Raw genomic sequence first — 133065 nt, 5'->3', positions numbered from 1 at the left:
GTAGTGACCTTCACCCTCAATTAGAAGCTTTGGAGAATATTGGCTAAGAATGGCCATATCTGAAGAGAAAACTCAAGTTTAATCCTCACCTTAGAACTACTCAAGCAGAACCTGCATTTTCACAAGTTCTCCAAAAGACTGACATGTAGACAGGTCTGAGAAGTGCTGCTTGAGGGCACGCTAGTGATGGGAGTGAGGCTTGTGTTCTTCCCAGTGACTTCAGTTGAGCACAAAGCCTTCTTATTTATTTATTTATTTATTTATTTATTTATTTATTTATTTTTAGATCTCTCATTTTTATATTTTCTTTAATACCTGCAAAAGACATAACTTCTGCTCTGTACAAAGATAGACAAAAAAGGCTGAAACTCTGAGGGTGAGATTTGTAGGATTAAACTTAAGTCCTCACTTAACATAGTTGATAAGCTCTTGGAAACTGTGACTTTAAGCAGAATGATGTAAAGCAAAGGCAGTTCTTTGAATAATGTCATATAGTTCAACTTTGGCCAAGATTCTTTTTTTCTCATGATACAATAATGTTGAATGACATAATATTATTCTAGGCTCTGTGTCCATATTTTCATTAAAGGAAAGAAATACAAAGAGGATTTTCGCTATTACAGCAAAAAGGGAAAACTGTGTTCCGTGTTTATTTTACACAGGTGTTCTAGAGGAGGTTCACATCCTGAAACAGCAAGAAAGGCCTGCCAAGCTACTCTCCAAGTCTCCTTTATACAGACTATGCACTTATTATATCATTCCTGATTTTATTCTTAGTGTTATTTGTAGTTTTATGTGTTATTTCACGTTTGGTAGGCTATTTTTTGGGTCTGGGAACTCTAAAAAAATTTTCCATGTAAATAATTGATAATTTTTTTCACTTAATGCCATTTTGTCTTACAAAAGCTTTCTTAGGAACATTTTACTTTCAGATAACAGGGAAACCTTATGTCTTACAACATAAGCAGAAGAATTGTAGGGAGCCTTAAATATCATATAGTCTAATTGTGTTTCATAAATGTATAAGGAGTCACAAAACTATTTCAAGAGAGAGAAAGAGCTAAAGCTTTGATTTCTGGCCCCCAAATAGCCATCTTTCCACATTATTATACCTCTGTCATAGTCCTATTGATTTTTTTTGTGGTATTTGCTATCCCCATAGATAGGTGGAAAAATGGAGAATTATTTTTTATAGCATACTGTGTCACAATCATAAAGTAAACAATCATAAAGTAAATCAAAAAGTAAAAAAAAAGCATTCATTCTTTTTACATAGTCTTTTTCTCATCCTGACCACAGCTCTCAAACCAAGTTAAACCACTATACTATGTCTAGAAAAAGAACCCTAGGCAGTCTTCCTTTGTGAATGAAATAATAACTACTGTTTATTGAGTACTTTCTATATTTCAGATACTACTCTAAGTGTTAAAATACATTAATTTCTTTAATCTTCAAATCTTCAAACCTGTTCGGCTATAGAAACTGAGACATAGTAAGACTCAAAGAACTTGGCAGAGCTCAAAGAGTTAAAGATTTATGTGTTTCAATCTAGAGAGTTTGATTATAGACCCCACTAACTTTCACATTACAATCACATGACCTGCCAAACCTGGTTAAAGTACAAATAAATGGCCTTAGCTGCAGTAATAATCTGCATGAAAATTCCCACGATCTGCTAACTGAAAGCTGGAGATGCAAAAAAAAAAAATTGTAACTCAGTTCAAGTCTGAAAACAGAACCAGGAGAGTTGATGGTGTAAATCCCAGTTCCCAGGATAAGAGAAGATGAGATTATATGTCCAAGTCAAGCAGAGAGGCAGGAGAACACAGGGAAAATTCCATTTTCCTCCATGTTTTGTTCTATTCAGACCCTCCGTGGATTGGTTGTTGCCCATCCACAAGGGGAAGGACAAATCCACTTTGAATGAGTCCCCTGATGCAAATGCAAGGTCATTTGGAAACACCCACATAGACACATTCAGAATTAAGGTTTAATCTAAGAACTGACAGCCAGTCATGTAATTCATAAAATTGATCATCACAGATGCACTGAAGATGGCAGACTAGTAGCATCTTAGAGTCATCTCCTCCTCCACAGACACAGAGGACCAGCACTAGCCAAGGAGCAACTGCACTTTAAAAAGAACCAAGTACTTGATGACCAGCATTTCCACAAAGTGAGAGAGAGGCCACTGGAAAGAGTAGGAAAGCTTGAGAAACAGTTCACACCAGAGACGGGGCACTGGGAGAGGTACCACACTCCCCTGCTCAGACTCCGATGCCTTCTCTCTGCTCCTAACCCAGTGGTAGGAAACATCAGCAGCAAATCATTTCAGTACTTAAGTATATTTCAAGTTATTTAATTAATAACTTTCTCTATGATAATGCTGTGAATAAAATTGGCAGACTCACACACTGGGATGATGTGTTTATAAACTCAGTCCTTTTGGATACCTGTTTGTATGTACTGGAGCAACTTTTCTCAGTGCTTATCCGGTAGACTTTTTTGTCTAATGAATGTGCTGAAATGGATTCTAAGATCTGATAAATGTGGGAGATCCTGTCAGTCCTACTCCTGTCCTGGAAATTCATGGTGCATAAAGGTAAATAAATACCTCCTTTTCTCATAATACAAATTTATGTCCTTCCTCAGAACTTGGGAAATTCTAACCAAACTTCTGAAAATTCCATACCATAGGACTTCTGAACTTTTGATTGGATTCAGTGTATCATCTTTGGGTCTCCCCTTCACTGAGCATGTCTCTTTCAAGAGTAGGAAGTACTTATTTACATTTATGTTCCTAATGTTGGGTACAGGGCTTAGTATATATAACAAAAAAATTCTTGCTTTCTGGATGAGCAAGCTTGGAAAGAACCAAAAAGTTTCACAGCAGGGAAGTGGTTAAGTCAACTAGGATTAAAACTTCAATGGAAAGTCATGAATTTCTATGCAGAAAAATAGCAATTAGAAAATTGTATAACTTGAAAAAATTTTGCAATCCTGCAAAAGAAAAGTACAATGCAATTGTATGTATGATGGGCTTACAATAACAGAAAGCATGTATATTTACATAAGAAGGGCCAGAAATGAATTAAATGAATGAAAACAGTTATTATATTAAGATGGTGGGATTATAGGTGGCTTTCATTTTTTATTTAAGTTTCTTTCAGTATTGCCATCATTTAGTTTGTGCAGTACTAATTACATTGTTAAAAAGAAAAAAACAAAAACAAAAACAAATCACTACTTTGCAATTTCCCAGCACCACTTCTGTTGTAAGTGAGCCTGTTGGCCCCAGGAGTGAGCTGGGGCTTACAGAACTGGAGCTTATAGCTGCCAGGGGAGCCAGGCAGCCAGTGTGAAAATCCAGGGTAGCTATGCTTGTGCAGTTCACCTCCCAAAACACATTATCTCCTTTGCTAGAGGCTATTCATTCTAAAATTGTTAACTCTTAAATTGAATCTTCAATATCTATAGATTCAAAAGCACGTTGAGTTAATGGAATTATTTTTTTCTTTTGGCATTCATGTCAAGTTATCACAAGATGTTTGAATCCTCTAGCAAGTTTTAAATTCAATGTGAGTTCAATATTTGTCAGTGTTCCATATGCTCCTCATGGATATATACCAAGAACTCATTCAGGACTGCTGTTGTTAGATGTAAACGGAGACCCCCCCAACCCCCCTGGCATTTTTGCTACTTAAGGATTGCTTGTGTTTTGGTTAATGTTCTAAATTCTCCCATGTGCCTCAATCTATCATGTTTGTATCTGGGGCTTAGAACTTGATCCTCACTCTTTTTTTTTTTTTTTTAAAGATTTGTTTATCTATGCATACAAGAACTGGGATGTAGGCCAGAGATAAAGGAGGTGAGAGGATTCACCAGAGACAGAGTGGGGAGCAGAACAGGCAGATCTACTGAAATACACTGCTGAGGGGAGCAGCAGGCAAGGTAAGAGAGCTGGCTGGGGATGGGGGATTGAACTTGTACTGCAGTGGCTGGCGCTTGCTTGATAGCACTGTCTTTAACCCCTCTGTCACCAGGGAGGCCTTTTTTTTTTTTAAAAGATTTATTTATTTATTTATACAAGCACTGGGTACAGTCAGAAGCGCAGGAGGGTGAGAGAATTCACCAGAGCCAGAGCGGGGAGCAGAACAGGCAGACAGACGAAATACACTGCTGAGGGGAGCAGCAGGCGGCAGGAGAGGTCTGCGAGCCATGTGGGACCCTCACCTGGTGGCTGGGGATTGAACCGGTGCTGCAGAGGCTGCGGGCAGCTTTGCAACCCAGCGCTCAATGGCTGTGCCACCAGGGAGGCCCACCAGGGAGGCCTTTGATTCTCTTTTTCATTGAATCTCTTTATTCTTCTCTTGCTTTTGAACGCAAATTCAGCCAAATAAACCTCTGCTATTTACTCAGCTACCAATATGTTTCTCCTGAGCCTGGAACTGAAGTCTGTTTTGTGATTGCTGGGCCCCACTCTTGGAGCAAATTTCCTCCCTTTTCTGGATCAAAGTCAAAGAATTGACTTTGCCTCCTAGTAACTCTGTGCTCTACACTACTTTGTTCACTCAATGCCAGGAAGAAGGATGTCAGACATACTTTCTGTTCTAAGAAAGTCTGGTTTCACTGAAGATTACACAAAAAACTTGGTGTTTCTCAGTAGGTAATAAAGTTGTATCCTTGAAAAATGACCTGAGCTACTGGGGTTTTGTTTGCCTTGAAATGTTTTTATGGGTAGATTCTAAACAACTGCATATGGAAAAAAGAGTCTTTCTGTCCTACATAGTAAAAAACCCAGTACTTTCCTGTGCATTTCTTTCTTCTGAGTCTCCCTTATAATTTACACAGAAAACTTAGACTTCTGGTCAAAATGTATAGTGTTTTTTCCCAATACCAGACAATTCTCAAGATGTCAGTTGGGTGTCCTACAATTCTGATACTGTCCAGAGATAGCATCTGATTCCACATGTCAAGGGCTCAGTTCCAGAAGACATTTCTCCAGGTACCCTTACCATCCACTTTTCAGAAGCAAGTGCAGGTTATGACCAACAGTCCATAGATAGGAGGTTCTAAGAAACTGGTTCTTAGGTTTAATTACTTTGCTAGAGCAGCTCACAGAACTAAAAAAAAAAGCACTTATTTTATATTTACCAGTTTATAATGAAAGGATATGATGAAGGATACAGATGAGTATTCAGGTGGAAGAGATATAATGAGTAAGTATATAGGAACGGGAACTTCTATGTCCTCTCAGGGGTATGTCATTCTTCCAGAACCTCCACATGTTCACTGACCTGGAAACTTTCCAAGCCCCATCTTTTTGGGGTTTCTGCAAAGCCTTCATTACATGGACATGTTTGATTAACTCTTTGGCCTTTCTGGTGGAACTCAATCTCCAGGCCCCTCCCCTCCCTGTAAATTGGGAGTGCTGGCGTGGTGATAGGGTTTGAAGGCTCCATCCCTCTCATCCTAATGTTGGTTTCATTGACAACCAGCCCCCATCCCTCTGTGCTTTCCACAAGTCACTCTTTAACTTGACAAATGGCCCCTTTACGCCTTTCATCACTTTGGAGATCCCGAGACTTAGAAACACTGTACCAGAAACAAGGAAGAAGATCAGACAACATATATATCAATATTTCTTATAGATCACAGTATCACAACTGCAGTCAATTTATTTCATAATAACTAGTTTTATAGTAGTTCTAGTTTTATAGTAGTTATTTTTTAATGATAACTATTAGGTTAATTTTTTCTTTCTGAGTGTGTTTGGAAGCCTGTGCTTCCACACAATTGAATTCAAACTGGTTTGTTATTTTCAACATGATTTTCTCTTTGATTCATAAATTATTTATACCCATGTTTTAGAAATCTAAATATATGAGGATTTCTGAGTTATTGTTTTGCTACTGTTTTTTAATTTATACTATGTTGGTTAGTATGATATTGATTCTTTTTATGTTTATTGAATTTTGCCTTGTAGGCTGCTATTCAGTCTAATTTTATAACTGTTTCATATGAACTTGAAAAGAATGCTTTCTTTAATTTGGAAGTTGCATATTTATATGAATGTTTAATAGCTAAAACTTTTTAATTATATCCTTATTAATTTTTTGACCTTTTTATCTTTCAACAAAAATGTACTTTCAAATCTTGCAATAGGTTATAGATTTGTCTTTTTTCCTTATAATTCTGACAATATTTTTTTCATATATTTTGAAGGTATGATATTTGTTAAGTATGCATTTAGAATTCTTATATATTATGCGAATTGTTTCTTTTATCGTTCTGTAAACTCTCCCCCTCTACCCCCCATAATGACTTTTTATTTTAATATCATTTTTTATTTTTATTTATTTTTTATTTTTTATAGAGGCATGTTTTTATTTATTTATTTGTTTGTTTGTTTGTTTTTTGTTTATACATGCACTGGGTACAGTCAGAAGCGTGGGAGGGTGAGAGAATTCACCAGAGCCAGGGCGGGGAGCAGAGCAGGCAGAAGTACGAAATACACTGCTGAGGGGAGCAGCGGGCGGCAGGAGAGGTCTGCGCGCCATGTGGGACCCTCCTCTGGTGGCCGGGGAGCAGCCGGGGGATCGAACTGGCGCTGCAGAGGCCGCGGGCAGCTTCGCAACCCAGCACTCAACCGCTGCGCCACCGGGGAGGCCCTAATATCATTTTTTAAATGATATTAATTTGTCCTGCTGGATTTCTTTGGTTTGTATGTACCTGGAAAATATTATTGGTGATTACTGGTATATTGGATTTACTTTTTCTTTTTAATTAATATTCCTTTCCCTCTGTCCTCCACTGCCACCTTTCACTCTTCCTCCGTTTGTTTCTCCTTCTCCCTTTCTGTTGTTTGCTTTTCTTTTTTCTACTTCTGGATTGGAAGATACACATCATTTCTATTATGTTAGTAATCATCTTAAATTTTAATATGCAAACTTATTTTAATGAGGTCTAAACTTATGCGGAATATATACCCCTTGTCAAGCAATGCAGATATCTTAAGGGACAAAAACATCATTGTCCATTCTATGCTTTTTTATTCCTTAAATAGTCATTATGTTATGTATTTTTATTTTGTTATTTTGTGCAGTCAGTATTTGTTTAGATTTACCTGATCTTTTTTGTTTGCCATTGTGTCTTGAACACTAAACTTTCATTTTGCACTTGATTTTCTTTTTTCTGAACATATCACTTGGTGTTTTCTTTCAGGATGATTCTAGGATTGATGATTTTTTTTCATTTTAGTTTGTTGAGAACAGCTTTACTTCACCATAAGGTTAAAAAAAAGTTTAGCTGAGTGATGAAATTTAGATTTGCATTTATGTTATTTTAGTATTGATATTACCTTGTTATCTTGACTCTGATATTATGTTTTTTTTTTAATCTTCTGACTTTGATTTTGCTGCCAAGACTTGTCTGTCAGCTGTTCTTTTTCTTTCTAATTGCTCTTCAACTTTAGTGTCCTCAGTTTTACTAGTGTGCTTAGCTATCAATTGAGTTTTTGAAATGCAGAATTCATTGTGATTCTTAGATATAAGAATTCATTCCACCAATTCTGAAACATTCTAAGACATTATTTGTTTGAATATTGTGTGAATTCTTTGTAGATCTGGAATAGCAGCTCCTTGTCAGATATATAACGGATAAATATATTCTCCCATCCAGTTGGGTGTCTTTTTATTTTAGTGACAGTTTCTTTCACTGTGCAGAAGCTTTTTAATTTGATGTAGATCCATTTGTTTTTGCTTTTGTTCCCTTGCTGTTGGAGATGAATCCCCAAAGATATTGCAGAAGACATGTTCATAAATGCTTTGACTGTGTTTTATTCTATGTATTTTATGGTTCAGGCCTTATATCAATGTCTTTAATCCATTTTAGGTTAACGTTTGTGTATGGTGTGAGATAGTGTCTAGCTTCATTCTTTCACATTTGGCTGTCCAGTTTTCCTAACACAATTTGGTGAAGTGACTCTCCTTTCTCCAATCTATAGTCTTGGCTCTTTTATCATAGATTAACTATCCATTTAAGTGTGGATTTATTTCTGGGCCCTCAATTCTATTCCACGGGTCTGCATGTCTTTTTTGGTTTCAGTACCATACTGTTTATTATAGCTTCATAATATAATCTGAAATTTCAGAATGTGATACTGCCATTCTTCCTCTTTTTTCAGGATTGCTTTGACTGTTCATGGTGTTTTGTGGTTCTATATGAATTTCAGTAATGCTTATTATACTTTTTTTAAATAAATATTTATTTATTTATTTATACAAGCACTGGGTACAGTCAGAAGCACAGGAGGGTGAGAGAATTCACCAGAGCCAGAGCGGGGAGCAGAACAGGCAGAAGGACCGAAGTACACTGCTGAGGGGAGCAGCGGGTGGCAGGAGAGGTCTGCGCGCCATGTGGGATCCTCGCTAGGGGCCGGGGATTGAACCGGTGCTGCAGAGGCTGCGGGCAGCTTCCCAGCCCAGCGCTCAACCGCTGCACCACCAGGGGAGGCCCATACTTCTTTAAAGAATTCCATTGAAACTTTGATAGGAATTGCATTGAATCTATGTATTACCTTGAGTAACAGCCATTTTGACAGTGTTAATTCTCCCAGTGAGCGGTGACTAGCTTTCCAATTCTTTGTGCCTTCTTCTGTTTAACAGTATCTCATAGGTTTCATTGTATAAGTCCTTCACATCCTTTGTTAAGTCTACTCCTAGGAATTTATTTATTTTTGATGCAATTGTCAATGGGATTGTTTTCTTTATTTCTTCCTCTTATAGCTAATTGTTTGCACATAGGAAAGCAATTGATTTTTGTATGTTGATTTTGTAACCTGCCACGTTGCTGAACTGATTTATTGTTTCAATTAATTTTTTTGGTGACGGCTTTAGCGTTTTTTGCTCTATATGTAATCACATTTAAAAATAATGATAGTTTTACTTTCTTTTCCAATTTGGATTCCTTGTATATACTTCTCTTGCCTAATTGCTCTAGCTAGGACTTCTAATACTATGTTGAATAGTAGTTGCAAAAGTGGACATCCTTGTCTTGTACCAGATCTCAGTTGAAACATTTGGTTTTTCACTATAGAGAATGATATTGGTTGTGTGGGTTTGTTAGGTTTATTAGGCTTAGGAATGTTCCATCTATCCCCAGTTTCTTAAATCTTAAATGGTTCTCAAAACTTGTCAAATTCTTTCTCTGCCTTTATTGATATGATTTTTATCTTTCTGTTTGTTGATATGTTGAGTTACATTGATTGATTTTTGGGTGTTAAACCATCCCTGGTCCCTGGAAGAAATCTTACTTGGTCATGATGTATGATCCTTGGTCATAGTGTATAACACTTTTAATGCATTATTGAATTGGCTTTGTTAATATTTTGTTGAGGACTTTTGTATCTATGTTCATTGGGAAATTGTTATGTAGTTTTCATTTTTTGTAGTGTCTTTGTCTGGTTTTAGTATAGGGTGATGTTGGCCTCATAAAATGTGTTAATAAATGTTCCCTTTTCCTCAATTTTTTCTTGTTGGGTGGACAGTTTTCTTGTTGGTTGGGCTGCGAAGAAGACCGAGATGGTTATTTTCAGATGGATTTGAAAATAACTGTCGATATCTGGAAGATGGTGGACAGACAGGTTACCTGAGCCACCATTTCCTTCAAGTAAACTGTGGGTCAGAGTCCAGAGGGAACAGTCATGTCTGGAATGGAGCCGGGGAAGTTAGTACCATGTCTCAGCAAAGAGGAGAGCTAGGACCATGGGCAAGTGCAGGAAAAATTGAGAAATTATTAAGTCAGAAATGGAGCCAGTTCACTGGAAGGGATACTGGCGCTTCCTTCACCATTTCCCTTCCTCTCCTTTGTCCATGGCCTGGCAAAGAGAGTGCATAATTCTCTGTGGAGCATAGCCTCCCCTTTGTCCATGGTATATCCTCAGGCCTACACCTAGAAAGACACTGCAAGAGGCCACTGCCTGCCCAGTGGCTTTTTCTATGTCCACCTTGAGGAGGCAATCAAATGGGTGGCCTGGAACTGGCAAAATTTATGATGCAACTTTCCTGCATAGAGAGGGAGAGCATATCACCCCCATGCATATCATGGGGGTGATTAGTCTTTTAAGCAGGGGACTTCTACACCATCAACTTTGGAAAGATGGAAGACCTACCAACTCCTGCCCCTTGCAGGACATCTGGACCTGGTCCAGAGCGTGCAGTCAGAACCTAAAAATAAACAGAGCATACAAACATAGGGCATCCTGGTTGCAGTGGCCAGTGTGGGAAGTCTGGACTGGAATCCTCCTCCCCCAATGTGCTCTCTTGGGCTTCTTCTGGAGTTTCCAATTTGCTGATACTGGAGAGTACAGCGCTCCTGTGGAGAAAATCCAATACAGCGAAGTGAGCAGACAAAATCAAAACAAAATGAACAAATGATAAAAAAAAAACACCCAACCCACAACACAAGGAAATTTGAGTCCTCAAGTAAATACATCACCACAAGGACTTCTGTTACAAAGTCACCACTGAAGAAAAACAGAAAAAAAAACAAAAACAAAAACAAAAAATAAACAAAGTCACCACTGAGTCAGTCACTGATCACCCTAGCATCACTAAACAAGTGTAAGTTTTGTTAGTCTCCAGATAATCCAAAAATAAATTTTTCTTGTATTTGAACTAGTTAAAACTTTGTAACTCAAAATAATTATGAATTTGCTTAGGTCCTGGAGGAAGGGGTGCCACCTGAGGCTGGCCCAGGATGATCAGATGGCAAAAGATCCTCATTCCTGGATCTACAATTTTGTCATTTGGCCTTGTTATTCTCTAATTGTAATTTATTTCTCCCATGTGTGTCATATGGAAAATATCTTGGAGACTATTTTAATGAAATTTTTTGAGTAATAAGTTTCAATCAGCTTCTAAGCTTTGAGAAATTTTCTTCAAGGACTTTGAGATATCCTCCTGAGAAAAGACATTTAAAAGGGAAATAGATTATTTTAATTTCATTTTCCTGGTTCAGAAGTAAACAAGATTGTTATTATGTATCTTCCATCTTTCCTAAACAGGATGTCAGACATCTGACATGTAAGCAGATAAATATATAATCAGATAAATATTAAGATAGATCTTTGTAATCACTCTTCCTCTCTTATTCACCAGTGCAAGAGAATAAGAAAACAGAAATACTTACATTTAACACTTTGTTTCTTGAGTAAATATTGTATAAGACTATATGCAGTATTGGACCTCCCCGGTGGCGCAGCGGTTGAGCGCTGGGTTGCAAAGCTGCCCGCGGCATCTGTGGCACCGGTTTGATCCCCGGCTGCTCCCCAGCCACCGGAGGAGGGTCCCACATGGCGCGCAGACCTCTCCTGCCACCCGCTGCTCCCCTCAGCAGTGTACTTCGGTCCTTCTGCCTGCTCTGCTCCCCGCTCTGGCTCTGGTGAATTCTCTCACCTTCCCGGCGCTTCTGACTGTACCCAGTGCATGTATGTATAAACAAACAAACAAACAAACAAATAATACATGCCTCTTTAAAAAAAAAAGACTATATGCAGTATTTATATTACAATACAAGCTAAAAAAAAGTATGTCTTACACAAATTCCTTGCTGATTTTACAAGATATATTTCCTTCTGACACTCTTGGGCATTCAAAAAATGATGGGGTGACTATGATTGGTGGAATTTTGCCATTTCTCGATTCTATCATGTCTATTTTCTGCCTCTCTGAGTTGCTTACAAACTTCAGGATGACAAAGTTGAGTGAAGAATCATTTTGGGTGTGATAAATTATGGAAATTATAGCACAAGTAGAAATGTAACAAACTGTCAAATACTGACTTAATCTGGCCTCAGAGTGATCATAAAGAGACAACTAATAGGGTATGTGTCTGTTTTCGTGGATCGGTGATTTTAAAAAGAATAGGACATGGAACTGCAAAATTGGGTTACAAGTAGGGTTGGAAGAAGATAATACTGCTGCTACCTATGTACAAAAGTTCAGATATTTGTAATTTCATTTAAAATCCCTGATTATACCAAAATGAAAATGCATACATTGTGCAAAAATGAAAAATGATGTAAGAATTATATAAAATAAAATAAAATAAAATCCCTGATTATCAAGAATCTATTTCAGGAACTACAATGAACAGAAACTTAATTTTTATTAGAAATAAACCTTAAAAGTGAAACAAAGTGATATTAACAAGCTTACCTATGTCTAACTCAGATAAATCACGTACCCTTTTTCTGTACATTTCTCTAAAGACTCATATGGACTTTTCAGAATATCTTTTTCTTTTCAAGACAAGATGTTGGTCATGTGTAGATCTTTGGTGGGGATTTGGATCAAGTAATTTGTCATCACCCTCTCCCACTCAGAGACAGCACACTGTATGACCTCTTAAATTCTGTAGTGATATTTAATTGATGTTTATATTATTTTGGAAAGTCATTGATGAACAGAGCTGGTGTTTTCATAACCACACAGAAATACTGCATTTATGAAACAAATCTGACCTACCACTTAACACTTATTCAATTCAGAGACAAAAATATAAAATGCTAAAATCAAATATATTTCTGATGGTTTTCTATATACATAACAGTACAGAATAAGATTGTAAATCACCAAGCCATCAAAATTCAATTCTTCAGTGAGATATGTTGCCAACTTCCCTGATGCCTTTGACCTTGTGCTTCTCATGTCCACTGCTCAAAGGTTAGAGTGCAGAAATTCACAAACACAGTTCCCAGATGTTAGGTTCATGGGCCATGTTTCATGCTTTCCATGAAGAGAAGACACACATTTGTGCTAAGATTGAAGTTCCCTAGGCTCAGGGTCTTTTCCTTTTTTATGTCCTTGATGTTGGGAAGTATATTAGGAAATAAACCATATGATGATCAAGGCAAGTAAAGTTTAATAAAATGTTGGTAAATATAGAAAACATGTTAAGAAGTGACTAGTCATAGTGAAGAGACAAGATGAAGAAAAGTTTGAAACCATATGGAAAAGGGCAGCCTCATTAGTGAATAGGAATGTCATTTCTAGAATCCAATGGAAAGATTTCATTGATGTAAAAAATCTCCCACTTGATCAAAATGGCGAAACTCACATAATGATTTTAGTAAATATTAAGCAATGAGAGATAAACATAAAGTCTGAGAATCTTGCTTTTCTGAATTCAACTTGATAGTTCATTTACTATGCAGTGGGATAACTGGTATTGCCAGTCAGTGTCTGACCCTGCATTTCATTACAGGAACTCAGGATGATGTGAACAACAAATAAATTAAATTACTGCCTCACACTGTGGAAAAAAGAGAAGAGAAAGAAAAATCTAAGATGTGTTTTGTTAACTGAAGTCCTGTTTCCTGACTTGATCTGGAAAGCATATTCTCTACCAGTCAATAAACCTTACTATGGTCTTTATTCAACTTAAAATAATATATGGACAAATGCAAAATAAAATTTTATTCACCTGAATTGTTTTTCACATATGAACTTTAGTTATAAAAACATGTCCAGGCCTTCACTTTTTATTTGCAAAATGCAAATCCAAACTTAACTGGCCTTTTTGTTAAAAACAATGGGAATTTATCCAACCAAGCAAATGATCCCAAATCAAGCACACTTCTTAAATTTCCTTTAACACTCTTATCTGTGTGTTCTCTGAATGCATAACTTGCCAGTCATAGAGATATGTTAAATAAGTTATACTTAAAAACATGGTAAAATATATTTTTTTGGTATTTGAAGTGCCTAATTTTTCCTTTGTGGCCTGGGCACAAGAAAAATATCTTGTCTGAGGTCTAAGCTTTTCTGACATTAAGTAAAAGTCAACAAGGTGACTGGTATGAGGTATCATCACTGTGTGTGTCTGAGCATATATTACACATGGTAACTTTATATGAACTTTCCCAGCATTTGTACTCTACCCGCCTTCTTAGGACAGGAATTGAGGGGGATGAACATCTCAGAAATCCTTTGCTATCAGTTCAGGAGGAAGCTGATGGCTTTATTGGACATTGAAAACACAAGGAAAGAGATGTCAGTCTTCTGTTGTTACACTAAAATTAGATGTTGTGAATGTTTTTATTCTACTGAGAGGACATCTCAATTTAAAAGCAGACTTATGTGGTACTAACATGTGAATATTTGCTGGTAGTAGGTAGTGCTGACTAGCTAGAGATCAAATGCATGTCAACCTACTATACATGCATTCACTGGCGCATTTCAGCCATGTGAGGGCGACAGGAACCCTTAGGTACAGTTCTCAGTACAGTGGATAGCAGTGCAGCTGCCCCTGGAACGCAGGGCCAGAAGTCACTCTGCTGTGCTCTCCGTGCAGAAAGGCTTGCTACTGGTGAAGATGAAAAGCATGGTGATGTCATTTTCCAAATGCTGTACTTTTTGTTTTTTTTTTAGGTAGTCCATTGAAAGTGCAGATTCAAAACCATCACTAGGAAATTGGCTTCACTATACTGTCCCCAAGGGTGATTTTGTTCAAAACCTCAAGTTTAAGTGAGGAGGAGTCATCTGTGCACACAATGGATGTAGATAAACTTTTCTTTTTAGTTTTGAAATTAGCTTTCCTCCGATGCTTGTGCAGCAACTGTTTCAGCTTGTCTTTGAAAAAGCTGGTTGTGAGAGTGTAGAGGATTGGGTTCAAGGCACTGTTTACTGGAAGGAAAAAAATGACTATCCAGGAAGTGATGGTACCTGGAGAGGGAAAAGGAGTGTGAAAAAGAGGAGTGAGGTTTTAAATACAAATAAAATGCACATAACAGTTTGTTGTGAGTGCTCTCTTGGAGAAGGCTACCCAGTTTACTTGTGTTTTCGCTCATCTTAGTGAATCAGGGGTTGTTTTTCTGTGGGAAGAACATAAAAGCGATGCCATAAATTTTTCTGAATTTCAGTAAGGATTCTGTAGGTTTTGTATAATCAAATGAAAGGAAATACTTTCATGAATTATAAACTGACCATAATGTATTTTTTACTGTGTAGATTACCTTTTTTTTTATAAAGAAAAATAGGAAAATAAGGACATAATTCTCATCAATAGAACAATGTTCAGGAAACTTCTGCTCTAGAGTTAGACCTAACCTTGATCCTGACTTAAATCTGGAGGGCCTATTGTTCCACCTCATATTCCTACTGTCTGTGGAATCTGAAGATATGAAAAACAAAGAATATATTCTCCAAACTTACAGAATTATTTTTACATGAAGTCTTACAAATACTAATACAATAGTATAGGAAAGATGCCTCGAAAATTCTTTATGAGAAGAAATTTTGGATGATAGGCCCCTTCCAAGTACAGGTGACCTTTGAACTACAGGGGTTTGAACTGAGCAGGCTCACTGATTTGTGGATTTTCTTGTAAATAGATGATGTGAACTAACAGTATTAATAAATATAGCACAGTGCTGTTAGTGTATTTTCTTTTTCTTTGTGATTTTCTTAATAACATTTCCTTTTCATTAACTTACTTTATGGTAATAATACAGCATACAATATATATCACATACAGTGTATGTTAATCATACATTATCAGTAAGGCTTTAGAGTAGTTTGGAGAAAGTCAAATGTTACATGCAGATATTTGGCAGCAAGGGGAGGGAGGAGGTAAGTGTTCACATTGGTAAAGGGGCCACTGTACATCATTTCCCTGATTACAATGAGTGTTTTTCTTCCCCTAAATGTAGCCTGCTCTGAGATCAGATACTTCTTAAGCTATCTAAGGCAATCACCTAAGCTTCCTATGCCTCAACTGCTCTATCTGTGAAAGGGGAAAATGATAAGTAACTTGATAGAAATCAGAGTTTGTGCCAGAGTCAGCAATGTTGAAGGCCCTTTTTAGCACGAATCCCTGCAATTTTCCACCAATTCTCACCTAACTGTATTCCTCCTTCCACATCTTCAAAATCTTGAAGATGTCCCAGCGCAGGTGATCTTTCCTTACATTTTCCTCACTCCCCAACCCTGTCATTTTCTTCTCCCTTGGACACTCTTCCTTGTTCTTTTCTTAGCCCCATTTACTCCTTCTTTCCATTTCCAGTTCTTCTCTTACTACTTATCTGTCCTACCCCCCCCCCTTTTTATCTCTCCTTCCTTCTGTTTCCATGTTTGCTTTCTTTTTTCCCCATACCGTCATTTTTTTTGTCCTTAATTTTTTTTAGCTAGAAGGAATATGGAAGAAAAATAACTATGCTTAGCATGTCTTAGATTTATATTACTATATTACTTGTCCTTAATTGTCACTAATATATGGAATATAAATTAACTAAATTAACGGTCAGTAAAGACAAGCTGAAAATCTAACCCTTGAAAGCTGACTATAGAACTGAAGCACCAAGCAGGGAGGGAGGGTAGGGGTAAGGAGTAAGAACAAAGAGGAGGGAAGCACAGTGGTCTACAGTGGTGGAAAATGGGTGAGTGGGTGGTGGGCTCACTATGGTGGTAATACCTGATGGGGTACCTCAATATTACTTAGTTAAAAATGAATTTTAAAAAATCATTTAAAAATATATGATATAAATAGATCATAGTTGAAGAAAAGCAAAATAAGTTGGTTTTTGTCTGTTGTGTCCCAAAGGAAATTGTTCTTAGAAATGTGGCTTCTCTTTCAGTCTCAGGATGACTCAGTACTTAAGGTTAGCAGACATGTAGGCTAAGCCGGCTGGCTTTGGGGGCTGACACCAGGTACTATCAGTGACATACCATGATGGAGCAGACCACAAAGTTCTTGAAGGGTGCGGACAGGATGGGTTAGAAAGACTGTTGTGTGTCCTGATCATGTTTTCACAAGGTCTTTTCCCTGTTATAGTTCCCAAGCATGGTCTGAAATGCCTTAGAGACTCCAAGGATGATGATTACTCCTGTTATCACATACCCTTGATCACTAGACAGATCCTGATTCCAAGTCAGAGAGTGCTAATGACTGTGTCCTCCCCTGTTCACCCAAATTTAGTTTTTGAATGCCTCTCCTCCCCTCAAGTGCTTCAGAGTATGACTATTTTTGGAGATAGGGCCTTTGGAGATGTGATTAATTTAAAATGAGGCCATTAGAGTGGGCCTTTTTCCAATCTGAGAGATGTCCTTATAAGAAAGCACATGTGGACACCCAGGGAGTGTGCACACAGAGGAAAGACCATGTGAGGGCATGGTGAGCAGGTGCCATCTGCCAGCCAAGGAGAGGCTCCAAGGAAAACAAATCTGCTGACATCTTGATCCCAGAACTCCAGCCTCCAGAGCTATGAGAAAATAAATGTCTGTTGCTTAAGCCACCCTGTCCGTGGTACTTTGTTGCGGCAGCCCTAGCAACTAATACAGAGAGAAGAAACCTCAAGGAAGTTAGTAGACTCACAGAATACTAAAAGTGAAAGGAACTTGAAAGACCCTCTTGGAATGGTCTGGAGGTCTCAGAATTTCAGCTGAGGAGATTTTGCTAAGTCCCCTGAACTGGTCAGTGGCAGAGTTAGTTCAGGAATAAGTTAGAGGAATTCAATTGACTAGATCAAAAATATATTTAAAATACATAAATCCTGCCTGTCTCACCTGGCCCTTCTTGCACCAAACAAGGCTTCCTCCCATCCAAGAAAGCCAGTGCCTGGGGTTGGGAAGGACATTAAAAGATGTGAAACAGAAGTTGGGGAGGTTGATAAGACAAATCCACCTCTAACATCATTCTTGGACCAGTTCAGTATCCTTAATTAGAAATGCATTATTAAATAATGCTATATGAAAATCATATGGTCAGACAAATAAATCATGTGCCCTACCCTCCTGCAGCTTGTACTCTGAAAGGTGTGATGAACACATTAAAAAAAAAAAAAAACACTGCTATGAGGCAATGTAAATGAAGTTAAATTCGCAATCTGCACACAGAAGGCAATAGGCATTTAAGCAGCTGAGTTGGATGTGAGTAGTTTGGGGAGAAGTCTGGAATGGTACCATAGAAGAAGGAATATTTAGCTTTCTTGAAATATGAGAAGAGGGTTTAATAGGCTAGAATCTTATAGTTTAAAAATATAATCCAGGAGAGGGAATAGTTTCAGCAAAGGCGAGACATCAAAAAGTGCAGACTAAAAGCCCAGTAATTTTAAAGAACATGGAGCACAGAATATGTGAGAGTAAGAAATGTTTTCATGCTAGTTCCAGCTTGAACTTTATTCCATGAGCAATGGTGACCAAAAGACATCTTAATCTTGTTGAATTAGAAATGTTAGGATGTAAAAATGGGGATAATCCAGGTAGCTCTGGTAGACTGGAGACTTTTTATCTGCAAACCCATTGTGGTCGCTTGTTTCACGAACTCTGCTCGTCATGTAAACCTGGCTTTCCCCCAGCGATTGAACATTTTCTTATAGCTTCCGTTCATGCCATCTAGTAAAGGCTCCATTTCAAATCGTCAACCCTTGTCTCCCTTCTCAATCTTCATTTCTACATTTTACATGGCTCGAGCGCCATCTGTGCCTTAGAGTGAGACAAGCTGATAGGTTAAGCAGATGCTGGGGATATGGTGTGTCATTTTGCAGTGAGGCATTTGACAAGGTCTCTCATGCACCAGCCGGAGAGAAGTAAATTGTTCCAGCTGTTCATTGTTCCAAACTGTACATTTATTACTCCTTCATAATGGCTTCCCAGGTGTCAACCCCATGCTTGACACTCGAGAACCAGATGAGTCAGATATTTGTGCCTTGGGAGCACTTCCCAAGTAGATTTGGAATAGACTGAAGCCAAGAGTTAATCCCAAACTGTTTCACCGAGTATCAGGCTGACGCTGTGGGAGGAACCCAAGCTAGTTATGATTTCTAGGTTCTAGAAAGGTCTTTAAGTAAAATCCTAATCAGAAAGGTGATTTTTCTCTGGTTAAAGTTGTGTTGTGAGTGGGGAACCTGGCCTTTCTGATGGAGTGCTTCTACAGAACACCTAGCCCTCCACAACCCAGGAGACAATGACTAGGCTGGGCCGGAGAAACAGATAGGTTCTCCACCAGGGCTGTGTGTGTCAGAGCCATGGGGGGATCTTTTCCAAGACACACATCCCTAGATGATACAGACTTTACTTTGTGTGGACTAAAACCCAGATGCTCTGGGTTAGAGCTGTATATATGCATGTATGTATACATGTGCTGCATGTATACTTTGGTTTTCTATGTGTACTCTTGGTTAAGAAACAGTATCTAACTCAGGTAAAGCAAAACACTAAGATGTAGTTTCTCTAGCTGCTGTATTTTCTTCTCTGGATTGTTCCATTATCAGATTTTGATTTTGGAATACTGATCATAAAAGACAGAGAAATAATAATTCTTTATATTGACATTGTAGGCATTAATGGAGAAGTTACTGTAAGAAGTTACTGTATGTAAGACCCTGTAATATATGTATGTATGTATGTATGTATGTATGTACATATGTATGTATGTATGTACATATGTATGTATGTATGTCTGGCCTCACCAAACAAAGAGGGTAAGAAGGCACAGTGTATTTGGGAATAATAGAAGAGACTGACCTGGTATTTCCACCCGGAAGAGGGAAAGAATTTTAATTACAAATACAGGAATCCAGCAGATGGCATCAGAGAACACTATAAAAAAGAAACGATTTGCAACAGCCACTTCTCTTCCAATGTGATTCCTCACTTCCGAAGTTTGCAAGGCAGTTTTTTGAATGGAACAGAACATAGTAACATAGGCAAACACAATGATGAGAAAAGCCAGCAAGTTCACACCTGTTGGGAAAAGTACACCTCTTAACATCTCAGGTGTAAAAGTCAACAGTAAAAAGCATTATGTATGCTGTCTACTATGATGTTTTTTCACTATACTTCTAAGGAACATTCTTTTGTCTAAGCCCAGTAGTAACCAACTAAAACTCCAAGTCCAAGGCTGTAAGTTGGAATAAATTACAAGAATTCAGTTGACCAGATCAAAAATAAATTTAAAATACATAAACCCTTTATAAAGAATTAGAGATCCCTGAAATTCAGATCTATGCATATCATGAAGTAAATTTTAGCTATTTTTTTAAGCAAGAAAAATGCTATTTTCTTTTTAGCTCTCTGTACATTCGAAATTTAAGGGATTACTATAATGTGTGCATCTCCAAAAAAAAAAAATATGACCCCATTCCTTTATTTTACAAATATGAATAAGATAACTTTGGGACAGCAAGAAAATAATAGCTTTGGAAACATTAATCCTTATTTTTTTTATCTTAAAAGCATTACATAGAATAAAAACATTATTATTTATTTTTCTTCATGTTGCTTGCAGTAATTTAAATTACTATAGTTCAGCATTCACTTTAAAAAAGAAGAATAAGAAAAAAATAAAAAAAATTCAAGTCTATGAATCACTCTTTTTGGTCACATATGTTCAGAATTTTCACTTAACATCACTATCTTATAAAGTCAACTTCTTAATCATTATTTTGCTCATGCTTTGATGAAAATTCTAAGTTTGATAATCTCATTTGTCATCATAAACACAAACTTTACATATAATTTTAAGTTTTTTAAAAAATTTATCTGACCCTAGACTGTATGTAAAACTAATAAAATCTGGGGAAAATAATACAAATTCAAGGTATTTTGTTGCTTTTATCCAAAACATTTAATTTTCCATAAACTCTTCATTACAAACACATGCATTAGAGTTTTATAAAATTAATTTATCTTAGTCTTCTTGTTAGGAATTTAAGAATAAAATAAGATGACTGTTGAAGATGTTGCTCTGGTACAAATTCTAAAAAGAGACTTATAGAAAGGATCAAAAGTGTGTGTTCTGAATGTGAGGTGTTAACACAGGAAACTGGGTCAGGGTATATAGGATCCTTACAACTTTTTTCCTAAAAAAACTACTGAAAAATAAAAACATTAATTAAAAAACTGTATTATATTCTGTAATGAGAAGAAAGAACACTACGCTGCCTTCTCTTACAAGTCAGTCAGTATACACAGATGATGATGATGTGTGTGCATCACTATTTCTTTATCTGGAATATATCACAGGTGTTAAAACCCTTGAAGAGGACGCCCCTCCCTCCACCACCACCACCATGTCTTAACTAAGATCCAATCATACCCAGCTGCTTTCATCCTTCAGCTGGGATTATTTACTAATTCTGTGCCTCTAAATCCTCTGTCTTTTCCTGGAACATAACATCTGCCTTCACTTGGCTAAAGCCTCCTCATCTTTTATGCCTGAGTTTGGATTCATCTCTGCTGGAAAGCTGCCCCTAGTCCTCACATCTGCGGCTTCTAGAACATCCTGTACTCCTCCTTTCACGGCATTTGTCAGTCTGTGATGTAAGGATGTGTTTATTTATCTTCAGATGTGTTTATTTATCTCCAGACTCTCTACCTGCAGATCTGTGAGGAATGACTGTTGTATCTCCAGTACCCAAAATGGTGCATGGCCTATTGTAGGTGTTTAATAAATTCATGTTGAATCAATTAATGGAATAGCTATATAGGTGTATATGTATGTGTGCATGTGTGTGGGTGTGTGAGCATATGTGTGTGAGAGACAGTCTTCATGAAGTGTACCTGTGCTAGAAGTAGTTTACAAAATCAGAGGTGTGACAAATTCATGAAAAATCAACTATAAAGTAGGGTACTAAGTGAGGAATAAGATAAAAGTGCAAATAAAAACGTTGTTTTGTTTTGTTTTTTTTCCAAAGGAAGAATAAAAAGTGGAGAAAAGCTGGGAATAGTAGTTAGGGTAATTTTGTGATGGGTTTCAAGTGACTAATCTAAACTTGACCTTGGCAGTACTGAGGAGTCATTGAAGGTCTCTGACCAAGGGCACACACATTCTTCTGGTTGCTTGGAGATTATAATAGTGATGGAGAACAGATAAATAGGAGAGAAAGGCCCCAAAGGCCACAAGGCCAGTAAAAGCTAATGTAGTAACTCAAGGTTAAGATAGCAGATTTTTAGTGAAAGGTGATAGCAGTGGAAAAAAGAGGAGACAGAGTCATATTTAAACAAAACTATCTGATGGAAAAGAAAGGATAGTGAAGCTTGTTGCCTGTTTAGATGAGGGGAGAAGATGGATAAGGGGAGTTGAGAGGATAATACTGTCCTAGCTAAGAAGAGGACAAGGAAACAGCTTTAATTTAAACAGGAGAGACAGCTTTTAGACAACACAAACTTTCTTACTGTTAAAGGATTAAACTTCTCATTCTTTTGGATCCACATTCTTTATAGCAACAGGATTTCATAGGTAGGATCTATTTTTTGTAAAAAATTTGGGGGCATTAAGAAAGTGAAAAGCAAAGAGTTTTCTTAAGTATCTGATGTTATAGTTGTATTTATCAAAGACAATAAACCTTCCTGGTATTTCCATTCTGATAATCCTCTGCTAGCAAGTTCCAGAGTTTTATTGTAATTATTTATTTGTATTGTATCCTTCAAATAACTTGGAGGAATTACAGGATAGGATAGGATTCCTCTAGCTCAGTCATGAGTGAACATGACCCTCCAAGGGTCTGAGAGCTAACAAAAAGAAACCCCAGAGGTCCTGATAGTATGTTGCTGTTTTCTACACTAACTCTATACAATAAAAAGTTTAATGAAAACTTTTACCTATATACAACAAGAGCTTTTCTTTAAAAAAGTCTTGACTATATTCACCTACTTTTTGAAATAGACAAGTTCTCCTTTACTGAAATTTATGGTATATACATCAAAATCATGTATGTACAGGAAGTGAAAAATATAATTTACCTAAGAAAATTCCAAGAGAATACCCTTTGCTTCCAAAATCTTCTGTTTGGTCATCATAAAGTGGGAAACAGACTCCATTTTTTCCATAAAAGTTTCCAAAATAATCCTCATTCCAAAGTGGAATTACAGCTATTAAAAACCCCACTATCCAAATGCAAATGAGGACGACTGAGGTCTGCCATTTTCCAGGACGAATGTTACTGAAGGGAAAGACAATGACGAGGAATTTCTCCAGAGTCAGATAGGTCAGCAACAGGACAGAGACTTCGGTGGACAGCATGGCCAGGAACCCTATGAGGCGGCATTGTAAGCTCTCCATCCACAGCAGCGCGTACTTCTGATACTGCCCGCGGTATTTTATATCAAAAAAACCAATGAAGAACAAGTACACACCCATCAGGCAGTCTGCACCTGTTGAGGAATCAACACAGTGTTGGAGTTCTCAACATCTCTGTTTCAACTTTGTTTAGTTTTAGTTCCAGCATCTTAGTTTTCTGATTAGGGCAACTTCCTTCAATCTGTATTAAAGGAACTAATGCAGACACCAGCAATAGTACCTAGAAGCCAATGGGTTTCAAAAGGTATGCTCTTTCTAAAGTTCCAGATGCCTCCTTGTTTTATAGTTACAAAAATGGGGATGGTGAGGTAGTTGTGGGGAGCTAGTCTTTAAAATAGTAAACATGAATTACTTGCATAGTTAATAGAGGACAATTTCCTGGGCTTTAGGAGCAAGGGAATTATTGTAATTGAAGGTAAACAAATTTGGTGTTATAATCCAAAACCTGTCCTCCGGAGTCCATCCCTTATTCATGTGCTCACCATTACCCCATTTTCAAGACATAACTTCCAGGGATGTGCACCACTAAAGCACTGTAAAGCCATGCAATCTACAACAGAGCAGCCAAGTAAAACAGAACCTTCACACTTAGGAAAAAATTCCCAGTACATGTAATTGACACTAAATGTCATTTGCGGAAGGCCAATATACATCTAGTGCACAACTCACAGACGATATCTTAAATCTATTTAGATTGTGAACATACTTACAACAAAGGATTTTGATGGACATAGCGTGAGTCGTATTTTCAGCTTTAATGAAAGATCTCATGCCAATGACAAAAAGATTTCCAAAGCAGGTTATGAAAGCTATAACCCAGACAAATATTCTGAGGATATCGTTAGCCAAGAGGTCCTCAAATGAAGAAATGCCGTCAGTCAAGGGCATACATATTCGGACATGGGGAGCATAGGAGCAGTATCGAAAGTTTTTGAAATAACTAAAGTCAAAGGGAAAAAAAGAGTCACTTTACAGCAATGACAGCGGAACTACAGTTGTCATCCTATTAGGGCTGCAGCTCTGTTAGGTATGCAACTTCACTAGATCTATTTATTTCTTGTCTAGTAGTGATTACATAAGTATAGAGTTCTTTATTAATTGTTATGTTACTCTGGATAGTAAGATGAAGAACCTAAAGGACATAGAAATTCCATGGCTTGTGTGAAGTAAGGGAGAGAAGACATGAGAAATGTGGTGTCCAGGACTATTTTTTTCCCCATCACATTGGCTTGTTCTCCAGAGTAATATAATAAATTGTTTGTCAGTGTTAATTTGATCGCTAGCAAGCATTCAGGGGTTTGAGTTTGGGATGTAAGGGACCAACAACAGTTCACTAAAAACAATCCTGTCATCTACTTAGTTTTAAATATACTCACTTCGACTAGTCTCATTTTCCGTGACACTGGCAGGAAAGGAGAGTTACTGAGACTAGGAAAAGTCATCTCACTGGAGCTAGGAGAAGCAGCAGTTGCCTTAAACACAGATGTCTTACAGGGGTTGGGAAGGGCTCAAGCAATTTCTAGAGGAAAATATAAGCTTGTTTGTGATCAATGCATTTATGACTTAAGCTTGTGGAATCTTGCAGTGTTTGAATTGGGATGGCCACTTGACTTATCACCATTCCCCAAATCTGTGTGCTTAGGATTTTCTCCCATAAAACTCATACTAATTTTATACTTCTGTATTTTTCTTTCAGTTCATATCTCTGCATCTAAACTTTTTCGGGTCATCTCCCTTTTTAATTCTAGACCAGCAAGTTTATTTTGCCATGGCTTCAAAGTCTCCCATGATCAGAATACTGGCTGCAGAATCTACCTCACCGCCTCTTAATCATTCACTCTGACACAGTGACCTTTCTCTTGAATCCTCCACCTCTGAGCCAGGCTCATCTCCTTCTTGGTATAGTGTTCTTGCTGTTCTCGCGGCCTGGAAGATTCTTCCCTTGACAGTGCCAGGAATACCCCACCCTCCACGCAAGCATGCTGGCATGTCACATCTCTTGGACTTGTATGTTGCCATCTACATCCTCCCTCTGTCCCTTTAACTTTACTTTTTTTTTTCACAGCACTTATTAACTATTTAGTTGTCTATGCTCTGAAGCTCCACGAAGTATTCTCTCTCCTGTTCATCCCTGGGTTTTCAGATCTCAAATAATTCCCCTGACACATGGAAGTCAACAAGTCCTTCTTAGATAAGCAAATGAATGATGGATCATTTAATGCTGGATAAGCAGGTGGAGAAATAGGAGGCAATCCCTGACCTGGAGTAATTTATAGTCTAACTTCCTGATATCATCTAAATAATTAAAGGGTCTTGACGTGTAATTCCCTTGTTTTCTTCTCCTTTCCTGGAGTCCCTGGCACACACTTGACCTGATCTCTTTGTTCTTTCAGGATTCCACCATGTCCACTGTCTTCAGATAGAGCCAGCTAGGATCCCTCAGAGATTCAACCTCTCCTCCTGCTGTGCCCATGGCTCTGGTTGGCAGATGGAAGGAATGGTGACTCTGGGGTGGAGGTGTTTCAATAAGTGGCGGGCAAAGGGGATGAAAAATTTCACTTAGCATGAAGTAACTAATCAAACCAACTTTCTGTTAATTGTTGGGTCCTTCTGGACCTCAACCTGACATTCACATTTAAAATGGCAGATTTTCCGTCAAGTTCTAAAATGGTTGAATTCCTCTACTCTAAGAAAACCTCACATTTCTGCTTGCAACAAGGAATTGATAGCCTCATTAAATATTTACCTTTGGTGCCACAGAAAGACAAATTACAAAACCATCTGGATATGCATCAAATGCTTATCTTTTAGCTACCCCTACTGCACAGACGTAATAAAATGTTATCCCAAAAGAGCACCTTCACACCAACCATTTCATCCACTTGCTGCACCCAACTTGTAATCTTACATCGAATCCTCCCTATTGTTGTGGATAACAAGGGTTAATTTTTGAAAAAAATGAACACATAGATTATACAGTTGATAAAGAAATGATTGTCAAAAACACAATATATTAACACAACTTACACAGTGCACTTTAGCCAAATATATTATAGTGACTTATCAAAACTACTATAAAGATTAATTACCTCCATTTTGTAGTGCACTTAGTAACAGTAACAACACCTGGAATTTATATAGCACCTTTCTTCCTAAGGGCTCAAATCTTAGAGCAGCCGACTGCTCATTCATGTGAGGTGAATTAATGTTTCCAGGTCGCCTGAGTACCATTTAGCCAGTGACTTCATCTTGTGTAATATGTGGCATTCTGGTACCCTGATCTCTTATTGGGCCTCAATTGGATAAACAGCGTGTTTCCAGAGAGAAGTGTCATTCATGTCGGCACATCATAATATTGAACTCTATTTGAACAGGGACCAAAGGTGACAAAATTAAAAAGTTCTCAATAAAAAGACTTTTCTTGCATAAAAACACATTGCAGTGATACATTAGACAGTTTACATGAGATTATCTGAAACATTTCACTTTTGCTCTCCACTCTTTTATACATACATACATGTGAGATAGATTCTTCATATGCTGAAACATCTGTGTGTTTATATTTGGAATCTCTATCCTTTCCAGGTCTCTGAAAAACATGAACAATAGGCTTAATGCTTTAAGGGTTTAACATTTAAATGACTGCATTCTTTGTCACATCCTAAATATCATTCTTCTGATTTGTATGCAACCAATTCAAATTAGGATGAATATTTTACAGTAAACTATCTTAGAAAATTACCATTTCTATTTTTGTCTCCTATAAGTTTGGGCTGATTTGGTCACTTCATAAGCAGAAATACATTCTAAAGAACACTGTCATTCATTTCTTTGATTTAAAAATGGCAGTGTTGATTTGTGTGATTATGAAATTGGTTTTGTAGCCTGATTTTTTGAACCACATCACATGAGTTAGAGGGTTTCAGACAGGAGCTAACATTTCCAACCTGAGAGTATCACTGAAATGGGTTTGTTGGAGAATCTGAATTTAAATCCAGTCATTTCTCCCTCGTCTATATGTCTTTGGGGTGGAAATCCACAGAGGCAGAAGGAAGAGCTCCAATTCAAGACAATTGTTTTATAAGACAACAATGGGAAATATACTTCCATTCATTCCTTCAGGCCCCATAAAATGTCTTCAGAAGACTCCAATGATAACCCTAGACTCCTCATTATCTAGACATCTCTTCAAATATAGATTCCTTGAAGATCTCTTGAATGATAGCATGAATTATGGGAGTCTGCCATGTTTTCAGAAAACACAAGTGGAGAGAGAAAAATAAAAAAAAAAACCAGAAGCTTTTTCCTTTTACTTTGAAAGATGTTTGATTCTCAGTTTCATTTTGACTAATCTGAATAAGGAGTTCAAGTTGTGGTTCTAAGTTTTCTTTGGCCCATTGAGTACTTCAGTGAAGAATCACCCTGCTCTTTCAGTCAGAATTGAAAGGTAGAAGAAAATTATACTGTTGAATCATCACAAGGTCCCCCCGGCAGAAGAGTTTTGAATCTTTTTGAAAGAATTTTCCCTTCTTCTGCTTTCCAGCTTTCTGCTGGACCTAAAATTTTAGCTTTACATGGTTTGTGTAATTATTTTACTGATAGCTTATGGTGTCCAAAAGAGCAGCAGCTACTCTATCCTGGATGTCTAAGACAGTGCTATGAATAGGTGGTGCTCAATGAATAGGAAGGGGGCGTGTAGATAAATCTGTAGCAAAAAATAAATGAGACCAAAAAAAAAAAAAAAAGAGAGAGAGAGAGATGAAGAAAGAATGAAGTAAATAGTTATTACTTTGACTTTTCATGATGTAGTAACTTGATATTTTGACTTTCAGACCAGTATATGGTAAGTGAAGATCCATTTTGTCCACATCCTGAGATCTAATCTTATATCAAAACAAAGTATTCAATTTGAGTGTTTTATATTCTAGTTTATTGAGAGCAGGAATCAAGTCTTTTTAATTAGTGGAATGCTCATTAATATCTATTCAGAGAGATCATATATCTTGCATTAAACTCTAATAGAAAAATATTTAACAAGAATAAAAGGGGATATTAAACATTGGTCACTGGAATTAAATGAAGAAAAACTTTAGGCTGAGATCAAGTAATATAGCATACTCTGTAAAAGTAAGAAAATAAATTTTAACTACCAGTGGCTATTCATGGGAAAGGAGTGATGACATTCAAAGGGTAACTGGCAGAGTTCTTCACATTATTTGAAACAGTGCATTTTATATTTTAAAATATGAAGTAACTTTATCTGAATATTCACATTTGTGGGATAATATTTTCTTTACTGATGAAAAAGTAAAAAATTATGTACTATAGGCAGGTATAAAATAGATTGTTGAGTGAAAGGGGAAGGAAAAAAGCAGGCAAATCTGACCTCATTTGTGTTTTAGCAACTGTTTAGTAACAAAAGTATTGAAAATTTAATTCTCTGTGATAATTGTAGGATAAGAGTTTTCCACATGAACCCAGTTTCCTGAAGGAGTGACATATAGCTTCAAATACAGAAATGATCTTTAAGCCTATTGGATGGTATGTGACTTTGTTGCAAAATGAGACTTTGTCTTTCAACAAACATCTGATGGCAACCAAATTTTGCAACCATCTGAGGATACTCAAGTGAACAACCCTTCTGTGTATCAAATATCATTTAAACATAAATATATTTCTAGGTAAAGTACATCTACTAAAATGATAATAAACATACTATTTTATTTCACTTACAGAGACTGAAGTTGCTTAAGACTTTCAAACTGGTTCTTGTGAAGATACAAAAGAGGATTGGACGACAGACTCCTTTTGTACCATTAGAAGGAAGAAGGGGAGAAGCATCAGGACATTATTATTTTGGAAGCTCAAGTGGTTGCCATTTCAATCTGATGATGACAAAAATAACTTACAGTTTTTGTAGAAGCTTCAAGTCTTTAAAAATGTGGGGTGGTAGCTCCATTATCATATTGCTAGATAGATCCCTGTTGGTGACAGTTAAAACCCAAAGCAATTGCATTAGAAATAAATGACATAGTTAATATGGCTCACGATTATTCATTCCATTTGATGTAATAGAAAATATGATCCAATTTAACCAACCTGATAACTTGTTACACAACCAGGCCACGTGAGTCAGCCAAATGGATATGTTTTCTATCACTTTCAGACATGTGACAATTTGTTCGTCCAGTTCCTGTCTGGAATTTCCTCTCACATCCTTTCCAACACATGTCCGACCTGGCTTCAATATCTACTTTGATTAATTTTTTGGTACTCCTTGTACACTTCTACCAGTCATAAGTTTCTGTGATTCCTACTTGGTCCATGTAGGTGATAACTTGTTTGCCCAACAAAATATGAAGCTTTCTGAGGAAGCTTTACATTCTAACAAGATAGTATTGGCCATACAATTTATGCTCCAATAATATTGAATGTTAAATTTCACACATTTGGACTATCCAACACATAAGGACTCAAAAAGAAGAATGTCTACAGAATGTGGAAAAGAGATTTCTTAGGATCAGAAGGAATAAGGAATCTCTAAGTGTCCAAATATCCTGAACTAATATTGTTAAAAGTGAAACAGATGTGAAATCACCTAAGAGTCAAATAAAACTCTTGGGGTTTTTTTTTTTGGTACTTTGAAACTGCTTTTGGATATGTGGGAGTTGGAAGTAACTAAGACTTAGCTCTCTCTCTCAAGGAGCTTAGTGTCAGAGTAAACAACTAGATTACAAAACAAGGAAAGAATACAACAAGTTCTATTTCATAATTACAGATAAAAATCAGGAGATGGAGTCCTTGAACATGGCCTGGAAATTTAGGTAATGTTTGGACAAAGTTTGATGATTTTTATAGGTAGAGTTCAAGAAGAGCAGTGTTTTAGGTGAGGGGACAGGCAGGATCAGCGAAACAGATGCATGAAATTCAATGACATCTTCAAGAGTCAGCAAGTGGTCCACCATGAAAGGAGAAGAGAAAGGATGAGGAGAGGTAGGGGAGGTGAGCCTGGGGAGAGATGGAGACAGGATAGAAGGATCAGAAACACCTTCCAAGGCAGTATTTCCCAGAATATTGCCCAGTCATTGGAATCAAGGAAGATGCATATTAGAAAGCACATTTCTGGTGCCCACTCCAGAACTATCACACTAGAAATTCTGCAAGGGAGCCAGGTTGACATGCATGTACAGTCAATATCCCCTGTGATTCTTCTGCACACTGACATTTGAGAACTGTGTCAAGAAATTCAATAAATAACAGGCAACAAGGAAGGAGAACAGTAAGCAGGACAGTGGTATAATAGGCTATAGGTTACGGGGTGAAAATTCTGTCAGAAGCTTGAAAGCCAGAGAGTTGGGGGACTCTGACCCTGGACCAGGTGGGAGTTGATGAGGATTAAAGGGTGCAGGGTGGTGGGGGAGCACTCGCAGGGATTATAGTCTGATAGCTCTTAAAGTAGAAAGAGAATAAAGGAAAAGGGAGCAGATTTTCCTGGAGTCATCTGGCAGGAAGGATGCATATACCATTAAAATGGTAAGTCCAGGGGAGAAGCTGACTGTGAGGTAAGGACCATCTATAAATTTAGTTTTGACAAACTGTTTTTGAGATGCTGTCATGACATCCAAGTGTAGAGGTCCTGCCAACTGGAAATTTTAATGTAGTGTCCCAGGTGAGAGGCAGGATCTGAGTAACAGGCCGGGAGAAAGCCATGGGTGTGCACAGGTCAGAGAGAACAAGATGATGGTGACCTTGAAAACCTAGAAATGGCCTGCAGAGAGTTCCCTTGAAAAATAAAGTACAGTCTTTAAGGGGGAAGGACTTTCCAAGCCTCATCTATGTGTGCTCATTTCTTTCCAGGAAGGGTTTGTCATAATGAAGGCACATCAAACTTAGTTAACATTTTTACAAATTCAGAAAACATAAATGTCTTATTCCATTAACTTCTGAATTTCTTTTAGCTTACTGATATTAAATAGATTGGAATGGGCTATAGATGGCCTTTTAAAAAACCAAAATCTTTGAATATTTTTCAATGAGCCTAATCCTCATTCTAGACCTTTGTAGTTTCTCCATCTACTCTAGAAATCCTAATTTCTTAAGGGATAATAAGCATCTCTGAATTGGCTCTTTTTTGGGAGATGTGTCTGGTTCTGCCTAAGTCTAGGATAAAAGGATAATTTTTTGATATATGGATGTCATACCACTCTTTCCTTAGCTTTCTACAGAAAACATGCCCATTTGTTCTGTGACGCTACTGCACTCTATCCCTCTGACCCAAATCCACACCCATCCTCCAAGGTCTGATCAGGAACGCCCCTGTGAGAAATGAGGGAACTCTTCTGCGTGAGTTACCCTTAATTTTTGTCATAAAATGATAATATTTTTAGTTTTAATGCACCTGCAAGGCATTTAGTAAATGCTGATTTGGTTCATGACACTCACTAATTACACTGAAATATCTTAATGAGTTATAAATTATTTTTCAAATGACTTACATGTCCCAGTTCTTCTGGATTTTAAAACAAGGTATAAAGGATGGGATAGAGGTTAATTAAGGTAATAATTTCTATTTTCAGACCTCAGATCAGGAGGGGGAGTGCTCTGTCCTAATTGCTAGTACTTATAATGTAACAGACTTAATTTGAACATCCAATGATGCATAATTTTGTGGGAAGCGGTCAATTAACGGCAAGACAGATGTTTTTTAAAAGATTCATTCTACAAGATATATATTTGAACAGAAGAAAATAACATGACATCTTTGAATATTTTTCAATGAGCCTAATCCTAATTCTAGACTTTTGTAACTTCTCCATCTACTCTAGAAATCATAATTTCTTAAGGGATAATAAGCATCTTCATGCCTTTGTTCAGTTGCAATTAATTAATATTATTTCAGTCAGTTACTCATTCAACAGCAATTTATTGAAAATTAGCAGTACTCAAATCACCAGGAATAATCAGCCCTGAGTTTTAGGAGTTATGGAACACTCTTTTACTCCCAAACACACACACACACACACATATATATATATATATATATATATATATATATATATATATATATATATATATATATATGAAATCACTGGGAGAAAATCGGCAGGAAATTAGAGTGAGCTAAATCCATATTAAGTCCACTGTCTGATTTTAATTTGCTCTTGATTTTAGGAAAACGTTGGTTTTCTTATTTGATTTTGAATATTCAGCCGTCTACAGGATTTTGATTGTTACTAGTGAAAAAGCAATCTCACTAGTCAGTTAAATTTATAATCCTGGAAGAAGCAATCCTATTTTCCTAGTAGACAAAGCTACTTACAGTTCTCCTAAATTTTTTAATGAAGAAAATGTCTTCTCTGGAACAAAATCAATTTGATTTCTAGGCAGAAACCTGTAAGACATGGTGAGAGTCAGCACTGTTGGTTTGTGTCTGCTGTAATAACCAGTTTTCATTGGGAGATGCCATTGATCTGGGTGTCATTTAATAAGCCTCTACTGAAGTCTCAAAGCGAGGCACCTTCCGGTGTGGAACACAAGGCATTAGCTTCTCACCAAGGATATCCACATTCTCTCCAGGAAGTGCTGCCATGAGTAATTTGAAGTATTGAGTGTGGTTTACAAAGCTGCCCTTTGTTTGGAATCTAATTATTTCAAAAAGTGTTTCTCTCCCAAAACACACATGTAATGTCAAATTTTGACCCTGTTAATAATTCCCAGAGAAGGCTTTGAGAGGATCCTTGTGTAAGGCACGTTTCTTAGGAGAAGATGGTCAGCAAGAGCAAAGCTTGAACCAACTCCATAGCAGTTCCTGGGGACACAAACACATTTTAGATTTGGTGGAAGGATAGTAATCTTACTTTTCTTTCATTTAGAAATGGAATCCTTTGAGACACAGGGCAAAAGAGGAATCAGCCACTAACAGCCTTACTGAGGTATTAACAAATGAGATAATGAATGTGAAAATGATTCAAAAGCTAGATGGAGCTGTAAAATAGAAGCTCATGGAACTTTTTTAAATAGTTTTCCAGTGTCCTCTCTTATTATCTATAAGAAAAAGAATAAACCCTTTGCATCTCCTAAATGAGACAGCCTTTGTTCTTACTAAATACTCCTATTCTGCATTCAGTGACAAATATGCAAAAAAGTCTTATCTTTTTGTTGGAGAAAAGTGGTTAGATTATTATACATGGATATACTTTGATTTTTCATTTCCAACCACCAATCCAAACAGCAAATATTAGATATGGAAAACTATGATTAAAACAAAAGCAATTTTGTGTTTTTGAGCTTGCCAGTGGAAATGTGCCACTTAACCAATCCATTTGCCTTCCTGCTGTCACAAAATACATAAACAACCAGATTTATCAATCAGAAACCTTTGGCCAGTCAGAATACATTAGCTGTCCTTCTCTTTATCATGCAATTATTATTTTTTTCTTTAGAGAGAAAAAGAGAGGCATCAAGTAATATGTGTTAGGGGCATTAACAATAGTGGCGTGACTAACCACTTTCACACACATTATCTCATTTCTTTGGTGATCCTGGGATTAGGTGCCAGTTTACCTGAGAGGATACAAAGAAATAATGAGAACACCTGGAAACCTAAATGATGGGCAGCTAAGCATAAGGCTAGACCCCACTATCAAAATCATGGGTGCATTTTCTAGCACTGCAGAGGACAAACACTGTAAACAAAATACTACTTTCAAGTTCCTTGTCAAAGTTTTCTATTGATTTCCAATACTACTGAGTTGCCCCTCATCTGTGTTTGTTCACTGTATACTTACAGCACTGTGAGAGATTCACACGAGAGGAAGGTAGAATTCATGAGATGTTTTATTCTATTGCCTTCCAAATCTCTATAAGGCAGAGAGAAAAATATTTTAATATTTTTGCACCAACCATATATCTAAAGGTACTTCATGTTATAACACAATTTTATTTTACTTCATTCCAATTTTTATGCTTTCCTCCTAATTATTGCAGGGTTAGTATAACTAACATTATGTTTCTTTTCACCTTCCAGTTAATGCTAGAAAATGATAAAATTGAGGACAGGGAAGTCTAGCATTTATGGTGTGTCAATCTGTGCCAAATACCATGCTATTAATTATTGCCACCAAAATAGTACTTACTAACATTTATTAGGTTTTTATGGTATCAGGAGCTGTTCTAAATGCCTTACAAAGTTGGTATTATTACCCCTCTACTTAACATAAGAGGGATCTGAGGCTCTTGGAAATTCACTTCAGATCACACAGCTAGCAAGTGGTGTATTAACATTCTAGTGCAGCTATGTCTGAGTCTAAGCCAGACACTAGGCCACAGCATCACAGATCGCTATATTCTCACATTCCTCCCAACATCAATTTTGTCTCTCTTTTACTGAAGAAGAAACTCAGGTCAGCGTTACCTGGCATGTACTGAATGCTAGATTTAGAACCTGTATCTGGTCTGTGTGTTCTTTCAGCCACACCTTAGTGGTGTGGATGTGAGTGTGGCTGGGACAGGCATCAACATTACAGGAACTTTTAGGATGAAGATTCTTAGGTTCCACCCCAGGCCTATTGAATCAGAAACTTTAGAAGTTCTCTTGTGCGCCTATGCACACAATGCTCGAGAAGCACTGGTGCTGATTACATCCTGCCAGGTGATTCCTTAGGGCAGGGACATCCCATAAACTCAGGGAATGCCTCAGGACCACTCAAACATTCCGCCTCCAGCAGTGCCAGGGAATGAGAAAAAGTGGCCTTTTCTGAAAGATAGGACTTTCCTAACTTTTTCTTTTCAGTATGAACATATTCTAAAGTTTTCTGGAACTACTCCCTTGGCCCCCAGATCTAGTAGGCAAGAAAGCAAAGCCATTTTCATAGACTTAATGTCAGAATCAGGCTCCATTCTGTAGTCTATGCAGGAGTTTGCTGCCTGAAGGTCAAGCCATTGATGTCCAAGAAGCTGGAAGATTTTAACAGTGGGTGCCCTGGCTTTGCATCTTTGTATCACATGCTTTAGAAAGTAGAAAGGGAGATTAGGTTCTACATTGTCTTTCTCTAGGATCAGCATATCCTCAGGTCAGGACAACTAAGAACTAGAAGCTCCTTCTGTGTTATATTCTTAATGTCATTGGCTCACTGTTCCTAAACTAAATTCAAATTTGTGTTTATTGGAACAGTTCTGGCAGATTAATATCTGCTGGACTGCTACCTGGGTTAGAATCCTCACTTTGATTATCTAATACACTCTTTATCTGACTATCATTGAGATTTTATTTCCAGTTAACAGTAGTCAGCTTCCTATACTCTCCCCTATATAGGACAATAACTATTTTGCTATCTCTGAATTTGCTGACATTCACACTAAAATCACTGATTCCTTTCTCATTTCCTTTTAAATACTATTTTTAATGACATCTTAGATGTCTAAGAAATTAGACTTTTTTTCCACCCTTAAAATACTGTGATTAAAAATAATAAACACTATATTCTCTTGTCTGAACATTGTCAAATAGAATAGGAAAAATGTTTCTACTTCTTGTAAGCACAGTATTTTGGAGTTGTAACCTACAGGTGTAGATGACAGCAAATGGAAGATGAGAAGCCTGGTCAGAGCAGATTTCTCCTGCCTTTGAAATGGAGCAATTCTGGTCTGACCTCTCAGTTCTCTGTTCTCATGAAAGCCTGTTCTCATTTGTGTTCAAGCAACCTTGCTAACTACATACTGACACTGGATGTCTATGAGTATAGTGAAAATGAGAAACCAAGGAAACCCAGCTTTATGCTGGTTCATGATTTCTTCCTTGTCACTGATGCTAATTTGGGGGTACAGGACAGGCCGAGACTTTGATATATTTTTCTGCTAATTTTACTCTTTCCTGCTTGTTTCCTATCATATAGATGTGCTTAGTTAGTTCCTCAGCATTTCTTTTACTTACTCTTAATGAGTTTTATTCTCATAGTTTTTTTGATCATTATTTTCATTTTTAACAACGGCACCCTTTTAGGAGACCTCTACTGCCTTAAGAGCCTTTTGATAGCAGGCATAAAAATAATTACCCAATAAAGTCAGTAGATAAACACAAGCCACATAATAATGTTGTAACAAGAAATTCTGAGGCCAGTTCAGAGAGGATCAAGAGCTGAGGGACTGATAGCTATCATCTTATGGGCATCACATCCCCTGATTTGACCATTGAAGGAGTTCTGGTGGCTGATACACTCAGCATTTTCATAGAGTAGGAAATAGCTGCCTGTGACAATATTGCCATGTCCAGAGACGGTGAGGATGAGCACAAAGGGAGCGGTGGGTAGTGGTGCTGAACTCATAGTAACTTACACAAATGTCTTGAACAGGTATTGTTTCAAAGTTCCACTTCAAGAGTAGTCGAAATGGTTTGAACATTCACTTAGCTAAGATTCATTGAGCACCTATTATATGCTAATCATTGTGCTAATGCTGGAGTATAAAATCATAAGAAAAGTTGCAGGTACATAGAGTTTATAGAATAATATACGACAAATCAATGAGTCTATCAAGATAATCCTGTGAGAAGATGTGTAGTGTAGAAAATGGGTGGCATGGTGGGAAGTCTGTTTCTGATGTCATGGGAACACAAAGGCAGTCACTGATGCTGGCTGCTGTGTCAGACAACTTCCTGGAGGTGATGTTTAGGCTGACTGTTGAAAGAATTCTTGGAGTTACCAAAAACAATAAAGGAGCAAGACTTCTGAAGTTAATTGATTATAGAAGAGGTAGTTTGGTACATGTGGAAGGAAGGCCCATCAGGAAGCGGGGTAGTGAAAGAGACTAAGTGTGTAAGAGATAGAAAATGAGGGCTCTTGTGTGCTCAAGGGCAATTTTGAATTTTATCCCATGGAGGAGTTTAAACGAGGAAGAAATTATATGATCAGATTTTGGTTTTAGAAAGATCATAGATGGGCTCTTTCAATTCTTGAATTTAGGTGCTAGTTTCCTGGGTGAACAACAAATTAGATACTAAATGCATACTCACATCCAGTTGAGTTGAGGCATGTGGGCACACATCTGCCTGGGAAGAGCTTCTAAGTAGTTATTAATCATAGACCTTTACAAAGAAGATGTTAATTAGAAGCAAAATGATCTACCACTTTAAGGACAGCATTTTCACTCTCTCCACATTTCGGAGACTTCCATGATAAAATTGATATATTAGGATGAATAATATAAACATAACTACCACTTAAAAGTGGTCTTTAGATATTGTATAGCACAGGTAGGAGAGCAAATGTCAATGAAACTGTGAATGCATGAGTGTAATACATTACCAAGGAATAAATATTATGTAGTTTAATTTTATGAGATGAAACTAAAGTATATTTTGTGTAATAATTTTGAAATTCATGGTAATTTTCCCTGTGAACTTCAAATTTGCAATCATTTCCAATACTAGACAGCCTAAGTTTCTTCTAAAGGGAAACATTAATCATTTACAATAGTAAAGGCCACCTTGAAAACTGCATCAAACCTTAGAAGTTATGGGATGGAAATTTGGGGAACAAAAACAACTCTTGAAAACATTAAGTGGCATGATTAATTTGTGACATCATGATTCCTTTTGAAAAATGGAAAATAAAGCTCTACAATCAACTGTAAAGGAACAAGATGATCCCCTGCTGATGGAACTTCCAGTGTATGAACAAGTAGTGGAAATGTAATTATGAGAACAACCCTGTTGGTAAGCTAAAGATTTTGAATTTTTCAGTGATTCTTGCTGGGTAAAGGCACCTCTTCCTCTGTTAAAATGTATTTGGTGCTGAACTCCTGGGAGAGTCTAACGTATTTAAATGCAGCGAGGAAATTGACATGGGTGTTATCTTTGTCAAACATTGTGAATAAAAACATGCTTTAGAACAAAAGGACATGCAAGGGATTCAAAAAGAAATCTACCGAAAAGCTCAATATATACCAGGAGTCATGGCCTGGAAGTAGCAGTGGTAATTGCAAATGCAACTACAAAAAGGATTTCACTAATACACATTTTTGATTTTCTTAAAGTTTTTTTGTAAACTAGAGCTAGATTTCATTGCAAATTGTAGACAGCATAGTGAAAAGTAGATGAATACTTACAGGAAAAACAAGGAATTTAATCCAGTAAACAACCGCTGAGAAATTCTGGTTATTGGATTGTCATCTAGAATTCTGACAAAATATATCACAAACATTTCCAACATTAGAGACATTTGTGAAATAAAACCAGGAAAAAATAGAAGACCCATCACAGTCCTACCTCCCCCCAACTTGCTCCTCTTCTCTGTGTACTCCCACATTTGGCTGGCAGCTCTCCTCCTTGACAACCTTTCCTTCACCCTGTGGTTGTAGCAATTCTTACCTCCAAATCCTCATAACTCTCCCTTCCCCGCCAGCACTATTCAAGTCCATTCAGATTGGTTTCTCTCCCTGTATCCACCTCCCACTGGACTGAAAGACTCAAGTTGTACCTTTCACCTCTGGATACCTGGGTCCAGCACAAGCTTCCCTTATTTACTGACCAAATATGGGCTCTGTATATGATATCATCTGATCCTAATTGCTGAGTGAAGAATGAATGAATGAAAAAACTTCCTACTTAAAAATCATGAATGGTTCTTTGGTCTCATGGTGTTTAAATAATGCATTCAATAAGATATGTACGGATAAGTCTGTTAGGAAATTTGAGGGTAAAGAGTAAAAGTATTTGTATCACTGTTATTAATTACATATGATATTTTCTAGAAAAAATTAGACTTGGGAATTGTGCCTTCTTACCTTTTGTTACCTCTGAAACCAAGTACTATTTCCTTTTACTCTCTGTAGTTGGCGAGGATAGGAATTGAAGAAGGTAGTTACATTGAGCACCAACTGTATATCACTGTATGTGCACTTTCTATATGCTAAGTGATTTAGTTCTCTCAATAGTCCTCTTACAAAGGAACTGTGATTGTAGTTTATGAGTGAGGACAAAGAGGCCTAGGAAGATTAAGAAAGTTGCTTGGATCATTAAACATTGGGCCACAGCACACACATGGATCTGGTTGAAGCTGGATTCTGCTCTTCTGTAAGATCAGACTCACCCACAGAAAATGGTAAGTCTGGCACAGAGTGTCTCCTGCCTGCACTTTGTTCATTTTTTGATGAAAACACAAACTTCTGAGGGGACTCCTTGGGATGTTGTTGATGGCTTAGTAAGCAAAGAGGTGAAACACCACAAGCTATCATATTATCAGACTTATCTCTGAAAAATCAAAAAAGTCCTTAACTTGCTTACTTTCTAGGTTAGTGGTTTTCCATAGAGGGTGCTCTCTCCTTTCCCTCCTTTCTCTCCAAGAGACATGGGCAGTGTCTGGGGGATATTTTAGGTTGTCACAACTCTGGGAATGAGTATTACTACGGAGTTCTAGTAGGGTAGAGATCACAGATGCGGCTAAACATCCAAAAATATATAGGACATACCCTCTTTGGTCCCTAGTAAAGAATTTTCTTGGCAAAGTGCCAAGAGTGTTAAGCCTGAGAAACCCCCTACATGGATGATGCACACCAGGGGACAGATGGCTCCGGAAGCCTACCGCTGGGCTCGAAGGCTACCTGGAAGCTTGGCACCCATTTCTTTTCACATAACTACCATCTGGGATGCAATTGTCAGAACTGCTTGGGTAAAGTGGTCCAGATTATATGACAAAAATAAGTACAATAAACAGGATATATAAATAGAGTGAAACTGTGCATTTATGTACTTTATTAAGACTGTGATACTTTGTGAGTGAAGAAAAAACTAGAATACTTACAGCCAAGTTAGCTGATGTAAGTCTTTGAATACTCCAGGTCTGAGAGTTGTGATGCAATTGTGGCTGAGATATCTACAAACAGCACAGGGGGGTTAATTAGGCAAACTCAGTACTCCACTTTAGTCACATATAATTCAAATATTAACCTCTGATGATGATTATTACGAAAAATAACATCTGTTTCCAAAAGCATTCTGCTGGTGAGCAGAGGGGCAGAAATCAAAGAATCTTCAGGATATACAGGTAACCACTAGTGTGTGCAACACCAGGGTCAGGGCCAAGGCAAGAAAAGTATTGGGATATTATGTCAGAGTATAAGAGTACAATAAATATGTGGAGTGAGTTTTATGCTTTTTCCTTTATGCTTTTCCTTTTCATATTGTTTGGTAGACTAGCATTTTATGAGTATGTAGGTGAAATAGCAAAACTTAGAAAAAAGTGTTAAGTTTTGTGGAAGTGACCCAAACTGGAGAAGACAAGGCCAAGGAGAGCCTTAATATAGATTCTCTGGTAAAATCAGAAATCTTGTATAAGTATTTCAGTGTAATAACTAATCCAAGTACTTTTTGATAAGTACTATGCCTCCCATTTCCCTACAACCAGGTCAAACCTTTAAGAAGTATGATTTTAATCTTTTCTTAAAATTATACTCAAAGTATAATTATAAAGAAATTACTCACAATATTTGCAGATTATACAATCCAAAAAATGCTTTCCTGGATATGTGTCTAATACAATTATACTGGAGAAATCTGGTAGGAATAAGAAAAAAGTCATGTGATTATGGTTTACGTACTTCATTAGGTGATTGAATGTAAGCTCCCCTTTCTTCACCCAGTTCGTGAAACTGGTTTATAAAGTCCCAAGTTCTGTTCTCCTGTTGCGAAGTAGATGTTTTCTATTGAGAGATGGCTCTGGCCTATCCTCAAAGTACTCAGGCAACAGATCCTGATTGGTCCACTGAGCTCCTATGTGATAATGTTTGAGGAACTGCAGGGCCTCCTTTTACTGACTGGAGGAGCTGCTCACCAGATGAGACAAGCCACTCTCAGTGCTGAGCTTCTGTACTTGCTCAGCAGAGTTCCACCTGTAACTCCTCATTCATGTTCATTTTATTCCCACTAAAAAAGGGAGAGGGCAAATCTTATTCTTTTTTTATTTTGAGAAGCAGAACAACCAGCGCAAAGCAGTTAACAAGGTGCTCAAGGTCATGAATATCATCAGTAGCAGAACAGGGACTCATATACCACTTTCAGATCACAGAGTCATGATTTACTTAACCTCTGAAACAAATTAGCAATATAGCATTGATTTAAAATAGCACAGTTGGGTGATCTGAATAAATAATTTCCATTTCCTGTATATATTATTTGATAATTAGCCCTGATTCACAGTTTCTAAATGCCTTTAGGGGCAGGAAATAGCCACACAAATAATATTAATTAATGACTACGTAGTATTTTAAATGATGTCCATATCTCTTATTTTGATTTAAATTAGTTGCTAAAATAATATACAGCATTGCTATGATACTCTACTGTAAAACTACTGGCAAAACATATGTTCATTTGGAATCTGGCTATATTCTCATTTTTGCTATACCACAATTACTACCCCATGCAACTCATGTAAGCATTACAGGCGTGACAGGAAAAGTGCCGATCAGTTTCTAGTTATTATTAACAAATCCATTCTCAGAACAAATTATGTCATTTTCTCTGTGTACCACCATGTGGAAAAGGTTGGTACTGCAGAGCACATGCATTATCTCTATAACCATATGCAAAGCATCAGTTTCAATCCTAAGTAAACTTGAAAACGACCTCCTTCTCCCTCCATTCTGTTTGAGGAGATGCTTTCACCCTACAGCAAAAAATTCTACTTTTGGTTTAAAGTTGTGGTATGAGAAGATTGAATCCATATAGAGTCAATCAGTTTTAGCATTTTCAGAGCTGTTGGATTGATGTAATGAAAATTAGGACGACGAATTAGGATTCAATAGAAAAATGAAAACAGGAAAAGAATATAATGTTATAGATATGTTGAAGTTTATTTTAAAAGTAAAATTTACTACTTAACTAGTGCTACTTACATTTTATTAAGGATAATTAATTCAGAAGTGTAATGCACATTTACCTACATGTCACATCTTGAAAAGGACCATAAATTGTGAATTTGACCTTGTGTGTACTTACCTGACATGTACAGCCTATCTCCTTTTACTGACTCTAGTTAAGATTTATACGTTCAAAATAAGGAGACTCTAGTCTTCAATTTAGTCTGCATGCTGGCACCCCATAGAAAACTAGAGTCCCTCGTTCCTTGTTTCAGATTTAGGTTGCTGAATTTTAACTTGATCCTTTAGTATCCATGTACTGTGCAGAAGAGTAGCTTGATGAATATAAGGGGAAGTTTGGAAACATGACAATTTGGCAAGTGGTGTCCTCTTTTTATTCAGAGTTGAGATATGAGCCCATTTAATATACTTTACATTGAATGGCTTTCTAAGAATAACTTACTGGTTCATGAATTCCTGCTGTTTCAGCTGTCAGGACTTTTCAAGCAGAAACGCCAGGAATTTATGTACCTGAAACTAAACCAAATAAATGCTTTAATGACATGCATGTTTATAGGCTATTTTTTAATACAACATTTTGTATTCATGAGCCAAGCAGACTCTTGAATTACATTTGTTGCCAATGATTGTGTTGAACGAAACCTATTTTAAAAAGGAATTTTTTATATGGTTTCTGTTACAATGAGAACTGCTGTTGGTTTCCATGGTAGCAGTGATAAAGTATTATAGTCAATCTCATAAATTATGTTTTATTACTCTGAAAGGTCATCTTAGATTGCCCTCCCTTTGTTAGAGAGGCTTGATATTTTGAAAGATTATTAAAACAAATAAACTGATCAATAGTAAAAACACTCAGATTAGCTGAACAACATTTATTCATCTAGCAATTAAAATTTCAGTTTTATTTAGGAATTAACTTTTCTGGATGTCTAAATGACCTCAGCTCCATTGTGAACATTTAGAGCACCCCAGGCCAAAAAGTCAATGTAAAATTCACTTATCTCTTGGATATATCCCAATACAACTTAAAAATGAACATCAACTTTTTGAGCTCAATGCAATCTAAAATACATATTTACATCTGTCTTTTTCTTGCTTAAACAGAATAAGTCCCAGATTTTTTTTTAAAAAACCTCTTTTTTTTTTTTTTTTTAAAGATTTATTTATTTATTTATACAAGCACTGGGTAAAGTCAGAAGCGCGGGAGGGTGAGAGAATTCACCAGAGCCAGAGCAGGGAGCAGAACAGGCAGACTGATGAAATGCACTGCTGAGGGGAGCAGCCGGTGCAGCAGGAGACGTCTGCGTGCCATGTGGGACCCTCGCCAGAGGCCAGGGATTGAATGGGTGCTGCAGAGGCTGCGGGCAGTTTCACAGCCCAGCGCTCAACCACTGAGCCACCAGGGGAGGCCCAGGCCCAGATTTTTTTAAGCCTGGCATTCAAAAGCCCCACAACCATGATTCAGTGACCTCTCCAACATAGGCTCCAGCATCTTCTTCAGATAAACTGCCAAAATTATCCTCTGCCCATTACCCTTGTGTTTCTCCTTATGTTTCTTTATTCTTCCTGTCAAAAATGTGCCCCACCTTCTCTTTAGTCCTGCATGTTATTCCTGAATCTCATTCCTTTAACCAATAGTCATTGATCCTCGCTGAGCCCTTGCAATGTGTGTTTTCAGCCTATGCTATGATGAGGGAAGGGTGGGTATGGTGCTATGAGAGGACAGAAGGACCACCCATCTCAAAAGAAGGATTTCTTCAAAATTCAAGGATGAATGTGTGTGGTTCACAATATGGAATCATGGCAGAAAGAATGACCAAAGTCATGTTCAAAACTCAGGGAGTGAAGAATCTGTGGGCAACAGAAAAGCATTTCTGGTTATGTTTTAGAAATAAGAAAATGTTAAGAAAAAATCCAAGCCTGCTACATGGGCCCCACTTTATAATATTATGAAATATATAAAAGAAACACCACTCACATCTCAACTCTTAATTTGTCCTTTCTTCTCAGTCCCAGAAGATGATCTCAGGACTGAAGTGAATGAAAAGAATATGGGGGGAAAGGCAGTGCAAGCCCATTGTGGTTAATCAAAATGAGTTAAAGCCCTCTGGTTTGGAAAATTTCTTTTAAAAATTGAGAAATGGCAAAAATGAGAACACTAAATCATGATCACTTACTGAAGAATCGAGCCAGGAGAGGAGCAGTTTCTAATTTAAGGAGGAAATAAATTAAACATGGCAAATGTAGATTTGCTTTTTCAAAAAAGGGAAGGTGTAGACTTCATAAGCTCTAGCATGAGCTCCATGTTGATCCTGGGGAAGATCCCGGCTGTTAAGGGGCTTCTCTGTGAGCACCTCAAGAGAAGTTGAACAGGGCCATTGATGAGAAGTAGGACAACCTGGTTTCCTTCTTTAATGGAGTGATCGCACAAAACATGTGGCAGTAGTGCTTACATGGCCACCAGACATTGATCAAGTGGTTTTACGATTTTTTTATGGACAAAATAAAGAACAATATACATTATCCAGAGGGTGATAATGAACGACTCTGGATAGATGGTTTGGCACTGTCTTCTTCAGTATTTTATTCCATGACTTAGGTAAAAAGGTTTATCTTATTTTAAGATGGCAGAATGCTAGGAGGAACAGGAAATATGTTAAATAATCTAGAGATATCTCCACAGTTTGGTTGAAAAAAAAAAGCCAAATCTAACAAGATGAAATTGAATAGGGGGTACATGTAAAGACCCACAAACAGCTCTCAAATCTAAACACACATGTACAGGATGGAGAAGTGATCACTTAGCATAGAGCAGATGTAGCTTTAGCGCACATGATGTTTAGGAGGAAAGGGTCGCTGCTAACTTCATCCTGTTCTGGCTGGTCAAATCACAGTGATAACATTATAATTTATTCTGAATTCTCACATGAGAATTTAGGTGAAAATATACAGATTAGTGTGACCAGATAATGAACAGATGTGAAAGCAGACTCTTTGGGGAAAATAACATAATGAATGGAGGTTGTTGGGAGAAGAGACTTGTGATATGGTGCAGGGTAATAACACCCAGCTTTACACATCTGAGGAGTTATGCATTCTGATCAGTCCTTGGGATATCTTTAAGAATGCTGGGGAGCTTTAGTGATACCTCGGGTGGCAGCAGAGCTATGTGATAGTACACAATTTGCCAGCATACTGTTTGAAATCCCACTCCCTTAACATTCTCATATTCCTTTCGTGGTTTATATTTCTCTATAACCTAATTTCTATATTACAAATTTTTAAAACATTATTAAAATGTATTTTATTTTATTGTCTATTCTCCGCTATTGGATGATCCTGAAGAGAGGTTTTCATAATGTTCTTTCTTCTTGTGTCCTCAGCCTCTGGCACCTTAATAGGTTTCAGCACAAATTTGTTGAAAGAATAAATGAACAAGAGGGTTCTGGCAATTTTTAACTTCCTACTATCTGCTACTAAGGCTTCTGTGTTGTCCATCTAGATTCTCCCTTCTCTTGACACCTTTTCCTGAGGATGGTTTGGGTTTTGCTTTGGTGGTTATTTGGGCTGTACTAACACAGAATTGTGAAGGTAAATGGTTCGAGTAGAAGAACAGGAAAGACAAGGGGCTGGCTGAGTCTTGAGATTTTTCTGGGATTTGGAAAAGAGCTGCAGGAGGAGTGAAGGGGAGGGCCTGCGAGGCAAGGATACTTAAGGAAGGATTGTTGAACAAATGGGTTGCTTTAGGATATTTGAATAATGCTTGTAAAGAACTTGAGGTTTAGCTTTGAGATGAAGCATGAACTCTTTCCAGCTGACTCTGCATAAGCTCTCTCTTCCAAGAGTGGGTTCCTCACTCCTGAAAAGGATCTAGTGAGTCTGTCCCACCTCACAGACTCTGGGTATCAAACTCTGAATGTTAGAATTCTTTGTAAACTTTGAAAAGTGATATATGAATGTAAGAAATTCTGTTTTATCCCACCACACTTTAGATTACACATAATAGACAGCAAGTATTTATTGATGGTTGTCTCATAATTTCTTTTTTATGAGTCTCTGGGAGAATCCAATTGTCTAGAGAGCATCAAATCACAGCGTGCATCAGGACAACCACTGCTGAGGGATATTCAGGTCATACTGCAGTAGCTGTGTTTTCGAAGTAGAATTAAACATTTGTTTGGAAAAGTTTCCATCTGCCCCAGATAATTGAGATTAATCCCCACACTTTCTCCAGGGGAAAAGATAGGGGCCTGAGTTATCAAAGTTAGTTTTCGATAATTTTCAGTGGGTTACAGTTTCCATGTAAAAAATAGTGACACAGAACTAGGTTATGAATCAGTAGTCCAGGAAAGGACTTAGCCCTAGAAGTTTAATTTAATTCTACTTCCTTGACCCGCTAATGATCCCTCTGCCTCCCCAGAAATCAAGTCTTTCCAAATGAGGGAACAAAAAGCACACAGAGGGATTCTGCATGGGGAAGTTGTACAGTGCGTGGTAGAAGATTCAAATAGATGTTAGAGCAATTTTTTTCCACTGCTAGGTTTCTGGCTATTATAGAATAAACACTATGTTAGGTTTAAGAAGATATGGATTTTAACTTTAGCTCTTCCACTAACTAATAATAGGGTTTGGTAAATTATTTGACTATTGCAGACTTCCCTACCTTAAGAATAATGGCAAGATTCAATTAGATATTCACAAAACTTCTCTGGCTCTAGATAATAATATTCAAATGCTATTCTAAAACATGAAGCTCTTTTCTGTGTTAGTGCTATTTTGTTTTCCCTTCATTGAGCATAATTCAGGCAGTGCAAGGACAATATTGATTCATACAATGATCATGTCATAATTCTAAGGATTTCCAGTAAGACTGGAAACAGAAAAGCTTGAATTTCCTTTCTAGGGAGCTGCTCCAGTGTGATGACACTTCAAGCACAAGTTCTGGAATAGAGCAGAAGGTCCTGGCTCAAGAAGGGCTTTACAGAGGCTATACTTAAATGCTAGTATGATAATCTGTGTTCACACAAGATTCTATCTCACTATCAGACTTCCTTTTGTGACTTCTCTTGTTGGGGGAATCTATACCTAAATTCATGAACTGCACAAAATTGTTGATGGAATTTCAAACCAAATGAGTTTATCCAACAAAGGATCAGATTATTTTTATTACTGGATTTAAACATATTTCTAGATACTTTCTCCTCTATGCTGAATATTGAAGGATAAAATGAGATGATGGTACTGCTATGGGACCTTTATAGCATTGCCTTGACACTTCTAAAACTTAGTCTAATGATCACCTTAGAAAGCATAGAAATTTGATCTCTCCATTATCCCAGAGTGACTGAGTTCTGAGGAACTGACACACAGTAAGCAAACTCATGAGAGGATGAATATTCTCAATGTCTATTTAAAAAGCAGAGAACCCATTCCACTATTAGGAATGTCCTTATTCCCTATCCAAGGTAACTTCCCAAATAATTTTGTATAAATAATTTGGGAGGTAATTGCAGCCATCATAAAGTGCAGGTGAGGAAGGAATCAAAGGAGAAGGGATCTCCATCTAGATGCATCATGTCAGAAAAGAGTCCATGCAATTTGTAGTGGAGAGCCACAAATAATGCCTGACTCCCAAGAGACTATATCTAGGAATTATATCTCTTAGACCCTGGTTTTCTTTCTGGATGATGCTAGAATAACCCCAATACTTTGTTTCTGATTGGCTACCATTTCTTCATTGCTGAAAGTACCCTTTATATTATCATTTTCTTTAGATATGCTAATATCACAGGTCTCACTAAGATAATTTTTTCTTTTATTATCCTGATAGACAGTTTGCATCCCACATTATGTATTTAAAATGATCTGATTGCTATTTTCTATGTTAAAACTCACTCATAGCAGGAATCTAGAAAACTTAAATAAGGGACCAGGAAAATGAATAACTATAAGAAAGTGAAAATCAAAATCAACAAAAAACTATGAACCAGAGACACTTTTTGGGGGGTGAGGGGTGGGGGGTGGGAGGGGAGGGATTGGGGTCAAAATAAGGGGGTTGCAATTGTATGGGAATATAAAAATAAAATTTATTATTTAAAAAAAAAATAAATCTTTAAAAAAATTCTAAAAATGTTTAAAATAAACTAGTTTACATAATTCAGTAAAAAAAAAAAGAAAATTCAGAAATAAACCCACAGATTTATGGTCAACTAATCTTTGACAAAGGAGCAAAGAATATGCATTGGAGCAAAGAAAGTTTGTTCAGTAAATGGTGCTAGGAAAACTGGGTCGCTACATACAAAAGAATGAAGCTTGACTACCACCTAACACCATGTACAAAAACCAACTCAAAATGGATTAAAGAACTAGACATAAGACCTGAAACCTTAAAATACATAGAAAGAAATATAGGCAAAACACTACATGATATGCACATCAAAGACATCTTTATAGGCACATCACCAAAAGCAGTGATAGTGAAGGCAAAGGTCAACAGCTGAGTAACCACTTTTCAAAACAAGACACCAAAAAAACGGACAAACAAAAAAACCCTCTGTTTTTAGAGGTTTTTCTAAACAAAGAGAAAATTCCATATTTAAAATGGTAGTTAGGGCCTCCCCTGGTGGCGAAAAAAAACAAACAAACTTCTTCCAACTTGAAATATGTATCCAGTGCCTTTTATTCTGTAGTGTCATTTTCCAGATGGTCTTGAGTAGAATAATGGGGATATGTATGTTCTTATTGAGATTCTTGATTACAATTCCAATTTAAGTCTCTCAAAAAAATTTAAAATCTATTCAACTACTTTAAATTATGAAATGGAAAAATAACATGCATTTCACTGCTTTATTTTCTAATGTTAATTACATTTAGAAAATTAATGATAAAGGTAATCAATTTACTATTTCATTTCTTTTTAGACCAAAAACATCTTAAGGAAAGTATCACAAAAATTTTCCTGTAAAAACACTATTGATGGCTACTTACATCTTTTCAAGTTCTGGATATTTGATGAAAACTTTTCCTGGAAGACTGTGAATTTTGTTTTTCTTAAGGGACCTAAAATAACAAATAACATGTAAATCAGAGTTCATTATGGATCTTACGACCAAACAAGCTCTTCCTTTGAAGCTGTGTGTTTGAGAAGAGTGTATCTGGTGATGGTCCATGCTACTTAACACACATTTGAAAGTGACCACAGCAACTGAAAACTTCCTTACATGAAAATGAAAAGTTCATAGACCAAAATTAAAGAAGTTTTCAAATATTTGACAAGATTAGTCAGCATAATGACTGGATTCTATGGTAAGGCAACATTTTCTTTTACTCTCTTGGCATTTTAATAAAACACAAAGACAAAACCAAAAGTAAAAAATTTAAGCATGTCATGCATGCCTAAGTCATGACATGACAGCAAATTCTTGAGATTCTCAAAATGTTTATGCAAAATACAGGAAAACTGGCATGATTACATGATTACCTTGATGGATCTTTTATACCTTTGTAGCTTTGGACAAATTACACCATTAAAAGTAAGATAGTATAAATGAGTGCTGTTCTTTTTAAAATTTTTATTTGGACTTGTACAGTGCTGGCATATGGATAATAATACATAAATCAGAAAGTAATTGAAAATAAGAGTATCAGACCACAGTCATCTGTGAGCTAAAGGACAACTTGTCTAACATACAGTGTTTAAGACATTTTTCTCCTGGAGGGAATCATGTGAGATTTTCTGATGGCCAGTGGTTTTAAAGGCAGTTTCTATTATGTTGTTACTATACAATTGCAGCAAGTAGAACAAAGAGAGATTGGATGAGATAACATGGTTTTCATATGACTTTAAGGGCAAATTTCCTCAGGATTTGAACTCTACTCACAGTAATGTCACATTGCTGGAGATGGTGGGCACAGACATTAAGCCAGCATTTACACATTCTAGTTCCGTGTCTTTGCAGTCACAGTCTTGTGGATACTGGTTAAGAACTAGAGGACAAAAAGAGCAGATTCACTAGGAAAAAAGTACTTGTCTTTAAATATGACTTTAACTGACACTGTTATGTTTTCATTGAATGCTTAACATTTACATCTTGCTATATAGACTAGTTCAGGCCTATAAGCAAATAACAATTCTCTCTTAGTCAAATATATAGACAAATGTGGTGTTTATCTCAATCAGTCTTGTTTTCAGCAGTCAGTTCAGAGACATTTTAAAAGTGACAAAAAAGAAACAACAGAAGTTTTTATATAACATAAAAGCATAGAGTGAAGCAAGATTAAGTACTTAAAGAAAAACATTAATAGGACTGGGTAACTCATTAATGGGAATAATAACATCAGTTAAATTTTAGATTGGTATAAAATTGAAAATATGGTGTTAGAAACTCCAATTTGCTAATGATATAATTCCATATAGACCAAGCTGGACTTGTGGCCTAAACCAGTAATGTGACACAATGTCTTCTCTTGTAGGCCTCATACCCTTAAGCTCTGTGCTTATTGCATCTCAAATGCTTATTGCATCTCTTTCCACCTCACTCTTCCTGGCTCAGACTCTTAGTATTAGTCTGCAACATTGCAAGAAACAATCATCAGTATCTTCATTCTTTCTCTTCAACTTTGGCAAGGTTGATATTTGGATGACCATTCTCCGCTGTAGGGGCTGCTGTGTGCATTAAAGAGTGTCAGTAGCATCCTTGGCCTCTACTCACTAGATACCAGTTGCAAACTGCCCCTCCAGTTGTCTCAATCAAAATTATCCTAAGAAGTGTTCTCTTCACCCCAGATTCTCTGGAGACAAATTGTCCCAGGTTGAATACCACTATGCTAATCCTTCTCTACAGGTCTGATAGAATCATTCTCACATTCACTTCTTATCATGTACTCCTTCCTGTACATTAAAGGAAAATAAGCCCACACGTTTGGTGGTGGTCCATTGTATGCAGCAGAGATCTTCACAATGAGACAGATGAAGGTGATCCACTGAAGTTCAGGAAGAAAATATTAGAACTTTCAGTTACATTTTTAATTTTTTTCTAATTTTCCTTATATACTTGTGAATAATGAAGCATATAATAAGTGTAATTATAAACTGGTGTTATAAAGTGCATACTATGCTGTTAGTGTTGCATTTAATATAGATACACTCCAAACCACTGTGAAAGGTGCTGGAAAGCATGCTCTGTACCTTCCAACCCCAGTGTTTTGCTAATCTTGCTCCTCTGTTCATTCTGTCATCTCTTACCCTCTCCTCTATCCATGGGCTTCAAAGTCCATCTCCATGTCATTTTCTCTGATGATCTTTTCCCATCGCTGGCACAGGCATCATTGTTTTTGTTGGCCTTCCACATACCCTGTGTGAATGCCATTCTGCCAGTGTAGCTTTAATGTTGTATTATTTCCTATTTCTAAAAGGGTTTGTCTCTCCTGCTACAATGGAAGGCATTTGTAGCTGGGACCACCTCTTAGTTATCATTGTATTTTTGGTGCCTAACGTAAGGACTCAAAAGTAGTTGGTGCTCAATATTTTTATTGAAAAAGTAATGAAAGGGAATAAAACTTTGATTATTTGTCACGATTATTCAACACCCATATATTCTTGCAATCACCAGCTAATACATAACATTAGAACACGCTGCTTTTTCTTTTTATCTTTTCATACCCACCAACAGACAATAAATCTGTGTCCGCTGAAATACATTGAAATTTGAAAGGAAATTTATCACACTACACATATAAATCCATGCACCACAAATCATGCTGCTAGCAAAAGTTGATTCTGAGTCTTTGAACCAATACCACTTACAGCACTCCTGTGTGAATGCCACATTATTAGCATTTCCATGGACTGTGCCAAATATAGTCGCCCATCCACTAGTGTCGCCTGTGAAATGGTGATGAATATGGGTCAGTTAGTCTATAACCAAATATCAAATTACAAAACAAAATATGAAAATGTGATAATGAAATCAAGTAAAATTTAAGTAATAGAATGACACATCAATAGTAAGGGAGAAAAAGCTAGGCAAACATCTGGAGTTTCCCACTTTTTTTATTTTGCAATTATGAGTATTTCAAATGTATGTAGCACAAATATGTCATGGAAATAGATAACTATTTTACATACATGTATTTCCATCTTGAAAAATATTACCTATTCCCAATGTGAACATTTAAAATGTGTGATCTTAATTCTGAGGTCCTCAGAAGAAAATATGATCTGAATTTTATTTTGTCATATGTATACTGTTGCATAGGTATATATACATACTCAATAAATGTAATGAATTCTGATAAAAACTATGTCACCTGGTCTTTTTAATAAACAAAGTTCTATTTAATAAAGGTTGTCTAATCCTGTTGAGAGAAATATTTCTTCGGTTTGTCAGAGGATGTGATCTGCTTGTCACATTTCCCTCTTTTTTGTATAAAATTATATTCTTTAAAAAAAGGACTGACTTTGAAGTATCATTACTTTAGCATATACTATTAAAATAAGACACACATTATAATGCATGATTTTGATTGCTACAAGTAGAAAAGTAAATTTAAATAATTGCCCATAGGTCCACTTGAACCCTACAAGTTTTAATTTATTTCAATTTCTCATTAGTAGCCTCAATGTTTTTAAAATGGTTCTACTTGATGCTTATACATGAATTATTTAGTTTATGTTTAGAATAGCCTCATGAGGTAGGTATATCCCCATGATCTCTGATTCCCATGCAGTGAAGAGGAAAGGCTGAGAATTTGATGACTTGTTCATTGGCATCCACAGATACTTTCATTGCTGAGCACTCATTGAATACCTACTGTGTACTCTACTGTTCTAGGCACTGGTGACACCACAACAAATATAACGTAAATAAGAACTCTTTGTGAGTAGTTCCTGTTTAGTGAGAGAAGTACAGTGAAAAGACAAGGCAATCCTTAGTACAACCACACAGGTACACCTGGGTGATATGTCAACAGACGGAAAGGGTATTTGGTTTGGACTGGAGACACACTTCAGGGTAAGGCGTCGTACCAGGGAAGCAAGCTTCTCAGATGAGAAGGGAACCCCTGAGTTACAACCTAAACATGAGTAGGAATGATTCATGGAGGTTGGGGGAGAAGGTTCCATGAGAGGGAGGCACATCCTCCCTTTCCAGGGAGGGGAAAGCAGATTCTAGAGACAGAGGCCCATCATTTCTGGACTTTGCATTCCCAATTTGATTGCTAGTTGGGCAATGCGATGGAGTACCAGTCTGTGATAGAAAACACATCAGATTCTTTCGGATTTATGAGATCTGGGTTCTAGCATTTACTCTGACTAACTTGATGTATCAGTCTCTCTTGGAATCAGTTTCTTGAAGAGGAAAAGTATACAACATATTAGATAATATAAATAGTTCTGATACACAGACCTTTTGAGATCTGATACCCCTTCACCCTCTATATCCTTGTTCATTTCGCTTAAGCCTATTGGCTTTTCTGTTCTACAAACACATTAACTGGGGTTGGTCAGCCTCAGGGCCTTTGCACTTGCTATTTTCCTTACCTGGAATTCAGTTCCTCCACAATACTTTGCAGTTTCTTTCTTCTTTTCCCTTAATTCTCAATTCAAATGCCAGTATTTCAGGGAGGCTTTCTGTGGTTATGTCTTTAAAATAGTCCTCCCTCCAAGTCACTTTCTAAGTCATTATCCTGTTTTATATACTTCATGACACTTATCACTCTAAAATTATTTAACTCTTATATGCAAGTATATTGTCCTCCATGAGGGCAAAACCCCTTGCTTCCTTAAGTCTGCTGGGTGTCTGTGATTTGGAGAGCACCTGGCACAGTGCTGTTCAATGAATTAGTCCTCTAGGAAGGCCCTTTACACTATGTGGATATTCTTGTAGCTGAATCAAATTATCATAAGGTAGTCAGAGGAAGTCATTTATAATTAAAATATGGATATCAAAGTAGATTTTAAAATATAATTCTAATTCTTATCAAACATAACATTTTATAATACTGTACTTTTTCTCTTAAAATATTTTATTGAAGTAACATTAACTTACAATATTATATAGCTTTCAGGTGTCCATCATTATGCATCAGCATCTGTATATTAAGTTCATTACTAAAAGTACAATTCCATCTTTCACTATACAACTGATCCCTTTTACCCTTTTACTCAACCTCCTTCTCCCTTCTCCTTTCCCTTCTGATAACCACTAATTGTATCTTATAGCCTAAAAATTCACTTTTGTATAATACTTATTTCTGATTTAAGCAGCCTCTGTATTTGAAAATTCAGGCAATTACCACAAGGAAATTGAGGAGCAATTATTTGCATTTTAAAAGTATTCCCTAAAGAATATCAAACCATCTCTTCCCATTCATTGTAGTTGTTACTCAAACCCCCTGCATTTTGGAGGGTAGACAAGAGAAGGTTTGCACGAGGCACACTGGGAGGACTCACCACAGTTTTCCTCATCAGCACCATTCCCACAGTCATTCACGCCATCACAGTGGAAAGCTCGGGGTAGGCATTTGGTAAGGTTTCCACAGGGGAAGTAGCCTTTTGGGCACAAAGATGTTATTGTGCTTCCTTCAGTCAGTAAAAAACCTAGTGATAGAAAGGACAAAAATTTTATTTAACAATTAATATGTTTTCACTCTTTCCATATTATCCCATTTAATTTTCACAAGAACCTTATTATTTGAGTTTTCTGGTGCTGTTATTAGTGCATAATTTCTGGAACAATAATTTTAGTACCATTTTGAACAATCATGTTCATGACTAACGTCAGCTTTACCCGAGAATGGAATCAGGTTTATTTTGAATTTGATGCAGGAAGGCAATAGCAAGCAAAAGGAAATCAATTGTTCTACTTTTGTATGAAATCAAAACTTGTCTACTCCTAGAAACAGAAAGGCAAAACCATGAGCTAATGTTAGATATCAAACAGAGGAATTTACTTACTTACCAATACTGTAGAGGACTTTGAGTAGATTTAAAAACATAGATGCAAAAGGACAGTTTCAGTGTGAATTAGAGAAATCCAGACTCACATTTGAATAAGAGCTAACACTAAATAACAGTATCTAATACTCATGGAGCTTGCTGTCTGTAGGGCAGTGGGCACAGTGGTTTTTCTCAGTCAGTTCTTCAATGAAACTATGACTGGATGATATCATTCATGTTTCAGGGTTAGGGAAGGCTAATGCAGTCATCTGTCTGAAAAGTCACACAGGCGGACCATAATTGAGTCCCTGAACCCAGAGGCCCACACTAAATCATTGTGTTAGGAAGACATCAGTTGAATCAGAAATCTGTACTTCTAGAAGTTAACATCCTCAATGAGTACTAATTAAAAATAGTCTTCATTTGTGCGAGGAACACACACAAAAAAGACAAATGAGAGCTGAAAAGCTAGTGGGTTGAATGACAATGTGCAGAAAGTAAATATAACTAACATTTGTAAAATTACAGTGTCTATGGATAGGATGACCAAAAAATTCCCCAAATTTAGAAATTCTGAGAATACTTTCTAGAAAAATAGATGTGTTCTTTATAAATATTCTAAATTATAGAAGTCATATATTTCTTTTTTTTTAAAAGATTTATTTATTTATTTACACAAGCACTGGGTACAGTCAGAAGCGTGGGAGGGTGAGAGGATTCACCAGAGCCAGAGCGGGGAGCAGAACAGGCAGACTGATGAAGTACACTGCTGAGGGGAGCAGCGGGTGCAGCAGGAGAGGTCTGCTTGCCATGTGGGACCCACGCCAGTGGCCGGGGATCGAACTGGTGCTGCAGAGGCTGTGGGCAGCTTCGCAGCCCAGCACTCAACCACTGCACCATCAGGGGAGGCCCCAAGTCATATATTTCTTAAAAAGGAGTACAAGATGAACCTTCACAGAAATAGATTTAAGGAAAATGTAGACTCACGCATGGCTTCTAATTGAAGGGAGGAGGGATGTTGGCACATCATTCTTAACCATGTCAACTTGAGGTTGCATCATGACTGGGACTAGCCTTGGGACACTACAATGCTTTTCATAGAGAAGGATCAGGAACACACCTTGTGGAAATCATTCACTTCATGCTGGGTGTAAAGGCAGGATGGCCCAGTGCAGGATCTCTATGACCCGAGCAGACAGGTAAAGGAGAGTCCTGGAGCCCTTGGTGACTTTTCAGGCTTTTATTGGGATTTTACCAGGTACACAGCAGGCAGGGGTGCCAGGGTGCTGGGAGGCTGGCAGGTCTCCTAGCCCCCAGCGAATCTTCACTCCTTCTGGGCTCTCCCGTGTTCTCTCATGGCCTCTTCATCTCTGTTGGTTCTCTTCCTGCTGGTCTTTCTCTCTTCTGGTAGTTCCGCTCCTTGACGCCGCCCTTATGAGCCCAGTCTCAGCCCAGGTCTACCCACCTACATATGCCCACACCCTCCAGGTGCGCACCATCAGGCATGCATTCAGGACTGCAAGGATCTGTCATCAACCCCAATGGCAGGAAGGCAGAAAGCCTGACCATCATTTGCCCTACGCTGGAGTTTTCCTAATTATTTTATTTAATTTGATAACAGCTTTGTATGGCTGTTATTATTTCTTCCATCTAAAGATGAAAAAAGAAAGACTGAGAACGTGAAAGCATTTCCACTCTGGCTGCTAGGGAAATGCCCTTGTGAAGTTTGGGTCCTCCAAGCAAATGCAGCTTTATATCTAAGGGTTATGCAAGGTAACAGACTGATCTGGAACCACCAGATTAGTCTGTTACCTTGCTCTCATAAAGTAAGCAAAACCTGGGACTCTCATTGCTTAACAAATAGTCATTTGCTAAAGGGAAGGAGTTTAAGATTAGGCACTAAAGTTAGGTCTGAGTTTCAAATGCATGCTGAACAGTTAGTTATATCATTAGACAGGATGAGCAGATTATTTGGTTAGTTGAGCTTCAGATATGGTAAACCTTACAATCCAGCAAACACATAAAAGAGTCTTGCCCTCTCTTGGATGCAGCAGTATACATTCCCCCTTAGACTGCTGAGATGCACCTGCTGGCCTTCCTGGAAGGGTGGGGGTTGGGAGGGAGTGAGGACATGAAGGGAAGGGAGGTTGGATGTTTTTCTACTCACAGGGTTTTTGTTCATACAAAAGCAAAACATATTTTCTCTGCTATTGCTGCTGTGTTGAATGATTTACTATCAGCAACTGGGCATAAGACCAGTCAGGTCTGGCTATTTTAGGAAAATGCTGTTTTGTGGCTCGGAGGGTTAGCTTGTTAAGCCTGTTCACACAGGGAGAGGCATAGTTAAATCTCTTAACTTTCTTGTAAAGATTTCTATAGAGGGAAGATTTATAAAAACTAGTAGTCCTCTTGTATTTAGAAATGAATGAATTAGAGTCAATATATTTTAGTGTAGCGGCATTGAATTTTTTTTTTTAAGATAGTCACAGAAATAAATTTTGTATCACAATTCGGCATGCATACACTCACTGAAAATTTTTTTTAAAAAAACATTGTTTATTTACCTTTTACTGTGTGTGGTGAACTCTGATCATTTCTATTCTGTCTTTATTCACTGGAAAAGGGATCACAAGTCACCAAGCTGATCTCGCTCATTAGTGATGAAGCACTCTGGCCTGGAGGCATCAGAACTGGTTTAGCGCCCTCTCTGCCACTCACCAGCTGCGTGATTTTGAGCAAGCTGCTTAACCTCTTTAAACTTCAGTTTTCTCATATTTAAATTAGAGTTAATGATAATACCCTTCTGGTATGTTTTGGGTACTAGACAAGTTAATGCTTGTAACATACGGGAGAGTGCCTGACCCAGGGTCAGCGCTTCATTCATGATGGCAATTTCAACAGAAGAAAGTAGGAGCGGAGAAATCAAATACTGCCCAATAATTATCAATGATATAAGAAAATAAATTAAAAAAATTTAAAAAATTTAAAAAGAAGAAAGCTTCTTCTTTGAAGAGGGAGTTTGCAGTGCCTTAGCCTTGCATGAATGTGATTTCTAGGAAAGAAATAACAGGGACTACAAGAAAACTTCCCTTCTTCATGTTATTCTATTTTTTTTTTAATAGAGGCATGTTTTATTTATTTATTTGTTTGTTTGTTTTTTGTTTATGCAAGCACTGGGTACAGTCAGAAGCGTGGGAGGGTGAGAAAATTCACCAGAGCCAGAGCGGGGAGCAGAGCAGGCAGAAGGGCCGAAGTACACTGCTGAGGGGAGCAGCGGGCAGCAGGAGAGGTCTGCGCGCCATGCAGGACCCTCCTCTGGTGGCCGGGGAGCAGCCGGGGATCGAACGGGTGCTGCAGAGGCCGCGGGCAGCTTCGCAACCCAGTGCTCAAACGCTGCGCCACCGGGGAGGCCCATGTTATTCTATTTTAAAAGCCTTATATCACACATGGTTTCTATTTTAAGCAGTTTCAAATCTCTTCTGAAGGCTGAAGGGGGATTATAAATCAGCAGCAATGAAAATACCATTAAAACTGCCTAATAATAATTTTCTTAATTATGTAGAAGAGGTGATCAAATATTTGATGAAAGACAAATCTGAGATAGAAAGTTGAGGTTGGATAAGATATGTTAAAGGTCATATACTGTCTTCCCTTATGGAGTTTATCATGGAGATAACCTTGAGTTTTCTGAGGGCTGGATCCAACTAATTCCCATCTCACAGAGGCAGATGTATTTAAAGGAAGATGACTAATCTACTGTAATAGACAGAAGGAATTAAGATTATTTTCTTTTCCCTGGAAATAAGTTGAGTTTTATCTAGCAAGTATGTGGGGGGGCAAGGGAAGAGTGACCACGTACAAACAGAATTTATGGATTACAATTCTCGTAAATTCTTATTTTCCACCTAACAATAGCTTCTTTCTACAGATAGCTTAAGGTATAAATTTTGTGGGGAACAAAAATAAATAAATGAAATCAATTGCTTCTCCCTTGCTCTCTGTTTGCTAAACCCCCATCGTCTAACTTAGTGTCTGGCACTCACATAGAGCTCAATATTTTTTAATGAATGAATGAATGAATGGGCCATTTAGGAATACACAGCAATGAAGGAAGAGCCCTTTTCATAATTTAAACCTCCCAAATTTGCAGGCTTATATTTTTATTCTTATGACAAATATTTCTTAGTCTTCTATATAATCCATTTATCATTCTGTTCTGTCATTCTAAAATTTAAAAAAATAATTAAGAATCCCTGCTGTATTTGGCATATACTGAAAGAGAATCAATAACCATCTGCAGAAAGCATATTCTGCTGTCTATTTTTCTTGCCATCTGTGGAAGTGGAAAGAGATAGTTTTTATTGAAACCTGGGGATGATAAAAATGGAAGATGCCTTCATAAAAACTATGTTGATAGCTTCTGCAGCAATTTTTATGGGACCCCTGCCAAACACACAGCAGAGGCAAGTCTTGAACATGTGAAATATATTGCTTAGTAATAGTTCTTCTTTTCTCTTCTGGCCAATACTTGGGACAAGTCTGCACAGAGAAATTTGAAAATGACTCCATGATAGCCTTTTGGAGCCAACTGGACTACTGCCCAAAGACTTTTTTGGCTGTCCACAAACACCTTCCCTGTGTTATCAGAAAGCAACAGGTGAGGATGATCTTTTAGGTCCTCAGTTTTAGAACTGGTGGAGATGTGAGTGTATCTTTCTCTCTTTGATTGTCTACCAGTGATAGTCTTGCATGGACTGAAGAAGTCTTTATCTTCTGAGTTCTGGCTGAGCCTGTTCCCACATTGATGACAGACATGAGCACTCCACAGTTCCAAGGTGAGCACAGAGCACACTGGCCAAGGAGGTCATGTCCCACAATGAACCACTTTTAGTGGAGATCAATCCAATTTAGATTAAGATGGAGCCTCCACCATTTAATTGCATGAGCCAACAACTCTTTAAGGAACAGCACCAGAGAAAACATTCACATAATATCCAGGGAATATTAGAGAGTGCTACATCAACAAGGTGGCAACATCTTCCCCACCTGGAACTCCAATGCAAGGATCTGAGGGGAGCAGCAACATCAGAGTAGCTGATTCACTCACTGGATCTACTTCTCTCCTACTTCTCAGAAGAGTCTGTGTTGGCTTCACTAAAAGTTTACTTTGTGGGAGAGTCAATTAACTGTTAGTTTGAAGGAAACTAATAAAGTCTTTCTAAAAAAGTTTTATGTTAAGATGAACTGAGAGAAGCTGGTCTCTTGATTTTTTTTTTTTAAAAACTTAGAAACCTTGTACTTTTATGCTACTGTTTGGACCTCGGCCTTGACAGTATTTTTTGTGTGGCCATATCAGTCTTGCTGAGCTAGTTTATCTTCTCTTTCTCCATATTCCCTAAATAAGCCTCTCCCCAACCCCATCTCTGCCCTTGCCCTTATCTCCTTAATTCATTGACTCCTTTTTCTTTGTCAAGATCCTCAATGTCACAGATACACATTAGGTCACAGATTTCTTACACCAATCAAATCAATTAAAGAAATTAGAGAGACCTGCAAAGAGTTACTAATGTTTTAGTTTGTCAAATAAAAACATTTAAAAACCCCAAATTACCATATAATAGTGATTTATTAGAAGGAGCATTTTCTTGTTGAAATTAGAGAGGACATATTCACAGAAGAAAAGACAATTCTTAGAAATACTTTTAGCTTTATGAAAAACTAACTTATTTATGCTCATGGACTGGTGAAACTTTCATTCCTCACAGCCGTTGTTGGAACAGAGCATTTGGAACTATGTGTGAGAAAGCGGAACCTGGCAATGTTACCAGAATTCTTTAGGGAGATTAGCCCTCTGTTCTATTTTCTCCCAGTTTGTCACTTGTCTTTAACTTTGTTTATGATAAGGGCTCCCAAGATGGGACTATCAGATTCTGACTTTAAAATAACCATGCAAGCTAAAAATAAAAGCAATTTAATTAAGGATAGCTATAAAAACTCACATCATATAATGTAATTAATGGTGAATTTTGGAAGACTTTCCTTTTGAGGTTGGGAACAGGATAATGATGTCCACTGTTACTACATCTTTTCAACAGGGTACCGATGAATTGGCTAATGTAGTAAGACAGGGCAAGTGTATCAACAGTAGAAATATTGGAAGAGAAGAAATTTCAGATTTTTATGTTTACAATAACATCATTCATAAAAATCTAAAATAATGAAGGATCATTTTAGTGAGTTTAGCAAGGTTTCTGTAAAATCATTCTAATTTCTATATATTAACAACGAACAAGAAAATGAAACATTTAAGAAAATATACTTTTTACTATAGTGTCAATGGTGTCATAATTTTGGGAGTAAATCTAGCAAAAATATATGAAATTCATGCAAAATATAAAAGACTATTGAATTAGACATAAATAAATGGAGATATTTTAAAGATATTAATTCTCCCCCAAAAATTGATCTGTAAGTTCACAGCAATTCCAGTAAAAATCTAGGAAAGCATATGTGTGTGTCTAGAAATGGATGACTTGTTTCTAAAAGGCAGTTGGTAATACAAAGAACCTGAGGAGTCAGGGCAGTCTTGAAGAAGGAAAGCAAGACAAAAGAATTTGTCTACACAGCAAGACATAGTGGCGCAATAATTCAGGCAGTACTGTTGCACAGATAAAAAGAGCAGACCATTGGAACAGAATAGAAAATTCAGGTAAAGACAGACACACATATGGACATTTGATTTGTGACCAAGTGGTCATGTGGAGCAGAGGTGGGAGGTAGTCAATCCTAAGTGGAGTATAAATCTAAAAATGAAAGGTAGAACAGTAACATTTCAGGAAGATAATACAGAAGAAAATTTTCATGACTTTGGGGTAGACATTTTAAGTGGAATACCCAGACAACAAATAAACACACTCATTAATCATAAAGTAAAAGAAATTTAAATTACATTGTATTAAAAGTAAGAACTCTAGTAGGAAAGTCACCCCTAAGAAAGTATAAAGTCAAGTTGCAGTGTAGATATTTGCAAAAAGTCTGCAACTCATATAGCCTACAGTCTGAAAAACATATAGCCTGTTTTTCAGCCTATAGTCTGAAAAACATATAGCCTACAAATTAATAAGGGAAAATATAAATAATAAATTAAAAAATGAACAAGAAATGTGAATAGACAAACAGGATATCCACGTAGCTGAAAAGCATCAAAAAAGTATTAAATCTAATATGTAAACAAGGAAATGCAAATTAAAACTACAGTGACATGTCATTACAGATGAACACTATGAATATACTTAAAAAGCAACCAGACATATACTCTTTGGTGAGAACGGAAGGTTACACAAAGTCTCATACACTGGTAGTGTGTTAACTCAAATAACTGCTTTGGAAAAGAGTTTGTTACTCATTTTCTATGGGACCTGCAAACCTTAGAGTTAGGAATTTTACTTCTAGGTATGAGTCTGCAGAAATATGTGCACACACGCATTAGGAAACTCCAGGAATAGCCCCAGAAACATTCTTCCCAGCAGCTCCAAAAAGGAAAGAAGACACAAGTCTTAGGAAAATAAAATGTATAAAAATCATGCTGTATTCATCAAAGGCATCTTATATGGAATGAAAATGAACAAGAAAAACCATTCAAAATGATTTCAGATCAAGCATAGTCAGATGCCAGTTCTCTTACTTTTTATAATTATTGTGTATGAGGTGAGGAAAACATCCCTGGCAGCCCTGACTTTTATGGTTGGTGCTGCTTCCTGTATCTGGAATGCAATTTTTCTCTTTTTCTACTCCATCATTATTTGCTATTCATTTAAACAGTCATTTCTGTGAAAACTTTATTGATCTTTTCCAAAATATGACTCTTTTCCCAAATCATCTTTCACATGCCTCTCCTGTATATTTATGGTATTTTATTATAATTACAGGTGCAAGTGGGGAGCACATAGGCATTTCAGTGATAGTCAAACATAGGTGTACACATGTTTGTTGTTGTGTCAGTGTGAGTTAGGTACATTTAAAAGCTTTATGCTAACTTTTATCAGTAATCTTATATCAGTGTTTCAGTTTTTTAATGTTGCTATTTTTGCCTGAAGCTATCTACTCTGAAAGAGGAGAGCTGGTTTGACCCCTCCTAATTTTCAGGTGTATTCTACATAGGTTGGGGTAAAGTGGACACACTGGTTTTCTACATCATATGCTGTATGTCTGGGAATCAGGATATAGTAGAGGCAATTTCCTCAAGCTTTGCTCTTGGTGACACTTGCAATTTACACATACAATCGGTGAAAATAACATCGTATTTTTAAATTCAGGGTTCATAGGGAGGGCAATTTGTTTTTCTCAGTAGATAATTAAGAGTGACTTTTTAAAAATTTTTATTTTATTTTTTTAAAGATTTATTTATTTATTATTTATACAAGCACTGGGTACAGTCAGAAGAAACGGGAGGGTGAGAGAATTCACCAGAGCCAGAGCAGGGAGCAGAGCAGGCAGAAGGACCGAAGTACACTGCTGAGGGGAGTAGCGGGTGGCAGGAGAGGTCTGCGCGCCATGTGGGACCCTCCTCCGGTGGCCGGGGAGCAGCCAGGGATCGAACTGGTGCTGCAGAGGCTGCGGGCAGCTTTGCAACCCAGTGCTCAACCGCTGCGCCACCGGGGAGGCCCAAGAGCGACTTTTTGTTAAAGTAGATAACAGGAAAACAACCATAAATGAAAGGCATCTGAATAAAGGAACTGAGATTTTCAGTAACAATTAGCTTGGATTGGTATCTTTTTTCTGCCTATGAGTAAGTTTAAATAAAGACTCTTATCTCACACTCAAACAGAATTTGAGGCATTTGAAGGAATATTTTTGCACTGGTCCTCAAAGACAAAATGGAAGAGTACAATTGCTTTTGAATTTTTATATTCCATGAATTTAAAAGGAAGTTAAGAGTAGAAATATCTATGATGACAGACATTCTGTTTTTAGCCTATGTGACGGAGACAGAAAGTCTCAAGCAAGGGATATGAATAAGAGACACACAGAGAGACAGAGGAGAGGAAGGAGAGGAACAAGAGAAGAAAGAGGGGATCCCAAGTAAGCACTCTTGTCTTACTACATGCAAATGACCAGTCCAGTGTCCACTGGGACAGTAATAGAACTAAAAAATGGATAATGAAAATTAAGTGATGAATGAGAAAGAGGATCTTCCTTCAAATCAGAAGGCTCTGCATAGCCATCTTGTGTCATAGGTTTGCTACTTTCTTCTTATTGGCTATTAATTATTAAGGAAGAAGTCATAACTAAGATGGAGACAATTCTATAGTTAAACTTGCATACTAACTAATTTATATGAATTATAGTATCCATTAAGAGGGTGTATATTAAGGCCTTCCTGGTGGTGCAAGGGATTAAGCACAGAACTGTGAAACTATCCACAGCCTCTGCAGCACAAGTTCGATTCCCTGGCCGGCCACGGAGCTACCCACATGGTGCAGCAGACCTCTCCTGTCTCGCCCGCTGCTCCCCTCAGCAAGTGTATTTCAGTCAACCTGCCTGTTCTGTTCCCCACTCTGTCTCTGGTGAATCCTCTCACCACCCCCTACCCCACAATAGTCCTGCCTCACCACCCAAGGTTGTGACTTGGAAATAGCCCCTTGCCAAGGCCAGCAGCAAAAGAAGAAAGTACCTCTACAAATTGAGTATGAGATGTGGAGCTTGATGACCCACAAGTAAAATACCTGGCACCCTAACATTAATAATGAGAGCTCAACATGCCCATTGACTGTTGAGGCAATCATGAGACCACTGAGAGAGAGGTAAGTCCCTCCACCTTCAGGAAAATGTCTAGGACTCCACAAAAGGGAAGAATTCATTCTTGGGGACCTAACTCCATGTTAAAACTCAGCTTTAAGTCTACGTAGTTAAAATTTTCAAAGAAACAATGCAAGGGATATTGTCATGAAATAAAAGTGGAAGTTGGTAAAACTAGAATAGACATATTTACATACACTCAGAATTACTGGAATGAAAAATATAGTCATTGAAATGTTTAAAAAACATAATAGTATAAAAAATAAACTAGAATCAGAGAGAATGAGTTAAAAACTCTCTATCCCTCATTTAATACATATGCTATTAAGATAGATCCTCCCTGGGCACAGAGAACACTTACATACTGCTGGGGAGTGTCATATGCCATGGGATACAGATCCACAATATCTTAGCAGGAACACTTTCAGTGTCTGTGTATTTCAGAATATGTAATTTGTTTGTAATATGTAATGTGTTTCAGAATATGTAATTTGTTTTATTTTAGGAAATTTTATGATGCACATGCTATTAATTAACTTTCCCTGCTAAAATCCCATAATCTAACACGTTAATTTTTTTAAAAGATTTCTTTTTTATTTATGCATCTAAGAACTAGGGTACAGGCCAGACATGTCAGGGGGATGAGTGAGAGGATTCACCAGAGACAGAGCAGGGAGCAGAACAGGCAGATGGACTGAAGACATTGCTGTGGGGAGAAGCGGGTGAGGCAGGAGAGGTCTACTGGGCCACGTGGGTTAGCTCCCTGGTTGGGTATTGAACTCAGGCCACAGTGGCTGCCAACAGCTTCATTGTGCTCAGACTTTACCCTTTGCACCACCAGGGAGCCCCCTAACACAAATATTTATTTAAACACAATGTATGAAATTTTATAGTTAAGTGCAGAGAATCTAAAAGGCTTTCTGAAAGTTTGGATAAGATTTCATAAGCAAAAGAGTTTAAACTTCCAGTTTTTTGAATTTCAGAACTGTAGATTAATCACTGTGGTCCTATGAAAGCAAGCCAGTGCTGAAGTTATAACCAGATATAACACTGCTTTGGTTCTGTTTGGGCTTGTGTCTGGCAATCAGAAATGATGATCGTTGACCAAGTCAGGGGATAACGAGTCTAGAATCAAATGACAGGAAGAAGGACCCCAAAAGGGAGACCTGAACATGCATGAAGACCCTGGAGAGGTAGTTTGGCAAATGGAAGAGGTGATTTAGAGGCAAGGAATACTTGAGAAAGGGGAAATTGAGGGCCGGATAAATTCCAAGGTGGAGATGAAAAGGCAGATACTAGTAGTCAGGATGGAGCAGACATGGGAATCAGAGAGAATGGATGTAGAGAGGATGAGCACTGAGCTGGAGAAGATGAGCGATCTAGAGCATTGAGAAGCTACTACAAGAAAATAAGAGAGGGGCCTCCCCTGGTGGTGCAGGTGGTTGAGTGCAGCCCTATGAAGCTGTCCGCAGCCTCTGCAGCGCCAGTTCCATCCCGGCCGGCCGGTGAGGGTCCCACACGGCACAGCAGACCTCTCCTGTCTCACCCGCTGCTCCCCTCAGCAGTGTATTTGGTCAGTCTGCCTGTTCTGTCCCCCGCTCTGTCTCTGGTGGATCCTCTCACCTTCCCACACATCTGGGCTGTACCCCGGATCTTGTATAAATAAATAAAATAAATCTTTTTTTTTTTTTTAAAGAAAAAACAAGAGAGGAAAGTTTCAGAGGTGAGGAAAGCAAGAAGATAGAGACCGCAGTGAGAGGCTGAAATGAAGCCAGAGGAGCAGCAAGGCAGATGTGTGCAAGGAAAGGAGACGAGGGGATAAATTTTCTGGCAAGAAAAACTGAGCAGAAAGCCACAGAGAAGTGGGAGAGGCTTGAATAGGAACAGAGGCAAGAGGCAGAAGAACAGTGGCAGCAGGACTGGGACAAGATTAGAGGTCTAGGATTTCATCAGTCATGTGGAACATTAATTTTAAAGCTTTTTCTTAGTCAATTCTTCAAAGGTAATTCCTTTCTAAACATCCTTCCTAAAGGTCTATTCCATTCTAAAACCTTTTCATCACATAAGCATTCAGTCACTTTATTTTGGCTGTGGACACTTTTCTGAGTATCTAGCAATGTTGAAATTTATTGCAAACAATTTTTTTTCTATACACACTCAACAACTGGAAGTACAGGGATGAAAAATTAATGCATATGAATAAAGCATAGAAAGGAGATCTACTTTTCATTTCTGGTAATTATACCTCTAGGTGCACAATTATTTCTTTTATAAAACAAGTACATTGATATTTTCCAAAGAATGTTAAGTTATATAATCTCTAGCCAAAAAATCAAGTTATTTGAGTTCTCAAACACCCATACACTCCTAAAACATCTGTGCATTTATCATTATATAACTATGTACACAAAAACTATGCCTAGGTAATTGAATTTTATTCAGGCCATGATTTTCTAGGATTAAAAATGTGCCATTTTTCAATCTTGACTTATTTGAAGCAGTGTCTCAATTTTGTCTATTAAATTCAGGTGACAGTCACTTTTGTCACTTCAAGTGAGAGTTTTTGAAACTCTTTAATTATATCTGGCTATGCATAGTCACGAAAAGATGAGCAAATGAGTAAATATTTGTTGTGGGACTTATTTAGCTAGTGTCTGTTGTGGGACCTATTTAGCTAGAGTCTTTAGAGAGAACACATCTGAATGGCTTTAACTTCTAGGTTTCTCTTATTTTCCCTCCTTCACAGTGGGCTCCACTCAGCCCTCAAACAGGTGCTTTTTCATTAATGGTGCTGCTTTAGCCTCTCAGTATGACTGGCCTGAAGTATAATTGATTTTCACAGCTATCAGCAGCATGGATGTAATTGTGTGAAATTAAAATTTAGTTGGAAATCTTTTTCAAGTAACAGTGACCAAGGTGAACTGACACTGCTTGAAAGGGACATTCCAAGTCGAGCTTTGAGCTTGTCCATTAGGGGGCAGTCAAATATTGCTCACTTCAAAATGCTGCTCAGACCCTGCTTTTGAGGACGGCAGTTTTCTCGGTTAGCTCGTTGAATAACTAGCATTGGGTAGTTAATCACGCAGCATTCTCTGTACTTCTTGCTTTAAATTCCCCCTAAAAACCCATGTTTTGGATTGGATTATTGTCCATAATTAGTCCATTGGAAAACCAACTTTTTTTTTTTTTTGAGAAGGAAGTGGCTTGTGGCTATTTAGCATGAATACCCAGTGAATAAATTGATGATAAAACACATGTGGAAAGTGACACGTTGTCTTTATTTATCAACTAATGTCTGAAACATAGTCAACATCATTCATTCATTGGGCACTCAATAATCAGGCCAGAAGAGAAATGACAGACACATAATTTCTAACTTTTCCTTTTTGTTTAGGCCAAATATTTATTTAAATTTAAAAAACAATCTTTACGTTTACATAATTTTAAATGACATGTCTTTGTTTAGTATAGCCTTACTGCTTTGCCTAAAATTTTGTCCTCAAAAATAAACTAATGTAGTATCAAAACATCGATTAACATGCTTTACTTTGAAAATAAATAATTTTAAATATAAAGGTTTAAACTAAGAATTGAAAGTAATATAATGTTAGAAACTAAAAATTTCCAGGGAATTACAATTAATCAATAGATATTTATTACCTTGGTAGCATGGATCTGGAATATGGCATTTACTCAGAAATAAAAAGCAATCTAAAATCATGTGTTTAAAATTTCTTTCCTTATTTTTTAAGTTAAAGAAAACCATTATATTATGGTAAATCCTAAAACATTACTTTAGTAGCTGTTTATCATCTCATAAAGGTTTTTGTTTTTCTAAGCAAAATTAATTAGGTGCATTACTACAAGTAAAAGTAGTCCAATAGTAAAGTTGTCTAACTATAGTTATATTGTTGTATGTTAAAGAATTATCTAAGGGCACAGATGATCTCCATGAAGTGTGTTGCACCCAAGAGCCTACTTTTAAAATTGTCAATTCTTAAAAATTATTTAAGATTGAATGTTATAAATGTGCATAAGACATGAACTTCTGAAAATCAAAGAAACAGACTGCTTTCCACAACTGAATTTCATGCAAAATCAGTTTATATACTGTTTGTCCTTAGATAATATTAAAGTTTTAATGTTTAAGAGAGTAAAATACAACAAAAAAAATCATGCTGTGTATTAGAATAGTATTTTAAAATAAAGAAAAGGTTTTGCTATTTCAAATTCAAACTAATATTTAAATCTTTTACTTGTTAGAGGTTTTAAAATAATTATTCATCAGTAATGCATTTTATGTCAGGATTAAAAACTTCAGTTGAAGTTTATTCATTTCAGTTTATTCATTTCATAAAAATTTTACAGAATCTTACAGAAAATAAAAGTAATTTCAAACTCTAACTTTTATATAAGGGTTTTATCAAAAACTTCTTAATAAAAACTATGTATTTGTTTTTGAATAATAATTATGATAATAAATCCAACAAGTCTTGGGTATGAAAGAAAGTCTACTTCTTTCTTTGAAACCAAATGAAATTAATTTTTTCTCAGCTTTACAATAAAAACGCCACTAACTTAAAAATTAGCAGCTTGACTGAAATACAAATATTTCAAAATTAAAGGCAGAAAATTATCTAAATAGGACAATTCTGTACATTTTTAATAATTCCATTTTAGATAACTCTGCTCATAGGGATTGATGCTGATTTTTAGATTTGTCTGTGGTTTTACAGTTCCCAGTTTAGTTTACAGAACCTATGTTAACAATGAAACACCAACAATTACATAAATTTTATGAACCTATTTCAACAGGTTGAAATTTAGTAAAACAAATTTTTAATTCATTAATTTGTTATGCTTTTTAAAACAAACACTAAAAATATCCTCCCTACTATAATTGGTATTTAACATTGTTTTTTTAAGAAATATCTGTAATTTTACTCACATATAAAAGCAAGTTTTCATGAAATATTTGTGGAATATAGAAATTACTAGCATGGGACCCTGAGCAAGTAGTGATAACTACAGTGAAAGTGCAAAGTGGATGCAATGAATCAAACACTGCCATGAGTCTATTATAAATATGATAGAACTAATTAGAAATGTCATATTCTTTTTGAATTACACTCATTTAAGCAAGAAAGCAGCAGCCTTACCTTTGGCATCTATCAGAACGATGAGGTGAAGTAGAAGGAACATTGCAATCAATCTGAGACTGAAGAGATGTTTAATACCAGAAAAATAACAATAGGTTTACAGCAATTGAGTTATTAGACGTATCCTCCTTATACCAGAGAAGAAGTTCTGATATAGCAACTTCGGCGCCTCCCATGTGCCTGAGCATGCTCACAGCTTGGACTTTACTGGCATGAAAGGAGATGATCTTTAGTCACTACGCAGCCTATCTCTTTTTGTTCTTTCTTTTTGTCTCTTTTTAAATCTACTATTGAATTCTTGGTCATTAATTTCTTATAGTATGTACACAGAGCTATAATGAGATATTGGTATTTTTAGATAAGAGACTTTTTTAATCAAAATTTCCTCTGTCAAAGCAGGTAGTGCAATTTGTTCTTATTTAAATCCAAACATGTAAAGAAAATCTTATATATGTAGGGGTATATATTTACATAGAACAGATGATAAAACTCTTTACAAGCATTTTGTTTATGCAATAAGCAAGTGAGCAAAAGCTACTTAATGGCAAATACATGAACACCTATTTCTATTCAGATGCACTCAAAAATGTTCAAATGACTCACAGAAAGATGGTAATAATTAAAATATATGGTCTTGCGCGAATAGTTATTGTAAGACATTTATACAATATTTTAAGCTTCATTTACTTCCTCTACAATCATACTCCTTTTTTAAAGTAACTTTAATTTTTTCAATCTGTGTTGCACACCTATTATGAAACATTAATTGTAATTTCGTTCTTATATCCTGAAAGCAGACTTTAAAACAGCACAGTGAGTGCAAGTTAGAGTGTAGAAAAGGACATTTGAGCGAAATTGATCCTAACATAATCATAAATATTTCTCCAAAAGGACATAGTAGAATTTCAATGCCAGAGTATATATTTTACTAACTGGAAAAGGTCCACGTAGAGATAGAAAACAACTTGTAATCCCGATTTGAGCAGAGGATTTTGTAACTGAATGATACAGATTCTTTATATTTGGTTATTAATTGTGTCTTAATATTTGAAAAACTATACTGGGATACTGTTGTCATCGCAAATCACAAAAAATGGAGTTTTCATTCTTCTTTCATTGCTTTTTCCAGCTTTTGATAGAACAAGAACTCAAATGGAATTTGAAAAAGAAAATATTTTATTTATCATATAATGTAGTTAGTTCTTTTTTCATTAAAGAAGTGAACTGAATGCCCCAAGACTCTTTCCAGATACTTTTAGATATCTTCTCATATGATTTTTGAAACTAAAAGAGATGGCAACAAAGAGAATAAAGTAAAAGATGAGAAGATACATTTCAACTTTTATTTTTTTTTTTTACATTCGAAGCTCCTTTTTTCCTTCACTAGCCTCGAGGTCTTTTTAGGTAAATGCCTTATTCACTTAAAAAAAATCGGGGTGGTCAGTTTTTCTTACATAATGTGTCTTGCTACTAAGATGATAGATGTTAGTTTCTGGTACTGAAATCTTGAGCATGAATTTTTAAGTGCAATTAAACTGCCCATCATAAGTCTGTGTGAGGTTTAAATACATGTTCCATAAAAATGCAATTTGGTGGGGAAAAAATAAATGTCAAGATCTCAAAGAAACCAGTTTATGTTTCTTTGTGAAGATTAAACATTAAAAATAGATTAAAGTTGCTAAAATGTTGAAATGTCCCTTTCTATTAATTAAGCTTTTCAAAGTTAATCTTTGAAATGTTCATGCCAAAAATTTGAAACTGCGTAATTATAAAGAATAGTTAATAACACCTTTGACTCATTATTGGTTTTTCAAGCAGAAAGTGCAAGTATTGATAAGTATTTTATTAAATAAGTTTAGCTTTGATTTATCCAGCATTAACACCCAGCCTTTTGAACAGACATTGAAATAGTTGAAATATACCCAAAGATATAATGTCTGTGTTTAAATAAGAATGATTGCATTTACTCTTCCCTGAGAGGCATAGTGGGTAAGGAAGCTCCAGAGTGCTTCATGAAGAGCTGAGAGGGAGACTCACACAAACTGATTCATGTCTGAATATAAATTTATATAATTTTATTTTTATTAATTCTTGCCTTAATCAACTCAATCCTTTCTTTGTCTCCTGTGCGTAGCTCTCATAGTTAAAAGCTCATGTAAATATAATATTTACTCTGCAGCACAAGTCAATATAATTTGAGCAAATTCAAGGGAGCTTATTTATTGAAAGTACTAATTACCTAGTTCCATGTGTGTGTGTTTTGGGAGTGTCATTATTTTTAGGTTCTACGGTAACTGTTATTCATGTCTTAGAAGCCATTGTTAAGTGTAAATTTTTGTCATTTTGAATTTATTTAGATATTGTCAGAAATCCCTGATTTTAATACATTTTCACAATTGTGATTGTTTTTCATATAGGCTGCAATTCACTGTCTTGTCACATTGTTTTCAATCAAGCTATTGACTAAATATCCACTCAACTTAATGCCAGTATAAGCTTATAAATGCCTTTCGCTTCTATAAACTAAACTTCATCAATTAACTGTGTAGTATCATTTTCTGTTTTGATGAAAAAGGACCTAATGATATATAATGAATACATTGTGTTAATAAGTAAGGGCTTTCCTCAAAAATACAAATTATAGAATGGTAAATACAAGAATTTCAAGTTCACGCTAGCAGGCCAACAATGGCAATTTCATGCAAGTAGTCTCCTTATTGTAAAATAAGTTAAAATAAAACCTTATTGATTCAGCCATACTAGCTAAATGTTTTTTTATTTTAATCATGTTAGTTTTCTAAATGAGATTTTATCATTAAATCATCCTTCACCAAGGTTGATATTTTGAGCAACCTTTATAGCAGTGGGAGCAGGTTTATTTGCACCATGCAGGCAGAAGAAATCTAGCTGAATCACATGATCTCATTAACATAGTGTGTCAGTCAGTTAAGCAAACCACTCGAGTCCATTTTGAGCAATAATGTCCACCTCCAGTGTGAAAGCTGTGATGTTCTGTTTAAAATAATGTAAGCCATGCTCCATTTATCTGGGAATTTCAAGATATATAGTATAGCTATACTAGGAGCATAGCTATAAACACAGAGTAAAAAATATCATTGCGCATCCACTACTGGCAGCATGGTAGATTAGATACTCTGAAAGGCCATCTTGCTTGAAAATAATTGCTTTTGCATAAAACAATTTTTGTTGCATTTCTGGAGTCTTTGAGATGAGAAGAATTAATTCTAAAGGAAAAACACGGGACAAAACAGAAACAAAGCTGAAACAGTAATGAGGAACATGAAGAAAATATATAAACAGCAGGATGCCCCTGCAAACAAATGTGAATGTCAGCACTGTAACTTGTATGCCACGCCCTGGGTGTCAAAGTCTGAGTCAACCACAATCTTTTCAAAGGATTAAGTGGAGCATTGTCAAAGGAGCGCCCTCTAGCGGCCTCCATGAGAAACATCGTAAAAAAAATCTAAATTTAGATCGTTAGGTTTTACCCGATTAACGTCAAACAAAAATTGGCTCATTGTCAAACATCACTTGGGTGAGTGTCAGCAGAAAAAAAAAATCCATAGAGTTATAATCCCAAGCACTTCAAATTTGGAAGTTAACAGTTATGAACTATAATATGTTTAAAGAACGAGAAATGGCATTGCAAAAATGAGTAGGAAATAAGAAACCACTCTAAAGAAGCAAAGAGAATTTTTAGAAATGAACTTGGTTTTTAGAAATAAAATTTAGAAACTTTGGTAGTTTGAGGAATTAAAAACTCAAATGGTTGGGTAAGATACTCATTGACATACAATAGAGAAAAAAATGTTACAAGTTGGAGGTGAAGAAATTATATGGATGGTAGTACAGATAAATAGGGAATGAAAAAAATTAATGTTAAGAGATTTGGAAGAAAGCATGACAAGTTTCAGCATAGCCAATTAGAGTCACACAAGGAAAGAATTGTGAAAATGAAGAAGAGACAATATCTGAGAAATGACAGTATTTTCTAGGAATAATAAAGTATAAAGTTTACAGGTATAGGGAAAAAAAATCAAGTAGGCAGTATAAATAAAACTAAATCCACCTCTGGACATTGGTATTAAAATTGTATAATACCAAATATATAGTGAAGGTCTTAAAGGAAGCCAGAGAGAAGGGACAGATCACATACAAAGGAAAATCAGAATGCTAGCAGCCTTTTCTCTTCAAGGATAGAAGCCAGAGTAATGGCAAGAGCACTCAAAGTTCAGAGAGCAAAGTAACTGGCAACCAAAGACTGTGTACCCAGGAAAACTATCTTTTAAAGAGAGTATGAAATAAAGTCAAGCAGAAGGTATACTAAAAGTGCAGTTACAGCAGTTGTCCTGCCCGCTTGTATCTGGGGTCTTCTTTTCGTTGGGTTAAAATCTGAATTCGTTGGGTACAATCTGAATTTGAAAAACCATTAGGCAAAACCTTTCCAAGTTGAGTAATGGATTGAGAGGTGAAACGGCTGTCGACCATTCTCACAGTGCTATTAAGACATATTCAAGTAGCACTAAAGGGAGCAGGAAATCAAGCATACTGTTCACACACATGCATCCAGATCAAAGCAGGATAAATACTCAAAAGGCATATCAGAGATTTCTGTGGTACATTATCTTATTGTCCCCAATAATCCTACTCACTATAATAGGATTACATAACCCACCTTCCCTTTTATAGGTTATGTGCTATATATCACATCATATTAGAAGTTTTTTTAAAAAGCCATTAAAATTATAAGGTACGCAAAGTTTTAGAGCTAATATCAGATTACCAGCTAATGAACATTCATTATGTGACTAAAATACATGTGCCCCATTGGGGTAAACCAAAGTAAAAGCTCAGAAAAATTGCAATAACACAAGTAGTAGCTGAGGTAGTAGTAGCTGAGGTTATATAAGTAATTATATGCACATATGCATAATCTAAGCACATATGCAGGAAACTAGCTATATCTTAATCAAAATGATGTTTTTACATCTCAGAAGGATATTCAAGGCACAGAGAGCTAACAAATGATTGAGATGACATACTAAGTTGTGAAAATATATAAAAGTGTTATATATTCATGGGATATGATGTGGCTGTTAATTTCTAAATCAAGTTGATGAGCTCAAATAGCTACACATTTCCAAGCACAGGACTAGAAACAACTGCAATCTTGTATCAAATCACAAAACTGTCTTTGAGGCAGGTGCCTAAATGATGACTTCTTCAGTTTTGTTTTTTTTTAAAGTATGCTGAGCTCCAATGAGGATCTAAGACTAGAGACTCAGGAAGACAGCTTGGATAAAGGTTGAGGTATTGGAGAGAGAATTATTTCAGTTGCTGGTATCAGTAGTGACCCAGAGTTCTTAAAACTATCACACAGCACAGCTGGCAGAATCTGTTCTTTCTTCCCTTTCCATGTATCTCTGTAGGCAGCAGATAAACCCCAATTTTTGTATATCAAAATCTATCCTTGATGTTCATTTTAACCATAATATCTATATTCAGATTTAGATATAATCTAGGTAGGTTGTTAATGACTTAGGAAGACGGGTGATGAAAAGGACATATCATCATAGTATGGTATTTGAAAACTGAATATGCCAAAAGAACAGAACTAAGCAGCAGTGTTACTGGAATTTGGGGTCTGGTTACTCATGACTTATAAGCCAAAATTTAAAAAACAAGTTGGTGGAAGGAAATCAGATTTAATCAGAAGCTCACAAATATGAGGAAATAGTGGTGTACCGCATCAAAGGCATCTCCCTGAATTGGGGAGAAGCAGGAACTTACATGGATGGGGGAGAACTAAGAAATGAGAGACTGAAGAGGATTTTAGAGGGTCTCCCCTGGTGGCCCAGGTGGTTGAGCGCGGCAATGTGAAGCTGTCCACAGCCTCTGCAGTGCCAGTTCGATCCCGGCTGGCTGGCGAGGGTCCCACATGGCACAGCAGATCTCTCCTGTCATGCCTGCTGCTCCCCTCAGCAGTGTATTTCGTCAGTCTGCCTGTTCTGTTCCCTGCTCTGTCTCTGGTGGATCCTCTCACCCTCCCGCGCATCTGGCCTGTACCCCGGTCCTTGTATAAATAAATCTTTTTTTAAAAAGAGGATTTTAGAGAAGTAGGCAGGGTTCCCCAATAACTGCATTCATGCCCATTTGTCTTCAAAGTTTGGACTCAAATGGATCTGACACAACATTGGTGTGAGTGCTTCTTACTAATAAGGCTATAGTTTAACCGTTGCGTTACTTCTAGCTCCACCTTTGCTTCAGTCAGTTTTGCCTGGTTTTCTGTTTTTGTCAACAATAAAAGATAAACAGGAGCAGGGCAAAAATGAACTGGGAAAGGAAAGGAACATATGGCTACTAGGTTGGTGACGCTAGAACAATTAATGATAAATACTTAGGGAGTGAACATGTATAATGGAGAACAATTAAGAAAAATTTCCTATTGTCATAGCCATACTTAGGGTAAACCATGGAGAAGAAAGGGTGAATTCCAGAATTGTATGTGTGTGTATGAGTGTATGTAACACATATAAATATGTATATGATATTTTTTCTTGGAAAGCATCCTAGGGCAAGAAGGCCCACCTACTCTCCAAGCTATCGTGCTTGCTCACAGGAGCTAAGGCAGGATGCCAGTGAGTGTAGGACCAGATCAGGCACCTCCAAGATGGCAATGGGGTGGCAGTTACAAAAAGAAACGTACAGAAGTGCTGAGCAGGAAAAATCATCTGTGCATGGCCAATGGAACCCCTTCCCAGGCCTTAATGAGCAACTCTTCTTCCATAAGGGACCCAGCATCCCAGTGATGAAGGAGAAGTTGTCTTTTAAGCAAGAGCTCACCCTTTTCCATCTCTTTATCAGTGAATAACAGTTCTGCTCGCTGGCATGAACTTGGTTTCATTTCATTGGACAAATGATTTCAAGTAGGGAAAATACCAGTCAGGGTAAGTTTAGCCCCAGGGGCCAGTAACAAATTCTCAGAATGAGGAAGTTTTTCTTGCAGGAATATGCTAATAATTAAAGGTTTTGTTCACCTCTGTCCTAGCAGTGTTATTTTTCTATGTGAGACAATTAACAACTAGTTACTCAGGAAGTCACATAACCACACCAGGCAGGATTATATTCAGTTAACAGAGCAACAATCCATGGCTCAACAATAAACATCCAGTTTCCAGGAATGGCTTGGCTGCTGGTTTTTGATGAATGCCAAAGATGATATCATCATTCTACTATGACACCACATGACTTTTGTGCTCAAGAAACATTTACTAAAACACTACAAGACATACATCTCAGAAACATCTTTAAAGATGCATCACCCAAAACAGTGATAGTGCAGGCAAAGATAAACACCTGGAATTACATCAAACTGAAAAGCTTCTGTACAGCAAAAGAGACATTAACCAAAACAGAGAGACACCCCACTGATTGGGAAAAAATCTTTGCACTCCATTCAACTGATAAGGGACTGATCACAAAGATTTACAAAGAACTCACAAGGCTCAACAAAATCAAAATAAACAATCCAGTCAAGAAATGGGCAGAAGAATTTAAAAGACATTTCTCCAAAGAGGAAATGCAAATGGCCAACAGGAATATGAAAATGTTCAACATCCCTTATAATCAGGGAAATGCAAATCAAAACCACACTGAGATACCACCTTACACCAGTAAGAATGGCACACATCAAAAAAAACAAGCAACAACAAATGTTGGCAAGGATGTGGTGAAAAAGGAACTCTCCTACATTGCTGGTGGGAGTGCAAACTGGTCCAACCACTATGGAAAGCTGTCTGGAGGTTCCTCAGTCTACTAAAAATGGAGCTACCATGCAACCAGGCAATTCCACTCCTAGAGATCTACCCAAAGGATACAAAAACAGTGATTCAAAAGAACACCTGTACCCCTATGTTTATTGCAGCATTATTTACAATAGGTAAAACCTGGAAATAACCCAAATGCCAAAAAATAAATGACTGGATCAAGAACATGTAGTATATATAGACAGTGGAATATTATTCAGCAATCAAAAAAATAAACTCATGTCATTCACAGCAACATGGATGGAGCTAGAAGGATTTATGCTCAGTGAAATAAGCCAGAAGGAAAAGGAAAAATATCAGATGGTTTCACTTACAACAGGAATATAGGGGAACCAAATAAGACATCAGCGTAAAAAAAAAATGACATTACAAAACACAACAAAGCAAAAACAGACAACTATAAATCAGAGACATCCTGCAGGGGAGGAGGGAGAGGGATCAGAGGGAGGGAGGGAGGAGCACAGGGGACTGTGGTGATGGTGCTTGGGTACCTTTGGGAAGGAAATTCTATGGGGACTCAATCTGAGGGGGTGGGGGGAAAGCAAATATTGTTTAAAAATAAAATAAAATACAAAAAGTGAAAGGAAAAAAAAGAAGCATTTACTAAGGGACTTTGCTATAGCAGAGCTCTAGTATCATTTTCTCATTTTTATGTTCTTCAATGATTACCTTAAGTTTTTTAAAATTATTGAAGTTTTTCATACATGAATCTGAAATGATTGAGGTAACTATTAAGCACTGTTCAAAATTATAATTATTATAGCTATTGCCAGATGTATCAATATATGAAATTTCTAGATACAGATGCATGTAGGAATAGTCCTAAAAAATGGAAACATTACAGGCAACTCTGTGTTTCATATGAAATGGAGATACATGATTTATAAAACCAGGACAGACCTTCTGGATCTTAGATGAGGTCATGGTTTGAATTGAGTACTTTGTAAAACACTGTCTTTTAAGGATAAAGTAATTTTAAATCATTTTTTATTATATCCAATATAAACAAGAATGAGTTATATACAAAATGGATATATATTTAAATCACTTTATTGAGTTGTAGGTTTGTACACTAAAAATTTATATACCAATTTGGCTTCAATATAATTTTGCAAATTGTATACATGTCATAAGCACACATAAATTTTAACTCTGGCATCTAAGTGTGGCGGCTTTCATCATGAAGATAAAACCGAATATGTTACCTAGTGTATATTATGGAGAACTCTGATATGCTGGCATGAAACCCTTCGACTTGATGCCGCAAGAGACAAACTGCTTGTGGCCACTGAGTAGAAAAGTGTGGGGGAAGCTATATTTTAGGAAGAGCTGTCAAGCAGATGTAGGGAAGATGGAACCAAGAAAGAAGAAAGATATCAGAGAATAGATAAGCAACTTGGGAAAAGATAAAACAAGATCTATATCTTATACCAAACACATAAATAAACCGCAAACATACAGAGATGTAAAGGTAAAGAAGAAATCTTGGATGAATTCTTTTTTACCCATGGTTTGGGGAAAGACTTTCTAATTATAAATCAAATGCCATCATAATAATAGAAAAAATTCAATGTTTTAAACTGGAAGGAACTAAGTTACCCCAAATAAGTATATTAGTTATCTATTTCTGTGTAGGCAGTTACTACAAACTTAGCAACTTGGAATCATTTGCATTTGTTATCTCATTTTTTGTGGGTCAGGATTCTAGTTTCAGCAAAGTTGGAGCCTTTGGTCAGTGTCTCCCAAGTCTGTAATCAAAGTGTTGAGATCATTTCTGATCTGGAGTTTTGGCTGTGAAGAATCTACCTCCAAAATCACTCAGGTTATTCAGAATTCATTTCCTTGAAGTTGTAGGACTGAGAACTTGGACTTGTTTTTTTTTTCCAATTTTTTGAAGATTTATTTATTTATGCATAGAAGAAGAACTGGGGTGTAAGCCCAGAGTGTAAGCCAGAGGTGTGAAGGGTAAGAGGATTCACCAGAGACTGAGTGGGGAACAGAACAGGCAGATTGACTGAAATACATTGCTGAGGGGAGAAGCGGGCGAGTCAGGAGAGGTCTGCTGTGCCATGTGGGTCACCTCCCTGGCCAGTGGGGATGGAAATCATGCTGCATTGGCTGCGGGTAGCTTCATAGTGCTGAGACTTAATCTCCTGTGCCACCAGGGAGGCTCCAACTTGGACTTGTTATTGGTTGTCTCTGGAGGATGCCTTCTGCCCTCCGAGGCTGTCCCCAGCTGCTGGAGGCCTCTTGGAGGTCTTTTCCATGTGGGCTTCCCAACATGGCCGCAACATGGCCACAAGAGAGAAATGGACATGTAGTCTTTCATTCCAGGTGGCAATGTGCAAGTTGAAAAGCAGGATTATGTTACCAAGAAGGATGGAAAGAAGGGATATTGCAGTGGTCACTTTGCAATCTCTGAAATGTCCTACCTTAGCTTTCAGTCCTTAAGAAAACTTCCAGACCCCTGCTCATGGATTGGAAGAATAAACATTATTAAAATTGCCGTCCTACCAAAAGCAATCTACAGATTCAATGCTATTCCAATCAAAATTTCAATGTCATTCTTCAAAGAAATAGAACAATTATTGATGAAATTCATATGGAATCACAAAAAACCCCGAATAGCCAAAGCTCTCCTGAAAAAAAAAAAAAGGGAATGGAGGCATCACACTCCCAGATTTCAAACTATACTACAAAGCCATAATCATCAAAACTGCATGTTATTGGAACAAGAACAGACATACAGACCAATGGAATCGAATAGAAAATCCAGAAATAAATCCACAGATTTATGGTCAACTAATCTTTGACAAAGGAGCAAAGACTATGCATTGGAGCAAAGAAAGTTTGTTCAATAAATGGTGCTGGGAAAACTGGGTAGCTACATGCAAAAGAATGAATCTTGACCACTACCTCACACCATACACAAAAATCAACTCAAAATGGATTAAAGAACTAGATATAAGACCTGAAACCATAAAATACATAGAAGGAAATATAGGCCAAACACTACATGATATGCACATCAAAGACATCTTTACAGACACATCACCCAAAGCAGTGAGAGTGAAGGCAAAGATAAACAGCTGGGACTACATCAAATTAAAGAGCTTCTGCACAGCAAAAGAGACAATAACAAAAACAAAGAGAAACCCCACCAACTGGAAGAACATTTTTGCACACAACACTAACGATAAAGGACTGATCACAAAAATCTGCAAAGAGCTGATGAGACTCAACAACAACAAAGAAAATAATCCAGTCAAAAAATGGGCAGAGGAGCTAAAAAGAAACTCCTCTGAAGAAGAAATGCAAATGGCCAACAGGCATATGAAAAAATGTTCAACATCACTTGTAATCAGGGAAATGCAGATGAAAACTACCATGAGATACCATCTCACACCAGTGAGAATGGCACATATTAAAAAACTAGCAACAACAAATGTTGGCGAGGGTGTGGAGAAAAAGGAACTCTTCTGCACTGTTGGTGGGCGTGCAAACTGGTTCAACCACTATGGAGAGCTGTGTGGAGATTTCTGGACCTACTAAACATAGAGCTTCCATATGATCCAGCAATTCCACTCCTAGGTATTTACCCAAAGGACACAGAAACATCGATTCCAAAGAGCACCTGCACCCCTATGTTTACAGCAGCACTATTTACAATAGCTAAGCTTTGGAAACAGCCCAAATGCCCAAAAATGGATGACTGGATCAAGAAGATGTGGTACATATATACCATGGAATATTACTCAGCATTCAAAAAAGATAAACACATGCAATTTGCAGCAACATGGATGGCGCTGGAAGGGATCATGCTCAGCGAAATAAGCCAGAAAGAAAAAGAAAAATACCGGATGGTCTCACTCATAGCAGGAATCTAGAAAACTTAAATAAGGGACTAGGAAAATGAATAACTATAAGAAAGTGAAAATCAAAATCAACAAAAAACTATGAACCAGAGACACTCTATGGGGGGTAGAGGGCGGGAGGGGAGAGATTGGGGTCAAAATAAGGGGGTTGCAATTGTATGGGGAATATAACAATAAAATTTATTATAAAAAAAAAAAGAAAATTTCCAGAGTGCTTTTTATATTGTAATTTTTTTTTGGTATATTCATTTCATCACTATATTAAGTAGCAAAGACTGTGCCTTTTATATCTTTTGTCCTGAATTCTTAACATAGCCCTTGTTATATACATATATATGATGTGTTAAATTACATTAATTGAAAAACCTGTCACTTCCATATTTTGTATTGTTGTATTGTGAGAAATTATAGTCCCCAATAGTAAGTGGAAAGAGTATATATATTTTTTAAGATTTATTTATTTATACAAGCACTGGGGTACAAATCAGAGGCGCAGGAAGGTGAGAGAATTAACCAGAGACAAAGTGGGGAACAGAACAGGCAGAAGGACCGAAATACACTGCTGAGGGGAGCAGTGGCTGCAACAGGAGAGATCTGCTGTACCATATGGGAATCTCCCAGGCCGGTCGGGAATCGATCTGGCACTGCAGAGGCTGTGGACAGCTTCACAGCGCTGTGCTCAAGCCACTACACCACCGGGGAGGCTTGGAAAGAGTATTTTTAAGGAGGAAAGTGTTTACAATGCTTTTTATATAATTTATCTCAAAAAGCAACTCTCATGCAGAAGGTGAAAGCTTCCCACCTACTTTGCCCAGCAAAGTCCTCACAAGACAGGTTGGCAGTAGGTAAATCCAGAGTCACTAGTTGAGTTCTGTTTTATTATAGAGTCCTAACTACATAACAGAGTTACAGTGGGAGTTGTTTTGTCCAAAAATCTTTCCCAAACACTAAATTCTTAACTTGTCACAGTCTTGAAATAATTGCTTTCCTGACAACATATACCTATTTCCATTCAGTTAATATAAGACCCATTGTTTGTTTTTTTAAGACCCATTAATTTTTATTCTAAAACCAGAAATACATTTCTCTAGAAAATGTTTGGGCCTCAAATATCAAGAAATATGTTTTACAATACAGCAAATCCAAAATAATTTATATAAACAATGATTTCACAGTTTTTGTGAGATAATTTCACAAAAGGGAAATAGAACTCAAGAAAATAATTAAAAATGTACAAGTAAATCCTTTCTCATTTTAACCCATAAGTCTCAATGATAAATAATGAGAAGTTTTCAGAACATAAGTGCCCAATTAGCAAGTTGCAACTTTGATTCTTTCAGTGACATTTTAATGCAGAATATATTTTACAGACAGACATGTTTTCTAATCCTTTTTGGAAGCTAATGCTAACAGAAAACTAATAAAAGAGTGGGGGTATGGGAGACAGAAAACCTGATAGAGTCTGAAGGGATTGAGAGAGCAAATTAGTTTCAACAATTCAGAAAAGTCCTGGTCATTGAATAAACCAGATACCTCCCTTATTGAAACAAACACTGAGTGTCTTTTGTTAGCATATCTTCACCTAGCTCTGCTGTTTAAAAGCTATTAAATGACTAATTTCAGTAAATTTAGATTTTATTCGTTTTTATAACAAGCTTCAATTATATATTTCATGTTTAGCAAACACTTTTCACTTAATGTCTCTTTTAGAAGAGAAATAGGCTGACATTGTATTAAAATGTAACTCTTGATTATGTTAATTTTTTCATGAATCTTTGAACTCTGGATATGACCACATAATGCAGAGTATAAGTTGGAAAAACATATCGGGTTTTCTGGACTTGGTAAACCTCCAGCCCTTGGGCCAAATTTGCCTCATAGTTCTGGTTCATCTCAATCTTGGCAAATATCCCCTGTGTGAGTGTAGGCTGGCCTGGCAAGGGCTTCTGCAGACCCAGTATGACTTTATTGCTTGAATTACTCCATTTCAGAGAGCGTCTGTGAAGGTTTAATGATGAGCTGCAGTGAACTGTGAACTTTAGATTTTAACTCAACAGACTTCAGATGGACTAGCTGTAGAGAACAGCAGTTAACCTTGGACATCCTCTCTCTAGCAAACAACAGACTTTCTCTCCTTTTTTCCCCCCACTCTTTCCTTCTTTTCTTTCCTTCTTTTGTGCATAGTCCAAGCACAGAGAGGCCTTCAATAAACACTTGCTGAGGAAGTAAATGGGTGATTTTCCTCAGGTACGATTTCTCTTTACTCAGTATCTCCCTCCATCTCCTGTGACCTCTCTATTTCTCATTTTCCTTCTCTCTGGCTGCTCACTCATATAAATTAGTACAACATGGAACTCAAAGAGATTTAGATTCAAATGGCTGTAGTTCAAAAAAGAACTAAAATGTCTTTGCTACAAAGAAGTTTAGGATTAGTGTAATCCTTAAGTAAATTGATAAATTTACTATTTTAGTGTTCTCAAAAGAAAAAGATTATCTTAAAACTTGATTGATTTCAGTTTAATATCACAATTTCTTAATAGAAAACATTGTTATATTGCTTATAATTACTTGATAAACTGAATATCATTGGTACAAAAGTACCAAAAGGGATTTTAAGAAATGAGGGCTGAAGTAGTCATTTTCACTTTTGACTTATGAAAAGAGAGGTACATTCTAAGAAGATAGCATCCTGGTTCACACTGCATAACCATATTACATAAATCAAGACAGCTCTGTGCTACTAAAGGATCTTTAAAAAAAAAGATTTATTTATTCATGCATACAAGAACTGGGGTACAGACCATACGCACAGGAGGGTGAGAGGATTCACCAGAAACAGCAGGGAACACAACAGGCAGACTGACTGAAATACACTGCTGAGGGGAGCAGTGGGCGAGACAGGAGAGGTATGCTGCACCATGTGGGTAGCTCACCAGCCAGCCAGGATCAAAGCTGTGCTGCAGAGGCTGCTGACAGCTTCACAGCGCTGCGCTCAACAGCCTGCACCACCAGGGAAAGCCCCTATTAAAGGATTCTTAATTGTAACTACATTAAGTGCTCTGAACTCAAATGTCCTCACTTTTAACTTAATTATCTCTTAGAACACCCTATCCCAAATAGTCATGGAAGAGTGTAAACAGGTGCATGGAAGAAAAACTAGAAAGAAATAACCGAAATTATAACTGAAGGGGCGATGACATTAAAAATTATGAAGTACTGGGGAATAGAACCTCACCATATGAATTTTAGGGAACACAATTCAGCCTATAATAGGTAGGTTCTGTGGAAAATGAGATACTGGCTTCAGACTGGTGTTGTCTCTTGAGTGGCCCATGTTGGTAAGACAGACATCCTGCTCTCTTTTTCTTTGGCACCTGTGCTTTTAAAGTTCAATTTCCTAAGAAAACACAGGATTTTCACCATGTCCATAGCTGAAGAAGCCACTGTGAGGGCACAGTGGTTTGCTAGCCTTCCAAGGCTTTGCATGGCACTATCAGGGATCTCCTACTGAGCTGTGCTCCGCAGAGATGCCAGGAGAAGAAAACACTCCAGAGCTACGTGCCCACATGGATCTCTCTTTTCAGAGAAACCATACCTGTGCCCAGGGTCTCTTCTGGTGGAAACAATTCAATCAACTTGTGAACTCACACCACCAAGAACTCACACCATCTCTCATGACTTCTTCCTTTCAATTACAGAGCTCACACCCAGTTCCTGCGGGCCATGTAGTAATTGACTCCTCGCGAACTCTTCCTTCCCCATCTCCTTCTCCCCGCCCCCCGCCCCAAGTCCCTATCCAGGCTAAACATCTCCTTCCAGTCACACAACCAAAATCAGGCGTACAAATAAACAGACTGACGAGGGGTGTTTTCTGTACTCCTCAGAAACAAAATGTCTGGTTATAACTGGAAATATGTTAAACCACTCCAAGTGTGGTCTGAGCAAAGGGTCAGACAAAGACAAACATTAAAACTAACCTTGAAAGCTGACCATAGATTGGAGGCATCCAGAAGGGGAGGCGGGAGGAGAAGGGTGGCAATGAGGGAAGGAGGAGAACTATGGGTGCTCCCCTGGGTAGGAGTGTTATGGTGACCACACCTGACTGCCGGGGACCAGCCTCCGGCAAAATGTCGTGTCAGGGTTCCTGAAAGGATGAGACGGCGCCCGGCACCTGACGGGGGAGCCTGACATGGTCAAAACACTAACAAGGATGTAAAATAATGCTACTTTGATAAATAAGTAAAATAAAAAAAAACCACATGGTTTCAGTATCATCATTATTTTAGGTAAATTTTTGTAATCTTAATCTGTAAAATATGATGCTGTTCTATTTACTACAGTGTTTTAATTCTATATATTTTATAGATTTATTTATTCATGACAATCTTATGAAGTAGATACTATTGTGAATATATGGTGAGGGAATTATACAATTATCAAAAAATACGTTAATGAAAGAATATGAATATGGAAAATGCTCAGCAAGCATGTTAAGTGGGAAAAAAGGTTAAATGTGTTTTAATTAGTGTGACCTTATTTTAAAAAATAAGAGTGTAGGGCCTCCCTGGTGGCGCAAGGGGTTAAGACGCAACCTATGAAGCTATCCGCAGCCATGTAGCATGAGTTTGATCCCTAGTCGGCCTGGGTACAACCTACATGGCGCAGCAGACCTCTCCTGACTTGCCCAGCAGTGTATTTCAGTCAATCTACCTGTTCTGTTCCCTACTCTGTCTCTGGTGAATCCTCTCACCCCCGCACATCTGACCAGTACCCCAGTTCTTGTATGCATAAATAACTTTTTAAAAAAATTAAGAGTGCATACAGGTGCATGGAAGAAAAACTAGAAAGAAATAACTGAAACTATAACTGAAGGGGTGATGACATTAAAAATTACATTTTTTTTCAAATATACATTTCTGTATTTTCCTTTTTTTTTTTTTTACAATGAGCATGTATTACTCATATAGTCAGAAAACCATTATTAAAGAAATATATGTTTTTGCAGCCGTGTTCAAGACAGTCAGGACAGGAGAAGAATCATGATAAAAAAAAATTTATGAAGATTTTACATGCTACACATGTTTTTAAGCATTTATATTAACTAAGGTGATCTCACAAGCTCAGATGTGGAAACTATATTGTTCCTGTTTTAGATATGAGGAAACTGAGGCTTCCTCATATATAAAATGGGAATAATAAAATTCCATTTTAGGCACACTGAGGCACACAGAGGTCAGATTACTTGAGGTTGGCAGAGTCAGCATCTGGGCCAGGGCTGATGCTTGACCCTGGTTTCATTCCTGGCACATCCATTAGGTACTTACCGCAGCAATGCAGAAGGAGCTTGTTTTGAGTTCTGATCCTTAAAGGGTGGGTGTCTCCAGTCTCATGTCTTGAGTGTTCAATCTTGCCATCAAATGAAGACTCACAGTCACTAATGAAGGGGTCTTTACTGACTTTCCCAACTCTACTCTTTCGATGACCAGGTTCTGGAAATGGTACCTTTGAGTAAGAAGGAAAATCCATTTTGGAAGCAAATTCCCAAGAAGAGGATAAAGAACATGTGATTATATACTATTTCATAGGGTAAAATTTGGGAATAATTGAGGAGGCGGATAGGTTGAACACTGGTATACAAAACTGATCATGTGAAATCACTTCTCCCTCAGAGCTCACCATTCTCTCCATAGTGTGGAACAGAGTTTCATTTCACTCAGATTCATGAAGAGAGAGGACTTTCTGACCAGGTTACACCAAATACCAAACTCCACTGCTACCCCTAACCCCACTCTGCTGGGGGGAGGGTAGTCCTACCTCTGCCTGCAATCATATATTATATGGCAATTCCTCACTTAATATCATCCATAGGTTCTTTGAAACTACGACTTTGAAACTCCAACTCCATCATAAGTAAATTGATATAGACAAGTTAAGTTCCAATAGTGAGCAAAACTTCTAGATAAAGACTTCAAAGTCCTTCTAATATTAAACATTGAAGTAGGAACTATACATATACTTATGGAAATTAATAAGAACAAGTACGATTATTATTTACCCGATTTTTGGTGAATCATTGAGTGAGCTTGGTTGTGGTGGTGGTGGTGAGTCTAGCTCCTAATACTAATTCTCAATGGCACAGAAGCAGCTTGGTTATTGTCATCACAGAACATTGCAAGAAATTCCTAAGGGGTGTGCTGTGGCCGACATTGGAATGAAAGGGTATGTTGATGTTGATGGGGGTGATGTTGCCGCAACTGCTCCTTGATTAACTGGGGTTTTAAAACACACACCCAAAGCTTGTCATGTATGTTTTATTCTCCTGTTTGCATAATTCCCTGTAGGATTGTATCCACCCTGTTTGCTTCTGAACCCCCTTTTGGTCTTCTTTACGAAAATGTCCATTGCTCTATTCTGACAACTAAAGAACCTTAGACAAACCTTTGGTCATTAAGATTTGTGGTGCTTCTGCAGCCTCAGTTTCATCTGTACCTCTTTACTATGTTCTTGCTGCAGCATCATGAAATCTTCATTAGCTAATCTTCACCATCTGATTCAAGTGACTCCACCAAATCATCAATTATTTCATTAAATTCAGCCTAATATGACATCCCAAGAATCTCCCAATAAATTTTCTCTAATGACTGCTGAAACCCCAGATATCTGCAATGCAGCCTAGATAGATTTTACTCCAGACAAGATTCACTGTGGTTGTTTTCACTTCCTCCACCCAATAGTTAAAAGCATTCACTACATGGTAGCCATGCTCACATTCCTGTACAGTGAGTTCAGCCTCACCTTTGCTTAAAGGGAACCAAAAATAATGGGCTTTGAATGTTGCTACAACACTTCTGATCTATAGGTTTATTCAAGCTGACTGCATTTGGAGGCAGAAAAGTGACTTGAACATTATCTGTTAAGTTATCCAGGGTAAGTGGGTGATCTAGAGAACTGTCCAGAAGAAACACAGGTTTATTTTCAAGGTGCTTAGCCTGACAATATTCTTTGATGACTAGTGAGAAGCATGAAGAAAATGGTCCTTGGAACACTGTTCTGGTTATCTACCCTTTTTAATTTGACTGTCAAATACAGTAAAATGAGGTTAACAGCAGTCCATTATAGCTATTGAGAGAGTTATACCAGAGGATAAGCAGCCAGTGGGATGAACTTCAGGTCTCCTGAAGCATTACCCCATACAGGAGAGTCAGAGGCTTCTTGGCAGCCTTGAAAGCTTGTGCTGTCATTTCATCTTTATAGATATTAGTTCTTTTTGGCATTATGTTGGAAATTTGCTGCAGTAGTGCATCCTCAATGGTCAATAATTTTTCTGGTAAAGCTGGGCAAGCAACTGTGGCCTCATTGTCGGCACTTGCAGACTCAAGGTTATTTGTATGTTATGCTGTTTGGAATGTTAAGACGCCTAAAATCCACCATGACTTGCCATGAAGAATGACTTGCTACTAGCACCAGAATGCTGTTTTGTCACTAGACCTTCAAATAAACTTAAAGTTTTCATGTGTATGGCCACTACTGACTGTTATGCTGGTGCATGTCCTCTATCCAGATATTTCAAAGTCTTGTCATATTTTCCATTAGGCTATTTTTATTCTGAATTAATTTTGTATCAGCCAAAGGTGTTTGAGCTCTTTGAATAAAAGCTTTAATCTTTTCATCACTTATGCTAATTTATTGTTCCTAGTCGTTGGTAGCCCAATATCCACATCTTGCTATTTGTCATTAAACCTCTTTAAAGCTTCTAGATTTGTCTCTAATGTCACACTTTTTTTTTTTTGGGACCACACTCAGCGGTGCACAGTGCACATTAAGGACTCATTGCTACAGGGTTAAATCAAGGAATAAATATTATCAAAGTGAAAATTATAAGGTACACCTCCTACTCTCATGCAGTTCAAAAACAATAAGGTGGGTTCCCTGAGCACTTTACTATTTCACTGTTTTTTGTTCATTTCTGTGATTAGTGTACACCTTGCACTTTTTTATTTTACAATAATTTGTATTCATTCATTTATTTTCCAACTCATTTATTCCAGATCAGGGTCCCGGAAGCCTTGCCTAGCAGCTCAGGGTGCAGGGGAGGACCCAACTCTGAACAAGATGCCCTTTCTTTGCAGGATGCATCATACACATGTTCACACACACACACACACACACACACTCACTCATACTGGGACAAATTATTTATTTATTTCTTTTTAAAGATTTATTTATTTATTTATATAAGCACTGGGTATAGTCAGAAGCACAGGAGGGTGAGAGAATTCACCAGAGCCAGAGCGGGGAACAGAATAGGCAGACTGATGAAGAAATACACTGTTGAGGGGAGCAGCAGGCGCAGCAGGAGAGGTCTGTCGTGCCATGTGGGACCCTCGCTAGGGATCGAACCGGCGCTGCAGAGACTGCGGGCATCTTTGCAGCACAGCGCTCAACTGCTGTGCCACCAGGGGAAGCCCTTATTTTTTTAAGTATATGATTTTATGAGTTTTATTTCTACAACTACAATTAAGATATTTTTTTATTTGCACCTTTTTTATTATTAATTAAATTGCTTTTTTAAAATTTTATATATTTTTTCCATCATTCTTCATTTTTATACAATGTATGCTTTATCGTCTTGGGTATAGTCCCATACACTGGGACAATTTAGACACACTACTGAACCTAACGTGAGAAGTAGCTGGAGTATCCAGGGAAACCACACACAGACATGGGAGAACATGCCAACTCCAGCCAGAGTGGCTTTGCTGGGAATAGATTTTCCTTTCTTAACAATGTTATTTTAAAAAAGGACATTATTTGAGGATCTACTGTATATTTATTTGTTGAAAGTCTTCCATCTGAGAATAGAGGTTCCGTAAAGTCAAGATCAGACATTTTGATTCATTATTTGTTCCTAGTGCCTATAACATGCTGGAATACAGTAGATGATTAGTTAATTTTTGTGGAGGGACTGAAACAACGAATTCATGAGGGAATGAAGAACTCTGTATAATATTTAGAGAGGAGTTGGCATGCTGATATTTGGGAGCTATTTTTCTAGCTTGAAAGCTTAGACACTTGTAGTGGGTTTGATTTCTAGCCCAGAGCAGCCAACCCACTAGAAATAATGACAGGGAACAGATGCTCCTAATGAGCCACATGGCTCTTCCACGTTGAGAACTTATTGCATGGAAGAACATTAGGATCTGCTAAGGTGATCTTAGATACAGATGTAACAGAAGGATTCTGGAAAGTAGAAGTGGGGCCAGAAAACAGGGCCAACACGACCATTGCTCCAGGGGAATTTTGTGACTTTAATGCATTTCCTTTCTGGATAAAAATGCTCCAACCACCTTGCAGGGGCTGGTCCATAATGTTTTGCTCAAATGGAATCAATTACATTTTATTATGTAGAAAACATTACAACTTTTAATCCTAAACATGGAAAAACATCTGGACTACTTGGCAATATAGAAGTCCAGACTAATGATGAAACCCATGCACTGTAATTTAGATTGCCTGAGGTGTATGATTGGTCACATTATCACTTCTTAGGGACAGAATTGAGTCCCTAATTGAGTCTTTCAAATGGAAGAGTCTAAAGATAGGGAAGCAGCTTCAGATTTCCTGGATTGGATCAGTCATCATTGGTCCAATTTATTGATTAAGTAAAGGCCAGATACAATTTACAGACTTGAGTGCTTGGGAATCTCTGATTGATTGGATGTTAGAAAAACAAAAGACATCTGTTTAAATCCTCCAGAACTTTGTAGTCAAGGAGCAAGGTCTTGCAATTATTTATTGCAGTGGAAAAAATAGAAAGAAAGGTCATTCAGAGTTAGTTTTATTATAATTTATTTTATTTTTGTAAATATAATTGAAGTATAGCATACAAAGAAGTCTCAATCATACAGGTGAATACGTTTCACATAGTGAATACACTTGTGTGATCTACATACAGATCATGAAACAGAACACTGCACCAGAAGGCTCCTCAACCCTCTCTCCCCAACTCCTATGTCTCCCTCCTACTACTAATACCCACCATATTAAGGGCAACCACCATCCTGACTTCCAAAGTCATGCACTAATTTTGCCCATTCTTTTACTCCATACAAATGGAATCATGGCACATATTATCCTGAGAGTAACCCTCCTCAGTCAATGTTAATCAATAATAGTTAATCTATGCTGAGACATACACTAAAATATCATCCATTTTCATTGTTTTCCACCATAAGACTTTATCAAGACCATCCATCACCAATCACAAATGAATATCCACAACACCCCATTTTGTGGCCACTGTGGCCATTGGTTTCATGAATATTTGCAGATGTGCCTTTTGGTGAACATATGTATGCAGTTGATTAGGTATTTACCATAAGCAGAATTGTGATATGCCTGACGCTAAGCATGTCTAACTCCAGTAGATACTGATGAAGGGGTCTCCATGTTGACTTTATAAATCTACATTACTAGCACAGAACTCTAGCTGTTCCACATTCTACAAATACCTACCACCATCGACTTGTTTTATTTTAGCCATTCTGGTTCCTGGGCAGTCTTATTATCTGGTGACCTCTTCAATCTATACTTCCTTGATGAATTTTTTTCATGTGTTTATTAATTATTTGGATATCATCCTCTGGTAACTGTTTACCCCAGTCTCCTACCAATTTCTCCTCTGAGTGTCTACCCTCCTCTGGAAGGCTAAATAATGGTCCCTAAAGAGGCCCATGTCCTAGTCCCAGAAGTTGTGAATATACTACTTACGTATAAAAGAAACTTTGCAATTGTGATTGAGGATCTGAAGATGGAGAGATTATCCTGGATTGTGTAGGTGAGTCCAATGTAATCATAAGGATCCTGATCAGAGGGAGGCAGAGGTTCAAAGTTCCTGACCATGACAATAAATATCACTATAAAGTGAGCCACACAAATTTTTTGGTTTTCCACTGCATACAAAAGTTATATTTATACTATGCTGTAGTCTATTAGGCATGCATTATCATTGTGTACAAAAATGCGCATAACTTAATTTAAAAATAGCTTACTGTTAAAAATCTTAAGCATCATCTGAGCCTTCAGTGAGTCATGATCTTTTTGCTGGTGGAGGGTCCCTCCTGATGTTGATGACTGCAAACTGATTAGGACAGTGGTCGCTTAAGGTTGGGAGGGCTGTGGTAATATCTTAAAATTAGAAAATGAAGTTTGACACATCTATTTACTCTTCCTTCACAAAAAGATTTCTGTAGTATGGGATGTTAATTGATAGCATATTATCCATAGTGAAACTTCTTTCAGAATTGGAGTCAATTCTCTCAAATACTGTTACTACTTTATCAAATAAGTTTATAGACTAGTCTAAGACCTTTGTTGGTGTTTTGACAATTTTAACAGCATCTTTTCCAGGAGTAGATTCCATCTCAAGAAGACATTTTCTTTGTTCATCCATACGAGTAACTCCTCATCTATTCAAGTTGTATCATGAGATTGCAGCAATGCAGTCACGTTTTCAGACTTCACTTCTAATGTTCTAGTTCTTTTGCTATTTTTACCACATCTGCAGTTACTTCCTCCACTGAAGTCCTCCTGGAATCACTACATTGGAATCTCCTTCTTTCAAATGTGAATATTGATATTTTGATCTCCTCCCCTGAGTCACAAATGTTCTTTATGAACCTAGAATCATGAATCCTTTTCAGAAAATTTTCCTTTTACTTTGTTCATACCCATCAGAGGAATCACTAGCTATGGCAGTATAACCTTATGAAATGTATTTCTGAAATAATAAAACTTGAAAGTTGAAATTACTCTTTGATCCATCCGGACTGCAGAATGAGTATCTGTTAGCAGGCATGACATGGAAACAATATTAATTTCCTTGTACATATCCATCAAGCTCATGGGTGACATGGTGCATTGTCAATGAGTAATGATATTTTGAAAGGAATCTTTTTCTTGAGCAGTAGTCTCAAGAGTGGACTCAAAATATTTACTGCACCATGTTGCAAACAGTCATGCTGCCATCCAGGCTTTCTTGTTCCACCAACTGCAGGAGTACAACAAGATGGCAGCAGAGTGAAGACTTGGAACATGCCTCATCCACATATTCACAATAAAATTACAAGAACAACAAAAAAAGTCAACAACCCCTGAAAGATAGTGAATCACTATCAGGAGCAATGGTGCAGTAGTAAGGGTAGAAAAACTGTAATTAAACTGTTTGTAGTGATAAAGGGAAATTGCAATCCATGAGCGGGAAGGTCAGTGGCTGGACAGAACCCTGGCTTTTATTGACTGCAGAGCCCACGCCTGTTTTGGGGACTTTAAAAAGCAGCCACTATAGTAGAGAAGAGGGTGCACAGAACTGGAGTGCATGACAGAGGGCATACTGGAGAACTATAATTGTAAGGGTGCAGGGTGATGACTACTGGCTTGACCCTGAGGCTCTCAATCTAAAAGAGTTGGTGCCCAAACTGGTGGGGAGAGCCAGGTGAGATCACTTGTGTCTCCTCATAGATGAGGCCAATGCACTCAAAATAACTCACCCAGGGCCAAAATGAGGTAACAACTGAATGCTCCCACTAATCAGACCTTAAACACCTGGGCCTTAACAAGAGAAGCACCCCAGGCTAAAGCTACATACTCAAAGCAGAAAACAATTCCTGCCTTGTAGCCCCTATCCAATGCTATCTCTAGTACGCAAATATACCTAAAGGCTGAAGCTGACCCAAGTATATTTTAGACAATTTGGTATAGGAGTTGGCCTAAGGAAGGGGGTCACTGTGCATCCCCACCATACATCTTGAGTGCCCTTAGTGTTACGGAGCAACCCCGATATAAAATGGGTTGCCTGGCTGTGGGTCCTCACCCGCGCACTTAAAAGGGACTTACTAAATTGACTCCACTATAGGCACACACAAAAAGGTTAATAAAAGGTTTATTTACAAGGGAAAGGGAATTAAGGAAATGTACAACTCAGGGAGAAAATAGGGAAATAAAGTCTTTAATGGGTCCTACCTGATCCGCCTACCTGGAAACCCAAAGGCACTCTCAGAGCTGGTTGAACGCTGCGAGCTGGCAGACAGCCAAAGTGGGGGATCTTCTCCAAAGCCCATGTGTCTGGCTTTATACCACACCTGGCTGCTTAACTCCACCCTCAGGTCCCAGCAACCTTCCCTTTGGTGGTGATGGGATTTGGAGTTCCCAGTGTCTTTTGGCTTCGGTCTGGAGTGGGGGTGGAGTCCACAAAGCCTGTATGGAATTAGCTTTAGGACATCCTTTTCCCCCTAACATTAGCACTACAGGAAATTTGAACATTTAATTTCACTGAAGGCTAACTTTTGGTGCCCAACTGCCCATGTTACTTCTTACCTGTTACCTCTTACCAACACCAGTGCCCTGGCCAAATGAACAGGTGCAAAGGATTCAGTCTAAGACTGAGTCCTCAGTCAAGATAACAGCACAGCAAGAATTCTGATCTGCACTCCCCTTACCACTCCTTGGACTGGTGCTTACCTTGTGAGACACACTGAGAACGCAGGGACTGTCAAGACTCTCATCTTGAAAGGAGTTCTCCTACCTAAATTAAGATGAAGAAAATCCACAAAAAATTAAATAAGGAAATCAATAAACAGAACCAGAAGTTTAAAGTAAAATGGTGATAGCAAATCCTCATATATCAATAATCACCTTTAATGTAAATAGACTGAACTCACCAGTGAAAAGGTAGAGAGTGACCGATTGGATTAGAGAACAAAACCCAGTGTTATGTAATCTCCAGGGGAACCATCTGAGATCCAAAGAAAAATATAGGCTCAAAGTAAATATTTGGAAAATAACCCAATAAACAAATGGGACCCCCAAATACACACCAAAAAATGGCAGGGATAGTCATATGTATATCAAATAAAATACACTTCTAGTTAAAAAAATAAGAGACTCATCAGCTCTTTGTAGATTTTTGTGATCAGTCCTTTATCGTTAGTGTTGTGTGCAAAAATTTTCTCCTAGTTGGTGGGGTTTCTTTTTGTTTTGGTTATTGTCTCTTTTGCTGTGCAGAAGCTCTTTATGTAGTCCCAGCTGTTTATCTTTGCCTTCACTATCACTGCTTTGGGTGATGTGTCTGTAAAGAGCTGATGAGACTCAACAAAAACAAAGAAAATAATCTAGTCAAAAAATGGGCAGAAGAGCTAAAAAGAAACTTCTCTGAAGAACAAATGCATATGGCCAAAGGGCATATGACAAAATGTTCAACATCACTTGTAATCACGGAAATGCAAATCAAAACTCCAATGAGATACCATCTTACACCAGTGAGAATGGCACATATTAAAAAAACTAGCAACAACAAATGTTGGCAAGTTTGTGGAGAAAAAGGAACTCTCCTGCACTGCTGGTGGGAGTGCAAACTGGTCCAACCACTATGGAGAGCTGTGTGGAGATTTCTTGAACTATTAAACATAGAGCTTCCATATGATCCAGCAATTCCACTCCTAGGTATTTACCCAAATGACACAGAAACAGTAATTCCAAAGGGCACCTGCACCCCTGTGTTTATAGCAGCTCTATTTACAATAGCTAAGCTATGGAAGCAACCCAAATGCCCAAAAACAGATGACTGGATCAAGAAGATGTGGTACATATACACAATGGAATATTACTCAGCAATCAAAAAAGATAAATACATGCAGTTTGCAGCAACATGGATCGAGCTAGAAGGGATTATGCTCAGAAAAATAAGCCAGAAAGAAAAAGAAAAATACCGGATGGTCTCACTCATAGCAGGAATCTAGAAAACTTAAATAAGGGACCAGGAAAAAGACTAATCAATACAAAGTAAAAATCAAATCAACAAGCAACTATAAACCAGAGACACACTACGGAGTGGGGCGGGGGGAGAGGCTGGGAAAGGAAGGACTAGAGTCAAAATAAGGGGGGAGGTGCAACTGTATGGGGAATATAACCAAAACGAAAATGCATACATTGTGCAAAGATGAAAAAAGATGTAAGAATTATATAAAATAAAATATTTAAATAAAAAAATAAGAGATAGGACAGAAATTATATAATGATTGAGGGATCAATACATCAGAGAGATATAATAGTCATCAATACAAGTGCACCAAAAGAAGGATCACCAAAATGTATAACTATTAACAAACCTAAATACAAATATTGTCCATGATACAATAGTGGAAGGGGACTTCAACACCCCACTTACATCAAGGGGAAGATCAACTAGACCAAAATCTATCAACAAGGAAGCAATACCTTTAAATGAGGAATTTGACCAGATGGACCCAGTAGGCATTTATCAGCCATAAAATCTGCCCTCCATCCCCAAATAGAGTACACATTCCCCTCAAGTGCACATGGAATAGTATATAGGAGAGACCACATGTTAGGTCACAATACAAGTGTCAATAAATTCAAGGGGATTGAAGTCAAATCAAGTATCTTCACTGATTACAATGGTATCAAACTCAAAATAAAACACCAAAAGGAAGTAGGAAAAAAATCTAATAAGGTTTAACTAGTGAGTTCTACCAAACCTTCAAATATAACTAATACCTATGCTACTCAAAGTCTTCAAAAAAGCAAAAGAAAGAAGGTAAGCTTCCAAATTATGAGGCCAATATCATTCTGATAACAAATCATGACAAATACATAATTTAAAAAACAGAGAATTACAGGGCCTCCCCTGGTGGCGCAGCGGTTGAGCGCTGGGCTGCAAGGCTGCCCACAACCTCTGCAGCGCTGGTTCGTTCCCCGGCCACCAGCGAGGGTCCCACAAAACAAAACAAAACAAAACAAAACAAGAACAACAGAGAATTACATATAAATTTCTCCAATGAACACAGATGAAAAATTCCCCCACAAAATCTTAGATGTGTTGACTATCTGGAGCACTAGAAAGGACTGCATCATCTGTATGCTAACAGCATAGAGATCAAATATTCAACTGGTTACCTATGGTTTTTTGTTTTTGTTTACATATTGTGGCAAGGAGTGGGAAGGACTACAAATACAAGGTTATAAAGGGAAAACAAAAAGTCCTCTTTACTTCCTGAAGAATACTCAATATTAATTATGTTACAATATGCTCATTGGACCCCTACTGACAATAGTAAACATTTGAAAAACAATAACAAAAATCAAGATACTCTAGGGCTGTTAGCAAATGATTTTTAAAAAATACCAATAAATCATTTATTTGACAGTTGAAGAAGGAGTTCCACTCCAGGCAGATTGAACATAGAGCTTTTGACTGAGGATCATAAAGAAAAAAAAAAGCCCCAAACTAGTAAAACAGAGTTGTAATTTGACTTAATTAGCAGAAATAAAATTTAAACAAAATAGAAATTACTGAAGGTAATTTCTTATAATGCAGTTGAATGATATACTTGGGGCTATTGGGATTCATTTTTTTTTAATGTCTTAAAATGATGATAAATTCAGATTTCAGGATTTATAGCACACACAGAAGATATAATCATAAGATAAGACTACATTTTATAATGTATTTTGAACAGGATTTGCCATTAACTAGTTGAAATGGGAGAAATTAATATAAAATTTATTAAATCTAAGAGTAAATATATAATCCAGGAGAATACATATATTGTATAATTTCCCTTCTGTCAGCTATAAAAATACCAATGTGTTTCCTATCACATTTAAATTCTAGCTCTCTTTGAATCCAGCTTAAACCCCATTTCTTCATAAAATCTAGAACTTCCACAAGCCTCAGTCTTCTTCTCTTCTAAAATCCTGTACAATTTTTATTCAACAAATTATTGTTGTTCAAGTACTATACCAAGCAATGGGACAGTAGAGAAAGAATATGACTAATTAGGCATAAAAGCAATAATAAAAACAGCTGGTTCTTATTTTTCAAGCATTGTAATGTGTGCTTTATATGTACTTTTTGATTTCTCACAATATTATGCGGTCAACAGCATTCTAATACCCATTTTAGAGAAGGGGAAACAGAGCTACAGACAGGTTAATTGTTAACAGTCACAGGGCTAATGAGTAGCACAATCAGTTTCAAAAGGAGTTCTTCCTAATTCTAAAGTTCTTAACCACCTCATCACTCAGTTACTTTGTTTTTTTTTTTTTTAAAGATGTATTTATTTATGTACACAAGCACTGAGGTACAGGCCAGAGATTCAGGGGGTGAGGGGATTCACCAGAGAGAGTGAGGAACAGAACAGGCAGACTGACTGAAACACACTGCTGAGGGGAGCAGTGGGTGAGACAGGAGAGGTCTGCTTTGCTATGTGGGTTTCTCTCTGACTGGCCAGGGATCAAACTCATGCTGCAGAGGCTGTGGATTGCCTCATAGTGCGGTGCTTAACCCCTTGTGCCACCAGGGAGGCCCACTCAGTTACTTTGTACCTCAATTTCCATACCTCAAGGGGGGGAACAGTATAATACTTCACAATTGCCTTACATGATTTGTAAGATTATTATAGAAAACCTGGTGGCACAAGCAGTTGAGCACAGCCTCGGCAGTGCAGGTTCTATCCCGGCAGGCCGGTGAGATACCCACATGGAGCGGCAGACCTCTCCTGTTGCCTGCTGCTCCCCTCAGCAGTGTATTTCAGTCAGTCTGCCTGTTCTGTTCCACACTCTGTCTCTAGTGAATCCTCTCACCCCCCTGCAACTCTGGCCTGTACCCAGGTTCTTGTATGCATAAATAAATAAATCTTTTTTTTAAAAAAAGAAATGTCATAAATTAAATCTGCTGTAGTAAGGCAAAGTATTACCATGATAATAAGATCTATGGATCGTATGAGAGAAAAAAGTAGTGAAACACACTGTTCCACGGCACACCTCACACAGCAGCCCCAGAACATGATGAACTTCGCCCTTCCACATCGAGGTCAGCAGGCCTAGAAGGACGTGAGGGTGTTAGCGAGCAGCCTTCTCTGATGAGTTCAGATGTGAGATGAGATGTTCAAAAATAACCCTCTTTCTCTGTCTCTCCTACAGCCCAGTCTCCTATGCCTCCCTCCTCTCACCCTCCCATGATGATTCAGCCTAACACCCCGTCATCACCACCTCCCAGCCCTCTGGTGTGCAGGCTGTCTTCCCAAGCCTGATAAGTGACTCTACACTGTACAGGTGTTATTTCTGCTTTATACAGGCTGTGTGTTCACATTATTCCTGCTTTTAATCTGTTAGTTTTATGTTTTATTTGATGTGATTTGGTAGGTTATATTTTGGTTCTAGGAAGGCTAAATTTTTTTTCCATATAAATGTATGATAATTGTTTATTAGATTTACACCATATTGGCTTTCAAAACATTTCATGGGAATGTCCTACTTTCAGATAGGAAGAGGAACCATATTTCTCACGGGCAAATTAAGCTGTAAATGACAAATTGAACTGTGAATTGAACTTTTTGCTCTGCTTCAAGAGCTGCCCTCTCTACTTTTCATAACAAATCTGGGCTTGGTTTAGTGTTTATATAACTGGTGCAGAAAAATTGCTGTGGCTTTATTAATTACTTATTAATTAACCTCATTGCCTTATTAATTACAGTGGGGGCTGTATGTGCTTATGGGGGCTGAGTAGGGGGTTTCCTATTTACATGGCAGCAGGCACCTTGCTTTACAACAAATTGTACTCATGTATAGGAGAATGAAATTCATATCAGCAAATTAAATGTTCTGAGTTTAGTGATGAAACTCTGTTAACCCATTATTTCCCTCAAATTATCTGATAACAGGATTGTTTTTTTAAAAAAGCATAACATCCATTGATTCAATCTAAAGCTATGTAAAGTTCATGCAATTCATTTGGGGGAAATTTTGACAAAAGGGTATACAACTGAATTATAATTAAGTGGTAATGTAACAGCTACTTTTCTTCAGGTTCTAATCTGAAAGAAAAATATGATTAATACTTCTGACAAATAGATTCAATTAACTTTTTTGAGTTCACAGATGGTCAAAAGTATTGAGAGAACAACCTATGCAAATTTTGAATTGTTAAAATGTAAAAGTATTTGGTGGTTCAAGAAAGGATATTCTATTGATGAGAAGTAGTATTTTTACATGATAATGCATTTAATCACTTTTAAGTCTCTATAAACATAGATAAATCTTAGCAATAATTGAGTTTAACTCATTTCACAAATGAGAAACTTGAGGTTCAGAAAAAAATAGATTCTGTTCATGTTATGTTCTAGTTAGCAAGAAAGTGTACGGAAACAAGCCTCCCAAATTACATACTTTCATTCTCACTGAATGAATACTTTGGTTCCAACTGAAATTTGAGCATAAAGGACATATTTTTATAAATGAAATGTGTGTGTAAATTACACTCAACATTTCAGCAGGTATAATGGAAAGCACATTTTCACTCCACTCTGAATCTTTCAGATGTTAGTTATCTTGCATTACACAAAATACAAGAGTTTTTTTCAGCCATCATAAAACATATTTAGAATGTTATAATCAAGTGAATTCAGACATTAATGACAGAAGTAGCATTCCTATATGAATCAAGTTTATCTTCCATGAAGATATTTATAGAGGCCACTCAAGATATTTACAAAGTCTGTCTGTTTCATATAAATATGTATAGGTATAAATTTTCTTTGGGGAGGAAATTCACAGGTTTGACACACTGAATGAGAGAAAATTTCCATTGCTGACAGATTTGTTAGTAGTTCTGTACATATACTAGACACACAGTGTAAAAATTTATTGCCTCCAAACATTTTCTATAAAATGTGAAATAAAACCTTATCACTTCTCATTGCACAACTTTAACTTTTTTCCTTTACTTTGAAACAAGTTAAAAGGACATAAAGTTTTCTTTTTCTTATTTAACACCAAATATAATAAATTATTGTCTCCTTAGATCATTCATGACACTAAAAATTCTTTCCATACAAATATTTAGTAGCAAGTAAACCAATTTCAACAAATGGAAATTACCAGTGTCTATAGACTGAATCTTTATTATTTTATATTTAAAACTTCAATTTCTACTTCTGATTATCAAATTTATTTATGAACTCCTTAATTTGTTTTCCTGAATTTTGCTGTACCTTTTTGATTAACGTAGCTGAGTTCTCTTATATCACTTTGACTTGCATTTCTGATTTTTCTTCTATCTCTTTGCATTTCTTTATTAAAGCATTCTTGCATTCAAATATTCATCAAAATTAAGTATATCCTTGGCATTCTTCCAGACACTGGGGAGATAGATTTAGTAGTTGAAAAGAGGAGTAATTATGAAGAGTATTAAATATCACATTGTGGATCACATGGAATACACTGGTAGGGGGTGGGATATAGGAGAATCATAACCCCAGCTGACTATTGGGAATGGACAATGGATGAGCAAGAATAAACCCAGTAAAGGGTTGGGGTGAGAAGAGTGTTTAATAACATGAGGCAAGACCAGGTGTGCACTGATAGGACTCAGTCTGACTAGACTTAGGGTACATGTAGGAGTGGGAGGAATGGTTGGTTCTGCTTGGAATATGAAAAGTGATGGGTATTGAGGGACCTAGCTTGTCCTTTTAGGCATTTGAATCGTATATGGAGGGCAAAGAGAAATTATTACAGGATTTAAGGCAGGGAGTAACACTGTCATGTTTCTATTTCAGAGAGTGGACAGGCAACATTCTGAGGGATCCAAGCTGCAGGCAGGTAAACCAGTTGCAAAGATCCTGTGAGAAAAGGACAGTGTTCTGAACTAAATGGAATTTCAATGTCTGTGACATCCATGACCTTGTAATCAAATGACAAAGCAATGCAGGAACCTATGTGAGAATGAGGTTATTTGTGTACAAATCATTACCAGTTTGGAAATGATGATTACATGCAGTCCTATAATTATTTGATATTTCTCTATCTGGTACTTTGACAGAAATCTCAAAACCGCCAGACTAAGGAATTTCATATAAGATATGTGGAAATTTGATTTCAAAGCTCTAGTTTTAGGTTTATAAAAAGTGAGCCCACACTAAAAACACATAGTGAAGGTGAAGTTTTAACCTCAACACGGAGCTCTGAAATAAACGATTAAGCCTGCGTAGCAGGTCCTCAAATCAAAACAGCTGCTTGCTGTGTGAAATGGCAAGCTTCTATCCCATATTCAGCTCTGTTCTGGGTACTGTCCCCCAAGACCACTAGGTGACACTGTGGAACATGGTCATTTCATTCAGCCACTTTCACACACTGCAAATGAACTCAGTTATTTTCCACCTTCCCAACCCTAAACAATGCCCTTCACAACCCTTCCACAATGCCCAAATTGTAGAAAGGTTACTTGCTTCTCAGCCATTTTTCCCATTTCAATTATTTCCCCTTTGGTGGAATAGCTGATTTCAGGGAGAAAAAAGATACTAGGAAGGTTTGTTATTTAAAAGATGAATTTCTTTATAATACAGAACAGAGCTACTTCTAAATGAATTGGTGCTGTAAGAATGGATGTTTGTTTAGGAAGTTTTTTTAACCAGAGGCACATCAGCAGTAGTAATACCTATCCCACAACCATCAAAAAATTAAAAATAAACAAACCTAACAAAAATATCAAACTGCTTTTGCTATTAGCATTGTCTTTGAATTTTTACTTTGCATTTGCTGCATTTGGGTTTGTCATTCCCTGTAAAATAGTCTTCTGACAGTAGGGGATTAGTTCTCCCACTAGTGTATCAGTACTCCATGCACTTATGCTTTTTTGTACTTTTTTGAAATTTTTCTGATTCTTATTTTTAATTGCTTCTTGACCTTTTGGCTAAGATCAAGTGATTCTTATTTTTGCACTAGTGAATGTTATACATTTACCCATTTATTTATTTATTTATTTTTAAAAGATTTATTTATTTATTTATACAAGCACTGGGTACAGTCAGAAGTGTGGGAGGGTGAGAGAATTCACCAGAGCCAGAGGGGAGAGCAGAGCAGGCAGACTGACGAAGTACACTGCTGAGGGGAGCAGCGGGCGGCAGGAGAATTCTGCGGGTCATGTGGGACCCTCACCCAGCGGCCTGGGATCGAACCGGCGCTGCAGAGGCTGCGGGCAGCTTCGCAACCCAGCACTCAACTGCTGCGCCACCGGGGAGGCCCCATTTACCCATTTATTAATGTAGTCATTTATGCATACTCTAAAGAGTTGAGGTTGCATTGTTTTTCTTTTTTTTTTAAGATTTATTTATTTATTTATTTATGCAAGCACTGGGTACAGTCAGAAGCGCGGAAAGGTGAGAGAATTCACCAGAGCCAGAGCAGGGAGCAGAGCAGGCAGAAGGACCGAAGTACACTGCTGAGGGGAGCAGCGGGCGGCAGGAGAGGTCTGCGCACCAAGTGGGACCCTCCTCTGGTGGCCGGGGAGCAGCCGGGGATCAAACCAGCGCTGCAGAGGCTGCGGGCAGCTTCGCAACCCAGTGCTCAACCGCTGCGCCACCGGGGAGGTCTTGCATTGTTATTCTTATGGAAAAAAACATTTGTGTAGTTGGAAACAGATATTTCTGTGCTTTCTCCATTGGGGGACATAAAACTGATTACATCTTTCTAAGATTTATTCTCCTTCCTGCTCCTGAGCTTTGTCTTTCTGGATGCTTGATAAACATGCACACACTTCCTCTAAAATCTGCCTCATTGTGCACATGTATGTATATTTTCCTCATCAATGACTTCAGCAACCTCAATTTATTTTCATCATTTAAACTCAGATTTTGCTTTTACTATAAATGCACATTGTTCCTTTGATGGAGCATCTCATCAACTGGGAATTCTTGAATTATTATTTTTCCCCCTAACTTTTCCTTTAGAAAACATTGTATTCCTTGCACTGCCATGTTGAACAAGTATAGGTTTCTGACTTATATAATATTATGATGAGAGTATTATCTTATCCACCTTGTCTTATTCTGATGATTAGAAAAAAAAAGAGGGAGTATGAATCCCTTCCCAGGACCCAGATCCATGTGAGTTGTATACAATTAACACTGAGTCCCAGTCACTTGAAGATTGATGCTCAATTTCACTAGACCTGGAGGATTCCACGTCAATCACACATGGGTCCACTAGCTGCCAGTGGTCTGTGGAGTTGGCAAAGCCCCTCAGCTGCTAGCCCAAGAGTATCTGTCTTCATTCAGTGACAATTGTACAGCGTCTGACCTGCCTCCCTAAAACAATCCAGCTACAGATTGGTTCACTTCCAGTTGGGTCTACTGGATTCCTGATGTTTCTTTTTTCCTTCAATTTTCCAGCTCCCAAGAGAGGCCCATGCTTTAAACAGTGACATTTCTGCATTGCGTAAAATATGTGAAAACTTTATGACAACATTTTAAAAACAGGTCTCTGGAAATACTCAAAATGTATGCTAGTTTTAAAAATTATTTTAGCAGTGGTGTAGGAAATGGTTTTCAGAAGGACGGGTCTCTGGAAAAATTCGAAGTATAAGCATGGTCCAGCATTATATCATGTTCTATGGTATATTTTTTATTTGGAGTAGTTATAAAGGGCATGTGATTCCACATGGTTTATTATGAAAATAGCTTTAACTGCTTTTTTATTTTATTTTTGGTATTGCATATTATTCATTGACTTCTAACTTTAATAGAACATGAAAATTTCAGCTGTATGTATAGAATTAGTTCATAACTTTTAATTACAACATTATTCAATGAGGGGGTTGCAGGTGTCTAGATAGTTCTACTATCATGAATAACAACCCACTTTGCAGATGCACAGGCAGTAATGTTTATCTCATGGCTGATCCATGACCAATGGTGATGGTACAACATTTATTCTACGATCATTTAAATCTCAAAGTTGTTAAAATGGAAGAATATAGGAGCTTCAGAATTGACAACTATTGAATGGGAAATTGGGGGCTTCTTCTTTACCCCCTTTTGATTCTTTTGACTGACAATAAATTGACACAAGAGAGATTAACAAGAAAAAGATAAATTTGTGTAGAATATGGAACCTGTAATTTGGTCAGTGCAATGTAGTTATATGCATTTTAGAAAGGGAGTAATAAATTTGAGAGGAAAGACAGGACAAAGAAACTTAGAATTAGACATAATTCATAAAGCATTTTTACAGGCTTTATTTACATAGGCAAATAAAACTTGGAAATCTAGTCTCAAGTCATAAGGCAATTTCTCACCACTTGGTACATGATTTAATTCCTGCTTTTAGGGAGACATAATTGGGCAAAACATCATTCTTGAATCTGCTATTTCTCAATTGCCTTCAATGTAAAATCAGCATGCCAATTTAGTATAACGTGGGCAGCCTGTCCTTGGTTCCAACACAATCTATTGATGAACTATTCAGTGAAGTGATTGAATGGCATGTTTTTATGTGAGATTTCCTATTCCTGGATCCCCTAGATTCCTTCTCAGTGGCATGTTTTTGCAGAGAAATCTTGCAAAACTCTCAGCTATAGCTTTTGTTCTGGGATTCACATGGGAACAAGGGTATATCTCAGACCTAATAATCCAAAATTGAATTCTTGCTCTCTCCGCTCCAGGCTGCTTGACCCTCAGTCTTATTATTTAAGTTAATCACGTAATTCTAAAACTGTTGGTGTCATCTTTGGTGCTTTTCTTTCCCTCACTCCATAAACCAATGATTGGGGAGTACTCTTTGTTCTGCCTTCAATTTATTACAGAGACTCACCCATTCTCAACATTTCTACTACCACTCTATTCCATTCTGGTTTCAAACCATCATTTCTTCTTTCTTATTCCTGTAGCCCCTAACCAGTCTCTATGCTTCTTCCTAGCAGCCTTGCTCTTAACTTCACCACCCACAGCCTATTCTCAAACCAGAAATCAGAGCATATCAGTCCCTGCTTGATCTCTTGCAGTGCTCTTATCTCATTAAATTCCCAATTCTTACAATGACTTACAAGGACCCACATGATCAGGACCTTTCTGACTTTATCTTCTGTCATTTCTACTCACTACACTGTAAGTCGTTCTGATCTCCCTGTTGTTCCTCAAATTAGCCAACTGTAACCTTACCTCAGGGCCTTTGACTGGCTCAATTCCCATCTGCTGTGTTTATTCTTGAGAAATCTACATAGTCAATTCTTTTTTCTCTTTCTAGTCTTTGCTCCTCAATTAGCCTGACCACTTTATTAAAAATTATGTCACATCTTCTCTATACCCAAATACCCTGACTTTGCTTTGTTTGACTTTCCTAGTGTTGCTACTCAGAGCGCCAGCATTGGGAGCAGCTCAGGATGAGAGACATTGCTCAAAGTCCATGTAGAGCAATGAGAAGCCTAGAGGGACTACACCAGAAAGTAAAGTGCAGCCCCCATCAAAGGCAGTTTTGTATTTATTAGCATCAAGTACAAGGTGGGGTAAGTATGAAGGAGTGTTTATGTGTGGGGGAAGCAGGGTGGAAGCACCCTAAGCTAGGGTGGGGCAACCAGGGGCTGTTGCCTAGGGGGGCCCATTGTTCCTGCTGGTCAAAGTATATTACCTTTATTCTAATATCTGCCTGCTCTTTTCAGCAGATACAGATTCCCAGTATTTTCCTCATACCAGGACTTTTGTCCTTAATGAGAGGCTCCCTGCATGACCTTACACCTAGCTGACAAGCAGGAACTCTGGGTACTAAGACAATATCCCCAAGAACAATGTAGCTAGGTATCCCACACTATAGCACTTACCACCTTTCTACTTACTATAAAACTTTCCTTTCATTTTACTTATTTATTTTCATTGAGGTAACAGTTTACAGTATTGTATGGGTTTCAAGTCTATAGTTTCTCACCTCAGCAATTGTATATATCACACCATGCACACCATTAAATGTTTAATTACCATGTACCACCAGTCAATTAGCTGCCTCTACCTGCCCCTCCCCTTCCCTCTGGTAACCACCATTTTGTTTTCAGAGTCTAATGGCTTGTTTTTGCATTGTTCATTTGCTTTTTTGCTTACAAATGAGTGAAGTCATGTTGCCTTTTTCCTTCTAACTTAATTTACTTACATTATCCCTTCAAGTTCCATAAGTTCCATCCATGTTGTCACAAATGGAAAAATATTATCTTTTTCATGGATGAATAGTATTCCAAAGTGAATATATACCATATCTTCCTTATCCATTCATCCATTGTCAGACACTTGGGTTGTTTCAACCTCTCAGCTATTGTGAATAGTGTCACAATGAACATAGGGATGCATATATATTTTTGAATTAGTGTTTTCATATTCTTTTTTGTTAAGATTTATTTATTTATGCATACAAGAGCTGGGGTACAGGCCAGAGGTGTGGGGGGTTGAGAGGATTCACCAGAGACAGAATAGGGGACAGAACAGGCAGATTGACCAAAGTACACTACTGAGGGGAGCAGCAGGGCAAGTCAGGAGAAGTCTGCTGCACCTTGTGTGTTGCTCCCTGGCTGGCCAGGAATCGAACTTGTGCACAGTGGCTGCGGATAGCTTCATAGGTTGCATCTTAACCCTTGTGCCACCAGGGTGGCCCTGTTTTCATATTGTTTGGTAAATACCAAGATGAAAGTTTACTGGATTACATGATAGTTACATTTCTAAATTTTTTGAGGACCCCCCCCATATTGTTTTCCATAGTGACTTCATCAATTCATATTCCTACCAAAAGTAGATGAAGGTTCCTTTTCCTCCACATCTTTGCCAGAATTAAATGTGTTGACTTTTTGACAATAGTCATTCTAACCAATGTGAGGTGAAGTCTCATTGTGGTTTTGATTTGCATTTCCCTAATGATAAATGACGTAGGACATCTTTCCATGTGTCTGGTATTATTGTTTTGTTCACTAATGTATAACAATAGTTACTCAAAAATATGCTGTTGGATTAATAAATTCATAGGATATGTTCCTTCTTAAAGACTTTAAATGAGTCAATAAATAGCTACAGTGTAGTCAAATGTTTATGTACATTATCTCATTCCGTCTTATCTATAGCCCATGAAATAACATTACCTGCATTGGATGGACATGCAAACAGATTTAGAGTAATTTAAGGCAGTTTTTCTAAAGCTTCATAAGTATGGAATTTGAATATAATAACCAGACCCACATTTTCCCCATTATATCATACTGGTTCCAAATCTTAAATCATCTAAAGCACAGTTACCTATTCTCAATTACCACTGTGTCTTGACCTGCAATGTCCAAGATAGTAGCCCCTAGACACATCTGATTATTGACAGCAACTGAAATGTGGCTGATCTAAATCAAGATGTACTCTATGTGTAAACTGCCTAACAGACTTCAAAGAAAGTATGGAAAAGAATTAAAATATCTTGATAATAATTTAAAAATAGTTATTATATAGTATAATAATAACATTTTGGAGTTAGTCAGTTAAATAAAGTTTATTATTAAGAGTAATTTCACTTATATTTTTACATTTTTTAATGTAGTTCCTACTTATATTGGATGGTGCTTATCAGGACCAATTGTCCCTTACTCTATGATCATATTTTCATTTTTCTTCAGATAAACACAATAAAATCTCCATACAGAAGAAAGATAACAAGACATATATATATAGATAGATGTGCATTACATACACGTGTAATTTATTACGTATGTAATGTATATATACGTATTGGTCAAGTCTAAATCTGTCAACTCTAAATCAAAACAGGACAAGACTGAATATTTGAAAGGAGCTGAAAGATGCACCTACTCCAAAACAACCTCCCAAACACTCTTCATGGATTTCCTACCATTGAACTCATTTCTCTGGAAAGGTATTTCTAAGAGCTGCCATTAAAATGAGAGAATCTTTGCAAAAGAGCACAGATAAATTTGTCAAATTATCTCTGATGAGGCTATCAGCTCTGTGATTTTGATCTGAAAGGAATGAGACAGACTGCAACCTCAGGTGATACAAAGGAATATATAATGAAGACTTGGAAATTTTCAAAATCAAATAAAGAGTCCTCTTTGATGTCATTTTAGAAGCTGCAGCATTGACCTACATAACTATCTCTATATTGAGAATTAGTGACTATTATGTCTGAGTTCACAATCCAAAAATCCACATTACTTGGTACTGTGTAAGATGAGCCATAGGAAGGATGTACTAAACATTTATGATGCCTGAAATTGTTTAAATTAGATGTTTTGAAGGTTGTGTAAATGTCTTTATTTTTATCAGGATTATTTTAAATGATGAATTTATATGTCATTTAATACGTATGCTTTTCAGTTGGATCCAGTCTATTGTTAGTCATTGAGTTGGCATCACTGTTGTTCAAAATATCTGAAAAAGGGAAGCTGAGGGAAGAAATGCATAAATATAGAGTGGTATCTCTGTATTTGAAAGCTCATTGAATTGTTATTTTTCTGAGTAGGTAAGGAATCAAAGATAGTTGACATAGTTACATTTGTTCTACCTGAACTATTCAAGAAAAATTTTTAATGATCCCTGACTTAACTTTGTGAGACAGAAGCCAGAGCATCTGCCAATTCCTGAAGTGGTATCACAGACCCAAAGCATGAAGAGTCAACATGCATGGATTCTATTTCCTCTTAATTTAGGACAAACTGTTCAATCCTTTGAGGGTTTGTTTTCCTTATCTGTACTAGATTTTTAAAAAAGCAATTTAAGTTCAATATCTCTGAGATCTCTTCAAGTTCTAAACTCTCGAAGTCTAGTTTGCTGATTCAATAAATGAGTGCAATTACCTTGTCTTCTCAGTGGTGCCATGGGAACTAAATGAGTTAACTTATGTCACATACTTGAGTTCAAAACCCAGTACATGGATGGCTTTCAATAGGAGATACCTCTTGCTATTATAATTGTATCCCAAAATTAATTTAATCTGAGGCATCTGGTTCCCTTTAATATATACTTTAATTTACATTCATTATAATTTGTTTAAAAAATTTTATTGAGGTAAAATTGGTTATAACACTGTTTGTGATTTAGATGTACAGGATCTCCCTTTCAGGTGTTGTTACCATACCACTCGTACCACGAAACCACCCACTGTCCTCTTGATTTCTTAAGAAAAAAGGTCAATAGCAAGTCATTGCTCTGAGGGCAATCTTGAGTCATAGCAATTCTGACCTGAGCCAGACCTATGTTGTGAATGCAATTTCTTTTAAGTATTCATTACATTTCATGCAGCAAGACTACAAAATGTAGAGGAAAATCCATAAAACCACTAGATTTTAAATTCTTATAGTACCTTCTTTCTCTATATTTTCATCCATTTATTTAAAATAAAGGTGCATTTAATTTTACTTTCTGGTTCTGTTTGGTCATCTATGCTTTTAACAATCTTTGACAGCTTTGCCTTCACCGAATTAAAAATAGTTAATTTACCTAGAGGACATAGTGATGTCATTGGGACACTCAACTTGGCATCTAGATCTACTGGTTTTATTTTTTCTTCAGTAATTCCTAATGTTTTGAAAAGGTTGGGAAAATTGGGCAAAAAGACTACTATGAATAAATCTACACAATACATATATTGATGTGTTTACAATGTAAAAAAGGTCAAATAATATATAATCATAGAGGATAAAAATGGACATTCTCCCATTATTTTCAGTGCCTTCCTCAGAAATTAATACTTACAGGAGTCTGGCAAACATGTATGCATCATTTCAAATAACTTTCAAATTCTGAAATGCTAAATGTATATACACAAATACGTGTTTTTGTTTTGGTTTGCATAGAGGGGATTATATATGTATTTTTATATCAGGCAAACATATATACTTATATAATGTATACTTTTAAAGTAATAAATATTACTTCTTAGTGTGACTATTTAATAATGCATGTAACAATTTTATTGGTGGATATTTGTGCTGTTTCTGGTATTTAAATTTTTGTGGATATGCTTCTGGGGGTTGTATTTGTTTGTGCCTTCTTGGGGACATAAATATTTCTTGTAAATACCAGGAAATAAATATTCTCTGAAGAATATGCATATTACAAAAGAGTATGGCTTTTAGGATAGTGTGACAATCTTAGGGATAGATGTTAAAAACATCTCTGAGAGTGACAAAGGAGTATAATGGAATGAAGCAGTCATTCACCCTCATGGTTGGCTAAGAGAACAATTCTGATGACTGAATCATCCCTCAAGTCTCTTCTAGCTGTAATAGTCTAAAAGCTAAATCTATGTCTGGCCCTCTTAGGGAACTATTTGTAGCACCAACTCCCTACCATAAATAGTTGTAGAATGATTGACTAGGCCATATATACTTCCAGACTCAGGGAATCTGGATTGATAGCTCTGTGTCTGTAGTTCTCAGAAAATTCTGTTTCTGGGGCATCCTGTTGATTGAACCAGAGAAAGTTAGAGCACACTTAGAGTGCATTTGGTAAGTTCCATTCCCTGTGTCAGAAAGTGAGATGGGTCAGCAACATCTAATTTCAAACCCAAGCTCTATAATCAATTTGGATCTTGTCATCTGGAGATGGAAAAATTAATTCCAAATTTTCTGGTTAGAAAGAAAGTGTGGTTTTGGGAATGGGGCACAAAACTTAGGTCAGACAGACTTGTGTCTTACTCTCATCTCCCCTGCACTTTAAATAGATTTTAAGTTTGCTCAAAATCATCTCTGTAATAGGAATACCAATAACTACTTCATAGATTTGGGCTAGTGGATAACATAAATCCTGTAAAATGCCTGTCATATGATAGTTTAGCTTGAGAATAGAAACATACAATAAGGAAAATTGAAAATGCTTCATTTGTCCACATTAGTATATAGGATGAGATTATGTGTCTATGCAATATAGCCAATATTTGGCTGGCACGTCACCTTTCCAAATCTTAGTTTCTCATTTATATAAAGATTCCGCAATATTAGAATTTCCATTGCAGATCATTGTATAACCTTTGGCCTTCTTAGGGATGCCTATTCATCTTTTATTCATTTTATCACCCCAATCTGCTTGTCTTCAATAGTATTAAGGATTTTATTATAATATTTGCATAATGTACTTTGGATCATAGTATTTCACTTTTTAGGTACATTTTCAATATTTAAAAATACATATGTAATTTTAGTGGTGTTTAATTTGATTCTTTTTAATGAAAACATCTTTTTCTGAAAACATGACTGAAGGATCCCCACCACTGACAGAAATTAGTTGACTTGATATGGATTAAAATGAATGACTAACACACTCTTGGAAATATAGAATGAAACAAGCATCTGGGAGAAGGGAAAGAAAGTTATAGCTTTGCTGGGGCTGGAGAGAACACTTGCTCCAGGGAGACACTTCCACTATCCAAATCAGGGTCTACAGAAGGCAAGAAGCTCCACTGAGGGAAAAACACAGACACTGGGGATTTCTCAGAACTATCTTGTTGGGATTTTACTTTTATATCAAATTTACACACAACAGTGATGTTTTCTAGATTAATGATTTCAGTACAACCCTGAAATATTCACAGGAGCTGTCAATTTGTGATCTTCAATCAATCTTCCCTCCTAATCTTCACATTGTAGCATCTAATATACTTCCACTTAGTTTTCTGGCTAAGTAATAGTGGATATACTAAAAATTGCTTATCCATTCATCTATTGGTGGAAATTTGTGCTATTTCTACCTTTGGTTATTGTGATTAGTGTTACTATGAGCATTTGCATACATGTATTTGTTTGATTACCTGTTTTCAATCCTTCTGGGTATATGTCTAGATGTGGAATTGCTATGCTATATGAAAATTCTATGTTTAACTTTTTGAGAAACCATCAAAAAGTTAAGCATCCTCCCTCATACTTGTTATTTTCTGTTTTTCAAAAAGTATAGTCATCCCAAACAAGTATCCTGGGAGTTCATTAATACCAGACCTACCCTGCAGGAAATTCTGAAGGGAATCTTACAGATTGAAATGAAAGGACACTAGACAGTAACTCATGCTTCATGAATAAAGATCTCAGTAAAGGTAAATATATGGGCAATTGCAAAAGCTAGTATTATTGTAACAATGATTTGTAATTCTACTTTTCATTTTCTGCATGATTTAAAAGACTAATATATTTAAAAACCTATTACTAGTTTAAAAATTTGTATAAGTGTAACTTTGACTCCACAGTTTCTTTTCTACAGAATTGAAGAGGCTAATGTATAAAGAGAATAACTTTTAGTCTATGTTCTTTGAGATACAATGTAGAAAGATTTAATTTTACTATGTCAATAATTCAATGGGCATGGGGCAGAACTGTGTAAGAATAGCATTTTCCTGTGATTGATGTTAAGGTGTTATAAATTCAAATTAGAATATTAAAAATTCAGGATAGCAAATGTAATCACCATTGTAACCACAGAGAAAATAGCTATAGAATGTACACAAAATGAAATGAAAATGGAATTAAAATATTTTTCTGCAAAAAAACAAATCAACTAAACATAAAAGAAGACAGCAATACAAGAAATGAAGGACAAAGAAGTTATGACATAGGGGAAGCATATTCATATTTTTCATCAAATGTTGGACATTTTTAGTCATTATTTCATCAAATAAGAAGTTTATGTTTTCTCTAAAGTATTTTGTATGAGCCCTATAGTGACCACAAAGAAAAAAAAGAGTAGTTATACAGAAGATAAAGGATTTAAAGGATACAACTACAAAAATTAACCTCAAAGGGCGACAATAAGAAAATAAAGGAAAAAAGAACTAAAAAATAAGAGCAATAGAAAACAACTAATGAAATGGCAGTAATATGTCCTTACCTATCAGTAGTTACTTTATGTGTAAAAGGACTAAATTCTCTAATCAAAATATACAAAGGAGCTAAATGGATTAAAAAAACAAAGTGAAATAGTATGGTTCCTATAAGAAACTTAGTTTATTTATTTTTTTAAGATTTATTTATTTATTTATACAAGCACTGGGTACAGTCAGAAGCGCGGGAGGGTGAGAGGGTTCACCAGAGCCAGAGTAGCGAACAGAACAGGAAGACTGACAAAATACACTGCTGAGAGGAGCAGCGGACAGCCTTAGAGGTCTGCGCGCCATGTGTGACCCTCGCTGGCGGCTGGGGATCGAAACGGCGCTGCAGAGGCTGCGGGCAGCTTTGCAGCCCAGCGCTCAACTACTGCGCCACTGGGGAGGCCTGAAACTAAGTTTAGTTTTAAGAACACAACATAGGTTGAAAGTAAAGGAATGAAAAAATATGTTCCATATAAATGGTAACCAAAGGAGCCCAAGTGACTATAATTACAGCAGATAAAATAGACTTTCTGTTAAAGTCAACACAAGATAACACTTTCAAAAGAAGTTACAAGAAAGTGACTATATAGTAATAAAGAGGATAATTCACCAAGATCATGTAACAATGGCAAATATATATGCACCCAGTATTGGAGCACATAAATATTCAAATCATATATTAACAGAATTGAAGGGAGAAATAGGAAGTAATACAATAATAGTAGGGAACTTCAATATTCTACTTTCAACATTGAGTAGATTATCCAGACAGATATGAACACGGCAAGAGATAACCTGGATAACACTATAGGCCAACTGAACCTAAGCAATGTATACAGACCATTCCACCCAATAGCACCAAGATACAGATTCTTATAAGGTACATTTTCCAGGATATATCATATTTTGGGTCATAAGGGAAACCTTAAGAAATTTAAGAAAATTAAAATTTCTAGTATTTTTTAACATAGTGGTAAATGCAACTGGACACTAATAACAAGAGGAACACTTAAAAATTCACAAATATGTAGAGATTAAGTAGCGCATTCCCGAAAAACTAACAGGTTAGAGAAGAATTCAAAGAAATTATCTTAAACAAATGAAAATGAAAACATAACATACAAAAATACATGGGATACAGCTAAAGCAATTCTATGAAGGAAGCTTACAGTGGTAAGTGGCTACATTAAGAACACATATCTCAAATAAACAAAACTAAATTTACACTTTAATCAGTGAAATAGAGACTAAGGGACAATAGAAAACATTAATAAACTAAGAAATAGTTTACTGAAGAGAAAAAATATTGACAAATGAATAAATGAATTCAGAACACAAAACCAACAAAAATCAGTTGCATTTCTATATACTAATGATGAACTCTCTGACAAAGAAACAAAGAAACAACTCTACTTAAAATAATATCAAAAACAATAAAATGTTTTGGAATAAATTTAACCAAACAGGTGAAAGTTTGGTTTTGTACACTGAAAACTATAAGACATTGATGAACAAACTGAAAAAGAGACAAATAATAGTAAAGATCCAATGTCTGGGGCCTCCCCGGTGGCGCAGCGGTTGAGCGCTGGGTTGCGAAGCTGCCCTCAGCCTCTGCAGTGCCGGTTCGATCCCCAGCTGCTCCCTGGCTACTGGAGGAGGGTCCCACATGGTGTGCAGACCTCTCCTGCCGCCCGCTGCTCCCCTCAGCAGTGTACTTCGGTCCTTCTGCCTGCTCTGGTCCCCACTCGGGCTCTGGTGAATTCTCTCACCCTCCCACACTTCTGACTGTCCAGTGCTTGCATAAATAAATAAAATAAAATAAAATAAAAATAAATCTTTAAAAAAAAATTAAAAAAAAAAGATCCAATGTCTGTGGAATTGTAAGAATTAATACTATTAAAACGCCCATATTCCACAGAGCCACATATAGAGTCAACTCATATAGAGTCAACGCAATCCCTATTGAAACTGCAATGGCATTTTTCATAGAATTTGAAAAACATTCCTAAAATTTGCATGGAACCACAAAAGAGTCTAAATGGCCAAAGTAATCTTAAGAAAGAAAAACAAAGCTGGAGGCACCATACTTTCTGATTTTGAACTATACTATAAAGTTACAGTAATAAAACATGTATGATTCTCACTAAAGCCATACACATTGACCAACAGAACATAATCAAGAGTCCAGAAATTTACCCTCATTTGTGCATGGTTAACAATATTTGATATAGGAGCCAAGAAAACTTGGTGGGGAGAGGTAGCCTCTTCCAAAAACGGTACTGGGAAAACTGAGTATTCACATACAGAAGAATGAAGTTGGATTATTATCTTATACCATTTAAAAAAATAACTTTAAATGAATTAAAAACTCAAATGTAAGACCTGAAATCATAAAAGTCCCGGAAGAAAATATAGCGAAGAACCTGTCTGACATTGGTCTTGGCAATGATTTCTTTGCATGAGACGAAAAGCACAAGCAACAAAATCAAAAATGAAGTGGGACTATATCAGATTAAAAAGCTTCTGTAGAGCAAAAGAAATAACAGAAAGAGGTAACTGCCTAAGAAATTGTAAATGTTATGTTTAAGGAATTAATGTCCAAAAATTAATAAGGAACTCGCACAACTCAATAGCAAAGAGGTAGAGAGAGGAAGGGAGGGAGAGAGGGAAGGCAGAGGAAAGGAGGGATGGAAGGAAGTAAGAAACAACCAGATTGAAAAATGGCCTGGAGGCCTCCCCTGGTGGCACAGTGGTTGAGCACTGGGCTGCGAATGTCCGCAGCCTCTGCAGCGCTGGTTTAATTCCCGGACCCCGAGCGAGGGTCCCATATGGTGCAACGGGACCTCTCCTGCCGCCCGCTGCTCCCCTCAGCAGTGTATTTTGTCAGTCTGCCTGTTCTGTTCTCCCCTCTGGCTCTGGTGAATTCTCTCACCCTCCTTCGCTTCTGACTGCACCCAGAGCTTGTATAAATAAATAAATAAATCTTTAAAAAAAAAAAAAAGTGGCCTGAGGACTTGAATAGACATTTTCCCAGAGAAGACATGTAGAAGACTAACAGATATAGGAAAATCTCCTTAATTTAATAATCATTAAGGTAATGCAAATTAAATCACAATGAGATATCACCTCACTCCTGTAAGAATAAATACCATCAAAAAAAAAAAGAGATAAAAAAGTGTTAGTGAGGATATGGAGTAAAGGGAACCCTAGTTTTCTGTTGGGAATGTAAACTGGTATAGCTATCACAGAAAACAGTATGGCGGTTCCTCAAAAATAAAAAATAGATTTACCACATGATCCAGCAATCCCACTTCTAGATATATATCCAAAGGAAATGAAATCATTATCTTGAAGATATCCATATTCTCATGTTTATTTTGAAGCATTATGGCAATTATTGACATGAAAAAACCCAAGTGTCAAATAACTTGAATATGTGTGTGTGTGTGTGTGTGGTATAATATAGTATTCAGCTATAAAAAAGGAAGGCCTGACATTTGCAAAAACATGGCTGGACATTGATGGCTTTATGCTTACTAAGTGAAATAAGTTAGACAGAGAAAGATACATATGATGTGACCTCACTTATTTGTGAAGTCTTAAAAAAAAAAAAACTCATAGAAAAAGAATAGACTGGTGGTTGCCAGGGACTGGGTGATGTGATGGGAGAAATGGGGAAATGCTATTCAAAGAGAACTAACTTCTAGTTACAAGACAAATAAGTTCTGGGGATGTAATATACAACATGGTGATCATAGTTAAAAATTACTATATACTTGAAAGTTGGTAAAAGATTACACCTTAGTGATAAGAATTGTTTTCTTTTCTTTTTTTTTTACATCATTGTTCATTTTTAAACAATATTTGCTTTCCCCCATCCCCTCAGATTCTCATAAAAAATAGGCTTGCTTAGCATGGAATACTGAAGGATGTTTGTGGGCCTTAATATTTTTGTGGCAAATTCAGATATGAATTGTATATAGGTATTTATTGTAATGCTTTTCAATAAAGAATTTCTAAATGGGAAAAAAAAATTACACCTTAAATGTTCTCAACACACACACAGAATTGTAACTATGTGAGGTGATGGCTGTGTTAACTAATCTTATTGTGGTAATCATTTCACATTAAATACATGTCTCAAACAATCACATTGTACACCTTAAACTCACATAGTGTTAAGTGCCAATTATATATCATGGGTAGATGATGGTTGCGATAGGCTTGTGCAACAAATGTTTCTGAACAAATAGTTTGACAAAATGTTTCTTCCCACTTGCTATTTTGGAGTGAGTTCTAGCCAATCAGGTGTGAAGAAAAACAGCATGAATCATTTCTAGATCTGGATTATAAAAATATTTCTGACAACCCCATGCTTTTTCCTTTCAACACTCTCATCCAGGAGCAGACAACTACAGCAACCTGGGAAGCCATGTGTTGAAGTGATCACCTATCAAGATAAGGCATCCTAAACTGATGCTCAGAAAAGAACAACAGTTCTGTTTGGAAATTCCCATGAGTGAATTTCAACCATGTTTGGACCATAAGACATTTTTAAATTTGTATGTTAAAGTTGCTTATTAAACTAACATGAATTTCTAATTATGAACAAATAAATCAAATGCCATATTTATCTTTTAGAAGAAAAAGCACACAAAAATAATAACAAAAAAAAAAAACAACCCAGAACACTATCAAATTAGGAATATTAAGTCATGAACATGTGTTTATCTGCTTCACAAAAGTCCACATTACACTTTCTTAGTTTCTTATTACTGGTCTTTTTGGTGTATTTCATTAAGTTTTCCCCCTAAATTTTGATAGAGATAGAATTGCCTGTTCAACCTTATGTGAATGTGAAGATATTTCTTAGTCTGTGTCTTGGTAACATAGCTTGAAGAGATAATATTTTCTCTTGAAATAATTAAAAATATCATTAGGAGATATTTGAACATATTCCCCTTTTTCACTGATTACATAACTAGGAGATATGGGTTAAATTTTAGCCTGCCCCACTTTTAAATTAAGAAAAACATGGTTTTTCTTTAAGACACTTTAATTCTTCTATAATGCTTCCTTTCCTTTGAGAACTGGAAGACTATAAAAGAGCCCATAGGAGAGGAAAAGTAGAAATAAAGATATTTACATTAAAAGTCAAGTGAGGTACAGTGGACATTGTTTCCTTGAGAAGCTCTGAGTCTGAAGAATATTGATTTATGAAAACACAGCTCTGTCTTTTTTCAGTGTCTCTGAATGGAGTACTTTAACTCATAACATTTATCTTAGTCAATATTTCCCTTGACTATGGGGTTTCCTAGGAGATAAGCTGCAGTCCCTGGAACCAAATAACTTGCACATTTCTTGGCCCAAGATGTGTGCATTTAAATTTTCAAGTCATGTTGCATATGTAGAGTGATTTTAAGAAACTAATTGTTAAAAGAATCAGAGATATAGATTTTAATAACCTTAAAGTAAAAAAATCTGGAATATGACAGGCTTGTCCATCATGGGATAACATGATTAATAGGTGCAGAGAGATGTTTTGCAAAAAAAAAAAAAAAGATATATAATCCAAAGATTTGCTATTTTTGATAGTCATGCCAGAGCTTACAAAATTATGGGAAATTTAAATTATAGGAAATTTGGGCCTCCCTGGTGGTGCAGCGGTTGAGTGCTGGGTTGCGAAGCTGCCCGCAGCCTCTGCAGCGCCGGTTCTATCCCCAGCTGCTCCCCGGCCACCGGAGGAGGGTCCCACGTGGCGCGCAGACCTCTCCTGCCGCCCGCTGCTCCCCTCAGCAGTGTACTTCAGTCTGCCTGCTCTGCTCCCCGCTCTGGCTCTGGTGAATTCTCTCACCCCCAGTGCTTGTATAAATAAATAAAAATAAATCTTAAAAAAAAATAAATACTTTATTTCCCTATTAAAAAAAAATTATAGGAAATTTAAAATTTGAAATCACCAGTTTACGTATATGCCCTATATGTACCCACATGAAAAGTGTTGGAAATCTGAGTTATTGTAAAAGCCTCTCATTGGTCCTCCTCTAGATTTTCCCCATCTACTTCATTCTCCACCAGTTTGTGAAAAGTGAGTTCTCTTTCCAATGTAAAGTAATGCAACATTCTAGTATGACTCCCAATTTGTTAACACAATACATCCCAACAATCTTAACATGGTTTTTATGAACCAGCACATCTGGCCCTGGTTACCATTCTCACTTTTTTCAGATGTTGAACAAGGAATCTTAAATTATTGAGGTATAAATGTAAAAAATGCCATATTTACTTATTCTCTTTTGTAAAATATTTTTTCATGATCATTACTCATTTCCTCTTTTATTTTGTTAATACATGTAAAGGTACAAAATGCTAAAATTTTATAATAGCATATAAGAAAAACGATCCTCTCTGCCACCCACTTTCACACCTTGGAGGTAATTGTGATTTAATTGCTTGTGTATCATTTAAAAGCTATTCCATGGCCGTCCCTGGTGGTGCAGTGGTTGAGCACTGGGCTGCAAAGCTGCCCACAGCCTCTGCAGCGCCGGTTCGATCCTCGGCCACCAGTGAATGTCCCACATGGCGCGCAGACCTCTCCTGCAGTGCCCGCTGCTCCCCTCAGCAGTGTATTTTGTCTGTCTGCCTGTTCTGTTACCCGCTCTGGCTCTGGTGAATTCTCTCACTCTCCTGCACTTCTGACTGTACCCAGTGCTTATATGATAAATAAATAAATCTTTAAAGAAAATAAAATAAAAGCTATTCCAATAAAAAAAATTGTTTCTGCCAAAATATCTGGTGCCATAAGATACACATTATTCTTCACCTTGCTTTAGCCTATTTGTCTATCCATTTTTCCATCTACCCACCCACCCATCCATCCATATATAATTAGATGCACTTAATTTCAGCACATACACAACCATTTCATTTGATTTTAATTTACTTCATAGTACTCCATTGTATGGAATATAAAAGTGATATTGTCTTACCTCAGATACTCAAGATAGTACTCAGAGCCTAGTGTAAGAATTAAGTACTTACTTGAGAGGCACAAATCCAGGGCAAAGAGGGTGAGGGGAGAGGAAAGTAAGGCCAGGCAAGTTATAAGGCAACACAGTAGGATGTGTGTCATGCCATCAACTGCATCTAGACAAGCAGTGAAGAGACACAGCTGGGTGGAGAGTTCACTTGACAAAGGGAACGTTTGAAGTACATCCAAAAACATTTGAAGTACATTTCAATGTAGTACACAATATAGAGAAAGGGACATTATCTGCCCATCTCCCTTCTGTCACCTGTTTCCCATTAGCCAAACTTCACATTCAGCTTACCTATGTTCTTCCAAGTTGTCATTTGATCTATCGTCAGCCATTCAGAAATGAAGATGTATGTCCCACACTGTGGTATTTCATTCACATCCAAAATTGGAATGGTGATTCAGTATGAGTGGATTATCCACTAAAATAGAGAATGTAGAAAGAGTTAAGAGAATCAGAAAAGGAATGCAAGATTTTATTTCCCAGTGGAAATATTTTATAGAGAACTGTGAAAGGTTAAATGTTATTGGATAAGATGGAGGACAGCACATATCATAATTTATAATGCTTCCTACAGTTATCTTTCAGAGTGTTTTAAATTTAACTTTATAACAATGAATATCCTCTTCACATACTACTATCTCATACATGCGATTAAATCATAGGATTCTTTTGAGAAGTGGAATTGTTGAATTAAAGAGAAAATGTTTTTTAAATTTTTGACATATGGAGAAAACATTGATTTTATTCTGCTCAGGGTTCAATGAAATTCTTCAGTCTGTCACTTGATAATGTCTGTCAGTTTTGCATTTAAATATTCTTGTTTATCTATGGTTTCATATTTTAATTTCTTTCTTCTAGCATTCTGGTAAATTTTTAACTGAATATACAGGTGATTTGAGGCTTTGCATTCTGTTATATTTTTCAGAGTTCAGTTTTGCTTCTGGCAGGCAACCAGCGTTGTGGAAGACCACTCCTGTGAGCTGATTGAGCTGTGGATCTGTATTGTGAGACATTCTTTTCCAAACATTCCTTTTCACTAGGATTCCCCCTGGAATCCTAGAAGTCTGAGGTAGTTTATAAGGGCCCCTTCTTTTTGATGGGCTCTGATCTCTAAGTTTTCACTTCTCAGCACTATCAGACTGCCAAAGCATTGTTCAGCTTCCCAGACTTTTAGCTACTGCTTTTGTGTTGTTTTTCCAACCTCTGAATCCCACAAAATGTGAGGAAATGTGCTGTAGAAAATCAAAATCACCTTAACATACTTCTCTCTGGAATCTTGGCCCCTCAATACTTGGTAACCATAGTTGCCCTAAACACAGATTTTAGTCTCAGCATCATATGATTGTTGAAAATTCTGTGTTATTCCACAGCTGCCAAACTATTGCTTTCATTGAGCTTCTCAGTCTATTAGTTTCTTGCTGGTTATGAATATGCTTTGGGAGAATAATTGCTGAGGAGTGTGAGGCTCTTCTCAAGGTTCTTCCAGTCTCTCAAGGATCTTGGTCTCTTGAAAAAATATAAACTAGAATACATAAGTATTACTCTTGCATATATTAATCATATATATATTATATATATATATATATAAATTCACGAGGCCAAGATTGTTTCCTAGTTCTCTGTGAGAGGGTAGTCTAATACAAAATATTCCATCTTAAATACTGTGTTAGTAGAAATAAAAACTTAATGATTACCATGTATCCTAAGAATTATATTAATATGATCTTATTTAAGTTTTAAAAGATACCCTTATTCCAATACCATGCAGTTTTGATGATTATGGCTTTGTAGTATAGTTTGAAGTCTGGGAGTGTGATGCCTCCATTCCCTTCTTTTTTTTTCAGGAGAGCTTTGGCTATTCGAGGTTTTTTGTGATTCCATATGAATTTCATCAATAATTGTTCTATTTCTTTGAAGAATGACATTGAAATTTTGATTGGAATAGCATTGAATCTGTATATTGCTTTTGGTAGGATGGCCATTTTAATAATGTTTATTCTTCCAATCCATGAGCAGGGGATGTCTTTCCATTTCTTTGTGTCTTCTTCTATTTCTTTTAACAGTGTTTTATAGTTTTCTTTGTATAGGTCCTTTACCTCTTTTGTTAGATTTATTCCCAAATATTTGATTTTTTTTGTTTCAATAATAAAAGGGATGGTTTTTTTGATTTCTTCTTCTTCAGATTTTTTGTTTGTGTATAGGAAGGCTACTGACTTTTGCGAACAGACATACAGACCAATGGAATTGAATAGAAAATCCAGAAATAAACCCACAGATTTATGGTCAACTAATCTTTGACAAAGGAGCAAAGACTATGCATTGGAGCAAAGAGAGTTTGTTCAATAAATGGTGCTGGGAAAACTGGGTCGCTACATGCAAAAGAATGAAGCTTGACCACTACCTCACACCATACACAAAAATCAACTCAAAATGGATTAAAGAACTAGACATAAGACCTGAAACCATAAAATATATAGAAGGAAATATAGGCGAAACACTATGTGATTTGCACATAAAAGACATCTTTACAGACACATCACCCAAAGCAGTGAGAGTGAAGGCAAAGATAAACAGCTGGGACTACATCAAATTAAAGAGCTTCTGCACAGCAAAAGAGACAATAACAAAAACAAAGAGAAACCCCACCAACTGGGAGAACATTTTTGCACCCAACACTAATGATAAAGGACTGATCACAAAAATCTGCAAAGAGCTGATGAGACTTAACAACAACAAAGAAAATAATCCAGTCAAAAAATGGGCAGAAGAGCTAAAAAGAAACTTCTCTGAAGAGGAAATGCGAATGGCCAACAGGCATATGAAAAAATGTTCAACATCACTTGTCATCAGGGAAATGCAAATCAAAACTACCATGAGATACCATCTTACACCAGTGAGAATGGCACATATTAAAAAAACTAGCAACAACAAATGTTGGCGAGATAGTGGAGAAAAAGGAACTCTCCTGCACTGTTGGTGGGAGTGCAAACTGGTCCAACCACTATGGAGAGCTGTGTGGAGATTTCTGGACCTACTAAACATAGAGCTTCCATATGATCCAGCAATTCCACTCCTAGGTATTTACCCAAAGGACACAGAAACATCAATTCCAAAGAACACCTGCACCCCTATGTTTATTGCAGCACTGTTTACAATAGCTAAGCTTTGGAAACAGCCCAAATGCCCAAAAATAGATGACTGGATCAAGAAGATGTGGTACATATATACCATGGAATATTACTCAGCATTCAAAAAAGATAAACACATGCAATTTGCAGCAACATGGATGGCGCTGGAAGGGATCATGCTCAGCGAAATAAGCCAAAAAGAAAAAGAAAAATACCGGATGGTCTCACTCATAGCAGGAATCTAGAAACTTAAATAAGGGACCAGGAAAATGAATAACTATAAGAAAGTGAAAATCAAAATCAACAAAAACTATGAACCAGAGACACTTTTGGGGGGCGGGGGTGGGAGGGGAGGGATTGGGGTCAGAATGGGGGGGCTGCAATTGTATGGGGAATATAACAATAAAATTTATTATTTAAAAAAAAAAAAAGATACCCTGATTCTTGCAGGGATGAGTATGATATGAAATGTAAAAGTAGGGAGAACCAATAGCAAGCTAAGATAGTTACCTGGGCGAGAGATCATGGAGATTTAGGCCCAATGGTAGTGTGAAGTTGGTGAGAAATGGATGTATATCTTTAAGGAAGATGCAATGTTTATGGGGTATAAGAGAGAGAGAAGTGTAAAGTCTGACTGGAAGTTTTTTAGCTTGAGAATTGGAAAGAACAAAATTGCCATTCACTGAAATGGGAAAGATTGCAGGAGGAAGTGCAGGTTCAAGAAGATGCTAATGACATCTTGGCTCTGTCCATTGCATGGAACTTACTAACCATTCTTCCCATTTTACTCCAGTTCCTTGATCTATCAATAGTTGATCTCTTAAGAAGTGAAGATGTGCTTCCCACTTTACACTTGATAGTACTGTTTTGACTGTTCTCCCAGATCTTTTCCTGTGAACTTATACCGAGTGGAGAGAGTGAGAGGGGCAGCTACCAGAGGAGGTGATGGTTCAAAGGTGGGGAGCAGTGACAAGCATCAGACATGTTGGATGGGAAGGGCAATTAGTAGCCTTTATAACACTGCATAATACCAATATTGTTCTGATTAGTATGGGAAATCAAACTGAGTATTTCTACCAAATTTGAAAAGAAAGATATCTTTTCAACCCCATAAACTGAACCAAAAGTAAGGTCCAGAGATCTACATGTATTTCTACTTCTATTGGTCAGGCTAGTATCAGATAATTTATTTATTTCAATGAATAAAACTCCACATTTTTAAAGGGTTTTTTTTTTCTATTTTTGAGGTTTTAGAATTTTCTCAGCCAGAAGAAAATATCTAATATTTGAGGATTCACTTGATAAATATATGTTGAGTGCCCAGTGTGTACCAGACATTGTTAAGATGCCTTGGATATGACAATAAACCTGAAAGTCAGTAATACATAGGATGTTGTAGACTAAAGTAGAGATTGGTGCACAGGAAATTTGCGGGGGGTGGGGGAGAGTGCTCTCAGAAGAAAGCTCTGTCAGGGATAGAGGCAGCAGAAATGGACACAGGGATCAAATGAGCTGCAAAACAGGTACAAGGCCTCAGCTTCCCTTATGGAGAGTTCTGAAGCTGGAATTATCCTTGAGATCATCCCAAGTTGGATAAGAAGATCAAAGTTTTATATATGGACTCTTGGACCAGTCATATCTAGGGCACATTCCAGAAAGCATGGCCTGGGTCCAGGCAGCTGTCCTCAGCTGATGTAATCCTGGAGAGGTTGGCAACTGATGACTATGACACTTCCAATGGCAGGGGCTAAGCTTCTCAGTCCAGAAGGGGGCTTATGGGTGGTGACACTCAGTGGTTCACTCCATGTGTTTTATTAGAAATTTATAAATACTATGGGAAAAGAAAAACAAAGTTTGGCGAAGGGGACCAGGAATGCTGGGGTGCGGAGGACTGCTATTTTACATAGAGTGGTCAGAGGGAGGCTTCAAAGAGAAAGTGATAGTTATATAAACAAAGGAGGTGAGAGTTAGCCAGGGGGGTGTTTAGGCCAGAGAGAATAGCAGATACAAGACCCCCAAATTATCTGCATGTTGGTGTGTGAAAAGAGCAGCAAGGAGGTAACCACGGGAGGGGGGCGAGGAGGGAGGAAGAAGATTGTATGAGGAGTAGAAGGGTGGTAAGGATATTGGTAGCTTGTTTGTGTAAGAGCTTCAGGGTGTAAAGACCGGCTTTCACTCTGACTGCAAGGGGGAGCTGCGGCATGCTTGAGTAAGAGACTAAAATGATATGATCTATATTTTAAAGGAGTAACTTTGGCTCCTGTCTGAGAATAGACTTTTGGGAATCCGAGGTAGAAGCTAAATTGTATTTTGATATAATTATATTTGGATCAGTGATATAAAATAACCACCTAACCTATGTGGACTGGTACATTAGTAAAGGCTACGCTAAATTTGTGGCATAATAACAATGAATGCAGAGAAAGTCCTCGCTATTAGCCAAGTACCTTGTTTCAGAAACTTGTTCTCATTTAATCTTCAAAATGATCTTTGATGTGCACACTGTCATTATAGCAATTCTATAGATGAGGATGTGGTAGCACAGGTTACATAATGTTTCTAGAATCATAGTTAGTAGAACAAGGAAGCACAGATAGAGTAGGGATGGGACCTATTTCTTAACAAGGAGCAAAGTGCTCCCTGTAATTCAACATCTGCACTCTTCTTAAATATTCTTAGGTGAGCTGTTATTCGAAATAACAATTACTTCATTCACGCTCATAATCCCCAGCCCATTAGGTATATATTTTATACCTCAATCGTTAAATTTATTCCTAAGTATTTTATTCTTTTGATGCCGGCGAGGGTGCTTTGCTTGAAGTGGGTCCGCAGAACACGTCACATGTCCACACCAGAAAGCGCCTCATTTGGAATGCACAGAGCAGGATTGGCTTCCCAGACAAGTTATTTTATTTTTTTTTTATTTTTTTTTTTTACTGGAAGATTTTTAATTGAAAGTTTATTTGGTTAAATAGGTATAGGACTATTCAAGTCATCAGACAAGTTATTTTAAAGTCATTACTTTTTAAAGTTGGCAGTATCTTCTTGCCCATTTTCCTGTTGGTTATAACCAACGTATTTCTTCAGTTCTCTGGATTCCAGATGGCTCAGCTTCTCTCGATCCTCCTTGCATGAACCAAAATCACTTTATTTAAGCAATTTGCATGGAAATAATTAGCTCCATATTTTTAATCAACACTTCTTAATCAACTCTTCCCTCCAGCTAGGCTTCCTTTGAGGCACAAAGAAAGCGGAAATCCAGCCCCCAGGGTGATTTTATCTGAGTCGAAAATAAAATATTCTCCCACACATGTCACAGAAGAGGACAACTGGATAGCTGCTGAGAGGATATATAAGCAAGTTTTGTAGGACAAACTTTGTATACAAAGCAAATTGTTTTGCAAAATAGAATCATTCAGGGATGGGTAAAGAGAATAGAGGTAAAAAATCTCTAATAATCCAAGTAAGATTAATAATTTTCCCTATTCTATTCAATTTAGATTGAAACCTAAATTTAATATTTTATTATTGGAAATTAAATCATCCCAGTTAAAATAATCTTATGAAATCAAGTATAAATACAATTTACTTTTTGGGTGATTATTTGCAAGCATTTCCAAAAATATTCCAACTCAATTTTGGCTATATTGCCTAATATTTAAAGGAATTATAGCAATAGCTTTTCTTTTTAGTATGAAGAATAGTTTTGATGGCAAGATAAAATATTTAAGGGATTAAGTTATTATTTTTAAAGGAAGCTACAAAAACCAAAAGCTGACAAGTGAAGACAAGGTAGGAATTTTGTTAGATAATTATGTGATCATCTTTAGTAGATTCCTTTTCTCTCCTACAATCTTCTCAGGTTCCCAATCTTCTGAGAGAAGATTCATTATCCTTAAAGTCTAATTAGAATATTGAAATATTCAACCCCTCTATTTCCAGAGCAGATTTGCTTTTCATCTATTTTATTATGGGAATTCCATATAAGACTTGTTTTGTGAAAATCATTCTAAGACTAAAATAATTTTGAATATCACTATCTTACAGCACTTAGAAGCACGATTTTAATTACCCATATTTAAATTGTTCATGTGTTTTCCTAATATGGAAACAAGTAAGAGAAAGGTAAAGCAATATAGAAAACATGTTTCCGGTGGTAAGATGATAGCAATAATGATAAAAATATCTTCCATAAATGAACATTTATATATTTTCTATTTAATACTTAAAACAGCCTAGCAGCAAAGGTGTCATTACCCTAATTTTTTTAATAAAAGAGTTTGATGGTAGCTGTTTTTAGGAAAAAGGGACAGAAGAGTGGGCAAGGGATAGAACAACTCTGGGAGCTGATGACTGCATATTCTTAATTACTGTATCATATATGCTTTGCAACAGGGGTTGAGAAATTTCAGCTTCTTGGTGGTAAAAATATGAAATGGATTCAATTGTTTCCTCTTCATTGCTTTCAACATGTCTCCCTTTCCCACTAAGTTCCTTAATACTTAACTTTATTGCTACTTCAGATTCTCAGAACATGTTCACTCCAGTAATCATCTCTGAGTGTCCCATGATTTTTTAAAATCTATACGAACTATGACTCAAACCTTGACTATTTTTGCTCAGAGTTGGGGAGGGGTCTACTCTGGCTCTGAGAACAAGAGGAAGAAGAGGCTGCAGATGTTTGCTTAGACATCTTCCTAATCAACTGCCCTTAGGGTGTTTATGGGGAATTGCCTCAGTTTTCACTCTGGTTTTGCCTGATGCTGATGGTTCTGCTGATTGGTCATCTCTGGTGTGTGTGATTTTTGTGGAGTGGCATTTACTTTTGCCCTGACACTTCAAATCACTGTTGTACCCCTCAGGGAGGCCACCATGTTTCTCTTTGTTGCTAATAGTGGTACATAACCAACATTCCCCATCTCCCTGCAGCCACTGGGCAACCCATAATGCCTGCCCTTATGCCCATATGCTCCCTCTACAGAGCTACAGGAACCACTGTAGACCCCTTCAACATCATTTGAGAGACATGGAGAAATAGGACAGACAGACTCTGTCATCTTTCCAAACTACTCTATCACTATCTGTTAAACTTTTTCAGTCATGACATAATCACAGTAGTCCCCAATCTTTAGGAAATACTTGGGCCAGAAGAAGATGCCAGTCTTGCTTAAGTATATCCCTAATCTCAAAGGACTTCCCCTTACTGGGGAAGTTATGTTGAAAACACAACAGGACACACTCCTAGGCTCCCAGGGGCTCTCATCACACTGTACTTTGGTGGAGGCACCAGATTGTGCTTGTGAGTTTCAGAGTTCAATAAGTACCATCTTTTAGACACTTCCATGTGGCTTCTACGTACAGAGACCACAATGCAATGGAAAGAGTTCTGGATTGGAAATCAAGAGATCCAAGTTGTATTTTGTGGTTGCAGCCTTCCATAAATCACCTTATTTCTTCAGGTCTGTTTGTTCATCTATAAAATGAGAATCCCTTTTATAGAGTATCCAGTTTGATGTGGGTGGGCTGATTCAACAGAAACTATGGGGAAGGGGGAGGAATTGGCTGGTTCCAGCTGCTGGGAGCCCCCTTAGAGTGAGGAAATGTGGGAGGAGAGCTTTGTCTCCTGCTTCAATGAGTCCTCACCAGTCAAAATGCTAAATCAATAGGACAAATAAGGCCTCTCCGGTGGCGCAGCGGTTGAGCGCTGGGTTGCGAAGCTGCCCGCAGCCTCTGCAGTGCCGGTTCCATCCCTGGCTGCTCCCCGGCCACCGGAGGAGGGTCCCACATGGCGCACAGACCTCTCCTGCCGCCCACTGCTCCCCTCAGCAGTGTACTTCGGTCCTTCTGCCTGCTCTGCTCCCCGCTCTGGCTCTGGTGAATTCTCTCGCCCTCCCGTGCTTCTGACTGTACCCAGTGCTTGTATAAATAAATAAATAAATAGATAAATAAATAAATAAATGAATCTTTTTTAAAAAAAGGACAAATAACTCTGGACTTCCTGTTTCATTGACATACACCACAGGAAAAATTATTTCCTTAAATTACCATTTGGGTTATGGACTGGGACACTTTTTCACATTCATCTAGAAATCACTAACTGTTTACCTGGTCATCACTAGTGGTAAGATGACTTTCCTATACCCAGAACCTCACTTAATAAAGAAACTACAGACCAATATCCCCGATGAAAACACATGAAAAAATCCCTAACAAGATCTTATCAAACTGAATTCAACAAAACATTAAAAGGATCGGGTCTCCCTGGTGGTGCAAAGGGTTAAGTGTAGCACTATGAAGCTATCCACAGCCACTACAGCATGAGTCCCATCCCCAGCAGGCCAGGGAGCTACCCACATGGCACAGCAGACCTCTCCTGTCTCGCCCATTTCTCCCCTTCAGCAGTGTATTTAGGTCAATCTGCCTGTTCTGTACCCCATTTTGTCTGTGGTGAATCCTATCACCTTCCCCACCCTGCAGCTCTGGCCTGTACCCCAGTTCTTGTATGCATAAATAAATAAATCTTTTAAAAACAAACAAAACATTAAAAGGATCATACATCACAACCAAGGGAGGTTTATTCCTGGGGTGCAAGAATGGATCAACATATGCTAATCAATCAGTGTAATTCACCATATTAGTAAAAAAGGAAGACAAAAATATGGACATGGGACACATGTGGATACCCATTACAGAACTCCCAATTGGATCATCCAAGATTCCTAGGGTCTGTGTCCCCATTCAACTGCCTCATCTTGCCAATCCTGCTTACTCCTTCTTTCCACAGACACCAAATAAATACTTTGCACACCAAAAAAAAAAAATGTTATCTTTTGGATCTCAATTGCTACATAGTTTTCACGTTGGTTTTGATGAAAATTAAGTCCTTTTTGATCATCTGAAAAATTCCCATTAGGTTTCAGAGGACATCATGTGTCTGTTCCAGAATCACACACTCCCTTATTTCTACCACCTCTACTAACAGTTTCTGCATGTGTTTTTAGGACCAGGGCCAGGTTAGTGTTCTCTGGTTTACAGTGAAGTGCATAAAAGACAACAAAAATGTGTCTTTTTTTAAAAAAGATTTATCCATTTTTATATAAGAACTGGGGTACAGGCCAGAGGCATGGAAGGGTGAGAGGATTCACCAGAGACAAAGCAGCGAGCAGAACAGGCAGACAGACCAAAACACACTGCTGAGGGGGGCAGCCGGCGAGAAAGGAGAGGTCTGCCATGCCATGCAGGCAGCTCACTGGGACTGCGCTCAACCCGCTGCACCACCAGGGAGGCCCAAAAATGTGTCGATTTTAAAAGATGTTCCTTAGGGAAAAAAATGGTAATTCTTTATTTGCCTTTGGTTATCTCAATATGCCCTCTCTTTTCTTTTATGCTGTAATATTTGTAATAGATGGTAGTTTTCTTAAAGCAATAAGATTTCTGGTTGTTTAGAAAAATGTAAGCTTGCCTGGACTATGACAATTTCCCCCTTATTTTTATCATATTGTAAATTAATTTTTTATGGATAATAAATTCACATGATTGAAGGGAATTAAAATATAAAAAGGGAAAAAGTGAATGGCTTCCATGCATTCTGCTTACATCTGTTAGTGATTTTTAAGGAAATTTTATAATTTTTGCATGCATACATATGATCCTTTTCACCCTTCTTCAAATCTCTTGTAGACAAAAGATATTATTCAGTGCTCCTCCCTTTACTCTTTTAACAAACTTAGTATTCTGGTGGGTTTTTACCCCTGTTTCAGCACATAGAATTATTTTTCACTCTCATTAATGGCACAGAATTCAAAGTATTAGTAATCTATTGGTCAGTTAACCAGCTTATTAATGTACATAGTACTGATTCTAATCTGCTCCTTCTGTAAACACTGTTATAGACCATCAGCCATATTTATCATTTAACATCCATGCAATTCTATCTATAGGATAAGTTTCATGACATTGAATTGCTGGGTCTAAGGATAAACATAAAATTAATTATGATGATGTTGTCAAATTTTCCTCCATTGGATAATGAGGTGGGAGGGTTATAACAATTTTCATTCCCACTAGCAGTGTAGGAAGGTAACCCCCCCCAAAAAAAAAACCCCACCAACAGTAATTTTTTTGGATTACTACCAACTTAGTAGGTAAATAAAATGGATTATCTATAGTTTTTCTTTGAAGTATTTATTGATGAATACAAGAACTGGGGTACAGGTCAGAGGTGTGGGGGGTGAGGGGATTCACCAGAGACACAGTTGGGAACAGAACAGGCAGACTGACTGAAATACACTGCTGAGGGGAGCAGCGGGTGAGTCCGGAGAGGTCGGCTGCACCATGTGGGTCACCTCCCTGGCCAGGGATGGAACTTGTGCTTCAGTGGCTGTGGACAGCCTCATAGGCTATGTCTCAACCCCTTGCGCCACCAGGAAGGCCCCATCTATAGTTTTACATTGTATGTATTATATTATGCATGAGGATCGTGTACATGTTTTTTAATATTTTGTATATTTAAGAGATATTTGTATTTCCTTACCTGTTAACACATTTTACATACTTTGTCCATTTTTCTGTTAGGTCATTGGTCTTATCTGGTTATGAATATTATTGCTTTATTATTTTATGTGTGAATACTTATAACCTTGTATCTTCATTATCA

The 133065-nt window shown here is 37.1% G+C and overlaps 1 protein-coding gene across 3 annotated transcripts; it reads right to left on the bottom strand.

The window, feature by feature from the left end:
* Positions 1-12420: 12420 nt before the first annotated feature.
* Positions 12421-70024, bottom strand: RXFP2 (relaxin family peptide receptor 2). 3 transcript variants are annotated; one of them, XM_037527133.2, is made up of 18 exons: positions 69847-70024; positions 54404-54550; positions 51758-51835; positions 49833-49938; positions 48940-49011; positions 40556-40627; positions 39876-39947; positions 38182-38253; positions 37088-37159; positions 33867-33938; positions 32399-32470; positions 28989-29060; positions 28813-28884; positions 26597-26668; positions 23790-24019; positions 22743-23153; positions 19524-19742; positions 12421-14726 (listed from the first exon to the last, which is right to left on the bottom strand). In XM_037527133.2, the coding sequence occupies exons 1-18, from the start codon at positions 69887-69889 to the stop codon at positions 14467-14469; spliced, it is 2214 nt and encodes a 737-aa protein (XP_037383030.1). In that variant the 5' UTR covers positions 69890-70024; the 3' UTR covers positions 12421-14466. The 3 variants fall into 3 exon arrangements, with proteins under 3 accessions (XP_037383030.1, XP_037383031.1, XP_054557337.1); XM_037527134.2 differs by lacking the exon at positions 32399-32470; XM_054701362.1 differs by lacking the exons at positions 48940-49011; positions 49833-49938; positions 51758-51835; positions 54404-54550; positions 69847-70024 and adding an exon at positions 42395-42444.
* Between the last annotated feature and the right edge of the window lie 63041 nt (positions 70025-133065).

The sequence above is a fragment of the Talpa occidentalis genome, unplaced genomic scaffold (assembly GCF_014898055.3).
Source record: "Talpa occidentalis isolate TD23 unplaced genomic scaffold, MPIMG_talOcc4v2.1 talOcc4.5, whole genome shotgun sequence".
NCBI classification, from domain to species: Eukaryota; Metazoa; Chordata; class Mammalia; order Eulipotyphla; family Talpidae; genus Talpa; species Talpa occidentalis.
This window is presented reverse-complemented; position numbering and strand designations above follow the sequence as displayed.

Coding starts and splice junctions, on each gene's coding strand:
- RXFP2 (XM_037527133.2), bottom strand. CDS start 69,889: ATGTTCCTTCTACTTCACCTCATCGTTCTGATAGATGCCAAAG. Junction 49,012..49,832: donor TCCAGCAATGTGACATTACT/GTGAGTAGAGTT, acceptor TTGTTATTTTAG/GTCCCTTAAGAAAAACAAAA. Junction 14,727..19,523: donor CTTCCGGGTGGAAATACCAG/GTCAGTCTCTTC, acceptor TTCCCTCTCCAG/GTACCATCACTTCCTGGATA.